The sequence below is a fragment of the Vipera berus genome, assembly GCF_964194415.1.
Source record: "Vipera berus genome assembly, chromosome: 1".
NCBI lineage: Eukaryota > Metazoa > Chordata > Lepidosauria > Squamata > Viperidae > Vipera > Vipera berus.
The window spans coordinates 80,164,824-80,309,002 of record NC_138202.1 but is presented as its reverse complement, the minus strand read 5'-3'; the positions used below and the strand labels follow the sequence as shown (position 1 = coordinate 80,309,002).

Sequence of the window (144,179 nt, the reverse complement as noted above, 5' to 3'; positions counted from 1 at the left end):
TCTATTGTCTTAGTTCACACATTTTGTTGGAAAGCATGACAGCTCCTTTCTCTTTTCAGGGTGGGGCTTCTTGTAGCCAGAGTAGCAATATTAACCAAGTCATTTTGGAACCAGCCTTCAGATATCAAAGTAGTGCGAGTTTCATGGTAATAGATTTCTCTGATAAGTAATGCAGATACCATTTTACTTCAAAAGAGGTTACAGCAACAGGCACTTGAATCCCCCAGAGGGCAAAAGTAATTCTGGTTGCATTACCAAGACAGATAGTATAGTGAAATCAGTTCACACAGGAAAGAATGGGTCCCCAAAGGTTGGCTAAACCAATTTTCAATCCAGTCCAATCTCTATGTTTCCCTAGTGTATTCTATTTTTTTTTCCAAACAAAATAGTGTATGGCAGGCTCTTTGCTTCTTGACTGAATGGGCATCACTTGTCCTACCTCAACATCTTGTTCTTATGTCTTTGTGACCTGCAGACTTTGCAATTCAAGACCTTCTGGTTAACCGGCACTAAATTAAGTACAGCACTGTCTTCTGTATTTTCAGCTTGATAGCTGGAACACTGTGAAGATTACAACCCTGTTTTTTTTCTCCAAAACTTACTTGCAGTTTATCCCTATGCAGGGCTTTTTTTCTCATAGAATGCTCAGAACGGCATTCCGGCACCTTTTTCTGATGGATTTTTTCAACTTTTGCACAAGCTGTGCTACTCCCTCTATTGGCTTTCAAAAGCCAATAGAAATTGCTGCTGAGCACGCCAAAAGACCCGGCCAACAAACATTGCACATGCAAGTTGTTGTGTTCGCGGCAGGTTCCCGGTAAGAAGGACAGCAGGCTTCAACTCAAACAGCTGTTTATTTGCCTCACAGGAACGAACAAGCAAGTGACACTTCCCCCCTTATATAGGGACGCCAGCGGGTCTCTAGCCAATCCCCGTCCTAGGATACTTCCCACCATTTCGGGTCCTTCCAATCCGCACGGACCATGTGCGCAGCTGTCAAACTCAGCTGTCAACTGTAGCCGCGTGTGGAGCTGTCATTGGAAACCGTGTGTGAGGCTGTCAGCTGTCAAAAGGGAGCTGTCACGCGTTTCTTATATAGAACAGTGTTAACATACACTACATCCCTTCCCCCTCCAACAAGTAACAGTAACAGTTAACTATTTACATTGTTTGTGTTCAGACGGTCATTTGGCCTGCGATGAAGTCAGTTGCCGCTTCTTCGGACCTCTGGGTGCGCTGGGCAAATCGGAGCCGCCAGTAGAGCTCCGATCGGGCAGGCACGAAATGCTTGTTTAGCTTGTCCATCAGCTCTGCATATGGAACGGCACTAACTGGGTCCGGATTGCAGAGGCCAGCCATGACATCGTATACGGCTATGCCGCTGAGGCAAAGTAGAGCCGCAGCTTTCATGCGGTCATCAGTTATTCTGTTGAACAAGAGGTAGCCTTCGACTTGACCCAGGTGTGACTCCCATCGCTCTGGGTATTTCAGGTCGAACTCCTTGATTTGTCCAACCGCTGCCATGCTGTCTCGGTACTTACTGCTTCACGGTTAGTTCGGGGATTAGTTCCCCTCAGTGACTCTGCTTAGTGACTAGTCAGCTCGTGACTTCGCTCTTGTTTCCTATGAAGCAGTACCACCTTCGTCGCCAGTTGTTGTGTTCGCGGTGGGTTCCCGGTAAGAAGGAGGACAGCAGGCTTCAACTCAAACAGCTGTTTATTTGCCTCACAGGAACGAACAAGCAAGTGACACTTCCCCCCTTATATAGAAACACCAGCGGGTCTCTAGCCAATCCCCGTCCTAGGATACTTCCTGCCATTTTGGGTCCTTCCAATCTGCGCAGACCATGTGCGCAGCTGTCAAACTCAGCTGTCAACTGTAGCCGTGTGTGGAGCTGTCATCGGAAACCGCGTGTGCGGCTGTCAGCTGTTAAAAGGGAGCTGTCACGCGTTTCTTATATAGAACAGTGTTAACATACAATACACAAGTTGTCTGCAACAAAGGTGAGTTGGCAGGAATGTTGCACCCCTCCCTGCTGTCCAACTACACCATCTCCTAGTTGTAAGTAAGAGTGGGCAGTGGGGAGCAGCACTTAATTCTGCCCTGCCGAAAGTTCTTCTCTCTGCTGCTGAATGAACTGGCATGAATAACAGTAGGTTTCCTTTCACTTTTTAAAAAATAAAGTATTTTCAAAAGGAAAGCCAATCCATAAGACAAGAGCATTTATAATTGCAGTTTGGTTGCCTTTGGGGGGCAGGATGGCACTTGCGCCTAATGCAGGGTTATCTTAAAACATATGCTTCAGTGTTGTGCTGCTTTTCCTCAGAAGTCCTAGCCTCTCCAAAGTGATGGATAACGTCTCAAATGGCTTCTCATGCCAAGTGTGCAGCCGGTTGATAAGCCTAGCCTTTCCTTCTTTCCTGTCAGGAAGACTACGGTTTGTAACATACATATCCATGTCTAACTTTGCTTTCTCTTTAAGGCAGTGAAGATAAAACAAAATGCAGGTATGCAGAAGGAGTGCAGCACTAATTTTTTTTCTGACAATTGCTTATCCAAAATGCCCCCCCTATCAAAGAAGAGAAAAGAGCATAAAAATATAGTGATAAGGCAGGGCAGGCTGAAATCCAGAAAAAACCTTTGGCTGGTTAAAAAAGCAGAAAGAGCAGTAACTATCTTGAAAGCTGGCTTTGAGAAAAGAGCAACAATCAGTATAGATAATATGAAGTGAAGTTTCCATTTCTTGCAAAGACTAAAAGTTTTATCTTTTACACGAATGGGCACGTTTCTGTCTTGCCTGGATCAACCTAAAAACTTTTATCAATCTCAGATCTCAATTTAGAACTTGAAGAGTTTCTTTGTGATAGAGAAGATTCTGTTAGCATAGCCTTACAATAGTCGAATCCCGAGTGCCGCGTAACAGAGTGAGCGCCTGTTACTCGTCCCAGCTTCTGCCAACCTAGCAGTTCGAAAGCACGTAAAAATGCAAGTAGAAAAATAGGGACCACTATGGTGGGAAGGTAACAGCGTTCCATGCGCCTTTGCATCTAGTCATGCCGGCCACATGACCACGGAGACGTCCTCGGACAAGCGCTGGCTCTTCGGCTTTGAAACAGAGATGAGCACCGGCCCCTAGAGTCGGAAATGACTAGCACGCATGTGCGGGGGAACCTTTACCTTTACCTTACAATAATATTAGAGCTAGTACTCTAAATGTGCTTCTTATCTGGACTACTTCACAAGATATCAGTGATGCAAGACTGAAAGGACATCTCTGTCCCTTCACTTTTATATTCCAAGAAACTAGGGAGGCTCCTTCTGAGATGTTTGCCATTGTCCCCATTCTTTCTGTAGAGTCAGTACTTATCTGATTATCATCTAGTCTACAGCTCTTCTTTTTGTCTCCCAAGTTCATTCTCCTATACCACTACAGAGGTAGATTCAGAGTGAAATATTGTGAGGAACTGTAGCAGGGCAGATGGCTGCCAAGACAATCCTCGTCCCCATGACCTGCTCTGAAGATCCTCTCAAAATGAGTCATTTAGGCTTCGAAGTGCCAACATTCGCAAGGAGAGTCCCACAAGACAAGATAGCATCCCACAAGATGAGACAGCATTCACAACAGTGCAATCAAAGCTCCATTACTTTTGTACATGTGTTGAAAGACTGCTAAGAAGAGAGGCACCACAGTGACAATTAGCTTGTGGTTAAGCAGAGAATAAGCAGACGGATAAGGAAATGAGGAAGGCAGCTGTAGGGTGGGCAGATAAGCAAGAAACAATGGATTGGTGATGAAGTGAAGGCAGCAGAAGATGACAGTGAGTTATGTCCCAGTTAAAATCCTTTACATACTCTCCTTTGCCTTCAGCAACCATTTCCTCTTAACACCAGATCGAATTCTTAAGTGAAATGCTCCAGTACTTTGCTCAAAAATAGAATATTAGGAACCAAATGGGAATTGTTCTTGGCCCTAAAGACAACAAAAACACAAAGCATCCATTAAATTTACATGTATTGTGTCTTTTATCAGAACTCCCAACATAAATATCTAAGCATATCCAAGATATTAAAAAATAGAACATCAGGCTCTATGCCTCAAATTTGATAAAAGTTACGCAGACACTTGACATGAAACAGTGAATAAAAAAAAATTCTATGTCCTGGGATAAAGCCAGTTTAAGTGATTGATTGTTCTCTGCTAATTGCTTAGAAATAACCATATAAATACTCCAACATAAAAAGGAAGGAAGGAAGGAAGGAAGGAAGGAAGGAAGGAAGGAAGGAAGGAAGGAAGGAAGGAAGGAAGGAAGGAAGGAAGGAAGGAAGGAAGGAATCATTATTACCTCTGAAAAATGACAGTCACATTTTGTTGCAATGAAACATTTACCACTATTTTCACTCAGCTGGTTCACTCAACCATTTTTAAGCCGGGCAGGACAAGGCTCTGGAACAAACGTTATCAATTTAACTTCACTAAGTCCCACTTGTACCCATAGGCTGGATCAGTTGGAAAGTCCAGTTATCCCTGGATAAGCAAAGGTCACTCAACCTGTAACAGCTGTGATAACAAAGACATCTTCCTCATAATTAAGGATGAAAATTCCAAAATGTATTTCAGTCAGAGAACATTGGCGAGAGCTGCCAAAATGGATTCCCACATGTGTTAGGCGAGCCTGAAAAAAAGAACTAGTTCTGACAGTTGCATATTGAGCAGGATAGTTAGAGAAGAAAAACAAAGATTTGAGGTTGAATAAATAAAAATCCTGCAATGGAGAAATTTATGTAACCAAGAAAATTCTCAAGAAAATTTGGCAGTTTTTTTTACTAAGTCTCTCTGTGAATTTACATTTACAACACAAATCAAAGAGAATTGCTTATGAAAGTTCTATATGTGAAGAAAATTCATGAACAGAACCAAATGTTTTTAACAAATATTTTAAAAAGAAAACCCACAGAAAACCTGATGGACTGAAATATAAAGCTAGACAATAAAAAGGAGTAGACTTATACCAATCCACATATTCCTAACCACTACCATCATTTGGTTATTATTATTTATTTATTAAACAATATTACATGGCTACCCAACTGACACCGGTGACTCCAGGCAGCTTACAACATTAAAATTTACAACATAAAAGCCTATAACCTCCCTCAACCCCTCCATGGCAGCAGCAACAACACAATCAAATCAACTACTTGATCAGCTCCAACTCCAATCATAGTTCCCAGGTCTGCTGACAAAAGACCACATCTTCAGGGCCTTTTGGAAAAGCAACAAGGTGGGGGCCAATCATACCTTGTGAATAATAATGTTCCACAGAGAAGAGCTCACCAGGCTCTTTTTCATGGTCCCCTCAGATTACAATCACTAATAGATGAGACCCACGATGTACTCTGCTTTCCCTTTCCATGCTTTTCTACTGAAATGGGGAAAAATTGTTTTTATCACATTTATATAGCTGTCCATTTCACATATGTAATACCTGGTAGTGTACAACAAAATACATCTTAGAATAACCATAAAAGCACAATAAACATGCATAAAAGACAACGGGAACAAAACTCATACATAATAGAATCATTTCATTAGATTTATATCCCACCTTTATTCAGTGCAACTCAGTAGTGTAAATGTATGGTCCTACCTTTATTTATCAACAACCTAAGATATGCAGATGATACCACTCTAATGGCAGAAAGTGAAGAGGAACTAAAGATCCTCTTGTTACAAATAAAGAAGGAGAGTGCAAAAGTTGGGTTGAAACTAAACATTATGAAAACCAAGATCATGGCATCCGGCCCTCTCAATTCCTGGCAAATAGATGGGGAAGAAATGGAGGTAGTGACAGATTTTATTTTCCTGGGCTCCAAGATCACCACAGATGGGGACTGCAGCCAAGAAATTAAAAGACGCTTGCTCCTGGGGAGGAAAGCCATGGCAAATCTAGACAGCACACTAAAAAGCAGAGACATCACCCTGTCAACAAAAGTGCGTATAGTCAAGGCTATGGTCTTCCCAGTTGCAATGTATGGCTGTGAAAGTTGGACCATACGAAAGGCTGAGCGCCAAAGAATTGAGGCCTTTGAACTATGGTGCTGGAGAAGACTCCTGTGAGTCCCTTGGACTGCAAGGTAATCAAACCGGTCAGTCCTAGAGGAGATCAACCCTGACTGCTCTTTAGAAGGCCAGATCCTGAAGTTGAAACTCAAACACTTTGGCCACCTAATGGGAAGGAAGGACTCACTGAAGAAGAGCCTAATGCTGGGAAAGGTTGAGGGCAAGAGCAGAAGGGGATGACAGAGAATGAGGTGGCTGGATGGAGTCACTGAAGCAGTAGGCGTGAGCCTAAATGGACTCCAGAAGATGGTAGAGGACAGGAAGGCCTGGAAGAAGGTTGTCCATGGGGTCATGATGTGTCAGACACGACTTCGCAACTAACAACAACAACCTTTATTTATTTTTCCCCATTAACAACAATCCTGTGAGGTGGATTTAGCTGAGAAACAATGACTGGCCCAAAGTCACCCAGCTACCTTTCATGCCTACAGCAGGGCTAGAGGTCAGTACCTTGGTTTCTAGCCAGGTGCCTCAAACCACCACAAAAGTTACCTTTTCTTTTTCCCTTGCAACACAAATATGATCTTACGGTAGTTGTATTTTTTTTTAAATACAGAATATACATGTAGGAGTACTGAAATATAAGCAATTAAGAGCAACCGTAAGATAAACCAGGCGAAGCAGTTAGGCCATCAGAGTTACAGAGACACTGATTGGCTTGAGGAAGAAATCAGACAGATTTTGTCAGGCGTGAACAAGCAAATCTACATGTAAAGAATACAATTAGCTACTTCATCACTAGATGTCTATGAAGATTCTCAGTCATCCAGGTCATAGTTAGCCCAAAGTTGGTTTATCACAAGGTAACTGGTTTTCCTTGTTTTTCTTTGAAGATGTTTTGCTTGTCAACCAAGAAGCTTCTTCAGCTCTGACTGAATGGTAGGGAATGGAAAGATTTGTACTCCTTGCAGGCAATTGGTCATTTACGTTCTTTTAGAGCAGAGGTGTCACACTGCTGGCCCATGGGCTGGATGCGTCACGTGGAAGCCATACTCACCCCAGCTCTGGCAAGGGACCAGAAAGTCACAATATGTTGAGACACTTCACATGATGCAGCGAATTTGACACCCCTGTTTTAGAGAGTCATTGAGGCCAACACTTCAGCCAACAAAACATACGTGCACACTTCAAACCCACAAATACACTAAGGCACTTCATAAATCCATGGCACAGCATAGGAGAACATACTCATCAGGACAAGATTCAACAGTCCATTTGCATTTAAAACACAAAGGCCACTCTTTTGAAGACAGCAAAGTCCACATTTTGGACAGAGAGGACTGCTGGTTTGAAAGAGGGGTCAAAGAGGCCATCTGTGTCAAAATCGAGTAGCCCTCTCTCAACAGAGGAGGAAGGATACAATATAATCTATCTCTAGTCTACAACACAATCCTTCAGCAGTTCCAAGAAGGTTCCACACCCATTTGCACTACTCAGGTGACCCTGACAACACAGATAAACCTCCAGGTGGCCTCAATGACTCTCTAAAAGAATGCAAATGACCAGCTGTCTGCAAGGAGTATAGATCCTTCCATTACCCACCAGTCAATCAGAGCTGAAGAAGCTTCTTGGATGAGGAGTGAAATGTCTTCAAAGAAAAACAAGAAAGTCCAGTTGCCTCATGAAAAAGCACCTTTGGGACTACTTTATCACGCTTGCCTATTTCACAGGAATCTTTCCAGACTGGCAGTCTGCACCTGGGCCAGATTAGATAAAGTTCAACAGCATTCAACGGGATCAAAGCTTGCCCTCTCGTGCCTACTTAAAGATTCCAGACTAATTCCCCACTTGACTTTTCCCCCTGGCTCTCTCTAACAGATTTATGATATCAGTGTTTCCGGGATGTTCCTACAAACCATATCTGTTTAAAAATCATTTTAGAATAATTATTGTCGTTATTGATGTATACTAGTCCTTGACTATTTCTCCAGAGAAGGACGAAAAAATTTCCTAGAACCAAAAAATGTTCTTCCTCAAATTCAAGAAAAATAAATAAATATATAATATGGAACTCTACCATTGGACCTTGTATAGTATTGTTAGTCTTATCATTGAAAAACAAACAATTCCCATGTCCCTTTCTCTTATTGGTCATCTTAATCTTCACAAAAGTTTGTTCTCTTTAATAATCTCTGGGTCTGCACACTTTTTTCTATCTCTAATTAACTAAAAATTTCCTTCATAACCAACTGCCTAATCACACATCACAATGCACTTCTGAGCCGATGTGAAACTGACTACCTAGATATAATTATATGGTAAAAAATGTCTCCTGCTGTACAATCTATTGAATTCAGCTTCGTAAGGCATGCCCCTAGATTAAATGACACAATCAAAGTCATAGAACAAGGGCTTGGGTTTATAAATGCTAAGCTAGAATTGTATATTTTATAAGCTTCTTAATGGAGACCTCATCATCCTCTGCTAGTTGTCATGTGAGGAACATCTGAAAATAGTATTTTCACCTTTGCTTTATTTTTTAGTTTAAAGGAGGGTGGGGAGAAGAGGGAGTGTGTGCATGTGTGACCTATCATTATCACACTCCATTCCTAAAGGAGTACCAAAGGCAATAATTGAAGCAAAGTACTAATGAGTGAATAGCACTGCCAGGAGGAAATAAAGACATAATGCTTTCACTGGCTTGCTAAACAAAATGTGAGGAATTGCTAATATATTTCAGACCTGCTGCCATGGAGAAAACCTTCAGTCATATTGCCAAAATCCATGTTTGAACAGAAAAGACTTGCTCAATCATTCTTATGTATTTGTTCATTTAATATCAACAAAGCTTCATTAAGGAAACAATGAATCATTGGCATTTGCTTCATCAAATGTTCTGTAAGAACATTCCCATTGCTTTTTAGAATGGAATTGTTATATGTTAAATCATACAACAAGGGCCAAAGCAGAATCAAGAATATGATGTCTACCCGATCTAACTTTCATCTGTATACTAAATGCCATAGAAGACACATCAACCCAAAACAAACTAAAAAATAGAACAGTACTATTTTTAAAAAATGCACATGAGGTCTTTTTGAACATTGCATCTTTTGCTCTTCTACTTGCCTTATATCTCTTTGTTCAATTTTGTTCTCCAAACTACCCTGTATGGGTTGTTTTTGCTTTAAAAAACATAACTGCTAGATTAAATGTGGGACAAAATAAGGTATATGTATTTCCCGTTTTTTTTATCAGAACATGCTTTGCTTTTCTTATTTTGATTTTTTTTAACAATCCAAGGCCTTAGTTAAGGTAATTGCAAAATCTTTATGTACTTGTCACATTTACAAATAATCCTAAAATGGCATTTGTTTGTTGAACAATTCTGGCTTACACATAACACAAAGCCAAAACTTTTATAATAATAATAATAAGTTAGAAGGGACCTTGGAGGTCATCTAGTCCAACCCCCTGCTCAGGCAGGAAACCCTATACCATTTTGGACAAATGGCTGGCCAGTCTCTTCTTAAAAACTTCCAGTGTTGGAGCATTCACCACTTCTGGAGGCAGGTTGTTCCACTGGTTAGTTGTTCTAACTATCAGGAAGTTTCTCCTTAGTTCTAGGTTGCTTCTCTCCTTGACTAATTTCCATCCGTTGCTTCTTGTCCTGCTTTCAGGTGCTTTGGAGAATAGCTTGACTCCCTCTTCTTTGTGGCAGCCCCTGAGATATTGGAACACTGCTATCATGATATTGTGCATGATATTAAGCCAAAAACATCTGGCTTACAAAACAGTCTACGGTATTATGCTCAACCTGATTTGACTCTCCAGTAAATGAATTTAAGATTCTAGCCTAAACTCCAATCCACATGGTAAATTTAGAAATGCACATCAGCGTTCAATTCAGTTTGTATCAATATAGGCAAAAAATCAAATTAATTAAGCATTTCATCCTCTCTATCAAACATGGAAAATCAAGAGAGGCTCATGAGTATACATGCACTGCTCTAGACAAATAGTAATGAAACAGTCTTGTCACTGCATCTGTATTCTATGTTGTTTTATGTACTTGAAAGCAAAAACTATTTAACATAAGTTACAATTGCCTGGATGGCATCAACTATAAATACATTAGGAGTAAGCATAACATATTGTGCTGCAGTGATAACATTGCATGTTGCTATATACTTTGGGGCTACTTTTCCCATGACAGCCTGAATCTGTTTTAGCATGGTAATTTTAATATACAGCATTTGTCTCAAAAACACCATGCAAAAGTTTTTCTCATTAGTCTTTTCAGTTCTAGTGATACACTCTTGCTAATTGCACCTACTGTTCAACCCAGCCAATCCAGTAATCATTTCCAGTGGCCACAGATTAATGATATTCAGTACATGAAAAGGAATCAGAGATAACCAAAAGATGGAACATTAAACAAGAATTGCCATAAGACTAGTTGAGAAAACTATGTATTGCAAAGAAATGTATATCCTTCCAGTATACTTTATAATAAGGGTTTTATTTTCTCCACAACTATTGGGAAGGATTGCCAAAGACAGTACTGTAAATGATGTAGTATAAAAAGTGTATTATCAGTTTTTCACATTTGCTACACAGCCCACCATCTGTTGTTGTAACACTGTCCTTAGGGCACCTGGTGGTTGAAGGAAAAGCCTTCATCATGGGTCAGTCCAAGCCGGGGATAAACAACATGGTGACTAAAGTGTAGTGGGTTGTGGACCGCATGGCAATGAGGAGGCAAATGAGTACCGCATGTCAGCTCTTTATTTGTGGTAGGCGCGTACTGGACAAAGGGGGTTTCCTGGACCCCTTATATGCTTAGCTAGATGATGCTCTGGCCAATCTGTCCATCCGTATCTCCTGCCGAAACCCTTTCAGCCAATCCAACCATAGCACAGCGCCCCCTGGTGGTACCTGCAGAGCTGCTGCTCACACCCCATACATAACAGTGACTACTTTAGAAAGAAGGTTGCAGTTTATTGAAGAGGAGAGCCAGAAATATGGCTCTAGAAGAAAGGAGGGGGGAAAGGGCTGAGCACATTTAGGGAGTGGGTTTTTATATCCTCTTGAGCCTTTCGTTTGGAGTTGTTTCCTGTTCCTGTTTGAGGCTATTTTCTGTGTCATGTATTTTGACCTGTGTCCCTTTGGCATCTGTGAGCTAATCCTATTAAGTCCTGTCTTAGACTTTGGGTGGGGTATGTACTTAGATTTTAGGTGTCTTTGTCTTCTTAATCTTCTAGCTGGGGGCCTCCATCTGCATTTCTACAGAGCTGGTTTCTGCTTGGGGGAGGGAAACCTGGGGCTATTAAGAAAAACTGGGCATGCTTTTCTGCCTCTTTAAGATCCTTTGAGGAAATATATTTTTCTGCCCTTTTAATATTTCCTTCTCTGGGGGGCTGACTTCCCACACTTTATAATAAGGGTTTTATTTTCTCCAAAACTATTGGGAAAGATTGCCAAAGACAGTACTGTAAATGCTCTGGTATAAAAAGTGTATTATCAGTTTCTCACATTTACTACACAGCCCTTCATGTGTTGTTGTATGCTGTCCTTAGAGCATCTGGTGTCTGTACTTTTATATATATATATATATATATATATATATGTAGATCTAGAGTCTCGGGTTTCTTCCCGCGTTCCTTTCATCTTCAGAAAGTTGTGGCGACGTTTCGACGAAATCCCATCCGTCATCATCAGGCCGGAGTGTTCCTCCTGCTGCTTCCAGGAGCAATGCGTGGTCTGGCTGTTCCTTTCCTTCCAACTGCCGGTGGGGCTGTGTTCTGACTGGGTGGAGGCGTGGCTGCTTTCTGATTGGGTGGGGGTGTCCTCCGATTGGGTGGAGGCGTGGTTGTCTTCTGATTGAGTGGAGGCGTGGCTGTCTTCTGATTGGGTGGATGCGTGGTTGTCTTCTGATTGGTTGGAGGCGTGGCTGTCTTCTGATTGGGTGGGGTGTGTTCTGAATGGGTGGGGTTTTTTGTTGTGTTGTAATATCCTGAGTGTTGTGATTTGGTGTCCTGAGGAGTGGGCTATATATGTGTGTGTGTGTGTGTGTGTGTGTGTGTGTGTGTGTGTGTGTGTGTAAATTGCTAACAAAGAATTAAGGGAGACTGATATGCATTTCAAACTTATTAGTTTTCATCAATTTACACAAATATATGAGCTGTCACCGGTGTGACTACTGCCTGTCGATAGCCTTCAGGATAGGCTGAAACAGGAAATAAAGATTTGTCCCATGTTTGGGGCCTAGCAAGGTAATCTAAATATATATATATATATATATATATATATATATATATATATATATATATATATATATATATATATATATATATATATATATATATATATATATATATATATATATATATATATATATATATATATATATATATACATATATTTGTTTTCTGATCCACATATATATACATATATATATATACATATATATATATACATATATATATACATATATATACGGTATACATATATATACGGTATACATATATACGGTATACATATATATATATATATATATATATATATATATATATATATATATATATATATATATATATATATATATATATATATATATATATATATATATATATATATATATATATATATATATATATATATATGACCCAGCTTCATTCTCTTTGGAAGTGATTCCCCTTGAAAGACTTTATTATATACTGGTTGAGTCCCTACTGATAAACACAACTCCAGCAAAAAAAAATCTCTGAGCTTTGGCTGCATGTGGGTTGTGAGTGTAAAGATCCAGTGAGCAAAGAAACAGCCAAAGGCCAAAATGCTTGAGATATTTTTGCTACAGAAAAAACGCCATGCAAAAGTTTTTCTCATTAGTCTTTTCAGCTCTAGTGATGCACTCTTGCTAATCCCAGCACCTACTGTTCAACCCAGCCAATCCAGTAATCATTCCCAGTGGCCACAGATCAATGATATTCAGTACATGAAAGGGAATCAGAGATAACCAAAAGATGGAACACTAAACAAGAGTTGCCATAAAGTTTGTTAGGAAAAACACATACTGCAAGGAAATATATATCCTTCCAGTATACTGTATAATAAGGGCTTTATTTTCCCCAAAACTATTGGGAAAGACAGTACTGTAAGGGCTTAAAGCTATATTTTAGCTGAAAGGAACAAATGGTTTGTGCATCATGGCTTCTGCTGTTCTTATAAAAATGTTGTACCTTGTTTTCAATACATGAAGCCAAAGTCTAGTTGTTTTTAATATTCAGCTAACTAACATTCCCCACCATCTAATCAGAGCTGAAGAAGCTTCTTAGGTGAGAAGCGAAACGTCTTCAAAGAAAAACAAGGAAGTCCAGTTGCCTCTTGGAAAAAAAAGCACCTTTGGGATTCAACTAACTACTGTCCCAAATGTAACCAGTAACCATCCTGCTTACAGGTATTCATATGTAGGGAGAAACCCCAAATCAGATTGTGAGGATAGTAGGGGGTTATCAGAGAAAAAGAAGTGGGTTTTATGTTACTAGTTACTGCCATCATTAGTGTTTCATTTTGGAACAAAACATAGTTGTATGCAAAAATCTAGGTACTCTGATCATTTTGTATTTTTACTGATCCCAGCAGAACAAAAACTTACTGCTACAATCTCTACACAGTACAGAGTTACACATATCTCTCTACATGTTGTTTACAGCTTCAAAGTAAGAAGGAAGTAAGTGCAACATGTTAGAATAGCCTTGGGATCAATATTGTTATGCATCTTTTCCCCAACTATTTTTTACCAAAATCTTCCATCTCAAAAATATTATTAAAGTTTCCTTTACCCCCCAAAAAATATTAGCCTAGTAATAATTGACACAAATATCTATTTCAAGAGATTTTTTTGAGGGGGGGAATCATGAAATAATCATTCATGAGATTTTTTGGGGGGGGTGTAACAATATATTGAAGGATTCAGTTTTATCCAAAACTTTTGGCTTGCTACTTTTATATAACACATAACTGACCCATACATCAATATTCTTCATATATTCTATAAAGCTGGAACACTACAGATATAGTACAGACATGCCTCCTTTTGCATTGAGATCTTGCTTAGCAGCAATTCTTAAACAAAACATATTGTGGCTGCAAAATCACTGCCAAATTACAGCAAGGTGATTTCTAACAAGGGAAAAAGCTTGTCGGTTGACAAGCAGCTACAAAGGATGCTGGGCTACCCAGTTCTTTCACGTGCCGGTTCGTTCCCACCCACTTTCCATTGAATTGGGCACTAATTGGACATTATCCTTTTAATTCCAAGATACTTTGTAATTCTGTATTGTTTCAAAGCACTTAGGAATCCTGTCTGTTACTGAATTTGCAACGTGCTTTGTATTCATTTTTAGGGACAGACAACAGAGAATCTGGTAAACATTCTATTGGCAGGGCTTTCACTCAGACTTGGCTGAAAAATTATAAGGGCTGCTCCATGCATTCAGAAGAATTATTACAAAACACACAGAATTTAGAATTTAGTGAGCCTACCTCCACTGTATATTAGAATTGAGTAGTATTTTGGATTCAATCAACCAAGAACCTACAGCACTGCAGCATTGTTCAGGCAAGCTTCCTGTACACCTGACTCTGGAAAAGGATGACTTAAGGTGTTGCAGAAAGATCCTAAGTTCATATTCCCTGAATCATACTCTCTGAAGCACCTTTTGAAGGCAACCTGAAGTGCTGTACAGGTGTAAAATAGTTTATTCCCCACTAAACTTATAGTGAATCAATTATCCAAATGCCAATCATGTATGGCCAAAATGTTACCATCTATGTACAGGAATGAAAAATCAAACTCAGGAGGCCCTAAATTTAGCAGAAGTCCCCTCAAAAGGTCCATGAAGAAATCTATCGACAGCACACTCATTAAAAGCTATGCAGTGATAGCTCACCACATTCAGTGGCTATGAAATGCTAACCAGCATTAATAGGAGCATTCCACATTTCACAAAGCCAGAATTGAGAAGACATCAAATGCCACCTCTGGAAAGAAAATGAAGAAACAGAGGACCACCTAGTTAGCTGTTGCAAGAAGATGGTTGCATAGACTGACTGCAAACAACAGCATGACAAAATAGCAACAGTGGTGCATTGGAGGAGCTGCAAGAAATACATTTGCCTGGAAGCAAAAACTGGTGGGACCACTAAATAGACAAAAAAATAAAAAGCGAAGAAGCTAAAGTGCTCTGGGACTTTAGAATTTAAACAGACAAGCACCTGCCACAAAATACCTCAGACTTAACAATTGTCAATAGGAAAAGCAAAAATGTCTGGATAGTGGACTTGGCAGTGCCTGGAGATAGCAAAAGAGAAGAGAAAGAACTGGGAGAAATTATAAAATACAGGGACCTGCAAATCAAAGTAGAATAACCATGGCAAAAGAAAGCTAACGTAGCACCTATCGTAATAGACAGCTGGGGTGCAATTTCTAAACAACTGGAGCATCATTTGAACACCATTGGCATTGATGAAATCACCATCAGTCCTTGCAATAGGTAGCTTTACCTGGAACAGCTTACATCCTGCAATGATACCTTTAATCCTAACAAAGAACAACATCTGCCTAACCCAGGTCCTTGTAAAGGACTCAAGAGGTGGATAAAATTGCCAGTCTAAACATCTGGCTGACTCTGTAACCACCATAATAATAATAAAAAAGAATGCTGTTCTTCCTCTATGATTGCTCTACTGAAGCTTAAAAGTCCCTCAGAGGAAACATTTCCTATCCCCAGTGCTTTTTTTGTAAAAGAAAAAGGTTCCGGAACTCACACATGTCATACAACCCGCCTTGCCTACCCTACAAGGTTCCATCCAAAAAAGGTGCCGGAACTCCGTTCTGAGCGTTCTATGAGAAAAACAACCCTGCCTATCCCTATGTATACAGTACTGTGGCTAAGCCATACAGATGGCAGCCTTTCTTCGAGGCTTCCAAAAAGCCCTTAAAACCTGACTTTAAACCCAAATCTGTGAATAAAGTGTTGAGGTGTTTTGGGTTCTGCTTTATTTCAATGGATATTTTTAGTCCAGGCCATTTATTTTAATTTAGCATCATATTTTGAGTCTGTTGGAGTGGGCAGATATACTGCATGTAATTAAATAAATAAATGTCCTGGACAGTCCAAGAGAGATTCAAAAGAGGCTTCTTATTTCGAAGCTAGTTAGATGTTAGGCCCAAATCAGAAAATTAAACTAAGAACATGCTTCTCGCAGCTATAGTTTACACATCCAGAGTGATGAGCAGAGGATAAGAAACAACATGACTCCCCGAGACCTCTTCTGCATTAACCACAACCAGTTAAAGCTGTTAAGTCCGAACTCGTTCCCAATCTTACCTTTTCCCCACACACACACCTGATTTCTTATTTTTTCTGCTAATTGAACCTCTTCTGTTTTACTGCCCAGCTTTGCTAATTCCTCTTAAACAAGCAATGATGAGAGGAAGATAGAAGGGCATCAGAAAAACAAACCGTGAAGTAAAGATGATTCTGCAACTTTCCCCTTACCATCCCTTCAGACCAAACAGCAATTCGTAGAGGATCAGGATTGTAAAATGCCAGGTTAGAACTGGTCTGATACCAACTCTGGTTTTAGCTGCCCTGCAAACCGCCCTGAGTCCTACGGGAATAGGGCGGTATACAAATTCAATAAATAAATAAATAAATAACATATAGAACTGCAGACTCATCATTTAACTTAGTAAATTCATGTGAACCCAACTTGTGTAGTTTATGATATAGTGTGACATGCAGACTATAAAATTGTCTTGGAGTAACAACTGTATACAGTTTAAGATCACAATTAAGACCAGAATTTTTGGCGTTAAACAAGGCAATTGTTAAGTTGAGTCAGGCTCAGTTTTATGGTCTTTTTTGCCATTGTTGTTAAGCAAATCACAGCAGTTGTTGACTGAATCGAGAAGCCCTAAAGGGAGTCCTTCTTTCTCCATTGATTTTGCTTGTCAGAGGAGAGCTGAGAAGGTCACAAAGGGCTTCATGTGACTCCAGACGCTGCAAACTTTATAAATATGTACTGATTATCAAGTGCCCAAAGTTTGAACATGTGACCATACAGATGCTGTAATGGTTGTAAGTGTGAGGACTGGCAGGCCAGTTTTTTCAATACCGTTGTAACTCCGAACAATCACTAAACATATGGTTGTAAGTCATGGATTACCTGTAGTTATGAACAAATATAAATTAGAAAAAAGGCAATGATACTGTTGAGTACTGTGATCTTTGAGGCATTGACGAGGCAAAGGTGAAAGTAACAAAACATTTATTAGGTTAACACAGAAGCGGCTCTAACAGGCGCCTTGACATCTATTTATATGGACTGCCGATAGGCGGCAGCCAATGAAATTAAAGCAATTCTCCCGCCCAAAAATACAAGCTTGCAAACTCGCAGACAGGTAATTAACTTTCAGACAACATAGCCATTATTCAATTATAATGGCCCATATAATTTACTTCAATACATAACGCATACTTTGTTGTTAAGGAAGAGTTGTAAATGCCACCAGGTACCACATTTAGGACTATGATGTCAATAAAAATTATTGTAAGTCTTATACTAAGGTGGCACATTATGCTTAACAAAATCAATCATACGAAAACAATAAGCTGCAATCATAGAATCAAAATTTAATCTAAGATTCTGTCTTTCCTTTCACACAGAATATTGTTGGGGAGCTGCCAGCAAGAGCAAAACAACAGATTGCCAAAATCTGCCCACTTAAAAAACATCACAGAGCTAATTGTTTTTGTAAAAACTGTCATATTATAATACAAAGAAAAGAAGAAGGAAACATAACACATAGAAATACCCTCACATAACCTGTAGCAATTAGCTAATTGTTCTAAATTGTACAATCTAATGTTGTAAAGTTGTGTAAAACAACCATCATCAGTGCAGATCTGTTGATGTTCTGAATAGTTTCTTATGGTTCCCATTTGTTCCTCTTTCTGCCATAAGTCTATCTCCCCTGCCAAGGATCAATGATAATTATAATTATACTTTTTATAGGTTTTACATTTGCCATGCAGGTGTTATCCCCGGGAACCATCACCTCTCCTTTATATCCCCCTAGCAATTTGAATCAGATTTTTCATATTAAAGATATATCCCTTTCCCCAACTCATTCATCTCTGTAAATAAAGATCTGTTGGCTTCTTGATTGGGCACTTAATTAGAATTGCTAGAAGCGGTCACTACCTAGGAGATTAATTATCACAGAGGAAATTCAATCAATTGTTAGAGTGACAGAGGAGGAAAAATAAGTCAGAGTAGAGGAAGAGAACTGATATACCTTTAGTAACAGAAATATCAGGAAGACTTTTGAGCAGAAAAATTGCTGCATTATTTGCATGAAGAACAAAAGAGAGTCATAACATAAAACAGAAATAATTGTAAAGATTATTCAATGAGCACAACTACCAGCTTGTAAAAACCTTTCTCAGTTTTTTGCTCTAGATATGTTGGACCATACAATTCCCAGACAGTATCATCATTTGTTCTGTTAATTGGGTATCATGAGACTTGAGGTTCATCAAATCTAGAAAGCATTAAGTTGGAAAGACAGCAGCATTTTAAATTGTGATTCTTTCTTCATTTCTTCGAAGGCCACCATACTATATTTATGCTAAATATTAAATGAATTATTGTTTCTAATAATGCTACTCATATTTAAGGATTATTGGTAGTCCATTACAAGATAGTCTTAGCTTCTTATTCATTCCAAGTTTGCATAATCTTTTTTCATGCTATAGATATGCATCAATTTCTGTTGAGAAAAAAACAGTGTTTTGTGAGTATGTGTATTGAATGTCATCTGCTGAGCAAAGAAGGAATAATGTATCAGTAAAGACTCCTATTTTAATCCAATTCTTTTGTGAGCTCAATGCCCAAACTAGCTATTCTTGGAGAAAACTCAATGAACAGAAATCGGTTCAATGGATGAGCAAGCCAATAATTGATAGGTAAACATAAGCAAAATATTAAAAAGTTGACATATGAGTTTATGTTGTGCCTTCACACTGAATTTGGTCATATTCATACTATGAATAGCAAATCTACAGAAAAAGTTAACAGCAGTCATTGGAAGCACCAGAGAGAAAAGGAATAAAATTACAATGAGGCAAATTGGCATACCTAAAGCATATCTTAAGAGGGATGCGGTGGCTCAGTGGGTTAGGACACTGAGCTTGTCGATCAGATGGTTGGCAGTTTGGCGGGTCGAATCCCAAGTGCCACATAACAGAGTGGAGTGCCTGTTACTCGTCCCAGCTTCTGCCAACCTAGCAGTTCGAAAGAACGTAAAAATGCAAGTAGAAAAATAGGGACCACTACAGTGGGAAGGTAACAGCATTCCGTGCACCTCTGGTGTCTAGTCATGCCGGCCACATGACCATGGAGACGTCCTCGGACAAGCGCTGGCTCTTCGGCTTTGAAACGGAGATGAGCACCGGCCCCTAGAGTTGGAAACGACTAGCACGCATGTGCAGGGGAACCTTTACCTTTACCTTTAAAGCATATCATCAAGTTTTTGACACCTTGCTAGGTGACTGGTGGTACCCCAGATGTTGTCATATCCTAAAAGTGATACAATGGTTGAAAAGGTTAAAAAGCCCTGCTCTAGTGGTTGTTTGGATTTCTGCCCTACGTATCACAGTAATATTTCCTCAGTGCTGTTCCACAGCATTCAGCCAGAGAGAAATACAATATGAAGTTTTTAAAAGCAATACTGAGATGTGTACCCAGCTGGCATGCACCAAGTAGATGGGCTTCAGCTTCACAGAGCACTTTATCAGAATTTAAATTTCTAATTCAGTCTGTGTCTTGCTTACCAAAGTAAACAAATGCAATATTTAGGCAGTCGGATTTATGAAATTCCGCATTGGTGTACTGTACTGATGCTGGGATATAATTCTGGAACTAGGGAGAGTGTAGTATTAAACCAGATATATCCATACATTATTGGGTGACACCCGTGAAGCTATACCAATTCTTATGTATACTGCATGACGTACAAAATACCAAAGTGATATCAATATTAAAAAACTGAAAGTCTTTTAGAATGGTTTCAGATAGACAGATGTTCTCATGTGAGGCACACTTACTCTACACTTTTGCCACCTTCAATCTTTAATCAATTTCAACCCCGTCCCGGACCGGCTTTGGAATCAATTTGATCAGCCTGGCTGATCACAGGATTGAATCCAGCAAAAGCTTTCCACAGAACCAGCCACCAGGGCTTTTAAAAGAAGGCTGGTACAAAAATCTTTGTTTGACTATTTATTCCCTTCCCCATGCAAACATGCACTTTCTTCTTACTACCATTGTTTGTTGTTTCTCCACTGTGTTGTCCACCAACATCAACAGGCCAGGTAATCAGACAAATGTGAAATAACTTTTCACACTATGGGAATAACTTTTGCCATTATATATAAAAGATTTGTTTTGCTTTGAATGAAAAATATTGATCCATGATCCAATCATTTCAAATATTTTATTTTATTTTATTTTATTTTAATTCCATTTATATCCCGCCCTTCTCCGAAGACTCAGGGCAGCTTACAAACTTAGCAGTAGCCTTCATTCTATGTATATGCCTGCTTATTAGGGCTTTCACACACCTCCCAAGCAGCATTATTACAAAGTCAGCTTAATTGCCCCCAACAATCTGGGTCCTCATTTTACCTACCTCGGAAGGATGGAAGGCTGAGTCAACCTTTAGCCTGGTGGGATGCGAACCTGCACTAATTGCAGGCAGCTGGTGTTACTTAAGGAGGCATTAGCCCACTGCTCCACCAAGTCATATTTCAGATGCAGTCTCCTCCATGTGAGTGAGGTCTAGGCAATTTTCCTCATTATGCCCTCTTTAAAAGACAAAGACGTTTGTTAGCAGGACGCTTGGATCAAGCAATATTTTTCTTCTGTCTGAATAAAGGAAGGGGACCATCTCTGCCAGTTGCCCCTTTATTCAATGTGTCCTTAAATCTGCTTCAGAGAGTTGGAGAACATCTGAAATAGCAATGGAAGTGCTCCAGGGTGACAGAGATAGGTAGCTGAGTAATGAAACGTCTGCAAGAAAACAGCCAATCTCAGAGAGCACCAAGGACCCCTCATTTCAACCCTGAGCTAGAAACATCCTCCTTTGCTAGTAAGATCAATTTCTCTTCTGACAGCCACAGCAGTGCAAAGATCTGATCCAAACAAGTTCATTGCACAAAATCCCAGGCTAATTAGTGTTTCTGTTTGTGCCGATGTTTCCTACACACCTTCTTTAGGCCACATAGCTGCTAATGCAAGCATCCTGGCATGGTTGCCCAAAAGACCAAGAAGCTAATGAAAATGGGAAAGAAATTGACTGAAAAAGCAGAGGTAGGAATAAAACTAAAAAGTGTCAGGTGGGAATAAAACTATTTATACAACCTCGATGTGTGTGTGCACACGTCTGCCTTCTGGTTTTGACTCCTGGAAACTGCCTGAACTAGTCCCTGCAGCTTTCTTGGCAAGGTTTTTGAAAGGGATTCCTAGGATTAAGAGAGAGTGACTGTCTTTGTGCCTATGGTGGCACTACATGTTCCTGATTTGTAGCTGGCACCTTAATCACTACATCAAACTGGCTCTCTTTATACAACCATTCTGAAAAATCTAAAACTAATAAACAGATATAAGAGAATCCAAACTTCTTTCCTCTGCCCTAGAATGTATTTAATGGAATGAACCAAAATGTTTAAAAATACTGAATCCATTTGAGAAATGTTGGATTTTTAAGCAACCAGGAGAGGAAACCTCTTATTGAATGAAAGGCAGTCACTCATACCAGAGAGGACATAGACGTTAAACTAACAATGTGGTTTCCTTGTTTGTGTGGTGTGTAAACTAATCCCCTGTGACTTATTCATTCAGTAGATCAAGAGAATTAAATCATGATTTCACCAGTTATAAAATGTCGATCATACCAGAATTCCCACTGGTAATTTATTGTATCTAGAAGAGCCTTCCAACCACTATGCTGAAAAATGAGGGCAGGCTTTATATTGCTTCAACAATGGCTGGCTGATGCTAGAAGATCCTGTAAATCAGCAGTGAGGAAATGGCAGAGATCTTAACTAATGTGCTGGAAGAAATCATCAGGCTTAATGGAGGTAGACTCAATTACACATTCATGGATTTCAGGCACAAAGAATCAGTCATGGCAGCCTTTTTCGTCTTCCATTTTAGCCACGTAATGAAAAGCACAGTTCCTTTATGAAGAAGAGAAAAGAAGTAAAAGGAAACAAGGCAGTCATTTATAATAGGCAACAATAGAGAGTAATTTTTTGATAATGTGCAAAAAAAAAGAAATTACTAGAGAAGTGCCTGAGAGATCTATTTAAGTCACTAATTTTGATAAAACCCAGCATAAGAAGTAAGATAGTTCAATAAAGGACTTTCCTCTGATTAGAGAGAAACAGATGCAGCATATGTATCTGTACAACTTTGAAATTTCATTATGAATGCTTCAAGCCAAACAGTTCAAAAATACCCTGGGAATCCAGTATTATAAGCACTTTCACCGGCCATGAAATTGAAATGTTTTGCTCCTACTAGTGCCTTTTTCTTTTCCTATGACATAAATTGCAAGCTGCCATAGATTTCTACTGCCATCTTGTGGAAATTAAATATGGCTAGTAAATGTTTTGTTTATTAGTGAGAAAACCCTTAAGTCAGCTTATGCCATTTAACTGACTCATTACAACTCTGAATTCATACCATAGATGCCTCATTTTGTTTCTGAGAGTCTTTAATATCATTGCTGCCAGGTCTGGTCTGGAGAAATCCAGATGATTACTAGGTGGAAATATTGTTTCTTTACCTCTTTGCTGCAATCAGGTGATTTCCACTACCAGAATTTAAGCAGAGCTCCTAAACGTTTTGAATTTTGAAGTCATGGGCACTCTCACAAAATGACAGCCCCTGCAAGGCACGGCTGTCATAAAATATCATTTATTCCACAAGAAGGCAAATTGTTCCGGTTGCTTCCTCTTATTCCCTCTAAACCTTCAAGATCAGGGGTGTCAAACTCAATTTCATTGAGGGCTGCATCAGCATTGTGGTTGCCCTCTGGGGGCCAGGTGGGTGTGGCTAGGATGGGTGTGGCTAGGATGGGCGTGGCCTACTGGGTGGGCACGGCCAGCTCGACATCACTTACTTCAGGGGTTCCTGGGTAGGACTGGGGCAGATCTGAGGATCTCCAGCAGAGGAGGGTGGGACTGGGGCGAATGCCGGGACATGGTCCCTCCCACCCTCCCTCCCTTCTATCCTCTGTTCTTTCCTTCCTCCCTCCCACCCTCCATTCCTTCCTCCCTCTGTTCCTTCCTTCTTCCCTTCCTTCCTGTGTTCCTTCTTTCTTCCCTCCCACTCTCCATTCCTTCCTCCCTGTTCCTTCCTTCCTCCCTCCCTTTTTCCCTCCAACCCTCCCTTCCTTCCTTCCTTTGCCTTCTCATTTCTTTCCTTCCCCCACACTCAGGAAGCGGTGATGGGAGGGGGAGGCATTGACAGCACTAATATGCTGCTGCTGGCCATTCCTATACTATGTGGGTGGGTGGGGCAGTCCCATTGAAAGGGATGCCTCATGGCTGCAAGGCTGGAGGTGCTGGTGGGGGGTGGGGGGTGCTGATCTGCAACCTAGTTGCGTCCATCAAAGCCGGAACACACTCAGCCTAAGATCCACTGGAACCAGCAAGGAGCTGCCCCGCCACCTCTGTCCTGTCCCCCCCGGGTGTGCGCACAGGAGACGGCCAGTGCCAGCATCCTGGCTGAAGTCAGCCTGCAGGGCAAGACGGCCAGCAGGGATGCCGGACTCTACTTGTGTGCACACCCAGGAGGTGGGACAGGGCTGCCCCGTGGATTTAACGCTGAGCGCGTTCTGGCTTTGATGGATGCAACCAGGTTGTAGATCAGCGCCCGGTCAGCCTGGGCCGGGCCAAGGTGCGCCAGGCCAGTCCTTCGCTCTTTTCAGAGCAGGTCCCCAGGCCGGACGAAACCACATGTCGGGCCGTATCCGGCCCATGGGCCTTGTGTTTGACATGTCTGTTCAAGATCATTTAAGATAGCCATGCTGATGGGGGAATTTTGGAAACTGAAATCCACATTACCATAAAATTGCTAAGTTTGAGAAACATTGGTTTAAGGGGTTGGACTGGCACAAGGGAGATCCAAGTTCACATTTATCTACAACTATGGAGGCCAATCATTCTTTCTGCCTAGTTTATTTCATAAGGCTGCTGTGAATGCTTTCTACTACTTGTTTTTTTCAGTGCTGCCATTGTTTTTATCATGTAAAAATGCCCCTGGATTCAGGAGCATTCCTGGAATTAATGATTGTGCTAGAGCAGGGGTGTCAAACTCAATTCCATTGAGGGCTGCATCAGCATTGCGGTTGCCCTCAGGGGGCCGGATGGGTGTGGCCTACTGGGTGGGCGTGGCTAGAATGCGTATGGCCTACTGGGTGGGTGTGGCCAGTTCTACATCGTTGGCATCAAGGGTGCCTATGGGGGCCTGGGCAGGAGTGGGAGAGATCTGAGGGTCTCTGGCAGGAGGAGGGTCTCCGGGCCAGGGCCAAGGCAGTGGGGGCCGTTCCCTCACTGTTTCCAGGATGGCTTCACAGGCCACATGAAACTACTTCGCGGGCCGGATCTGGCCCCCGGGCCTTGCGTTTGACATGTCTGTGCTAGAGGTTGCTGTCTTGTTTAACTGCAGCCTCTTCATCTTTTTGTTTGAACTAAAAGGAATCCAAAAAAGAAATGGATTACTATTTCCAGGTGGAACACACATTTTGAGAGGCACCAAGGGAAGGATCACCTATATATTTGATGCCCCTAGATATCACACTGTAGTCTGTTCGGTGAGAATGCCCTTTACATGCCCAATGAAACATAATTTTTCTTTATCTCATTTAGATTTTAGAAAATTGATTTAATTCATTTTCCCTGTTAATTGCTACTCAGTTGTGGCTTTGGAGAGAGCACCAGCTTCAAGATATGTGTAACAGCATGCACACCCATGGGTTGTCATGTTGACCTCATTGTGATTTGCTACATGCAAATAACACATGGATGAATCTGACAGGCAAATACTGTAAACTGCATATATCAATCAGAATAGAGCTGGAAAAAATCTTGGAGGTCTTCTAGTCCAGGACTCCCCAACCCCTGGGCCGTGGCCCACAACCAGGCCATGGCCTGTTTAAAACCAGGCCACAGGAGAGATGGGCAAGTGTGCCACGTAAAGCTCCTCTCACGTGAGCAGCAGACAAGTGTGCGTGGAAAACTCCATCTGTGTAAGCAGCTTCCGCTGTTGCGCGAAGCTCCATTTGTGTAAGTGGAAGACGCGCATTGTCACTTGCACAAATGGAGTGATGCACATGCGCCTGCCACTCACATGCACACACACCCACGCCAGGCCATTAAGCTGGAAAGGTTGAGGACCACTGTTCTAGTCCAGGGCTTTTCAACCAGTGGTACGGGTACCACCTGTGGTACATTGGCACCTGGCAGGTGGTACGCCATCATCCTAGAAAAGTGGTAGCAGGGGAGGGGAATGAGCTGAACCAGTAGCAGCACCGCACAAGCCTGACCGAGAGATGGCTGGAGCTGCAGGGCTATCAGGGCTCAGCGGAAGCGCCAGGATCAGCGCTTCTTTGGGGCTGTCAGGGCTCAGCGGAAGCCCCAGGATCAGCACCAGGCTCCAGCTGGAGCTCAGCACTGATCCTGGCACTTCTTCTGAGCCCAAAAGAAGCGCCAATCAGCTGGAATGTTGCAGCATCTCCAGGGTCTTGTGATTTACATTCAGATGCTTGGCAACTTATTCATATTTATGACGGTCACAGTGTCCCAGGGTCAGGTGAGGTGACCAAAACCTGCTGCAACCACCCAGCAGACAGGGGGGGGAATAAAAACCAAACATCCCCACCCCACCCCCGCTGCCAATACTCAACAGAAATTATCACAACAATGAAAACCTCGTACAGGCTGTGGCTTGGGGGGCACTTTTTTCAGTGCCATTATAACTTTGAACAGTCACTAAGCAAACTGTTGTAAGTCGAGGACTACCTGTCCTTTATTTTTTTCCTTTTTTTGTCAAGTTTTTGACACCTTGCTGGGAAACTGGTGGTACTCGGATGTTGCCATATCCTAAAAGTGGTAGAATGGGTGAAAAGGTTGAAAAGCCCTGTTCTAGTCCAACACCCAGCTCAAGCATACCTTTTCAGACATGTGGCTGTCCAGTCTCAAAATCTCCAGTGATGAAGCACCTACAACTTCTGATGGCAAGCTGTTGCACTGACTAATTGTTCTCACTGTTAGGAAGTGTCTCCTTAAGTCCCGGTTACTTCTCTCCTTGATTAGTTTCTAAACATTGTTTCTTGTGTTGCCTTCTGATGCTTTAGAAAATAAGTTGCTCCCCTTTTCTTTGTGGCAGCCCCTCAAATATTGGAATACTGATATGTCATCCCTAGTCCTTGTATCATGTATCAGCTATCCTGGGGAAGTACATAGCACAGAACTTGTGCACACTGTCATCCCCGGACACACTGTTTATTGCAAACACCACTGTGTGAACACTGTACATGTTTTCTGACCATCAACACAGCTAACAAAGCACACAGACACAGGTAAATAATATAAACAATACATTTATTACAACTATACTACAATAAAAGTTATGCAAAGCGCTTAAAGTTTTTGCAGGAGAATACGAATACAACCCCAGCTACAGAAATTGCACTGAATCATGTACATTAAGATGATCCTATGATCGGGGTAACCAAAGCAAAAGAGATTTTTTTTCTTCTTCCTAGCGTTATTCCCGCGCTATGGCAGAGTCCGTTTAAAACAGAAGAACAAAAGACAATTCACCCAAAATGCAAACTGGGAATTTAACCCCCTTGAATAACAAACTCAATACCTTATAATGTGTGAAAAGTGTAGGAAAACACCATAACAATCCTATCAAACATCCAGAGAGGAGGGCGTGGGTTTTCTTGACTTCCCTTTTTAATCTTCTTGGCGGTCTTCCATCCAGAGATGGAAATAATGCAGTGTGATCTCTACGTGCATAAAAACTCTTAACGTGTATATATATATATATATATATATATATATATATATATATATATATATATATATATATATATATATATATATATATATATATATATATATATATATAATGTATATATATATATGTATATATATATGTATATATATATGTATATATATATATATATATATATATATATATATATATATATATATATATATATATATATGTATATATATATGTATATATATATGTATATATATATATTGTGTATTAAATGAAAAGCGGCTTTTAACGTGAGTCGTTGACCCAACACAACCTATCAGGGCTCTTGTTGGAGCCGGCCAAAGTCCATCACGAATAACGCTACCGGAGGTCGTCTGCACCCCCATCCCAGCCATCCGCGATCACCCGCGTTACTACGATTCCATCGACCATGATCACGTGTCCCGCTTTCGGACGCTCTTTGGAGACGTCACTCGCGCAGCCACCCCTCCACCACCACCACCAGCACCACCAGCAGCGGTACGGCTGCATTGCCACCTCCTCAACGACAGGGGCCGCTGTCGGTCGGGATGCCCAAACCCTTCGCCACCGGATGTTGCGTAGCTGTGCGCGGCCTGACTTGGCGGTATCGCTGGCTTGGGTTTTGCGGTGTGGAGGAGGAGGGAGGGAGGGTTGGTTGTGTTCGCCGCTTGCAGCAAGGGCGTCGGGGAGGAGGCGGCCAGAGGAGCAGACGCCGACGCGGCACGATGCCCACCGTGGAGGAGCTGTACCGTAATTACGGCATCCTAGCCGACGCTAAAGAGACCGCTCCCGAGGTGGGTTTCTCTCCCACCAGCCCCCCCTCCCCGCCAGTGGGCTTCGGGCTCTGGCCTAGCGGGGCAGAGAAGGGAAGCGAAGCGAAGCGCTCGGCTCACCGTTTAGTTGTGGAGAGCGGTGGGGTTCGGCAGGGCCCAGGCGGTTTTTGGAAGCGTCCCCTCGGCCACAGAGACGCGAAAGAGACGAGCAGAGCGACCGAAGGCCGCGGGGAGTCCGTCCCTCTCCGGTCGTTTTGTTTTTTTCCCAATCCAGGTTTCATTGCCAGTTTATACGCAGGCCGGGCGCCTTGGGAGGCTTATTCCCAAGGGGAGCCTGGTGGAGGTTGCGCCTCTTGTTTTCTTCCCGCGCTCTCTCGCCAGTTGTGCCAGGTGGATAGGATTCAACTTTAAAAAAAAAAAAAAAACAGCAGACGCTGCCAAATTTTGCATAAACAATGATTGGAGAGCCCTAAAAATCCTCTTTGCTTCTCCCCGTCCCCGTCCCCGTGCGAAATTTTGTGAGTGAGTGTATCCAGACGTAAAACAAAGCCTTGGGCTTCTGGGTTGCCTTTAGTTCAGTCTGCAAACTGGAAGGTCACCTGTGCAATAGTAAAGTAGACCTCTATATTTCGGTCAGTTTCAACATTTGCTTTTCTATATGTTAATTAAGACAGGTTAGGGAATGGAGTGCTTTTTCTGTCGTTGTGGATAATGTAAAATGTCAATTTTTAACATAAAGCGCTCGTGGTTTTGCTTTGAAACGTTCTATTTAAAGTACATTGGGATATGACGGTAAGGTGACATTTTAAAAAAAACAATCTGCCTCAAGAAATATTCAAGACTCCTTTCTGTCTAGTACAGGCAGGTCAAACTGCTGGCCTGTGGGTTGGATGCGTCATGCTGAAACAGCGCCCACCCCATTGCCAGCAATGGGGGGGGGGAAGTCACAACACATCAAGTGACATTGCGAGTTTGACACCCCTGGTCTAGCAGATTTTTGTGGCTTTAGGATTTCATTGTTGAATTAAATATCAAATCGATTTTCTTTTCCTTCAGCTTGCCATTACTCTTTTTGCACTGCAGTTTGGAGAAGCTGTTAATTTACAACTTCTGGAGAAGAGGACTAGTCAGTTGCAGCAAAAAATAGTGTCACTGAGTCTAATATTGTCTTTAGGGAGTTACAGGCACACTGTTCTTACATGATTATGTGGCGTATATAACAAACATTTTCTATGTTAGATATACCTCGTAGGATACAACAGAAGTCCCATCTGTACAGGTGAAACTCGAAAAATTAGAATATCGTGCAAAAGTTCATTTATTTCAGTAATGCAACTTACAAGGGGAAACTAATATATGAGATAGACTCATTACATGCAAAGCAAGATAGTTCAAGCCGTGATTTATCATAATTGTGAGGATTATGGCTTACAGCTCATGAAAACCCCAAATCCACAATCTCAGAAAATTAGAATATTGTGAAAAGGTGCAATATTCTAGGCTCAAAGTGTCCCACTCTAATCAGCTAATTAAGCCATAACACCTGCAAAGGGTTCCTGAGCCTTTAAATGGTCTCTCAGTCTGCTTCAGTAGGAATCACAATCATGGAGAAGACTGCTGACCTTACAGTTGTGCAGAAAACCATCATTGACACCCTCCATAAGGAGGGAAAGCCTCAAAAGGTAATTGCAAAAGAAGTTGGATGTTCCCAAAGTGCTGTATCAAAGCACATTAATAGAAAGTTATGTGGAAGGAAAAAGTGTGGAAGAAAAAGGTGCACAAGCAGCAGGGATGACCGCAGCCTGGAGAGGATTGTCAGGAAAAGGCCATTCAAAAGTGTTGGGGACTTTCACAAGGAGTGGACTGAGGCTGGAGTCAGTGCATCAAGAGTCACCACACACAGACGGATCCTGGACATGGGCTTCAAATGTCGTATTCCTCTTGTCAAGCCTCTCCTGAACAACAAATAACGTCTGAAGCGTCTTACCTGGGCTAAAGAAAAACAGACCTGGTCTGTTGCTCAGTGGTCCAAAGTCCTCTTTTCTTATGAGAGCAAATTTTGCATCTCATTTGGAAACCAAGGACCCAGAGTCTGGAAGAAGAATGGAGAGGCACACACTGCAAGATGCTTGAAGTCCAGTGTGAAGTTTCCACAGTCTGTGTTGATTTGGGGAGCCATCTCATCTGCTGGTGTTGGTCCACTGTGCTTCATTAAGTCCAGGGTCAACACAGCCGTCTACCAGGAGATTTTGGAGCACTTCATGCTTCCTTCCGCAGACGAGCTTTATGGGGATGCTGACTTCATTTTCCAGCAGGACGTGGCACCTGCCCACACTGCCAAAAGCACCAAAACCTGGTTCAATGACTGTGGGATTACTGTGCTTGATTGGCCAGCAAACTCGCCTGACCTGAACCCCATAGAGAATCTATGGGGCATGCCAAGAGAAAGATGAGAGACATGAGACCGAACAATGCAGAAGAGCTGAAGGCTGCTATTGAAGCAGCCTGGTCTTCCATAACACCTCAGCAGTGCCACAGGCTGATAGCTTCCATGCCACGCCGCATTGAGGCAGTAATTGCTGCAAAAGGGGCCCAAACCAAGTACTGAGTACATATGCATGCTTATAGTTTTCAGAGGTCCGATATTGTTCTATGTACGCTCCTTGTTTTATTGATTGCATGTAATATTCTAATTTTCTGAGATTGTGGATTTGGGGTTTTCATTAGCTGTACGCCATAATCATCACAATTATGACAAATCACTGCTTGAACTATCTTGCTTTGCATGTAATGAGTCTATCTCATATTAGTTTCCCCTTTTAAGTTGCATTACTGAAATAAATGAACTTTTGCACGATATTCTAATATTTTGAGTTTCACCTGTATTTCATTTCAGTCTTGCACTGAAATTTTCAGCATATTAGAAAGGAAAACTGCACTAGTGCATTTATATGGTAAGAAGACTAGATCCCCACCCCACCCTGCACATTTAAAATGAATTGACCTCTTTAGATTTTCTAAATATATAGTAACTATGTGTTTTGTGTAATCTGCCCTTTTGGAAGAGAGAGATTCTCAAATTCAAGATCATTGGCTTTTGGGGTGAATAAAGTATAGTAGTTTTTTTAAACACATAGAAACTATTAATTAGAGAAAATATGGTTAGGCACAAACACATCACAACTGTTGGTATGTCCTTAATTAAAGCAACAAGATCCAAGGAGAAATTTCAGAATTAATTTCCATGTTTATGCTGAATCACCTATGCATTTGGATTACTATACAGCCCTAGTGCTAAAATAGTTTCAGTCCTTTATGCTTGGTGTTCAAAAACCAAAATACATTAAGAATTGCAACAGTTATAAAAGATGCTTAGCCTTCTGAACTTGCAAAGAAAGGCCATTCTTAACTGTAAAAAAGCATTAGATATTTTCTGGTTGCTTGGTGCATATGGAAGATGATAAAAACCGTGCTTGTGAAAGATTGCAATAAATTGTTTCCATATGTATATTCATCATTTCATAGGCTAACACTTCAATGTGCTAGCTGAAGTGGGAGCTAGCATACTATACTTTTTGAGTACACTGTCAAAAACCATGTGTAGCAGTAGAGCACTCAGTCATTACAAAATGTGATACATTCAAAGTAATATGTCTGTTGAATGTTTAGTCAGAAATGGTGGGATAATGAATTGTTATAGATAATTTGCTTATGAGAAAATCATTTTCAGGCAAATGTAATTCTTTTAATTTTTCATTGCTTACTTTAAAAAGCTCTGCATTCCTAAATTCTCTCTTCTTTTCTAGCACAAAGATGCTTATCAAGTTATCTTGGATGGTGTCAAAGGGGGTCCTAAGGAGAAGAGATTAGCAGCACAGTTTATTCCAAAGTTCTTCAAACATTTCCCTGAGTTAGCAGATTCTGCTATAAATGCTCAGTTGGATCTTTGTGAGGATGAAGATGTTTCAGTAAGTGCCTTTTTCTTTACAAAAGGGAAAATGCTGTTGGAATGCGCATTGATACAGTACCTGAAAATTGCATTAATATTTTATGTGCCTATTTTGCCCATTCTCTACGTGTAGTTGCAAAATCTTTTTAGATTATGGTATAGCTGATTGTTAATAATAGTCCATTGTCTGTGCTATTATTTCTGCTGTTTTGCACAATTAAAATATGTACTACAATTGCTGAATTACATTGTAAACCTACTAATAGCATACCGGTAATATGCTAGTTTTTTCATTGAAATCCTAAATGCTCTTCATGCTGGATTTTATATTTTATATCGTAATGATCCTGACGTCAATCTTCTGTAATTGAAGATATATTGTCCAATTGTACCATGTGTGTCTTTTTTGTTTATAGATCCGGCGCCAAGCAATCAAAGAATTACCTCAGTTTGCTATGGGTGATAACCTCCCTAGGGTAGCAGACATACTTACCCAGCTTCTGCAATCAGGTGAGAAAGATTATTGTATTAGTTTTAGTAGAAGGCACAGTTGAATATTCATTCATTCATTGCTTTCTTGCATCAGCTTTCTTACTGCTTACTGCTTTATTCTAATTATTTCACATTACTCCTGACTATTATATTCTTACATTGAAAATATGGTATGAGTAATGATTGTTGTGATCTAAAAGATAGATGCTTATTTTGAGTCTTATTGCTAACACTACATAATGCAGAAGAAATGTTTGGGTAGAAGACACTTTGCTGCTTCAAATACTTTCTTAGGTATTACCTACACAGTCTTATCTGGTCACTAAAAGTCAACACCAACTTAATAGCATATAATCAATGAAGGAGCATATTTGTACCTCAGGGTTGAAATGAGGGGTCCTTGGTGCTCTCTGAGCTTGCTTGTTTTTGCAAACGTTTCATTACCCTAACTAGGTAACATCATCAGTGCTAGTAAGGAGTGCTGTTTGCTGTCAGTTTATATTCTGATGTTCAGAATCTGATCAGCAGAGACCACAGTGGCAAAGTAGAAATGCAAGTCTACAGAAAAACCACCCATACCAACCAGGTGCTCAGCAACCCACAGACCCAGCAACCAAAGCAACAGCCCAGCCTCCCACAAGAGAAGCTGTGTAAGGACTTTATTTAAACGAGCCCAAACACACTGCGGCAACCCAGAACAGCAGAAAAGGGAAATGGAGCATCTATACAACACAATTCCAACAAAATGGATACCCATGCAACTTCATCAAAAAGTCCCTGACCATTCAACCCAATACAGCACAATCAATACAAACCCTAAAAACCATTACACTTCCATACATCAAGAATATCTCAGAAAACGCAAATAGACTGCTACAACCACATGGAATCAGCATAGCACACAAGCCAACAAAAGCCCTTCAGAACATCCTAAGTAAACCCACAGACCCAGCAACCCCAGCAGAAAAAACGAGTCATCTACAACATACAATGTAAGAACTGCAACGACCACTATGTAGGACAAACAGGCAGAAGACTGGCAGAACGCATTCATGAACCCCAACTGGCTGTCAAAAGGCATGATGAAAATTCTTTAATTTTACAACATATAGACAGATTTAACCAAAGTTTTAATTGGGAAAATGTGACAATCCTAGATGAGGCCAAATCAAAAAATGCCAGGGAATTTCTAGAAGGCTGGCACTCTTGACAAATCGGCCATCAACAGACACGTAGACATTAACAACATCTATACTATGAAAAAGAGACAATCATCTAGCCCAAAAGAAAAAAAGACTCCAGCACCTCTCCACCAGTAATCAGCACTCAGATCAGCATAGATTAATTCCAAGGTCAACTTCAAGTAAACAATTCCCCAATCAAGAAACTGCCAAAGAGCCATTAGTAAACAGCCCAACCAAAGAATCTTTAAGACCACACCCAGACAGGCAAGATATCAGAATATAAACTGACAGCAAACAGCACACCTTACTAGCACTGATGATGTTACCTAGTTAGGGTAATGAAATGTCTGCAAGAAAACAAGCAAGCTCAGAGAGTACCAAGCATATAAATAGTGCTGGAAAACAGTGCTTTAGATACTGCTTTGGAAGTGCACCACAAAAGCTAAAAAGTGGCATTGATATCTGCCTATTTTTTAAATAATGATGCCTCCCAAGTTCAGTTTTATGTTTGTGTCTGGTGCAAAAATGAACCCATTTCTTTTGTTCTTATTGCTGTCATATACTTATATACTTGGTATTTATCTGTACATGCAAGTTTATTGTAAATATTTAGCCAGAGTCAGTTTTTACTGAATTTTGTATTTTTGCTGTCTTGGTTTCTTTATAAGGGTTTCGCCTGGAATAGTTTATTGTGTGAAATTCTGTATTTCCTGAATTTCCAGTATTTGGCACTATCTAGCTTAAAAGAAGTGCTGATCCTTTGTTTTCTTTATTTTTAGATGATTCTGCAGAATTCAACTTGGTTAACAATGCTTTACTTAGTATATTTAAGATGGATGCTAAAGGTAAAGGATGTATTTTATACTAAAATACTTAATGTTATCTTTTCAAATATTTTGAAATAAAGGATTGAGTGTACCGTATATACTTGAGTATAAGCCGACTCGAGTATAAGCCGAGACCCCCAATTTCACCCCCAAAAACTGGAAAAAGTTATTGACTCGAGTATAAGCCGATCCGCCGTTCTGCAAGCCTCTGCCGCGCAGACCTGCCGACCTTTGGGGAGGTTTGGGCGCCTCCCCAAACCTCGGCAGGTCTCCGTTCCTCCTGCCGACCTTTGGGGAGGTTTGGGCGCCTCCCCAAACCTCCCCAAACCTCGGCAGGTCTCCGTTCCTCCTGCCGACCTTTGGGGAGGTTTGGGCGCCTCCCCAAACCTCGGCAGGTCTCCGTTCCTCCTGCCGACCTTTGGGGAGGTTTGGGCGCCTCCCCAAACCTCGGCAGGTCTCCGTTCCTCCTGCCGACCTTTGGGGAGGTTTGGGCGCCTCCCCAAACCTCCCCAAACCTCGGCAGGTCTCCGTTCCTCCTGCCGACCTTTGGGGAGGTTTGGGCGCCTCCCCAAACCTCGGCAGGTCTCCGTTCCTCCGCGCAGACCTGCCGACCTTTGGGGAGGTTTGGGCGCCTCCCCAAACCTCGGCAGGTCTCCGTTCCTCCTGCCGACCTTTGGGGAGGTTTGGGCGCCTCCCCAAACCTCCCCAAACCTCGGCAGGTCTCCGTTCTTCCTGCCGACCTTTGGGGAGGTTTGGGCGCCTCCCCAAACCTCCCCAAACCTCGGCAGGTCTCCGTTCCTCCTGCCAACCTTTGGGGAGGTTTGGGCGCCTCCCCAAACCTCGGCAGGTCTCCGTTCCTCCGCGCAGACCTGCCGACCTTTGGGGAGGTTTGGGCGCCTCCCCAAACCTCCCCAAACCTCGGCAGGTCTCCGTTCCTCCGCGCAGACCTGCCGACGTTTGGGGAGGCGCCCAAACCTCCCCAAAGGTCGGCAGGAGGAACGGAGACCTGCCGAGGTTTGGGGAGGCGCCCAAACCTCCCCAAAGGTCGGCAGGAAGAACGGAGACCTGCCGAGGTTTGGGGAGGTTTGGGGAGGCGCCCAAACCTCCCCAAAGGTCGGCAGGTCTGCGCGGAGGAACGGAGACCTGCCGAGGTTTGGGGAGGTTTGGGGAGGCGCCCAAACCTCCCCAAACAGGAACGGAGACCTGCCGAGGTTTGGGGAGGCGCCCAAACCTCCCCAAACGTCGGCAGGTCTGCGCGGAGGAACGGAGACCTGCCGAGGTTTGGGGAGGTTTGGGGAGGCGCCCAAACCTCCCCAAACAGGAACGGAGACCTGCCGAGGTTTGGGGACGTTTGGGGAGGCGCCCAAACCTCCCCAAAGGTCGGCAGGTCTGCGCGGAGGAACGGAGACCTGCCGAGGTTTGGGGAGGTTTGGGGAGGCGCCCAAACCTCCCCAAACAGGAACGGAGACCTGCCGAGGTTTGGGGAGGCGCCCAAACCTCCCCAAACAGGAACGGAGACCTGCCGAGGTTTGGGGAGGTTTGGGGAGGCGCCCAAACCTCCCCAAAGGTCGGCAGGAAGAACGGAGACCTGCCGAGGTTTGGGGAGGTTTGGGGAGGCGCCCAAACCTCCCCAAACAGGAACGGAGACCTGCCGAGGTTTGGGGAGGCGCCCAAACCTCCCCAAACGTCGGCAGGTCTGCGCGGAGGAACGGAGACCTGCCGAGGTTTGGGGAGGCGCCCAAACCTCCCCAAAGGTCGGCAGGAAGAACGGAGACCTGCCGAGGTTTGGGGAGGCGCCCAAACCTCCCCAAACGTCGGCAGGTCTGCGCGGAGGAACGGAGACCTGCCGAGGTTTGGGGAGGCGCCCAAACCTCCCCAAACAGGAACGGAGACCTGCCGAGGTTTGGGGAGGTTTGGGGAGGCGCCCAAACCTCCCCAAACGTCGGCAGGTCTGCGCGGAGGAACGGAGACCTGCCGAGGTTTGGGGAGGCGCCCAAACCTCCCCAAACGTCGGCAGGAGGAACGGAGACCTGCCGAGGTTTGGGGAGGTTTGGGGAGGCGCCCAAACCTCCCCAAACGTCGGCAGGTCTGCGCGGAGGAACGGAGACCTGCCGAGGTTTGGGGAGGCGCCCAAACCTCCCCAAAGGTCGGCAGGAGGAACGGAGACCTGCCGAGGTTTGGGGAGGCGCCCAAACCTCCCCAAAGGTCGGCAGGAGGAACGGAGACCTGCCGAGGTTTGGGGAGGTTTGGGGAGGCGCCCAAACCTCCCCAAAGGTCGGCAGGAGGAACGGAGACCTGCCGAGGTTTGGGGAGGCGCCCAAACCTCCCCAAACGTCGGCAAGTCTCCGTTCCTCCGCGCCCTGCCTGCCTGCTTTCCGCTGCGGAAAGAAGCAGGCAGGCAAGGCGCGGAGCTCCGGAGACCTGCCGACGTTTGGGGAGGTTTGGGGAGGTGCGCGCGCACCTCCCCAAACCTCCCCAAACTTCGGCAGGTCTCGGACGGCGGTGGCTTGGGAGAGGTGCGGGCGATCCCGGAAGCACCAAAGCCTCGGCCGCGCACAAGTCCTCGGTAAGTTTTTTTGTTGACTGGAGTATAAGCCGAAGTGGAATTTTTCAGCCCAAAAAGTGGGCTGAAAAATTCGGCTTATACTCAAGTATATACGGTATTTTGTCTTATTAAGTAGAATAATCAGAACAAGATTTTATGGCAATAACAATCACTTGCAACGATAAGAATTCAATGCTTGCACTTTGATAGTTATTTAGAAATATACAGATCAGTTAGAAAGTTATAAAATCGTTAAGCTATATTTTGTATATTATTTCAATGTACATTCTGGAAAATAATGGATTGCATTCATTTGGTATATCTCAGCAATATTTATTTATTTAAAATATTTGTATGGCTGCCCACTTCAACAAAGGTGACGGGTGTTTACAAGAAAATTTAACAAAATTATTCTATTTCTCCCTTATACCCTTTTTAGAATCTACTGGGCAGATTTAGGATAAAAGCAATGGGGCAGGAGAGCAGTTAAAAAAAGGAAGATTGCAAGGAAAAAAATTATATAAACAAGTGTCCTCTTAAATTGTTGGATGTAGCCTTAAATGTTTAATGAAAAGATCACTTCCTTTCAGTTATAAACAAACTAATAAATGTCTTTATCATTGTTTTAGGAACACTCGGTGGTTTGTTCAGTCAGATTCTTCAGGGAGAGGATATTGTGCGAGAAAGAGCCATTAAATTCCTCTCTACAAAACTCAAAACACTGCCTGAAGAGGTGCTAACAAAAGAAGTTGAGGAGCTAATACTAACAGAATCAAAGAAGGTGGATATATTGATCTAGTTAAATGATTACAAAAACTTTATAAACAGCATGAACTGTTGTACTGCATTTTGAGTAGAAAATAATTAAATTAACTATAGCCAGTCTCAAAAACCAGTTGGTGTTAATAATGATATTTTGGCATTTTCTTTACTGGATCATGACTCCCTGCCCTCAGTTACTCAAGGCCTGGTCATCTCTCATCTAGCTTGTTGCAGTGTGCTTTACATGGGGCTACCCTCGAAATCCATTCAGAAGCTTCAGCTGGTGCAAAGTGCTGCAGTGAGAGCAGTCTTTGGGGCTCTTAGGATGGCCCACATTACATCTCTGTTCCATGAACTTCACTGGCTTTCATTTGCTTCTGGGTGCACTTCAGGGTGTTGGTTATGACCTTTAAAGCCCTTAATGGCATAGGCCAGGGGTAAGCAACCTTGTCTCTTTTATGACTCGTGGACTTCAACTCCCAGAATTCCTGAGCCAGCCATGCTGAGGGAAAAGGGAGAGGTTTCCATGCTTAGCCATGCTGGCTCAGGAATTCTGGGAGTTGAAGTCCACGAGTCATAAAAGAGCCAAGGTTGCCTACCCCTGGCATAGGCCCAGGCTATATGAAGAACCATCTCTTTCTGCTATGACAAGCCTGTCCTTGTGCTGACAGAAAGGGCCTACTTTGGATCCCGTCAGTCAAAGAACTCTGACTATCAGGATCCAGAAGTAGAGCCTTCTGTGCTGCAGCACCTGCCCTTTGGAATATCTTATCCTCTAAGGCAGAAGTACTATGGCCCCTTTATTATTTGTGGACTTCAACTCCCAGAATTCCTGAGTCAGCACTCTCCTTCTGCAAGAGCCTGAAGTCTGCCAGTTGGCCTGGGGACGAAATGGGGGACTTCCATACCAGAAGTATGGAGGTACTCCAACTCCCGCCGGCCCCTTGCTCTCTGCAGTCCACCATCCATCTTTTTGTTATCATATTCATACATACTAGTTGTGCTCTTTTTCACTGTTTATTTTATTCTATTTTACTTCTTTTTATGTTCTTTTCATTTCTTCTCTTATTGTTGTAAGCTGCCTAGAATAGCCCCATAGCAAGATAGATGGCAAATAAATTTAACAAATAAATTTAGCATGAATAGTGTGATGTTTAAAAAATGTTGGGTACAGTGTAGGTGACAGATTTTTTTCCCCAATGGAATAAATAAGCTTTCTCTTCTTTTGGTTTACCTTGCAGTTTCCATATAAAGTTGTTGCAAAATGGCATAATATAATTTAGTTAAGCTTATGTTGATTATTTTACCACATCAAAGATGTATAGTATGTTATCTAAAATTAATTTCCAACTGTATCAAAATAAGACCTGACAAGTTTTTATTACTGGTATTATAATTATATTTATAACTTGTTTCAAAGACAGAGTTGCAAGACTGCTCATTTCTATATATTTTTTTAAAAAAATACCCATTGTTTCTGATGTGCAAAATATTTCAATTTCATTATCTCCATTTTACTGTTGAATAACAGTCCAGACCTTGTTCTTATTGTAATGAGCATTCAGAGCCAAAACAAGAGGTCAGCACACTTCCAATAACGTGAAAATAACCTATTACAAGCTCTTAAAAGTTTACGATTCAAAACTGTTGGCACATTCTAGTTATTATAGTTTGTATAGTATTAGTTCTCATCTTAAAGGTATTACAGATTTCACATTGAGACATTGTGTCGATATTTTTTTTCTATTTTGCTTAACATCTATTCTGAAATAGAATTCCTTGAATTTGTGTTACTTCTGTGAGAGGTTTAAGCTCTCACAGAATCATACATTCCTGTGCCCTAATTCATGTGAGATTAACAGAGTTCTTTGTAATACTAACATATTTTCCTCAGTTTGACTCCATGCAATTTTGAGTCTAGTTGATTCTCTCGATCACTAGCCTTTCATTGAAGGGCAAAATTGGTTTTATTCATCCTAATAAAAAATATTTTAATTTAATACAGTGTTTTCCCGAAAGTAAGATCTATTCCGAAAATAAGCCCTAGCTTGATTTTTGGGTGGGTGGGTGGGCTTAATATAAGCCCTATCCCAAAAACAAGCTCTAGTTTTGAGGCAAGGCACACACTTAAAAATCAAGCTAGGGCGAGGGTAGGGGGTGTGGATCTGCCCCATGTGCCCCGCATCCAGTTTTACCTTGCAGCCAGGCCTCTCCTCGCCTGCCCACTTCTGTGGTGTCTTCTGCAGCCAGATCTGCATTTCTCAGTCACAGGCCTTTCCGGAATGCCTGTGCAGCCAAGAACCGAGCTATGGATTGAATCCACAGCTCGGTTCTTGGCTGCATAGGCCTTCCAAAAAGCCCTGACTACAAAATGCAGGCCGGAGTGCAGCTGCAGAATAAAGCTGCTCTTTCGGCCCCAGAAGAAATGGACCTGCTGGACAGGGCTGTCAATACCAGAGGTAAGACATCCCCCCAAAATAAGACCTGGTGCCTTTTTTGGAGGCAAAACACAAACAAACACGTGTTATTTTCGGGGAAACACTGTAGTACTGTTAAACAGTATATCAGTAGAATTATCTGCCTAAAGGTAAGATCTTTGTTCACAGTATCTTTTGCAAATTGCTTTCTTGTGTTCAAATATACTGCTATTACCTGTAACCAGTGTAATCAGACATTCAGTATGATATAACAAATAGGAATATAATCAAAATTCAAATCTTTGCTTAGTTACTGAATGGATTTGGAAGAAATTAACATCATTATGCAAGAGCACTACTAGGCTAAATGAGCAGCTATTTAAATACTGTGTACATTGCAAGTAATTACAGAATCACTTATTGTGTAAAGGAATATGGAAACCTTTCCCTTCAATTGTAGTATCCTCTATTTCCTGCTTTCTTGCATTTCTTCAGGTGCTTGAGGATGTGACAGGTGAGGAGTTTGTCTTATTCATGAAAATACTATCTGGCTTAAAAAGCCTTCAAACAGTAAGTGGGAGGCAACAACTAGTTGAACTAGTGGCTGAACAGGCTGACCTTGAACAAACCTTCAATCCATCGGACCCTGATTGTGTGGACAGACTATTGCAGTGCACTCGCCAAGCAGTTCCACTGTTTTCTGTAAGTATTCATGTTAAGGAATCGTGTGTCTTTCATGCCGAGTCAAAAAAATAAAAGTTTAACTGGCATGGTTAGAGTGAATGCAGGTAATCCTCACTTAACAATGACTTGTTCACTGGCTCTTCAAAGTTACTTATGACCATTCCTCAAAGTTGTGACTGTCACAGCATCCCAGGGATCACCATTTGGGTGCTGAGCAACTGGCTTGCAATTACAGCAGTCATAGTGTTCCACAGTCACAGTGATGGAATTTGCAACCTTCACTGCCAACTTCCAATAAGCAAAGTCAACTGGGAAAGCAGCAGGAGGTCACCAATGGCAGTCATGTAATGTGCATAATAACTCTGAGATTCATTTAACAACAGCAACTATAACTGTAAGTTGGTGTGGTCACATCATGTCATGCTTTGCAACCACATATCTTAGAGACAGAAAAACCTGTTGTTAAGTGAGGACTACCTGTATTCTATGATGCAGGCCATCATAGAAAATCATTTTTGTCTCGATTTTGAACTCTCTTACTCCCCACCACTAAACCTGAGGCATTCAGAGGGGCTGACAGTAGAAAAACAATAAAAATTCAATCACAGTGCATTAAATAAGGAGTTGTCACTGAAAGATGTAAAAGGGTACCTGGGTCACAAAGTAGACCTTCTCTATGGAGTAAAAAAAAGTAAATACTGACTGAAAAGTGAAAAATATAATCAGAATAAAAGATTCAAACTAGATTAAGATTGAAGAAGAACAAATAATAACTCCTGGGATGTCCATAACAGTAATTATCTTCTACTCTTGTGGCTACAGGACATTAATTCTGTAATATAGTAGCAATTCCCCCAGATGAATAATGCTGCTAGTCCTCAAATTATGACCCTAATGGAGCCTGCCATCATGGTGGTAACTCATAAAGCGGGTCGTTCATACCTGATTTTATTACCTTTTTGTTGCAGAGGTTAAATGGACACGACTGTTCTAAAGTAGCTGTTGCAGTCATTAAACACTCTGTTGGTTAAGTAAACCAAAGGTTCACTGAGCACAGTTTTGTCAAAAACAGGATGTAAATTCCAGTTTTCAGCAAAAAATGTCATAAAATGTGGTCATGTGACACTGCAGGTGGCCATAAATGCAACCTGGTTGGCAAGCGCTCAAAATTCAGTTTTGACCTTGGAGAATGGCCATCAGAATTTGGAATCTGGCTCATAAATATCCCCACAGTATGCAAGGATTACCAATAAATGCATTTCCATCAAAAATGCTAAATTGTGTAGTAATATATCTCTTCTTATAAATATTTTCCAGAGGGAAAAATCATTTTGAAGTGTTGCTGAAAAAAGTCTTAATATTGAATATTTCCATATTACTCACCCATATTATTGTGCTTCCTCTTATTATTCATACAGTATTTAGATGCATTTTATTAATTGTACCTGAACTAAAAATGATTTATTCTACAGTATTTTTATTAAAAATAGTTTCAATTAAATTCCTTACTGTTTTATGGCATGTAGCTTACAACAGCTGAAAGAGAATTGCTAAAGTTCTTTTCTTTAAAGTTCAGCTTTCAACTTCAAATGGTGCTTTTCTCCTATTTTATCAAAGATTGAACTTTATTATAGATCTATTATTCAGTTTTATAGATGAGAATGAATTAAATGTCAGCCAACTCTACACCCTTCAAAATACTAACTTGCTTGATAAGTAGTTTTCTTGGTTGATTTTGGCCTAGAGGGCTGTTTAAGTGCAGTAGTATTACAACTGTGCATAAACAGCACTGTGTAAAATGAGTTTCCAAAATTTTGAAGTGATTCATTCATCTGGAAAAATAAGGCCAGGCTTACCTGGTAATAAAAAATGTAACAACCATATTCATAATTTTGCAGTAATAATTGTTGTTCTGATTTGCCACAGAAAAATGTTCACTCTACAAGATTTGTGACTTACTTTTGTGAGCATGTGCTGCCAAATTTGAGTTCTCTGACCACTCCAGTTGAAGGCCTTGATATCCAATTAGAGGTAAGCTAATCTGAATATAGCTGACATGGCTAGAACTACAGTTATTCAGTATATAACAAATGAAGAAATGTATCATTATAGTAACAAATGCCTATTATCTTCAAAATCTTTCCAATAATTACATTTAATTTTGCACATTGTAGTGCAAGATAATAAAAAGCAAATTACTTCTTCCTAAAGTTTTCAGTCTAGAAAAATAATCTAAAGTATACTGCATTCGGTAAGCAGGCATAATTTTTTATCAATCGGTGTTTTTAACAGTTTCACGTATTTCATTTATGTCATAATCAAGTGAGCAAGATTTATTTTTCAGACCTACTTCTGTTTAACATTGTCATTGTACAAAGTTTTAAATCTTCATTTTTACTTCATTTTCTAAACAGAATTTTTTTTCAGGTACTAAAATTACTTGCTGAGATGAGTTCCTTTTGTGGGGACATGGAAAAGTTAGAATCAAATCTAAAGAAACTTTTTGATAAATTACTGGTAAGAGTATTCATAATCTTAGAGACATTGTAAATGTTCATAATTAAACTTAAATTTCTGATCATTATAGAAACTTCAGGAATTAAAACAGTTCTAAAGGTGCTAACTGGACGATCAATTTTAAACTGTGTCTTATAATAGCTAATTATTTTAGTGGATTGGTTCTATAATATATGATTTATGGGTGGGTGTGTACAGGTAGTCCTCAACTTACAATAGTTCGCTTAGTGACCATTCAAAGTTACAACGGCACTGAAAAATGTGACTTATGACCATTTTTCAGTTATGCAGCATCCCCATGATTATGTGATCAAAATTCAGATGCTTGGCAACTGGTTCATATTTATGACCATTACTATGTCCAAAAGTCATGTGATCCCCTTTTGACAAGCAAAGTCAGTGGGGAAGTCAGATGCACTTAACAACCAGGTTACCAACTTATCAACTGCAGTGATTCACTTAACAACTGTGGCAAGAAAGGTTGTAAAATGGGCAAAACTCACTTAACAACAGAAATTTTGGGCTCAATTGTGATCATAACTCAAGGACTACCTGTGTATATACATACACACACACACACATGCGTGCTCACACACACATATTATGTAGAAATGCTGAACATTCTGAATTTCAGTTCTCTGTGATAGGGTAGCATCTAAAAAGTAAATGATGGGCAGTTTGGAGGGCTCACTTTTATACTAACGGGTAGCAGTCCATGTACTGTGGTGATACACGGTGGCCAAAGTAGACAAGTAGGGAAGACTACTTAAACTGCTAGGGAAATTGCTGCCAGTTATTATACAAGGATGGTGGAATGAAATTCTTTATTACCATAGCAATCTTACAGATTCTTGTTTAACAGAACATTCAAATAAATTGCAGAATGTTGTTTTGACCAGTGGACGCGGTGGCTCAGTGGGTTAGGACGCAGAGCTTGTCGATCAGAAGGTCGGCAGTTTGGCGGGTTGAATCCCGAGTGCCGTGTAACAGAGTGAGTGCCTGTTACTCGTCCCAGCTTCTGCCAACCTAGCAGTTCGAAAGCACATAAAAATGCAAGTAGAAAAATAGGGACCACTACGGTGGGAAGGTAACAGCGTTCCGTGCGCCTTTGGCGTCTAGTCATGCCGGCCACATGACCACGGAGTCGTCCTCGGACAAGCGCTGGCTCTTCGGCTTTGAAACGGAGATGAGCACCGGCCCCTAGAGCTGGAAACGACTAGCACGCATGTGCAGGGGAACCTTTACCTTTACCTTTTTATTCTCCCTGTTAGGCATATGGTGATAGCCTACATAGTTGGGTTGAAAATATATAAACTATGATGTGACTTTAAAATGTTAATTGACCAATGGGTGTGTAAGTTCTCATGGCCATAAGAAGGAGCTAGGAACGTAGCTTCTTTCTCTCTGAATTCACTGCTGTCTCTACTATTACTGTTTTGCTGTACTGTTGGTTTACTACTGTGATAAACCTGAACTGTGTATTTGACCTCTGGACCGGTAAGAAGACTTTGTACTGTATTTGGAATACTCCTTGGACTGTTACTATTGTGTATGACCTGGGCTGTTTTCTTTTTGACCGTGCATTTTTGTTTTTACACCACCTCAAAAGTAAAGTACTTTTTGCTTTCACAACTCAGTGTACTCTTGTGGTTGCTGTGTGACTCTTACTGCTCTCAGTACCCTTCCTTGTCTGTGCAACTCCTTGGTAGCACAAGGAGACCTCTGCACAACAATTCCTAACACTCCCAGTAGGATAAACTCATGCATTTGTGTACTCCAAAATCTGTTTTTTGAAGTTAGATTTGTTTTGTGCTCTTTGGAAGAAAACAGTAGAAAGCTCAATTTAACAAATGAAACTGTCAGATAATGTTGGAAATAGCTCATTGTATATAATTCCTAGAAATTTGAAATACATGAGAACTATAACCTAAAAATAAATGCTATAACTATATTTCTACTTGTCAGGAATACATGCCACTTCCTCCAGAAGAAGCAGAGAATGGGGAGAATGCAGGCAATGAAGAGCCTAAACTGCAATTTAGCTATGTGGAATGCTTATTATATAGCTTTCATCAACTAGGACGAAAACTTACAGATTTCCTAACAGCAAAGTTGAACACAGATAAAGTGAAAGACTTTAAAATCAGGTAGTACTGTGCAGGTTTATTAGAATAAGAATAATATGTCCAGGTTAGAAATACGGACTATTGTGTTTTTTTTTGTGCTGCAAACAAGTTATTCGTGTTCATAAAACAATGGTCAAAGTATTTGAAAGGGAAAGGTAGAAAGGTTTTCTCTGCTACAGTAAGTACAGTATTTAGCTCAGAATTACAAGTTACACTTTTATATGTAATTGGTTTAATGGTGTCTTCTGAAGAAGCAGTGTTGTGATTTTACCTGTGAAGAAATGCTATTGAGTTCTAAGAAAAAATTCATGTGATTGTGGTTAAGATTATTCTAGTAGCTTTTTCATCACTAAGCTTGAGTATTGTTTTTATTTATCTTACAGTTATCACGCATTCTAGGTTTGGCTTTCTAATTAGCACAGCTGCTGCTAAATGTTTGGGTTCTAAACAATACAAATGAAATATAATTTCTTGTTGTGAAAAAAATACATTTGTTCTATTTAGCATCCATTAAATACTTAGCAAACCCAAAGGGATACCCAATAGATTTACTACAAAATATTATATGTTTATGTCCCACAACATTTTAAGTCAAAATTGTACTGCAGTTTAAGTGTTCTGGAATAATGCATGAGCAGTGTTCCTAAACCTAGTTCCTAAACATAATGCTGCTTTTATTAACAGCAGGCAAAATTAATGGACATATAGTGGACTTTTTGACATAAACTCTTGGCTTTTGTCTCCACATAAATAAATTGTATACCCAGTAGATCAGGGGTGTCAAACTGCCGGCCCGCAGGCCGGAGCGTCACGGAGAAACCACGCCCATCCCATTTTCAGCAATGGGAAAAAGTTCTGATACGTCGCGTGACGTCATGTGACATCACGAGTTTGACATGCCTGCAGTAGATGTCAAAGTTGCTGTTAAATAGCATTTTTGTAGGTTTCTCAATGACACAGTAATGTTTCTGGAATGCTGAGAATGCTATTATTGCCCCATTACCTTTAAAGTTCCATTACTGTCTTAGTGACTTTTTACATTTCAAGTTAAATAGTGTAAGTTGTGAATTTAATAATATGATAAATTTTGGGAAAAGCAGAAAGAAAAATCTATGGGTTTGCTTCATCAGGGATGTAAATGGCACTTGCACAGTCATATTGTTAGTAAGTTAGTGGTCAACTGTTTCATTTCATTTAGTCTTGTTTCCAATAAATATTCTGATTTAGCTGAGTCAGTGTCTGCAAATTAGCTGAGTAGATTGAGACTTTTGCCAGATGGTGAACTAAGAACATGTTTGATGTGGAGATTTGTGATTTACTGCCAAGTCCTAATCAAAGGATCCTAATGGATCCAGCTATTCCTTTCCAGTATTCATCCACAATTATATTAGACAAAGACAAATAAAAATATTTTATCCAAGTTCCCATGATGATTGCAGTCATCCTTGATTGTCTATCCAGTATGTACCAAAACTTTAGAATTTTAGAATTAATGCTAAGATACTTCTAGGGTAAAATAGTAAGTGGCTGCACTATTATTCATAACTTTCTACTTTTAATCAGCTAATTCTATTATTGAAAAGCATTGAATTATAATAAAACTTTATTGTTTAAAATGTTGCATGCATTTATACCTTTGTACATGTTCCTTACTACTACATAAGTTGTTGGTGTTCAGAAGTTTTTCTGACAGGCAATACAGATTTCTTTTTAGGTGGTCAAGTTTGTTATTTTTTCCTAAGATTAAGAAAGGCTGTTGGTTTCACCATATAGTCCTGCATAGTTTTATATTAAATGTTTCTCTCTTCTAGATTACAGTACTTTGCTAGAGGACTTCAGGTTTATATCCGACAACTTCGTTTGGCACTCCAAGGCAAAACAGGAGAAGCACTAAAGACAGAAGAGGTAAGTCTTTGAAAACTTTGACCTTAAATGAGTTTAGTTAATGGTTCAGTTTTCATGTCACTGTACATTCTAAGACCTGACAAATACTTTCAAATTATTGAGTTCCTTGTTGTTTTATCTGGATCAGCAACTGCAGTTTGTAAGCTCATAACAGTATAAAAGATATGATGTGTACACATAATAACAGTGACTTGTTCTTAACATTAGTGTGTGGATTTTTCTGTTTGCAAAAGTATTCCAAAAGTCTCTACTTCTTACAGAATCTTCAGTGTAATAAGATGTTTTGTAAAGTCTGTCCAAGAACATTGATGCAGATCAGAAGCCTGTCTTTCATTGATAAAAGAGTTACTCGGGGATAGCAAGATGGGTGGCATATAAATTAAATAAATAAATGCACAGTTGAACTGTGAATTGAACAGAACAGGATTATCCAGGTTAGGATAATCTTGGAGGAGGGAAGGAGGCAATTTTGTTGATTTTACTGTCATAGCATCTGTGGAGGACCTTCCAGAGTACAGCAGTGTGTTGTTTACTTAGTTTTATCATTTCAAGAAATTGGTAAACTACTACTATAAAGATTGTAAGTAGCAAGTTTCTTAGTACAATAATTGTTGTAGATGTTAGATAGCCATAACATAATTGTATATTAATTGCAGATTATTAACATGGTTTGTCAAGGTTTGTGTGAAGATGAAAGCTTCCAACTAGAATAAAGTATACTATTCCTATTGAGAAATAACTATCTTCAGTGCCAAAAGTTGGATTGGGGAAAATGGCAGAGGGTATTTTGATGTTTAAATCATATAGGTGTATCATTTAATAAATAGTCCAATTTTTTTGCAGAACAAAATTAAAGTGGTTGCACTAAAAATAACAAACAACATCAACATTTTAATTAAGGTAAGTGTTAAATTGTGGGATAAAAATATTGACGTCTACTTTGTCATTTTCTTCTATTTGAGCAATATGTAAAACCTGTGTCAAATGTAATGTTTGTGTCTTTAGAAAATGAGATTGTTACATTTTTTTGAGAGAGACATTTTCATCATTCTGAAATATATACCTTCAGAAATGAAATGTGCTTCTTTTTAAAATTAGACTTTTCTAGAAAAGTTTTTCATAGTCCAAGAAATGTGATTTCAGAAAATTCAAGAGACTTCTTCCCATTTTCCCTCTAGGATCTCTTCCACATTCCTCCTTCATATAAGAGTACAGTTACACTCTCCTGGAAACCTGTACAGAAGTCTGAAGTTGGGTAAGATAACAGTGAATATTCCTCTTTTCTTTACAATCTAGGGAATCTTACTCTCTTTCATTATGCTTTTGATGAGCAGAGATAAGGACTTAACAAAATTTGGTGAAATGAATTAATTTTTGTGCAAGATTTAAAACTCCCATGTTCAGCCCATGAGACTGTAAATGTGTTGGTGTAACATAAGGGTGGCAACTTGTAAATGCAACATTGCAACCTGATGGGAGGGCATCCTGTGTCTTTGTGATGTTGCTGGATAGGAACAAAAGTGTTCAACTCTTTTAGGAGATTGGGAATTATGGGATATGGAGATCTGTAGGAGTTAAGTTCCCTATTCCCATATTTAAAACTTAAAAAGATCCCGCAAATGTTCAAACCATGCTTTCAGATTTTGGTCCATTTTTCAAGGGTTTCTGTAGAAACAGTTTGTCTGCCAAAGACAATCTATTCTATTCCCAAGTTTATTTTTTTAAAAAGGAAAATAATGCTATTAAAATTTAACTGTTTTGTATTATAGAAGAAACATTAATTACACCAGATCTTCCTTTTATTTTAAGTAACCATGCTACTGTATTGATTTTGCATCTTCTAAAATAATTTTCTTTCCAAAAAAAATCTAGTAATTTAGTCACTTTCTCTCAGCCCTAGGAAGGAAGCAATGGCAAATCACTTAATGGAACCACCTTGCCAAGAAAACTTTAGGGACTTGTCCAGGCAAACACAAAGAATCAAATATGATTGAACAGGGAAAATAATTTTTCACCATCACTGACATATTCCAAAATTGAATATTAAGAACCTTTGAAATTTTACTTGTCTTCTAATTATATTGGCACTGACTTTTTTTAAGGCAAAAACGAGCCAGTGAAGATACATCTTCAGACTTACCAGCAAAAAAGTCGCAAGCTGGCCCCAAAAGAGATGCTAGGCAGATTTACAATCCACCCAGTGGGAAATACAGTAGTAACCTGGGCAACTTTTCATACGGTGAGTATTATAAGATAGCACTATTATAATTCTGTCTTGTTTGAGAACAATCAGCCTTTTTTTCTTTATATTCTTTTCAAGATTAGGTTTGTGTCCTTAGCTTTTGAAGGCATTTTATATTTCATTTTAAATGTTAAAGGTGTAAGACAAGATATTATTACTATGGGAGACTTCCGGTGGCGACGCGACGCCGAAGACAGCCGTCTCCGGGCTGCCCGCTCCGCAGCTGTGTTTTTTCCATCGTAAACAGCGCCGATCAGCTGTTTAGATGGATTTGAAGCCCCCTCCTCGGGAGAAGAGGAGGGGGTGAGGCCCCAGGTAGGGGTTGAGCTCTCCGGGGCCGCCTGAGCTGAGAGTTTGGGCGGCTGAAGGATTGAGCCCCCCCCCCGAAGCCTGGGTTGCTCCGAGCTGCGCAGCGTCTCTGCTCCGTGATTTTTGGAGCAGAGCCAGGCGTTAGCAACCACCCCTGCCAAAAGGAGATACTTTTGAGTATCAAGATGCAGGCAGAGCGGTACAGGAGGTCAAGGTGATGTGGACTTTTAGCTTTACTCTCTAGCTCAATGGATTTTATAGCTTTAAAGTGAAAGTGCGCAATAAGTGAAAGTGGGGAAAGATGGCGGCCAAGACTTCTAAAGCTCTTCGGAGTGCGGGGTCTTCCCCGGTGCAACAGACCTCGTTGCAAGCTTTGCTTCCTCCTGCATTTCCTCCGGCACTGACGCTTAAGGATTTACAAGATGCCCTTGAAAAGCATTCACGGTTAATGTCTGATATGATGGATGAAAAGTTGAAAAAGCTGGAGGAGAAATTGGAGAAGAAGATGGAAGAGAAGTTTAGAGCAATGAGGGTAGACATGTTGTCCATGATTGAAAGTGTAGCTGAATGTGTGCAACAGCTGGGTGAAAAAGTGGAGGATCTCAGTCAAAAGAACTCTATACTAGAAGCAAAGGTATTAGAGAATGAAAATATAAGGGACAAAATGGACGGAGAATTGAGCCTTGTTCAGTACCAACAGATGCAGTATGCTATTAGAATTAGGGGTTTAAAGGAGAATTCTAAAGAAGATTTAAAGCAGCTGATCTCTGAGGCTTTGGAACCGGTATTGGGCCAGCCAGCATCTGAAATTGAGGGAAGTATGGATAAAATTTTTCGTGTAAATTCATGGATTGCAAGACAGAGGAAGTTACCCAGAGATGTGGTGGTCTATTTTACAAAGAGAGTAATTAGAGATGAAGTCATTCAAGCTGCTTATGATACTAAATTGGTAGTTGCTGAGCAAGAAGTTTTGGTTTTAAAAGAGATTCCTCCAAAGATTTTAAGGAGAAGGAAAGATTTTGCATTTCTTGTACAGGAACTTAAGAAATGTGATGTCAAGTTTAGATGGGAGATTCCAGTTGGACTGGTGGTGATGCACGAAGGTAAAAGACATCGTTTGGTTACTGTGGCCCAGGCACGTGATTTTTATAGTAATGTGTTAAAAGCAACCCCCCTATCACTTTTGGAAGCTGCAAAGGGACATGGCGAGGGAAAGCCTCAAGATGTTGCAGATAGACAGACAGAGGAGAACGGTGCTGGAGGGGATCAAGTTACAGCCTCATCGGTTGCTGCTGGAGAGCAGAGGATGACGCGTGCCGCCCTAAGACGAGCGAGACGAGAGCAAGAGCAAGACAAGCAGAAAGTTATGGAACCTCCAAAGCGTACTTATAGTGAAGCTGTGGGAAGGGCGCGGTCCAAAGAAGATACAGGGGTCATTTCAGACGTGCTCCAAAAGCTTTGGAGCGTCAAGATTGGTGACTAAATCTCTAATTTAGAATGTCAATGGATTAAATTCATCATAGAGGAGAAAGAAAGTTTTTCAATATTTAAAACAATTTAAGACTGATGCTATTTGTTTGCAAGAAACGTATATTAGGGTTATGGACTAAAAGTATTTATTGAATTTAAGATTGGGTACGCAAGCTCCTAATCAATAACAAGTTGATTTTTCTTAACTTACTACATATAAAGGTTACTTAATTGGATTATAAATTTTTTAAATTTTTTATTTTATTTTCATTGGAGATTGGAATGGTGTCCTAGACGTACTGTATAGATGGATGATCTGGAACTGTGAGACATTTGGTGTGATATATGCAAGAACTATTTTTGATCATAGATCAGTTTGGTTGGAGATTAATAAGGTTAATAGAGATAGGCGCTTTTGGCGCGTAATTGAGAATTTGTTTAGAATTTAGGGAAATGTGGGAGAATGTAAATAGTAGATGAAATTTTTTTTTCTTTTTTGAAATTAATATGAATAAGGATTGGGATTAAGAAATTTTATTTAGTATTTGAGTAAAGTTCCTTTTCTGTTTTCTTTCTTTTTTTCTTATCTGTAATAGTAATATTGTTTGTAATCATTTTACATGAGCTAGAGGGTGATAGAATTAATAGTTTATTGTGATAGCATATGGATGCTTATGTTTGGTTTTTTTTTATACCCTGTATTTAGCTCTGGGAAGTGGGGGGGGAGGAGGGAATGGGGGAGAGGGATAGGGAGGGTTAGATAGGGGTGGGGGAGGGGGGGATTAAAGTTAAAATGTAATGTAAAACTTTTTAAATAAAAAAAAAGATATTATTACTGTGTATATTATGTAATTTAGGAAATTATTGGTATAGTCCTCAACTTACAACCAGTTGCTTAATGACTTGGCACTGATGGACCTCTTTCAGGGCTACTTTGGATCTGGATTTGAAGTACTGATGGTCATCCCACCCCACCCCCTCATGTGGTCATGTGGCTGTAATTTATGTTTTTTTGCCGGAAACCAGCTTTTACTTCAAATTTCCAGCAAAAAGACACTCATGTAGAAATAAGCTGTGTACAGTGCTACTTGTTTTGGATTAAATTGGATATTATTTAAGTTGCTGTCTGAGGAAGATGGGTGGTTTCCAACTATGGTATATAAATTTTAAAAATTAAAATAAAAAACAAGTAATAACTGCTATTCTGTGTCAGAGTTTAAATGCACTGGGGACATAACTTTTTATTTTGATTTCAGAGCATAGAGGTGGTTTCCGAGGTGGACGAGGAAGAGGATGGGGTGGACGTGGTAATCGCAGTCGTGGAAGAATCTACTGAAAGCATTTCCAAAGCCGTTACTGTATGGCTAAAGCATCTTTAAAGTTTGAAGGATTGTCTGTAGGGGGCTACGTTGTCTAAAAGACTGCCTTCTGCAAAAGACTGGTTTAAATGTTCTTACACCTTTGTATGTATGATATACTTTTCTAATGGACAATAGACTCTCAGTGAAACAACTGTATTTTTGGATGTTTAACAGCTGGTATTTTGAGTTTGTGTTTTGTTTTTAAAGCGTCTTCAAGATTTATTCAGGAAAAAGCATGGGTGTTCAAGCTGAAGCTGCTTCCGTACAGATGTTACATTCATCTATAAATGTGGCTTATAAATACAAAGTGGACTCTGTATAATAATAAAATACTAGATAATGGATGGAAATGTTATAATTGAAATCAATAAGAACTTCTCTTCAAACTGAATCATATTTCCACATCGGAAAGAATTATATTGCAAAAGAAAAGTACTATAAACCACCAATGGCATGGTTCATTGACTGAATTCTTTTATTTTTAAAGTGTGCAGCAAGATAATATGTGCTGTTATCTTAAACCAATCCAATCATTTCTGGAGAAACATGGTGTTAATTTTTACATTACTGTACATCTTGCTCTTCTCCATATATGATTATATAACGTATGTGTTGCAAATGGATTTTTAAAAGTTCTGTACAAATGTGTTCATGCAGACACAAGTATGTGTCATAAAATTCCAGTGAAAACTAAAATGCTAGAAATTCAGTCCAGGGAAGATTAATCCTGTAGCAGATATTAAGGTAACTAAGCAGTAACCTGGCTCCTTTAAATTAAGATAAATTTTGGTGGGGGGCCTTGAGCAGCTATTTCTTTTGAAGACAGTTAAATGACTGTTTTAACATAAAATTACAACAGCCTAGTTGTACTTTGGTAAAAAAAAATCCTTACAATATCTTGGTCATTCTTACCAAAATAAAAAGCTCCTATGGTAGACATCTTCAAATCTTTTATTTAAAACATTGTACTGTATCAGATGCAATTTCTTCAGTGTTTAACATTTAACCTTTGAGAATTTTTCCGTTTTTTTTTTTGGACTGAACATTTCAAGATGCAGAGGTCGGTATAAATATTCAGAAAGGAGTAAAAACATTTAAATCAATCCAGCTACAACTGGATTTAAAGATTTCTTATCTTCACCCAAGCTCTTTTTACAGTTTTGGAAGGCATAACAAAGTCAAATATTTGTACATAGGCATTTCTGACAACTTGTAATGTGTATTAGCTAAAATTAGTTTATAAAATGGACAGAGATGCATTTCTTGGTAACTACAGATTTCTTTAGGTTCTGATGGCTCATTCATCCTTATCTGATACAGAGGTGTTGAGCAAAAAGATTCCAGTTAAGGGACTGCTCTACATTTGTTGTACTCATGTTATAAAGAAAGTGATTTTAAAATTTCCAAGTTGGATTGAAAAAAAGATTCTAATTTGGAGGGGTAATTTGTGTCTCCCATTAAGCTATTACACTAAACACTGATCAGTTCAAACTACAAATAATGGATTAGATTTTGAAACATTTTCTATTAATTCATTATATTGCTTATTTGGACTGTCAGTTGTTAGAAACTTAGCTTTTACAGAAGTTTAACCACTTTTGCTACATGTAGTTTTGGGAGGGGGATCTGTTGAGTAATAGGTTGACAATATAGTTCTCAGAAATAATGTGCAACTTGTCAATTAGAAATAGCTCTCATTTGTGTTAAAAATGCAGTGAATTATTTTGGAGACACCCTTTAACCACTTCTTTTTATTTGTAAAATTTTATTCTTTTGCAATAAATCCATTTTATAATTTTGTTAGTGATTTGTGGCTGTTTATTTTTTAATGATACTGATAAAAGGCGGAGAACAATTATGAAGCATTTGTTCTCTGCATTTTCAGAATACTATAAATGTCAGCAACTTTAGGGTTTCTTATGGATATCTGACCATGTAAAAATACAATTTATTGAGAAACAAGCATGCCTGAATGTTTCTGCTTTTGTTATTAGGATAATACATTTCCCAGCTCTATTTTAAATAAAGCTAGGAAAAACAGCACCTTAATACAAAGTTAATTCTTGGAAGATTCGTGGATTTCTAACTGACAAGCAGAAGCAACTAATTATTTCCTTCACACAATTTACAGTTGACGAGCTCATGTGTCACGGATGGACCAGTATTGCTTCAACTGGTTTTTTCATTGGCTCCTGTGGTCAATCGCTAATATATAACCGGACATCAGAAACCAAAAAATATGCTGGAAAGTATTTCTATTTAAATCTGAACACAACCGATTAAAACAGGGGTCTTCAAACTTGGCCCTTTTATGACTTGTGGACTTCAAGTCCCACAATTCCTCAGCCAGCAAAGCTGGCTGAGGAATTCTGGGAGTTGAAGTCCACAAGTCATAAAAGGGCCAAGTTTGAAGACCCCTGGATTAAAACTTGCACAACCACCGGTCAGGATACAAAGCAGTAAGTTGAAAGGGGGGAAAAAACATTCCTCCACAAAAATTGAAAACAGGAACTGAGCTTCCAAAACAATCCTTTAGCGTTGTTTTTTTTTTCAGGCAGCTGTCCAAATAATCACTTGCAGTCCGAAACGAGGCCAACTCCCTGGCTGAGCCAGTAGTGACTGTGCATTTTCAAGCGCTGCAGGGCAGGTGCAACGCCGGAGTAACTTCCCCCGCGCTCCGCCAACAAAAGGGGCGTGGCCCTCGTTCGGCTGACGGCGCCACAGAGCTCGGGATTGGCTGCTGCCGCCAAGCTGCACGTGGAGCCGCAGGACGGGCGACGAAAACAAGCAACACGCCGCGCCTTCTCCCTGGAGGCAACTTCCTCTTTTGCCACATTCTTCTCCCCGCCTCCAATTACTCGCATAGAGATAAAAAATATTGAAGAGTCGCCTTCCTACCGCCACCCTACAAGTTACACAGAGCGCTCGCGCCGCACTTTTTCATTCCCACGTCAAAGATGGTGTACACCTACACACACAGACAGGTCCACTTCCCCCAATTTCGCTTTGTTTCGAACTCTTCCCTTTTTTTTAAAAAAAAAGGCTTCTTTTTCTTCTTACGATATTATATATAGAGCAATAGAGACAGACGCACTTTCGTCTCCAAAATGGCGAGTTGCGTGCTTCCGGTTCCGGGGAAGGCGGTCAGGCTAAGGTTGTGGAAGATGGCGGTGGCAGCAGGAGCGTCCGGATGGAGTGGCCGAAGGCTGGCGCGCGCCTCCGTGCGCTCGTTCTTCGGCCTCTGTTTGCTGCTGGGCTTGGCGCCTCGTCCAGGCGCCGCCACCACGCACTGGGTGGTCACCGAAGACGGCAAGATCCAACAGCAGGTGAGGGTGGGGTTGTCAGGTCGACAGGAAGAACGTCCCTGGGAAAATATTTCTCCCCTTCCTCAGTTTTTTCCCGGGCTGGTGAGAAGAGCCGAGGGCTTGCGCGGGCTTCTAGGTAGCCGCGTCAGCTTCCCTCGAGTGTTGCCGGGAGGTAAGTAGGTAGGTAGGTAGGTCTCGTCTTTTCAGAAGGACGGCTGAACCCGAGGAGAGAGTTCCGAGCCGAAACTTTTCTTCCCTTTGCGATTCGAAATAACGCTGGAGGGTATTTTCTCCCTTTCGGATTCTCGAAAAGAAAGGCTTAACAGTTTGGCTCGATCCACCACCAAGGCCGGCGTCCGGTGTTTCCCCACACGGGCCAGTGTGAATTCACAGGCGAGGGAAGGATGAAATCGACGCGCATCTCCTCTCCTGCATAGGGTTGTCCGAGATAGGCTGCCTCTACGCGTGAAGATCCTGTTTGGCCATTGAGATACGGAGGACAGAGGGAGTGAAAACGCGACATCATTTTACATGCACATTTCATGTGTTCCTGTTGAACTGCCTTTTTTTTTTTTTGCGTAGATGCAAAAATGTTGTAAGTTTGCCATATTAGAAAACTCCGAACCTTTAATAATTTGCTTTTGTGTGTGGCTTGTCTCCTAATGATTTGATTTGTTTCAATTGTTTTCCATTATTCTATCTTGAGGGTAATGCTTTCAAAGGAAGAAGTGCTAAAGCTAAGTATTTTTCCTTGGTACTCTTATGTGCTTGGTACCCACAACAGCCGTTTTATTGCCCATTCAAATAATTTAATAACATCTTTGCAGAGTTTTTCAGTCTTTTTTAGAATTTGTAAAAAAACATGTAGGAAATTTTACTGCTTGCTGCTTATTCATTTTTATTGTTTGCTGTACTGTTTTATTATTTGAAAGCCTTAACCAAAACACTATTTTTACATGAAAAGACAACTCTGATAGGGGAGGGTAAATTAAGCATTACTATATTCTCAGTGAATCTCAGCTGTCCTCCATTTTAATGATAAATTATCCCGGAGAAAAGCTACACTCTTCACAAAGTTTACACCTCTTATTTTCCTGCCCATATATGGCAATGAGAAGCTGTTGGTAGACAAAATTTCAAATGCTGCTTTCTGTTTTCATTGAAATGAATCAGGTGCCTGTTTAATACAAATGACATCTCTTTGCAAAAGCCATTCTAATTCATTATTTCCTAAAAACCTTGTAAGTTCAAGAATAATTTCTATCTGATACACTACAGTAATTAGGCTGAGCACTGTATTTTCTCAGTTCTTTAACTGTTTCATTCATATGATTCAGTCGGCAGCAGTGTCAGCCTTATGTTTGCTTTTTCATTCCATTTGCTGTTTAGTGCCTACCATTCAGTAAAAGATGGTGATTCTTAGAGTTTCAAGAGTACAAAGTCCCATTTTGCTGTGCAGGGACAGAACAATATAGTTTGGTATTTACTGTTATAATTGCACCAAACTAGATTGCTTTGTCATTTTTAAAATAAATTCAATCAATAATTGTGCAGATATAACCATCAAATGTCATTTAATCCTTAACAGGGAATGATCTATAATATATATTTATTCCCTAGTGTCCTTGTTTGTTTTTATCATGCTGCACATGTACTGCAGGGTTTTTTGTGTTTTTTTTAAATGACAAAAATGTATTTAGTCTTGTAATGGGCCAATCCTATGATCAATAATTATGAAAAATTTCTTTTTCTCCCATGTTTCCATTTTCTCACCCTCTACTATCTTTTTTTTGCCTCTACTATCTTTTTTTTGCCTAATACAAAAGAGCAAACTAAAATTATTCCCATTCCTAAATTAGAAGGTATAAATTAGTTATTGAGTTAATAGAGCTATAGCTGGTGGTCTAATTCATATTTCATATTAGGTAGCTCCCACCTTAAGAAAAAATGTATTTAAAAAGTGTTGCCTTAATTAAATCAGTTTGTGCAAGAGAGAATATAAGGGACACAGTATTTAGTCCAGATCACTGAATATTTTCTTTTTACAGTGAAAGAGACTGATCATTCATTATGGAGAAATCTGCCTCTTATGAAATTTTTCAAATTGCATTTCAATAAGCAATTATTAGATTATATAAATGATGATACACATGGATAACTGTATTTCATTGATAGCAATAGCACTTAGATTTATATACCACTTTACAGCCCTCTCTAAGCGGTTTACAGAGCATATTGCCCCCAACAGTCTGGGTCCTCATTTTACCAACCTCAGAAGGATGGAAGGCTGAGTCAACCTTGAGAATTGAACTGCCAAAATGCAGGCAGTCAGCAGGCAGCAGAAATAGCCTGCAATACTGCATTCTAACCACTGCGCCACCACGGTTATCTGATGCAGATAACTAGATACCGTATATAATATAACAAGTAATGGCATTACAGCTTTTTCTCCATTCTTCACATGTTAAGTGTTTGCTAGCAGAGGCAATCATTATTACCCAATGAAGGAGTGCTCATACCTAGGTTTTTCATTGTGTTTATGGACATTAATAGGTTTATTGACATTTTGGGGGTTCATCACCTGTTCCCTATTCAGATGAATTTAATTTTAAATAAAATTTATAATTATACTGCAAAAGATTCCCCCATATAATTTTATTTATTTCCAGCAATACTCCTATAGGCATTAGAAGGCTGTAATATTGATACATAGTAGCATTTCATTGTTTTGTTTGGATAAGCTGGGAGCTAGAGAGTGTATACACTCTTAAGTTGAACTCAACTTCTAGTGACTGCACATATATTTTCTTTACAATGATATAATGCTATTATATTTTTATAGGATTATTTTTTTTAATTCTTGAAATAGATCTAGTATTTTATTACAATATTCCATCCGAATAGTACAGGTCTGATCCTGTTTAATTTTATCAAAGCCAGAAAAGGTCACAGGGAACATTTTTGCCCATTGTTGCGTTTAGTTTGTGAATGGACAAGCTTTTCCATGGCAGTCATTTTCTTTCAGCACCCACAGCAAGCTATCAAAATATCTTATTGTATAAAATTATTAGAGATTTTTCATCTATCTGTTTTTCTTCTGTTCCTTTTATGTCTGAATTCAGTGGTTTTCTTTTTCTTTTTTTAGACTTATAAATCTTCGGTGGGTTTTTTTTAAAAAAAACCTGCTTTTATATATATTACACTGCAACTTTTCTCAATTCAATCTTTCTGTTCATTAGTGGACTGTTTTCCAAAATTCTCAGCAAAAGCCATGATTGCTCAGTAATTCTGGAACTCAAAAACTGGGATAGATGAAATCTGTTTTATTATACATAATGAGTGACATATTTAAACTTACAAAGTTTAGTTACTTTTACAATTCATGGATCAATATAGAAAGCTACAAGTTTAATTTATATTCTGGTCACAGCTTTCCTACTTGCTTATCAGTAACTCCAATCATTGTAGTTATGTTACCTTAATTTTAATTTTAATTTAATTTTAATCCCATTTATATCCCGCCCTTCTCCGAAGACTCAGGGCGGCTTACAATTTAAGCACAAACCAATGTTCCAGTGAAAAGAATTTTTGCTGACATTTTAAAGCACATAGGATAAAAGTATTCAAGCATTTTTTTAGAGAATGGCAAATATACAACAAATGCTATTAATTTTAACTTGAAAATTAATTAACTCAAACTGCAATCCATTTTTTAAAAAAAGGCAGGGCCACTTCTTTCTTTATAATTGAAGTAAAAACTAGGGATGATCCAATTTGGAAACAGAATTTGAAGTTGATACTCTATTGCACAAGTCAGAAGTCAATGCCTTTTTTTTCCCCTTACCTCACTTCTCTACTTCCCTTTCCCTTCCCATCTTTTCCGCTATTTGCTTTTGTATTTCCATTATATATTATAAACTAATAAAACTTTAAAAGAAGAAACAGAATTTTATATGAAGAAGGAAGAGAATATTCAAAAAGTTGTCCGTCACCCTCGATCTAGGCCAAAGATAATAAAAAGGGCCCAAAGTGGATGCCCACAGCCTCATAGAACATAACTTTTCCTGACCTTTCTGGACTGGGACTACGACGCTGTATAGTAATTTTGAACTGTAGCTCTTGAGAAATTTCAGTTCTTTAAGAAGCCTGGTAAGGAAAAACATAATCATCAGTCTCTTCCACAATAAATGTAGTGTTGGCAGACTCTGTTGACCTTAAGGCCAGACCAAAGGGTTGGAGCTTTATTTTGTATCTGACTAGGAAGTATAAGGATCAAAGGCTTGCTAGAGTTGAGGAAAAAGTTTCTGAAACCTTTCTTCAGAGTTTTTCTGGCTTATTGCAAATTTCAAAGGAACCTATGTTGATGAAATAAGGTTGGCTTCCCTCAGGAGATGTTTGCAAGCAGCATTTGCTGATCAGATTGTATGCTGTCCTCTGAAGCAGTACAAGTCCTGTTTCCTGCATAGTGTTTTGTTGGGTTTTTTTTAAGGATTACTTTTGATTTAGGGAGAACTAAGACTTCATGAAGGTTTACCTGAGTTTACCTGAAACTCTGTCTTGACGAAAATAAAAACATATTTCAACCTACCTCTTTTTTAAAAAAATTCTCTTCTGAAATCTTTATCCTACAACAGAAGCAGCTACATGGCACACACTCATACCACATTTATTTCTCCAGACGAGGCAGGAAACAGCTGTGAAAAGGAAGGTTTCTCTTCAATTTGCAAGACATTTATCCTGCTTGGGCTTCTACAAGCCCAAGGGTCTTAGGTTTTATCTTTCTAAATTACAGTCTCTCTGGGTTTCTCTGGAAATAATGGGAGACAACATGAGATACAGGAAATGTATTCTTACCTACTTGTCCATGAATATGGGATTGGTCAAGTAGATCAGGTAATAGATGCCAGTTTTCTGATCGTAGAAGACCCTAATTAGACAATTCAAAAATATGAGTAGACCCTACATATTTTTTAAGATTAATTTTATCCTGCCTTTATTTTATATGAATAACTTAAAGCAACAACATACATAGTGGTGCTTCCTTCTGTTATATTCCCACAAGAACAGACCTGTGAGGCAGAGGTTGGACTGAGAGAAAGTGACCAGCCCAAGTTTACCCAGTCTTAGGCTTCCATGCCTAAGGTGGAAAAAGAATTAACATTTTCCTGATTTTCAGGAACGTAAAAGCATGCTGAAAGCAGGATGATACTGTCAGGAAAGAAAAAAAAACCTACTATTTAACTATAATTTGAGTGATATGTTGAGAAAGCAACACTTGACTAGATTAATATATCTCTTAGAATATTGATAAAGTTAATAAGATAAGGATTACCCTTAAAGTGTGTTCTTAGAGATATTCTAGGCATTCAGTAATTTATATTTTAATTAAGATTAGATCTTTTCAAAAAACATTAAAATTTCTTTAAACGTAAAATCAACAGAATGATGCTCTTCAAAAAGACCCAAATTCTCTCTTACTATTTAGATTTATATTTGCATCTTCTGATGGCCTTTTCCAGAATTGGGATGGGAGAAATTACCTGTTAATAATTCGAATTTATACTGATGTCCAGAGGTTTTTTTTTTAACATGTACACTACATAGTCTTAAAAAGAGGGTACTTTGTAATAGTTATCACTATAATAATCCTATTCCTTTAAACTGTTTTATTAGGGGAGTAAAGGGTTTTGTGCTCCATTTAGTATGGTACAGTTAAATTTTTTATTTGCTCTTACATTACCTTGTCCTCATATTCAGTTAGAAATATGGCTGAATTGGACTTCTGGTATTTTGAAAATACAAGTTAAATGTATTAAATTATACACACCCTGACTTAGATTTTTGTTCTAATTAAGCATGGAATAGATCATAATTTAATTTAATTTAATTTAATAATATTTCTATACCGCCCTTCTCCCGAAGGACTCAGGGCGGTGAACAGGGCAAGAATAAAAATACAGGATTACAAAAGTTAAAAAATAATTAAATACATGCCCATACTAAAAACAATTAATACATCTTAAAACCCCAATAAAATAACAATAACAACCCCCCCAGTTCCCCATCAGGCCAGGCCAGCTTGTTCAAAAAAGTATGTTTTTAGCTCGCGGCGAAAGGTTAATATGGCATAGAAATAGCTACAGTACTAGCAATGGACTTCAATTAAAGTAGTAAGAAAATGAGCAGCCTTAAAGCTTTGCAACTACTAGTTTCTTCATCATATATAAAAGTGAAAGTTACCTAAGAAGAAAATACTAATGTCACTGCTATAGTTTCAATAGCTAACGATTCTGTTTTTATCTGGATTCTAAATGCCTTAAAAGTAATATTGCAATATATAGCTCTTGAAAAATAGGTATTGCACAAGTTTTTGAATTTCGGTGAATACAATATCCAACATAAATTGAAAGGTATCAACTGTGGTTTAAGGCTAAGTTACTGCTATTTAATACAACATTTTCTCTTTGGAAAAGAAATCATATTTTCTTACATGATTTATAGTATGTAAACGGAATTGAGAGTAAGGATGATACGTATAAAATTCTGAAGACAATAAAATACGGATTTATTTAATACAAAAGAAAGTCTAGGAAAAAAGTTACATGAAATGTATACTTCTTTAATGCTACAAATATTATATGGTTTTGAGAGTGACTGTTGGGTTAGCTCAGGGGTGTCAAAGTGCCAGCCCGTGGGCTTGATGCATCATAGCAAAACTGCGCCCACCACATTGCCGGCAATAGCAAAAAAGTCGCAACACATCACGTGATGTTGTGAGTTTGACACCCCTGGTTAGCTGAAAGTGTGCTAATAAAGTATGCTGATAACTACCTGAAGCACAGACTAGTTTCCCTCCCTAGATCTCTGTGGAAATCTACTCCAATTCTTGTTCCATAGCTGGATTTTCTTTTCTCATACTTTTCTCCCTCAGCTATACTACCTATCATGTTAAAGTAGTTGAGTCTCTTCGTGTGAACAGTTTATACTCATGAAATGCTTCCCCTTCTAAATATGCATCACCAAAAGACCTTTATGCTGTTTCTTCAGGACCTTGGTCAGCTCACTTGTTAAGAAAAGCAGTAGGAAGGCGCTGAAGTTGTATTCCCTTTACTTAAATTTAACCCATGTGTTGTTTGTTCCCAAACCATGTTCTCATTTGGGGATGAAAACTTTTTTCTTCCGTTTTTAATCTTGTTGGGTAAAAAATATTGTTCTGTCCCTGAAGTGTTAATCACTTGGAAAAAACAATGTGCCATAATTTTAAATGCAGAACTTGCAGAATTTTTAGTGACATAAAAAAAAATCAGAAATTAGATGCTTCTGAAACTAAACTTTTTTTCTGTCTATCAAGTGTACCCATTAATTATTTTTTCCTGAACATTTAATTTCTCACACATTTAAAGCTTTTGAATCCATTGTAGTGTTTCTTTTTTTATTTTTAATGGAACTTACCTTTGAGTATTTGTAATAAAGGTGCACAATCTGCAGCCAAAGAACTGCATGCAGCTCCATTTTTCCAGCTCTCTGAGCACCTCTGGACTGGGTAGAGCCAAAGTTCTGGCTTTGGGGAGGATATTAACCAGGAGCCAGAAGCTCTGCAGAATTTTAAGGCACCTGTTTCATCTCTTAAAATTAAAAAAATATCTGGCTTTTTTTCCTATCTGCAGAAACAGGATGTTTCTAACACTAAATATTTTAATTTGAAACATTTTGCATGGCACTTTTATTTTGTAGTACATTCAAATAAAGAGTTCAGTTTCCTTTCTGAACAAATATTTTTGTTCCAGTCAGTGATCAGATAGATTCCATTTGATTATTGATTATAAGTGCTGCATGTGGCGCTAAAGTATCACTGCAAAAGGGGGGGAGAATAGGGAGGAGGAAAAACTAGTATAATCTAGTTTTAAGTGTTTTAAAACTCTGTTTTAGATGAGCCTCACATGTTTGTATTTTTTTTTATTATTATCAATGTCCATTAGTAGAATTTTCTTTGTTTTTGAATAACAGGTCAGTTAGGGAAAATTTGATCATACCATAGTTTACCTGAAATTCTTTTCCCTCTTTCCAAAATATTCTCTAAAGATCTGTGAATATGCATTCTACTTTCTTTTCTCTTGTCTAGACAACAGCACAGGCCAGTCACCATTTTGCATTTTATTTGTTCAGTTACTATTTTTTCTAGTTTATAACAATGACAAAAAGATACAAGAAGAAGGAATGTGTGTTTGCTAGTTTCAGAACCTCAATGCTATGTAAACTGCAATTCTTTGTTAAGTCCAGAACTGTGCTTAATACCAATTTTCTAACTAGGAATGTAAAATGTGTGAAAATTGAACCCACCATATTTTTTCAGCCAAATAGGAACCATCCTTAAGCTTAAAAGTAAGCTTAAATAACTAAGTTCTGAAGTCCAAGCATATAAAACCAATGCAGCATATAAGTAGTCTTTGATACAGGTCTATGTGTTCATCATTCTTAAGATGCTACAGTGTGATTTAGTAGGTTAGGGTAGTTTATTCAGAAGAATGCAAGAAAGACAGTTTGAAGGAAGAAATCATAACAATGGTTATTTTGGACTGTATTGCAGGTTGACTCACCAATGAATCTGAAACATCCTCATGATTTAGTAATATTAATGAGACAAGAAACAACTGTTAACTACCTCAAAGAGCTGGAGGTGAGATTAGTAAAATGATTTTATTTTCAAAATTGTCGTCTTGGCAAACAAAAGTAGGAAACAATAATTTTCTTTGTCAATATGAATTTGTAGTCTTAAAAATATTCAGTCCGGATGTTTTAGCCTCAGTTCTACATTTTTAGTAGTGTACGTTTACTTAACTATGTTACTTTGGTCATCCAAGCTAATTCATGTCCTTTTTGAGAGTTTAACTGAACTCTTCGAACTGCAGTTGTATAATTACAGGTGGGTGGGTATTGACTTTTACCCTTAATGTTCTTGTGCACATGTATCAGATAAGCAGAAAATTACTTTTAAAAAATAATAAGCCAATTCAATTGCTGATGGTATGGTTAGGTGCAAAATATCTTAATTTTCAGCAGAATTATCTTTGGCAATTTTTTTCTTCAAAATTAAAAATTAAAGTGAACCTAAGACTTAATACTTCTGTTTTAACTCTTACAATCCTAACCGTTCCCAACCTTATAAAACAGGCAGATAAGTTTCAGATCACTAACTCCTAGTAATATCACTGTGCACAATCCCTATATAACTTGAGATTAAGGAACAAGAGACAATTGCCGTGTCATTTTCATAAAAAATGAGTATGTATTTTTGGTGATATTTGTATTTTGAACAATGCATTTTATTTTATTTTGAGGTTTTGTTTTGTTTTTGCAGAAACAATTAGTAGCTCAGAAGATCCATATAGAGGAGAATGAAGACAGAGATACAGGATTGGAACAAAGGCATAATAAAGAAGATCCTGATTGTATTAAAGCAAAGGTGCCCTTGGGGGATTTGGATCTCTATGATGGCACATATATCACCTTAGAGAGCAAAGACATCAGGTACTAAGAAAGCTAATTGTGCACACACAAAAAATAGAAAAGCTGTAATTTAGAAGGAATCTAAATCCATCCCTAGCTAGTAACAAGCTGCTTGGATAATTGGTTTTCATGTTAATTACAGCTGTTTTGGGAGATGGAAGAATGAACAGTGATGTGCTATAGAAAAATACGTTTTAGTAGAGTTATTTTTCCCCACATTCCTTTTCCTAATTAGTATTTTGTATTTTTTTTGTTGCACCAAAACTCTTGTTATTTATTTATTTGTTCTTATGCTTTAGTCCTGAAGATTATGTAGACACAAAGTCTCCTTTACCTCTAGACCTAGAAGAACCAGAATGTACTAAAATTTTAGATCTACCATACAGCATTCATGCATTTCAGCATTTACGAGTAAGTAATTGGTTATATTAGTATTTTAAATACGGCAGATTGAGAAGTTTACAGTTGTGTTATTAGCCCAGTAAAAGACAATTCAGAAATCACAACTGTTTTGATGCTGCAGATCTTTAATTCTCTTTAATTGTTTAAACAACTATAGTATCCTACCTATTTTTTGTATTGTGTTGTATTTTCAATCTTATCTTGGTTTTTGTCTGCTTATAAAAACTCCTGTGCATAAACACAGTTAACTTTATATCCTCCTGAATTATTGAAGGAGCAATGCATTCATGTAGAATAATAAGCCTAAATTTTAAGAGTTTTCAGAGTTGAAACATGATTTCCTTGGAATCATGGTTCCATGTGAATGAATTCAGTTACCTAATATCATTAGGTATTTAGCACATCAAGCCAGAGCTATTATTTCCCATGTCTTTTCTATGCCTTGTATTTCATTTCTGCTATGAATATTTCAGTTCAGTAACTGAACTGCAGCAAGGTGCATGCAAAAGTTTGTCTCTATGAGAGTATGAATATTTTAAGATCTGTATATTTTAAGATCTTTGCCACTTTGGCAAAGAAATCATAATTTGATGTGGACAACTAGATTTTCTAGTTGTCATTGTGTTTGTCATATTATGTCCACTTAAACTAGTTAAAGTCAGTGCACCTTACTTCTGAGTAGACATGCACTGCATCTATCATTTGAAAGATTTCTAAATTATGTTTCAGACCAGTTCACCCCTACCAAGGCAACTAATGTGTTAAACCAATGCAGACTGTAATGTAAATATATTTAACATGCTTCTAAAGTTATTTGATAAAACCATGTATTGTTGATCAAGATGTAGCATTAATGGTTGTTGCATCTGGGTACTTTTCATGATTTTGAGAAGTGTTGCAAATGATCATTTAAAGTAGCTATAGATAGGCCTCGAACCATGAACATTCATTCAGCAACTGAAGTTCTGACAACTTTAAACAAACAATGGTTACAACTGCTCCTCAGAGTACCAACCATTGCAGCATCCCCACAATCACATGATTGCAATCTGGGCTCTTGGCAACTGGTTCACCCTTGAAGCACCCCCCCATGATCACATGATCACCCTTTGTGACATTCCCTGCCAGCTTCTCACATGTATTCCCCAATAGGGAAGATGGCAAGTTGGCTGGGTAAGTTTCTCTCTCCCACCTGAATACCCTCTGCACTCATACTATGCTGGCTAGTCGTGCACCCCTGCATACTCTTTCTGACTTGCACTCTGTCTCTTGTACACTCCGTTGCACACCCTAACCCCCATCACGCAGCCTTCCATGCAGTGCCTCTTTCAAACCTCCTTGTGCACTCTCCTCTGCACCTCCTCACTCCCATCCCAACCCAGCAGAAGCTATTTATCGACCTTAAAGTTGCCTAACTTAATGACTTAATTGTATTTGCTTAACAGTATTTTTTAAGTGGTTTGCTACTGCCTTCTTAGGGGCTGAGAGAGAGCAATTGGTCTAAGGTCACCTAGCTGGCTTTCAGGACTAAGGCAGTACTAGAACTCAGATTTCCCCGCTAGTCCAGAACTTTAACCACTAGAATAAATTTGCTGTCCAAATTATAATAGTTACCTTTTCAAAGCTATTATATCTTTTGTTAAGAGTACAGGCAGGGAAGCTAAATATGGTGAAGCAATAACCAAATTCTATTGAATGGTATTGCCTGGTTTATTGGGTTTTCTATAAAGAATATGACTTTATTCATAAGAATTGCACAGCTCGAAATGAAACCTATTACACCTTGAGAAATATTATATACACACAGTTATGACATAAAGTCTAATTAGGTTTAAGGGAACATACAATTTGGGGGATTGTTTTTTTCAAAAAGGCAAACCATCTTAAGAATTGAAATGCTAATACCTTTCCTCTTTTCGTCTAGGGTATTCAAGAAAGAATTAATCTTTCTGCGCCCTTGTTACCTAAAGAAGATCCTGTATTGAATTACCTATCAAGACGTTTAGGAAGAAGTATAGAAGAGATAGGACATCGCATATACGAAGGTCTCTTGAAGGTATTAGTACAGTCACTACTTTTGCTGTCCTGTCTAAATCAGCATCATCTAGAACAAAGTCAAGCAGTTTTGCAGGCCAGGGCAGCCGGAGGCCTGATTCATCTTTCTGAAACCTTATTTGCCCCTTCTAACAATGACTGCTGAAAATTGACAGTAGTTTCCCATCATTTTCACATGGGAAATTTATGAAGAGAATGGAATAACACTTAAAGAAGGCATATCCCAGTTATAAAAATAAGTCCTCCCCCAAAGCCTAACATGTATTTGTGTGTATGATGTAGCTCCCTCCAGTTTGCAGTTGTCAGTCTCCTCACAAAGTGGAGCTTCCAAAAATTTCCTCACTCTGTTTAAAAGGACTGATGCAGAACAAACATACAACAGTCTAATACCTGAAAAGTATTTGGAGGAAGAACATAATTCGCAACAAAGTTATGATCATATACATAAAGATTATAAACATAAAGTTATGTTTTAAATCTGTTTGGGGCCGTATTTATTTAAAATAACTTCATTTCTTTTCACATGTATTATTCCTTTTACAGAATTCATCTTCTTGGGTTTTATACAATATGGCTTCCTTCTATTGGAGAATAAAGAATGACCCATATCAAGTAGTAGAATGTGCAATGCGAGCTCTACATTTTTCTACCAGGTAAGATACATATGAGGAAGATAGATTAAGATAGATAGGTTTACTAGCAACATAATATAATAAACATATAATATGCAAATTAAGTTAAATGGCTGTGCTTTTCATATCACTTAGGGTTGATTAGAAAATGCAGTTATATCACAGGATATGGGCTTTCATGCACTAACATCATTATGAGGCCTTGGTGTAATTTAATTTCTGAAATACAGTATGAATGGCTAATCTGAGAATTTCAGGGCTGATGGCTAATTAGAATAGAATAGAGCTGGAAGGGACCTTGGAGGTCTTCTAGTCTAGCCCCTTGCTCAAGCAGGAGAGCCTATACCCTCTCAGACAACTGACTGTCTAGCCTCTTCTTAAAAATCTACAGTGATGGAGCACCCATGATTTCTGGAAGCAAGCTGTTCCACTGGTTAATTGTCCTCACTGTCAGGAAGTTTCTCCTTAATTCTAGGTAGCTTCTCTCTTTGATCAGTTTCCAGCCATTGTTTCTTGTTCTTCCCTCAGATGCTTTGGTGAATAACGTGAGCCCCTCTTCTTTGTGGCAGCCCCTCAAATACTGGAATACTGCTATCATGTCTTCCCCTATTTCTTCTTTTCTTTAGACTAGCCAAACCCAAGTCCTGCAGCCGTTCTTCGTATGTTTTAGTCTCCAGGTCTTTGCTCATCTTAGTTGCTCTTTGAATTTTTTCTAAACTCTCAACATCTTTTTTGTGACATGATGATCAAAATTGGCTCAGTATTCCAAGTGTGGCCTTACTAGGGTTTTATAAAGCGGTACTAATACCTCGCATGATCTTGATTCTGTGCCTCTGTTTATACAACCCAGGATTGTATTGGCTTTTTTGCCTGGTCTGCACATTGCTGGCTCATGGTTAAGTGATCGCCCACTAGGACTCCAAGGTCCCTCTCACAGTTACTGTTTTTAAGCCATGTCTTGCCCAGTCTGTACTTGTACCTTTGATTTTTCCTGCCTAAATTTAAAACTGCTTTTCTCCACATTGAAACTCATTTTGTTGGATAGGGCCCATTGTTCAAGTTTTTCAAGATCTTTTTGGATCCTCAGTTTGTCTTCTGGGATGTTGGCTACTCCTGCCAGTTTGGTGTCATCTGCAAATTCAATGAGTTTCCCTTCAGTTCTCTCATCTAACTCATTGATGAAGATATTGAAGAGTACTGGGCCTAAGACGGAACCTTGTGGTACCCCACTGCTTACTTCTCTCCATGTGGATGTAGTGCTGTTGAGGACTACTCTTTGAGTATGTTTTGCCAGGCAGCTACAGATCTATCTGGTGATGTTGTCTATTCCACCTTTTTCTAGCTTACCAAGGAGTAGGTTGTGGTCTACTTTATCAAATGCGTTACTGAAGTCTTAAGCTGACTACATCCACACTATTTCGCTGGTCTATTTTAGTCACTTTGTCGAAGAATGAACTAAGATTGGTTTGGCATGATCTGTTTTTAACTGTTGTGATTCAGCGTCAGCCTGTGGTTCCAGCAGCTGAGTCGGACGATTCTGAAGAGGAGGAGGAGGGGTTTGGAGAGCCTTTGGTGTCAGAGGAAGGGTCTGATGCACAGCAGGACTCTCAGCCTGGCCCCTCCCATCTTGTTCAGACTCAACCGTGTGAGCATGAGGGATTGGAAAAAGACGATCCACAGCTGGCTCTGTTCAGGGATGCTAGGAGCAGGAGGCAATCTAGCAGAGCAGAAGGCAATGAGGCAACTCGGGAGAAGGCAATGAGAAGCCACGCCTTGGGACTGCTGATAAAAGGGGAAAGTGTAGGAGGTGCTGGTTGCTGAAGGCAACCGTTTGAAGATCTTCTGCTAGAGTCCTGGTCTGTTATTCTTGTTTAACTCTTGTTTAACCTTTTGGTTTAAGTCTTGTTTGAACTTTTAGTTTCACTTTTGTTTGAACTCTTTGGAAATAAATTTGGTTGGGTTGTTTCCAGCTTGTTGATTATAAAGGGTTGTCCCTGACATTCAAACAGGGCCAGTCATAGGCTGGAACAGAACATTAACAAACCTCTGCTGGCTACTAGTTATAACTTTGTTTGCTTCTAGTTGTTCGTAGATATGTTTTTTGATGATCTTTTCTAGGATCTTCCCAGGTATTGATGTTAAATTGATTGGTCTGTAGTTTCCTGGGTCCGTTGTTTTTTTTCCTTTCTTTAAGATGGGAACCACATCAGCCCTTTTCCAATCCTTCAGAACTCTGGGATGTAATCTGTCAGGCCCCAGTGATTTATATTTATCAAGGTCGGATAGGTGTTCTCTTACCATTTTCTTGCTTATTTTAATTTTTGTTTCTAATTTGTCTTTTGCAGTGGGTTTGTTTTTGTTTTGTTTTGTTTTTTTGGTATGTTGGGCTATAGTTTCTTTTTGTGTGAAGACTGATGCAAAGTATGAGTTAAGCAGATTTGCTTTCTCCCTGTTGCCTGTTATTTCCTTGCCATCTTTAGTGGACCTACAGTTTCCTTGACTTTTTTTCTTGTTGTTAATATGTTGAAAGAAGCTTTTTTTTATTATCCTTGATTTCTGTTGCAAGTCTTTGTTCATTCTGAGCCTTTGCTTTCCTGACTTCATCTTTGCAGGTTCTGGCTGTCTGCTAATAATCGGCCTTAGGTTATGTGCCCCTCTTTCCATTTTTTGTATTTGTCCTTTTTGTCTTTCAGTTTGTCAGAGAGATCTTTGTGCAGCCATGCTGGTTTCTTCTTTTTCTTTTTCAGTGGTATTGTGCTGGTCTGGGGTTTTATGATCGCATTTTTCTGAGTTTTTCACGCTTCTTGGGTTTTCCCCTTTAGGATTTTCATCCATGGGATCTTTCTTAGGTTCTCTCTGAGTTTCTTAAAGTCAGCTCTTTTGAAGTTCCAGACACTGGTTGGATTGTTTTCTGTTGTTAGTGTTTCTATTATATTAAATTCCAGTATGACGTGGTCACTTTCACCCAAGGTTCCAGCAATTATGTATACTATTACTGTTTGCCCTTGTTCAGTTTCAGTTGGAGGAAACAAATATTAAGATCCTGGAGGAAAAGTGTAATATAAATTTATAAAAGAATACATACACATTTAAATAGTAGTAGTACTTCATCTATGTTTGGCTCAATTGTTTCTTTATTAGCTACTTCTGATGTACAGTAACACTACCAGCTATTTTGAACCAAATTATTGAATATAAATTATATGCCATGATATTTACACAAGATACTATCTACTCAAAGTGCTGTCTTTCAATGCAGCTGAAACTGCAGTCGTACTAACTTCAAAATGTTTCTTTCCTAGGCTAGAATGTAAATGATATAACTTACTTTACTCTGCCAGTAGGGTAATTTTTTTATTAAAATGATTATTATAATTCAGATAGATGTAGCTATGCAAACACCACAGATTCATTCATACTTAATTTTTCATTCTGCTGTTAATTGGAAGTGTTGGCTAAATGGTTGACTTTTTAGCATTAGGTTAAACTAGTAGCCCCATCTACAATAATATCTGCTTTTCAAACCATGTGCTTAAAGGTACTCTTTAGATACAATTTGCAGTTTGAAATAATCCTTCATAATGGATTGGATCAGCAGTTTATCAAGCCATGTGTATAGTTAACATTATAAATTTGAGTGAAATGCATTTTTCCATAGTCTCAGACTATTTCTTTCTTCTGTTGTATAAATTAGAAATCTGTCAGCTATTTAGAAAAAAAGAAAACATAAATAATCGTTATTATTTGTGTCTTTTCTCTTTCAGGCATAATAAAGATGTTGCACTGATAAATCTGGCAAACGTGTTACACAGAGCACATTTCTCTGCTGATGCAGCTATTGTAGTCCATGCTGCTCTGGATTACAGTGATGTCTTCACCAGCTATTATACTTTAGGAAACATATATGCAGTAAATAAGACTTTATTTTTAGTTCTCTTGAATAACCATATTGCATTGTTTTACTCTTACCAATTATTCCGTCTTAAGTTGGATCATTTATATCCAATTAGGGAAGAGGAATAGAAAACTTACTGAACTAATAATGTAACCATAATGTTATCTCCAATATAAGTCACATGGTAAAATTAGTACGGTAATCAAGATGATAGATGAAATTTCAGAACTGATTTGTTTATTATAACTTTATTTCAGCTGACAAACCTTTTTCCTTCTCAATCTTTTTTCAGATGCTTGGGGAATACAACCACTCAGTTTTATGTTATGATCATGCTTTACAGGCCAAGCCAGGGTTTGAGCAAGCAATTAAAAGGAAGCATGCTGTCCTATGCCAGCAAAAGCTTGAGCAGAAACTTGAAGCTCAACATAGGTAGGCCTTTCTTCATTCTATAGTCATCCGAGGAAAACTAGTGGCTTTCTGCACTTACATCATATTTAACTATTCTTGTATCAGTTGTATTTTTATTGTGATTTAAAATAACATATAACCTTATTTTTTAAAAAAAATCATTTAAAATTCATTCTTGTTTTTTTCTTGGTTTACTTTTCAGTTTAACATTGTTATTTTTGAGGCAAAATAAAATTAAAAAGTAATATACAATTGGGTGTATACAATTGGGTGTAGTAACAACAATGTAAAACAATACATCAAAATTAATACCAGAGTTAATTTAAAGCAAGTTGAATGGAATTTTCTCTGTTGTTTTTCAAGATCACTTCAGCGAACATTAAATGAATTGAAAGAATATCAGAAGCAACATGACCATTATTTGAGGCAGCAGGAAATCTTAGAAAAGCACAAACTGATTCAGGAAGAGCAGATCCTGAGGAATATTATCCATGAAACACAGATGGCAAAAGAGGCACAATTAGGTATCTGTTTATATAATAAATGCTCATAAAAAACATGCACACACATCACTGTATAAACAATTCTTTCCTGTTTCAGGAAAACCAAGGTTTCTGTATTCAAATACACATTGAGCAGAATACTTCATAAATAATTGTTAGCATGATTTTTAAAAATGCATATTGTTAAGTTCAGTTTTATTTAAGCAACGTCAGCATTACTTTTCAGATAAACATTTATAGAAACGTGAAGGCTTTCAGAATCTCATTTCAAGCATTAAGTCCTTGTATTCTCAGAAAGCCACTTTGCAAGGTCATGGGGACTATTTGTAGCAACATCTTCTAAGTTGTGACTTCCTTCTGAAGTTGATAACTACATTGTACAGAAGGCATCTCTCTAAAGTCATATCTATAAACTTTCAAAATGGGAACGCTCTGAAATATTTAGAATTACAGAGAAATCTAAACTATGCTGAAAATTTTTGTCCTGTAGCTCATTATAGCCGTTGCCAAACAGATATTTCTAAATATTCTTTATCCATCCATCCATCTATGTTTTTGTATCTTGCAGGAAACCATCAGATTTGTCGTTTGGGCAATCAGCAGCACAGCTTGCATTGCCAGTGGGACCAACCAGTCCGTTATCACCGTGCTGACATGTTTGAAAATGTTGAATATGTTGAGGTTTGTCTACACTGAATTTGAATTTGTGATCCATGATTTGTAAAGGTGAACAAAAGTCATCATGAGATGCCTAAAAGTGGGGGGAGGGGGGTTAATCTGTTTCCATGAAGTTACCAGTAGTAAGGCTTTTAAACAAAATTTAGAAATGCCAGTGTCTAACCTGCTCCCCAAAACTCTATTTGGACTCTTAAGTTCCATCCTCTACATCAGTGGTGGCGAACCTATGGCACGCGTGCCAGAGGTGGCACTCAGAGCCCTCTCTGTTGGCGCCACTGCCACCAGCAGCAGGTCCATCAGGCCACCACCACTGCCTGGAGCAGGAGCCCCGCCCAGCACAAAGGAGGCAAAGCAGCCAACTTGCAAGCTCGAGCAGAGATGGTAGAGCAGAGGTCACCAACCATTGTCGATTGATGGGCTGGAAGAAAAGGGAGAGGGAAGCATTTTATATGCATGCATGCACGCACGGGGCTACGAGCACGCACACGCTGCAAATGGGGTGAGTTTAGTGCCTTCGTGATACTAGCCCTGCCCCATTCTTCCATGGTGCAGCGTCTTGTATCTGCACCCCGCAGTGCTGCGGTGGCCATTTTTGCCCCTTGCAGCACAGTGGCCCATTTTTGTGCCCCCGGATTTTGCATGCCAGAGGCGGCACTCAGAGGCGCCTCCCTGCCCCCCCCCTGAGGGCACCACAATGCTGATGCGGCCCTGGCACTTTGCGATAAATGGGTTTGGGGTTGTGGTTTGGGCACTCTAAAAGGTTCGCCATCACTGCTCTACATGATACCTGAGCACTACAAACATATACCTGAATCTGATGGAATTATTCCATGGTATCCTTTAATGTGAGCTTAATCTCTGTTAGAGAAAATAATCTTTTCTAGTTCTCAATGCCCAAATGAAACTAGTGGCTTTTTCAGAGAGTCTTCTGACATAAACGTCCACTTTCTATAAAAATATATTGCCACATGCCTTTAACTCATGAAAAAAATGGAGATTCTACAGTTCCATGACAAGTGAAGATAGGCATTTTTCTTTCTAAGACTGTATCTTTCTTGAAGCTTAAGTAAAGAACAGATTCCAAGCTGAAATCACTGCCTATTTTATTTTATTATTAGATTTTTATCCCCCCCCACACACACACTTTATTACTATAGAAGTAACCCAAGGTAGCAAACATACATAATACTCCTTCCTTCTCTTTTTCCCCACAATATTTTTAGTTCTGGAAGAGAAAAGTAAAATACTAGCACATTCCTTGTGTCTTCGCTTTATAGAGATAATACTCAATCTGAAGCCTTCATAAATTTCCATCTATCCACCACTTCTTCCTAGCAATCCATTTTTGTAATACAGAAATTAAATATTAATATTCATTGAATATTGCTTTGAAACAAAGAAAAATCACTTTTAATAAAGCAGTTCTGTCTTACAATTGCACATCATCATTATTTCAACCCCAAATTATGGATTGGAAAGTTGTACATCACTCAGATTTTATTGTGATGCCCTATAATTAGTAAGTAAGAAATAAATAAATTCCCCATTCTTTAATGCTATCAATTGCCTAGAAAAGTGAGCATTTCTTTTTTAGCATTTATCTTCCTCTCATTCTTGGGGCTTCAGAAGCAAATTCTTTGCCTGACTGAAGTAAAGCAGTGTTGGAGAAGATTATCTGCTCCTAGATCCGCAACCCTCTACTAGGCGTGTGTTCCCTTGTTTGCTTGAATATGTGTCGTAATAAAAAAAAATAAAGTATTGCTTTCAGTTTCTGTTACATTCAACAAGTGTTTTCAGGAAATGTAAAAATCAAGTGATATATATGCATAAGGAATTTCTTTGCATCTTAAGCTAATAGAAGAACAAGCCCAAAAATCATGTGTATTATTTGTTAGTTTAGAAGATGTTTTGTGAATTTTCCAGAATTTTTGAGCAAAATTGGATCTAGTTAAATTATTTTTGTAAGAATTTTTTTTTTTAAAAAAAATGTCCTTGAGGTATCAGTTCTATCCTTCATTCTCATTCCTATATTACTGTTTGCAGTTTGGTGGTGATTCTTCGATTGCTACAATGGCATCTGTGAATTCTGATCTTCAAGTCAACAGTAGTGACTTCAGCCATTCCTCGGAGTCCTCCCCTTGGGTCCATTCTGTATTCTCATTATGGGGTTTGGAGGCTGATGATTATAGGGTAAATGATACAACAAGCAATGTTATTTTTCTTCTGGTCTGGACATCGTGAAAGCTTTTTATAATATGCACAATATTTTGAGCATAAACTACGTAATACAATAATTAAACTTCAGTTAGTCTGGGTTTCCTCTCCAGTTCAGATATTTTAAATTTGCTGTAATGTGTAATATAAATAAGAATAAAATTATAGCCACAATGGTGCTCAGAGCTTCGTAAATTGCCGCTTGATCTTTGAAAAGCATTAGCCTGCTAAGAACATGGATTGATCTAAATAAATTGGAATTAAGGGGAAAATTTTGCTCCCTGTTGTATTACTATCATATTTTAAAAGGTTTACTTACCTAACACCAAGTGTGATGATTAACAAAATCACTTTCTGATTTTTTTTCTTTGATCAGGATAAGCAGAATATTATGTGGCCTCAAAGATCAGATTGTGTAAAAACTTATCCAGCTATCCCTTCCCCAGAGGAATTGCCAACTTATATCCTGCACCCAGAAAACAGGGGTCAAAGGTAAAAATAATGCATTTTTATCTGCTTTTCTGTTGTACTTGAAGCAATTTATATTGCATAGTTTAAAGTATCTTAATGTAATCATAAAATATAAAAGCTCCACATTGCTACAAAGCCCAAACTGCACCATGAAATAAACAGTTGTGAAATTATGAATCTTCATCAATTATGAAACTGCTGTCTTAATAATTACACAGATTTTATGATCTTTTTTAATTTGCCATTAATAATGTGACCTCATGGGAGAGGTCAAACTGCTCTCTTGACTATTTGTAATTAAAAGTTCTGCCTCTGCTAGTTTCCCCACATGGATTAAGCTATGCTGTCTGGGATTATTACTCTGCAGTCTGAATCATGTGGTTATTCTACTGTGTTTTGATCGTTAGAATTCATTCATTACTTGGCAGTCCAGGAGAAGATCTCACACAGACAGAATTTAATGAGCCAGATTGTTCTTCCATTACTGATATCCCTAACAGCGACTCTGTGTATTTCTTGATCAAACAACTAAACAGTCATCTAGATCTAACGGAAAAAATTCCAGATGATTATGCAAAGCAAGTAAGTTTATTGATTGTGAAGATGTGTTAGTTTGTTGGCATGCACATTGTTCATGTTTTATAACTAGATACTTCCAAACTTGACAAATTGTTTAAAATAAGTAAATCTCCCCACATAAAAATCAAATTTAGAAATAGATGAACTATTAAAGAAAGGAAATCATTGCAAGATTTGTCTTTTAGTTGATGATAAAGAATAATCTGCATTGCATTGATCTGTTGTTTTCAATGTGATTTTGTAGGCTTGGCATTTTTCAATTGTTGCATGATACAGGCAACTATTGAGACATGTCCCATATATAAAAAGATTGTAATAAACTGGGAGCCAGTGGTGATTTACACTTTCTATTACTATAAAGTGTAATGTTTTAAACTTTGCTGATGGTTAAGGGATTGATCTATGAACAATGAAACCCTTGATTTGAAACACCTTTACTCAACCTTAATGCTGTGCTGCCATCACCCACCAATCAGTTATGGTAGTCTCTTAATATTAATATACTTTACATTGTATAATAATTATCACTTCATCTTCTGCCCATCTATTCACCATGAGAAACAGATGTAACTAAAGTTTTGGGGGAGGATAAGGCATGGAATTGGGCATCGGAGAAAATGACAGATATATTGTGCAATATTAGATTTGTACCCCATTTTAATTGACGTTTTTATAGAGAGCCATATACCATTGCACAGTCTCTGCCATACTGCCAGATCTCAGGACCAGTGACAAAACTAAGTTCTTGTGAAAGACTAACAGAGTCAGGGACAATATAGTACCTGGAGGAATAATATTCCAAAGGGCCGGCACCACAGCATTTAAGATTTTCAATCAGTGTTAGTCCTGTAATTTATACAAAAGCTTATTATTTTTTTCTTCAATAGAAGCTTTTTATATTTTCTGGTTTTAAACAATTTTTCATGCAGATCTTATATTCTCGTGTCAACAATCACTCACTTACACAACAGCAAATAGGATCGTTCATCTATCATGCCATTTTAAAGGTGAGCTCTATTAAAAGAAAGTATTTGGGGTTTTTTTAATTAATGGTGTGATTTATTGATATGTAAACTTCCTTGTAAAAGCAGTACAGAATGTTGATTACTGACTTAGTAGCAATTGCAAGAATGTTTATGCAAAACAATTTATACTACTTTGCTGTTCTGAACTTCATGCCAACAAAGTGTACTTGTGTTTAATAATAATAATAATAATAATAATTTAATTTCTATACCGCCCTTCTCCCAAAGGACTCAGGGCGGTGTACAGGGCAATACAAAAAAAAAAATACAATGTACAAAATTTAAGAAAGAATTAAATAGTGTAGCCCAAATTACAATAAAAATTAATAAAATTAATATTAAAATACCCCACACCCATCAGACCAGGCCGGCTTGTTCAAATAAGTAAGTTTTTAGGTCACGGCGGAAGGAGCGAAGGTCAGGAGCCATCCGGAGCTCAACTGGTAAACGGTTCCAATGGTCTGGCGCGCCCACAGAGAACGCCCTCCCCCTGGGGGCCGCCAGTCTACACTCTTTGACCGACGGCACCCTGAGGAGGCCCTCTCTGTGGGAGAGCACTGGACGAAGGGAAGTTGATGCCGGCAGCAGGTGCTCCCGTAAGTAATCTGGACCCATGCCATTTAGGGCTTTATCGGTCATTACCAGCACCTTGAATCTCACCCGGAGGGCAACCGGAAGCCAATGCTTAATATACTTCAGTGTTAGGATTTTCCTTGTCCTCTTTTTTGCCCCCTTTTTACATCTGTTTCAAGTAAGGACCATAACGTACACAATGTTCCAGGTTCTGATGTATGATAGAATTATGTAAGAAAATGTTGGCAGTTTTATTTTAATATATTTCCATCCCCTGCATGAAATTTACAGCCACTGCATACTGAACTGTTGTCTTCATTGATGTATTTATTACATTTTTTTTTTGTCCTAGTTAGGTACAAACAAAGGTACAAGCTCAAATCCCCTCTGTATGTACGGTATATATGTGAGATTAAAGAACGTTGTCCATCAGAGCAAATTTTGCACTAATATGCATATGTTTACATTTATTTAAATTGAACCTTATTTGTTGTTTGATTAATCATCCAATTTAAAGAGGGATTCTGGATCACAATCACTTCAGGTTTTTGTACTCTGAATATTCTGCTATCATTTCCAAACTTATTTATTTATTGGTGATTTCTACACTGCCATAACTTATGAACAAGTTAAAAAGCATAAGTCAAGCATAGATCCTAAAGAACACTATTCTTGACTTCCACATTTAACCAGTTAATAATCCATTAAATAAAAGTCCTGTTATTCCATAACTGTCAAATTTGCTGAAAAGCCTTTGATGAAAAACTTTATCGGATGTGTTTTGAAAATGCAGCTGTATTGTGTCAGCTTTATAATAGAACATTTTTTTTTTATTCATATAAGTCAGTCCAATCTGAGGGAGGTTGCCATTGTACTTTCTAAACCAGAAGTCAGGGATGATGTACTAGTGGATTCCTGCACTGAGCAGGAAGTTGGAGTAAATAATCTGCAAAGTCACTGCCATCATTACTTCTGGGTTTTTAAAGTATACGAAGATTTTGGGTTATGATCATTTAGCTTTTCATTAGCATGATGGAGATCTTTGCTTCAAAAACAATGGGCTAGCAAAGGCAAAATTTAAATGTTATTTTACTTAATTTACCATTAAAATAATTACAATTAAGTGTAGCTAATATGATTACTTTCCAAGATGTAATTCATCTCTACCATATTAAAGTGACAATTTAATAACAACCTTAGAACAATTGTCGAAGCTGGAATCAAGTCATTCAGGAGCTACACGTATCTCTGAAGTCCCATCACTACCTTTATAGGTGATAGGAGAAAAGGTTATTTTTCCTTTCTCACCTCATTAAGAGTTTTTCAAGATTACAAAGAAAAGAAACTGAATGGGTGAAAAGGGTTACTCTCATCTGAGAATATGCAGGTCATACTGCTCCATTCAATTCTAGATTTGACCTGTTTTACAAATAAGTGATGTGTGGTTTTTTTGTTCACATATTGTAGAGTTAAACGTATCTGCCTTCCTAGTGTTTACACTAGGTTTTGGCATTTTTCAGGTTATATTAATAAATAGTGCTTTTAATGTGAGGAAAATCCCAAAACATTGCTATAGCTTCACTCTGAAAAGCAATTTTAGTGCAAGGAAAAGCCCCATTCCTTCCAATAAAGCAGAAATGTCAAACTCACGAGGTCACGTGACATCGCACAATGTATCGGGATGATTTTGCCATTGTCAGCAATGGGGTGCGCGCGGCTTCTGGATGAAGGAATTTTGGGTCTAAGGAAATATAATCCAGTACAGTGCCCAAAATGACACCTCATTTTGTTCTGATTCTTAGAGCTACTAAATAGTAGATCCTTGGATTCCTCAATGGGAAAGTAAAACTGTGTGTTTTCTCCTGAGCATGTTAACCATGTTTCTTTTTTTTTTTTATAATATTTCCATTAATAAGGAGATTCACTTTAAAATCACTTTATTCCAATCATAAAACAGTTGACCTTTGGGCAGGAAAAATAAGAAATAATTTTGGAAATGTATTAGAATGTATTAGAAGTACTAAAAAGAAATGACATTATAATGTATCTTCTACTAGAAAAAAGCCCATTGTTTTGAAAAAGGATGCACATTTTAAGCATTTGTAAAAAAATACATCTAGATTTATATGGCAGTAAAAAATACATCTAGGAAAAGAAATGAAGGGGTAAATATAATTTTTTTAAGATGCATAGGAAAGAGCAGGAGGGTTGCTGTATTTCAGATTGTGTTTTGTAGCCTGTTATTTAATTTAGATGAAAGAATAGGTGTTGCTGAGAAATAAAAGAAGGTTAGAATTAGAAGAACATAACCTGAGATTTGGTTGGCGTGGCTTTTTATGGTACAATAAAGTCAATATAGATTTTAAAAATGAAATAGTAATTTGTGGATTTAATGATTGAAAAAGGAACTGAATATAATTTAAATGAGGGAGGAGATGTAATAACTTTACAGCATTTGTAATTGCTGCAAGGATCGGAAATCACTACTTTAATTATCTTTTTCTTGTTTCCTTTCTTTAGCTATATTGCTACTTTCACGTTTTCTTTCATCTTTTTTCCTCTAACCTCTTCATGTTTCCTTTTTACCTATTTAAACATTTTCAATAATTATTTAAACACTTTATTAAAAAATAAAGCCTATTATGATTGTTAAGGGTAAGAATTATCTAAGTTTGAGCAACTCATACTAGCTAGGTAAATGAGAAGACAACTGATTTATTTTTGTTATTATTCCCTCATTTGGTCAGCTCCTTCCTTCCTTCATCTTCTTTGGTTCAACCAAAATAGTGCATGAAATTGGTGTCGAATATAAAATTAATAATTTACTTAGGTTTGCATATTTGAAGTTGTAATCACAGCCTTTTTTCATAAATGATTCACAGGGCAATCAAGGATGGGTTGGTTGAAGCCAAGTTCCATTATTCTAGATAAAGTATGCTTTTTCAGAAGTACAACTTATAATCATATCCATTCCATCCATAACAAAATCTCATCCAAGATGTTTTTTTGTTACTCTCACATTTTTCGGCTGTGGTCACAAAGAAAGAGATGGGGAGCACCAATTATTTGGATTTTTTTAAAATTAAAAACCAATGTTAGAATTGAAAAGAGATAGCCTTGATCCTATGGCCTAGCTATTATTTTACATGGGGAAAAGGAAATGTTGATTTATAGTTACTTTTTGGCACGCTTCAAGAGTATAAGTCAGATGGTGTGCTACTTCTGCAGAAGTTATCACTTCAGTGTCAGACTATTCTAATAGGGTTTACCTCCATTGCAGTGGTATTTCTCAAATACAGTGCTTTATTTTTTCCTAAAATCTAGATAGGTTATTCAAGAATACTGGTTCTTTTGTAAATAAAATGCACAGTACTTAAACAAAATGGTTCGGTTGAGATCTGCATATGTGGGACTGATTGGGGTAGATTGCAAGGCGACTCCAAAATATAATTTTATCATATTTTATCTATATCTTAAATTATTGTACACTATTACAATTTCATTTTAGATTGTATTTTATTCCCATTTCATTTTAAATCGTATTTTATTATAATTCCATTTTAAATTGTTTTTATCAAATTTTAGTAACAATTTGTTGCTGGAACTTTGCACTTTGATATGGCCCAAGAGCTAATCAATAAAGAATTATTAAATAAAATGCTTTATATGCAACTTTTCTTTGTAAGCATGTCATTTTGGTAATTAATGGAAATGCTTTAGACCTGTATTTGCAGCTAGATTGATAAAGGGTAAACACTGCAACTAATAGAGTGTAATTAATAAGGGGGGTATTTCCTCTTTTTTTCTTTTTTTTAATTGACTTTTAGGCAAGGGAACCCTTGTGGCTGGTACTCAATGAGGCTAGCCTTTATTGGCGTGCACTTGGAAATGGCACCTTTGCCTTCACCTGTTTACGAAAAGCATTTAACTTGACCCCTCATGAATTTCAAGATATCCCTTTAGTCAACCTAGCAAACCTTCTTATTCATTATGGCCTTCACCTAGATGCCACCAAGCTTCTCCACAAAGCTTTAGCCATCAATGATTCTGAGGTGAGTGATTTTTTTCAGAGAAGAAAAGCAAGATTTGTTGTCTCCCCTTTAGTTATTTCATAAGAGTTGCCAGTGAAAATGTGGAAGTACTCCTTTTATTCAAACTTTGAAAAGCAGGTTTTGGTACTATTTTGTACTAGGCTGTTACTTCTTGTATAAGCCAGGAAAACTATGAAAAATAAATTTTAAATACATAAGATGAAAGTAGCTATTTTCCAATTTTGACTTGTTTCCTTGTTGTCCAGAAGGTCTCAGATTCCCTGGAAGGATTAGAATTAAAGATGGTTTATGAACTGTACTTAGGATCCAAGAAATATATTCAATAACAACTAGATGGATTGTATAATCTCACTGTAGTACAGAGAATCTGTTTCCTTCTCATCCTATTAATTTGCCACTCCATATTTTTGGTCTTCATTTGAAATTAAAGTTGTGTTCATATAAGAATGTATATAGCCTAAAATATTTTGTTTAAAAAAGAATGCCCAGGAAAGTAAGTACTGTAAAAAATTCCAGTTCTTTTTACCACTTAACAGTAGAAATTTTTTTAAAGATTTGGGGGGGAGCTTGTTCCTGAATCTCTTTTGAAAAAGTTAAAACTACATAATTAGTATATGCAAGTGAAATTCTGCCCTTCCCATGTTTCTATACTGAGAAAAGTTTGTTTTTCTCCTTTTAGCCTCTGACTTTTTTGAGCTTAGGAAATGCCTATTTGGCTTTAAAGAATGTCAGTGGGGCTTTACAGGTTTTCAGAAATGCTCTAGATATTGCCACCAAATGTCTGGAATGTGAGAGGAACCTGAAGCTGATCCGTTGTTTGCAGTTCTATCCATTTCTGTACAACATCACGTCTTCCACCTGCAGTGGTAAGCTACTATTGAAAATATTCCCAAATTAATGTCCTAACAATGTAATTCTACCTATAGAAATTAGACATTTTCGCTCAGTAACATTTTCCCCATAGTTTCTATAGTTCTTTTGGTCACTGTGTTTGCTTAGTGTTTCTCAACCTTAGCAACTTTAAAATGTGCTTCAGCTTCAGCTCCCAGAATTCTCCAGATAGAATGACTGGAAGGAGAAATTCTGGAAGTTGAAATCCACTCGTCATAAAATTGCTAAGGTTTGAGAAATACTGGGTTAGGGATAACAATAGTTCCTGAGGTGTTTTTTTTTTCATTTAAGTCTCATTAAGAATAATTGACTTTTTTTTCCACCTTGGCTACTTCCTTTCACTCACACTCTCTCTCTCTCTCTCTCTCTTCCTTCCTTCCTTCCTTCCTTTTACTCTCTCTCTCTTCCTTCCTTCCTTTCTTTCTTCCTTCCTTCCTTTCACTCTCTCTCTACTTACTTCCTTCCTTTCTCTCTCCCTTCCTTCCTTCTGCTCTCTGTCTCTCTCTCTCCCTCCTTCCCTCCCTTTCTTTCTTCCTTCCTTTCACTCTCTCAAAAAATGTGGCATTAGCAATGCCTTAGATGGAACTGAAGATAATGTCATATATGAAGATAGCGAAGAAAGCGATATAGGTGATTGTGAGCAACAGAGCTTCATAAATTCTGACACTAGTGATGATGAGTTTTTAGGGTTTCCAGGAAACTAGAAAAGTGCTTGAGCCTCTAAGTCTTTCCTCATTTGTTAATGGAAATGATGATGGTTCTTAACACCACTGTTGAGTTTACGCTGTTAAACATTACGGTATTTTGCTTTATTATAATAAATATTTTAGTATACTGGTACTATTTGGTTCAGAATATTTTTTTTCTTGTTTACCTGCTCTAAAAACTGGGTGCGTCTTATGGTCAGGTGCATCTTATGGTCCGAAAAATACGCTATATACCGCCCTTCTCCCGTAGGACTCAGGGCAGTTCACAAGGTTTCTTTTAAAACAATACAGCAAATTACAAAAATTAAAAACAATTAAAATGATTACATTAACCTTGAAATAAAAATCCCAATTAAAATACAATTAAAACCCCAGTTAATACTCTCAGTCCAGGCCAGAAAGCTCAAAGAGCCAGGTCTTCAGGTCCCAGCAGAATGAGCGAAGGTCAGGGACAGTCCTAAGCTCTACAGGCAGGTGGTTCCAAAGGGCCGGCGCACCCACAGAGAAGGCCCTAAAGAATATTCTGTATTTTTCATAAGTTACTGAATAATAACTGAAAGTATGAAATATTAATATTACTGTTGAAGAAGTGTATTTTTCCCTCTTTATTTCATTGTGAGAGCAATATATGCCCTCGGGACCATAGCTGAACCTAATAATGTTTTCTAGTTTCCATTTTCAGTATTTTAAATAGCATGTATAATTTATTAGTATACTAGATTGCTACATTCCAGATAAAATTCTATTATACTGAAATGAACAGAACAAATTAATAATTACTATCTTATGTCACATTGGTTTTAGTTGAGTAAAGCATGACTAAAAAATTCTAACCCTTTATAAAAAATGTTTCATGAAAAAATAAAATAATTCATATTTAAAAACTTTCTTTTTATTATAAATTAGCTTCTGCTTTTGTTGCTTATGTTAATGATCAGCAATCAGAATTCATTTGTATAAAGAATTTACTACCTATATTTATTTAGGAAGTCAGAAATGAAAATTTATTCCTACAGCTGATGTTTGCAGAAAAATAAATTATGGTGAGAAAAAAATAATACTTGAAATAAGATTTTAAAACTATAGTTTAGATTACAAAACTTTAAGATGTCACCATTTGGTATTTATTCTGTCTTTTAAAGGACATTGGATGATTTTTGAAGCATTAATTAAAATTCAGGCCACAACACTGCTTATTATTCTGTTCTATATATAGCTTCAACATAACCTGAGAAGCCTTGCAAATAGCATTTTGTAGCCTTTCTTATCTGCTGCTGATGTTCATAATTTAAATTTAGAAAACCATCTTCCATGTTGGGCCTCATTTTCAGGTAATGTTGAGAACATACTATGATCTCTGTCCACATTACAAAAAGAAAAATCCTGCTATATCCAATGATGCAGGAAGAAAGATAGGTGTAATCAATAAGGTTGCCATCTTAGCCATTACTAATGGTCCAAAGGGTGTTTTAAAGAGATTATGATATTTATTTATTTATTTATTTGTTTGTTTTTATAAACCGCCCTTCTCCCGAGGGACTCGGGGCGGTGTACAGAGTAAGGTAGGCAAACATAATGAAACAGTACTGAAAAAACAATAAACAAAACAAACTGGGACCCCAATTAGAGCTATCAGGCCAGGCCGGACTGCTGGAATAGGTAAGTCTTCAAGTCGCGCCGGAAGGTGCGGAGGTCGGGGGCCATCCGGATTTCAGTTGGTAAGCAGTTCCAGAGGGCTGGCGCACCCACTGAGAATGCCCTCCCACTGGGGGCCACCAGCCGACATTCCTTGAGCGGTGGCACCCTGAGGAGGCCCTCTCTGTGGGAGCGCACAGGGCGGTGGGGTGTTGACATTGGCAGAAGGTGTTCCCGTAGGTAGTCCGGACCCATGCCATGTAGGGCTTTGTATGTCATTGTTAGCACCTTGAACTTCACCCGGAAGGCAACTGGAAGCCAGTGCAGCGCACGGAGGAGAGATGTGATATGGGAGTATCGGGAGGCTCCCAAAAGTGTCCGTGCCGCTGCACTTTGCACCAGTTGAAGCTTCCGAGTGGATCTCAAGGGCAGCCCCATGTAGAGAGCGTTACAGTAGTCTAGGCGAGAGGTCACAAGGGCATGGGTGACTGTACGTAAGGCATCCAGGTCCAGATAAGGCCGTAGTTGGCGCACTAGTCGAACCCGGGAGAAGGCCCCCTTGGTCACAGCTCCTATGTGATCTTCCAGGGAGAGCTGTGAGTCTAGGAGGACACCCAGGTTGCGGGCCCTATCAACAGGGGGTAGTAACTCATCCCCGATGTTAAGGGATGGGATGCTTTGAGTAACCTGCCTTGCCGGTACGTACAGCCATTCAGTCTTGTCCGGGTTCAGTTGAAGCCTGTTCCTCCCCATCCATTCCCGGACCGCTTTCAGGCAGCGGGACATTACGTCGAGGGCATCACTGATGCTGTTTGGAGTTGAGATGAAAAGCTGGGTGTCATCAGCATACTGATGGTACCCTACTCCAAAGCTACGAATGATCTCACCCAGCGGTTTCATGTAGATGTTGAACAGGAGAGGCGAGAGGACCGACCCCTGAGGGACTCCGCAAACGAGAGGCCTCGGAGTCGACCTCTGTCCCCCTGCCAGCACCGACTGCGAGCGACCCTGGAGAAAGGAGGAGAACCAACGCAGAACCGTGCCTCCCACTCCCAGTCCCCTGAGGCGCCGCAGCAAGATACCATGGTCGATGGTATCGAAAGCCGCCGAAAGGTCTAATAAGACTAGGACAGAGGAATGGCCCCTGTCCCGGGCTCTCCAGAGATCATTCATCAGAGCGACCAATGCCGTCTCCGTGCTGTAGCCCGGCCTGAAGCCCGATTGGCACGGGTCTAGATAAACCGCTTCATCCAGGACCTGAGGAAGTTGGTGCGCCACCACGCTCTCAACAACCTTCGCAAGGAAGCGAAGATTGGAGACTGGACGAAAGTTATTCAATGAGGATGGGTCCAAGGTGGGCTTCTTGAGGAGAGGTTTCACCACCGCCTCCTTCAAGGCGGTGGGGAAGTGACCTTCACTCAGAGAAGCAGAGATGACCGCCAGGAACCAGCCTCGTGTCCCCTCTCGAGCCGCATAAGCCAGCCAGGAAGGGCACGGGTCCAGTAAGCATGTGGAGGAGCTCAACCTCCTCATAATCCTGTCCACTTCCTTAGGAGTCACAGGATCAAATTCCTCCCAGATGACGTCGACAAGACTGTCCATGTCTTGTTCTTCCAACTCAGCCCAGTTGGAGTCCAGGCCGGTTCGAATCCGAGCAATTTTATCCAGCAGATATTGACCGAATTCCTCGGCTCGACCCTGCAAGGGTTCCTCCCTCACCTCTTGGTTCAGTAGGGAGCGAGTCACCCTGAACAAGGCAGCCGGGCGATTATCTGCGGACGCGATGAGGGTGGAAAAGTAGTTGGATTTTGCCACCCTTATCGCAGCGAGATAAGACCTGGTGAGGATTCCTAATCGCAATCGGTCGGATTCGGATCGACTGGTTCTCCAACGGCTCTCTAGGCCCCGTCTCCGACGCTTCATCTCCCGGAGCTCCGCAGTGAACCATGGGGCTCGCTGGGATCTGCGCCGGGTCAGAGGCCGCATGGGTACAACTCGGTCCAGAGCCTCCGTGGCTGCCTTTTCCCAGGCTTCCACTAAGGCATCCGCTGAGCTGTGAGCAGGGAGTGCATGTGCGTCCCCAAGCGCTGCCTGGAACCTATCAGATATTGTTATCCATCCCAATAGATTCTTAAGAGGAGCAGAGAAAAGTTTTGTGGTCATATGTCCCAAATATGCTATATTGGGTCTAATTTTCTTTTCATGGTTTATTTATGATGCAGCTTAAATTACATTTATGAAATATAAAGTATGACATCTGCCCTTATGCAAAGCTTAGATGTTGGGTTTTTGTGTATGTTGCTGCTATTGCTTTGATATATTTCAAAAGAAATGTTTCGTAACTAAAAAAAATAAAAAGTATCAGGAAGCATGTATTTGCTCTACTAAAATTGTGGATAAAGCTGAATTGGAGAGGGATGGAAGAATAAAGGAGAGGAAGGAGAGATCCCACCATGCAAGCAGAAGACCAGGGATGTAAAGTTGTGGGATACACTTTAAATCTCTGCTGAAAACATTGTGAATCGGTGTTGATTAGCGTGCCTGCTTACTAGCATAAATGTGGCAATTTCTGTGGAATAGAGAAGAGCCGAGCTTGGCTATAAAACAAATTGAAGTGAGAGATTTATCTATTGCACTATCAAATACTGTAAGCCCAAATTCTAAGATTTATAATATAACAAAATCCATTTAAGGAAGGGCTTTGAATAACCTTCACTGTTGGGAGTATTTGTGGCATAAAGCAGTGTATTATGTAGCTTCCTTTGGACTACCTTTGATTTCCTAATTAACCTGAATCAACTGTTGGCTGTTTAAACAAGTACGCTTATTACTTGAAGACTGAACTATCAGAAATGTATTACAGTTTCCAAAGTGATAGTTTTGTACTGCTTGTCAGCCAGTACATCTCAAATGCATTCTTTTTACTGGTGTCATTCATTCATTCTTACTGTAAACTATCAAGTGCCTATTAACAAAACCCCACAAGAATTAACCTAGATTCAGTTCATTTCTGCTAAATTTTTACATTCTTGCTTTACGTGAAAGGAACTTGTACACTTTTGCAGTGATGTTGATATATGCAGCTCATCTAATTTGTTTCCTACAAGATGCATGCAGATGCTTTCCTATCTCTACATTTTATTCCTGGTGCTACATTTTTACAAAAGTTCTATGATTTGCTAAGCATTCTACAAAGCTAAAATAATTCCCATAGTTTCTTTACAATGTAATGGACATTCTACACAAGAAGAAGAAAGAATGGATTATTCCCTGGACTTACTGCTTCATAGGAAGAGCCTGCTTGTTTAATGTGTCTGTGAGATGCTGTAAATGCATACCTCGGTTACAAAAGTTATTTTTCCACCACTGCTATAACTTTGAGCAGTTGTTGTATGAGGCAGTCAGTAGGCAACCATTTTAGCAAGCAGAGCTGGAATTTGGGGGAGGGGAGGCATTTGTTATTAATTTAATTTGCTGTGATGTGTAAAACAAGACATATAGCAATAACACTTAAACTTATATACCACTTCACAGTGCTTTACAGCTCTCTCTAAGAGGTTTACAGAGTCAGCGTATTGAGCCCAAATCTGGGTCTTCATTTTTACTGACCTCAGAAGGATGGAATGCGGAATCAACCTTGAGTCGGTGAGACTTAAACTGACATACTGCTGGCAGCCGAGAGGCAGCAGAAGTAGCCTGCAGTACTGCATTCTAACCACTGTGCCACCAGGCCTCTCAGATCCTGTTTTTAATTTAGCTTTTCGTAATGTATTATCTAATTTATATGGTATCTCAAGTTTTCCACACTTTCAGTTTTTCCAGAGATGGGTATGCAGTCTTCCCAAGATGCTGTTTGACTTGTAATGGAGTTCAGTCGTGAATATTAAGGAGGAAGGGAGAAATATTTGCCTTTTCCCTTTAAGATTTCCTGGGTACTCTGTGGTATGTCAATACCATGGGAAGCTGTCATTGTGTTCTTAGCATGATAAAGATGTTAAACCACCAAGGAATCTATCCAAATAGTATTGCAGGTTGACATCCATTAATCTCACAGCATTGTATATAGTTATTCTTCCCTTTAGGCCTTTTACGTCTGTATATCAATAATTTCTGTATATTAATAATTCAAGAGATGTAGCAAGTGGTTTACCCTGAGGGAATCGTGTCTACAATCTCTCTCTTTCTCTACATTTTTCACAGGTTACTGTCATGAGAAGAGTCAAGATGACAACCATGCTAAGCAGAAGTACTTTAACTCACAGGATTCTGATATCATATTATTAGAAGAAACTCTTAAAACGGCTGCTGAAGATGATTTGACAGATCAGGTTCATGATTCAGCAAGTGATTCATCTTCTTTGACTTTAGAAAGTGAGTGAATACTCAGAATAAATATAACCCACTAGGCAAAGGCAACTGCCTGGCAGTGGATTTTTAGTGACTTGAAAATACAGCAAATACATTTAATATTTTGTACATTAGTGCTGTAAGAAATCCTGCTAAACTTTCTACTTCTGATGTAAAATAACTTGACCAGGTGATACAGGTCCTTAAAGGTTCATTTAAGTTCAAATTCACAGAGACCTAGACCCCTGACTATTTGTCAGAGTAACTCTGGAACACCTATACATAGAAAATTAGATTGCATACTAGGATGAATAGGAACAGTACAAATATTTTTCAAATTGTACTGAATTATTTACATTTTTTATCATTAACACATTTGCATATTGTAGGTCAAACCACTAAGCTAGTGTCTGTCTAAAGCAGAGACAAGCAAGGGGATTATGTGATGGTAGAGCAGTAGGATGCATGTTATTCTGAAGTTTAAAAATAGTTTATGTACTGGACAAACTTGAGTTTTGCAACATTTCATTAATAGATTATAAAATGCATTGGAGCACAGATATAAGATCATAAAACAGCATGTTCTGAAGCATCTTTTGGAGACTAAATTTAAAGCACTGCAAAGCCATGCCAATCAGTAAAATACTTACTGATTTGGAATATATTTTACATTAGCTGGTTTTAACTAAAGCCAAAGAGTTAAATAGGCAACTGAGTAAAATTTAGTTTTATTATGAAATCAAAAAGATATTTCTGAATTAATGTTTTTAACTGAAAAGCAAGGATAGTAGAGGAACTGATGGGTGAGCAGGGCACATTAATTTTAGCACAATTATTTCTTGACTGCATAAGCCAAAAACTGCCTACACCATTCTAAGACAAATGAGCAAGATGCACTTTCTGCAATTGCCAGCTCACATTGAGCCGTTCACACTGCCCTTAATGTTCTCTTTGGCCTCAGTGAAGATGGCAGGTCCATACAAATCTTTTCCTTTTTATGCCAGTAGGAAATCTACTGTGAACAATTCTGGTGTGTAATCCCCTTCACTTTTATATCTTACTGAAATGTTCCAGTTTCTGGAATCACTGTTCTCTTCAAATAATGGAAACATATTTCATTAAATTTTAAAAGAGAAGCGTATATATATATAGCTGCTTCAGATACATTTTTGCCTTTTGGATGATTTCAGTGTGGATATATTTTAGGAAAATAAAGAGAGCAAGAGCTTGAAAAGCAACTGAATACATTTTAATAAACTTTACATTCTGATCTGTTCAGATGTTAATAAAACCTCTGTTAATCTCTCTTTCATACACACATGCATACACACTGATACTTGTATTCCAGGTTAGCAACCAATAACTTGGTAACAATATATCAGATATATGATGAATATAAAAATATACTCAGGAGAACAGTATTATGCAAAGTGCTTCAAAACAAGTTTTGAGAATTGGAAGGAAATTGTTCTTAACGGTCCAGGAAAACAGATGATTTTCACCTATGGGAATTTTATATCTTTCTTATGTCAGTGTTTTCTAGGCATGGCCACAGGTAATATTTGTTTAAATTATCTCTGTATTTTTTTTAAATAATGTAGTAAGGATTCTGAACTGACTAGAATATATGTTGGCATATTCTCTGTGAGGATGCAATTGGTTCTAAACAAAAGCAGGGAGAAATAGCTTGATATTTCTCTAGAGCAGGGGTGTCAAACTTGCAACGTCACACATCACGACTTTTTTTTCCATTGCCGGCAATGGGGTAGGCGCGGTTTCGGCATGACGCATCTGGCCCATGAGCCGGCAGTTTGACACCCCTGCTCTGGAGCATTTATTGAGTGATTGATTGAGTGATAACAAATCAGTGTCAGCTCCTAGTGATCACATAGATTTTCTCCATGATTATCTGTCACTAACTTGGTCCTTCAGTTCTTCCAAAAGTATACCTATCACACTGTAATTGATTCCATCCACTTTGCTATTTGGTATCATCCTCTTCTTTCCCTTCCCCCTTTCCCAGCAGAGAGTTAGAACTTTTCCAGAGAGTTAGAACTTCTCATAATGTGTTCTAAGTATGATAATTTGATCCCAGTCATTTTTGTTTGAGCGAGAACTCTGGGTTGATCTGTTTGTTTTCTTGACAGTCCATAGCATTTTCAGTCTTATCCAATACCAAAATTCAAAAGCATCAATATTCTTTCTATCAAAGTCCACTGCAACCTTCAGTACTTATATGTTCAACAGTATAAAATGAACTATTTTGTATTTTGCCTTTTTTATTGAAATAATATTTATTTAGTAGACTAATACTGAGTTTTTCAGGATAAGAAAAACCCTCTACAATGTAAATATTGCCTCACTTAAAAATAAGCATTGATGCTTTGGTTATGAGTATGACATGTTTTTCTACTGATCATTTGGTTTTGGAATGGCAGAATTGTCGCAACATATTTTGTTGATTCTCCTATCGTAGGTACAATTATTGCAGAAAACAACGATTCAGAAGAAATCGAAAACTTGGGAGATGCTCAGATGTCTGAGGAGATGCTGGCATTAGTGGATGAATTTGAAAACTCTTGGCCCCTTGAAGCTTTTGAAGGGGCACTGGAAGTAAAAGGCCATCGGATGGACTTGCAAGGGATCCGTGTACTCAAGAAAGGTTCTCAAGATGGACTTGCCAGCTCGTGTTTGGGAGATTGTGGAGAGGATGATGGTGATGATGGTGAAACTGAATGGGTAAGGACTCTTTTAATATGTGGCTAAAGGACTGAAATTTACACTATTATAATCTTTAAAAGAATCTTTATAAAATGATGTACCATTGGTATATGTTACCAGAGAAATTCTCTAGAATGTATAAAGGCACTTCAAATTTATTCTGAAAATGTGAACAAGAAGCTACATTTTATCAAGTTTGGTGGATGTGTAAAAATGCTAGAAAAGTCTGGATTCAAATACACTGATTCATAGGATTTTAAAAATTAATATACAATTGTGACCAGAGGGTGCTGGGGGTGGGGGGAATCAGCGAATAAACAATTGGACAAAAAGTCATGGAACTTTTTTTTTGTACATGATAACTGCAGCAAGATTATTGTATATACAAATATGGAAATGTTTGGCACTACCCACAGTGGAAGAAACATTGGCTAAACATTGGAGGTCCAGCCGATCCGAATCTGACCGATTGCAGTTAAGAACCTTTATAAGGTCTTATCTTGCGGCGATAAGGATGGCGAAGTCTAACTACTTTGCTGCCCTTATCGCGTCCGCAGATAATCTCCCGGCCACCCTGTTTAGGGTAACTCGCTCCCTCCTTAATCAGGAGGTGAGGGAGGATCCCTTGCGGAGACGAGCCGAGGAGTTTAGTCATCATCTGGCGGACAAAATCGCTCAGATCCGGATCGGTCTGGACTCTGACTGGGCAGAGTCTGATGTGGAGGAATCGGACGGTCTTGAGCATGTTATCTGGACTGAGTTCAACCCTGTTTCCCCTGATGATGTGGACAGGATCATGGGGAGGCTGAGCACCACCACCTGTTTGTTGGATCTGTGCCCCTCCTGGCTAGCTTATGCGGCCCAGGAGGGGACACGAGGCTGGTTCCATGCAGTAATAACTGCCTCTTTGAAGGAGGGTGTCTTCCCTGCCGCCTTGAAGGAGGCGGTGGTGAGACCCCTCCTCAAGAAGCCTGCCTTGGACCCGGCTGTTTTAAATAACTATCGTCCAGTCTCCAACCTTCGCTTTTTGGCAAAGGTTGTTGAGAGTGTGGTGGCGCATCAGCTTCCTCTGTTCCTGGAGGAAACTGATTATCTGGACCCGTACCAATCGGGTTTCAGGCCCGGATACTGCACGGAGACAGCATTGGTCGCGCTGGTGAATGATCTCTGGAGGGCTAGGGACAGGGGTTGCTCCTCTGTCCTGGTCCTATTAGATCTCTCAGCGGCTTTTGATACCATCGACCATGGTATCCTACTGCGGCGTCTCAGGGGGTTGGGAGTGGGAGGTACCATTTTACGGTGGTTCTCCTCCTATCTCCTGGGCCGCTCGCAGTCGGTGTTGACGGGAGGGCAGAGATCCGCCCCGAAGCCTCTCATTTGTGGAGTTCCTCAGGGGTCGGTTCTCTCGTCCCTCCTGTTCAACATCTATATGAAGCTGCTGGGGGAGATCATTCGTGGTTTCAGGGTGGGGTATCATCAGTACGCTGATGATACCCAGCTTTTTCTTTCCACCCCGAACCAACCCAGCGATGCCCTCGCCGTGATGTCCCGGTGCCTGGAGGCGGTCCAGGTCTGGATGGGGAGAAACAGGCTTCGTCTCAATCCCGCCAAGACTGAGTGGCTGTGCATATCGGCATCTCGGGTCAACCAGACTATTCCATCTCTAACGATGGGGGGTGAGGTGTTACCCCCCGTTGATAGGGCTCGCAACTTGGGCGTCCTCCTGGATTCACGACTCAATTTTGAAGACCATATAGGAGCCGTGACCAGGGGGGCTTTTGCCCAGGTTCGCCTGGTGCGCCAGTTGCGACCCTATCTGGACTGGGATGCCCTACGCACAGTCACTCATGCGCTCGTGACCTCCCGTTTGGACTACTGCAACGCTCTCTACATGGGGCTGCCCTTGAGGACCACTCGGAGGCTTCAACTGGTGCAGAATGCGGCTGCGAGAGTTGTGATGGGGGTCTCCCGATACTCCCATGTAACACCTCTACTCCGCGAGCTGCATTGGCTTCCGGTTGCCCTCCGGGTGAAATTCAAGGTGCTGGTGATGACCTATAAAGCCCTACATGGCTTGGGTCCGGGATATCTGAGGGAACACCTGCTGCCGGCATCTAGTTCCCTTCGTTCAGTGCGCTCCCACAGGGAGGGTCTTCTCAGGGTGCCACCGGTAAGAGATTGCCGGCGGACGACACCCAGGGATAGGGCCTTCTCAGTGGGGGCGCCTGCCCTTTGGAACCAGCTGCCAGTGGAGCTGAGGACTGCCCCCGACATCCGTTTATTCCGCCGGGGCCTGAAGACCTGGCTCTTCGAGCTCTCTGGCCCAGGCTGAGGATTAATTTTATTTTAACTGGGGTTTTTACTTATACAGGGATAAATTTATTTTTTTTTAAACTTGGTTTTTTAACTTTTGTATTTTGGTTTTTAATTACCCTGTAAACCGCCCTGAGTCCAGGAAAGGGCGGTATATAAATGTAATAAAATAAATAAATAATGTAATAAAACTTGCTGAGATTAACCTCTTTGCTCAGAGAAAAGACAGCATCTACATTTATTGCTGACTGGAAACCCCTTTTGGACTTTCTGCATAAAACAGAAAAGATGAACTTATGATTTATGGTTTTGAAAATTAAGACAGATTATAGAAATTATAATTGTACTTATATCTGCTGTAAAGAATATTAGAAGTTACTTTATCCTTTTTTCTTTTCTATTTTTCTTCCTTGCACTTTCAGCTTCATTTTATTTTCTTTTTCTTTTTTTCTTATATAAGTGTGTATTAGGGTTTTATCTTTTTGTCTTTTTAAAAGAAATATTTAATAATAATTATAGATCGTTTTTTATTTACAACCATAATTTGGACTGGAATTTCAGTTACTAGCTGATGCAGACATTAAACAAGTTGTCACATGATTGGACCAGATTTTACAACAATTTTTAGCGCCATCATTAAGTGAATCACATGGTTATTAACTGAATCCAGTTTCCCCAATTGACTTTGCTTGTCAGAAGACAGGTGGGAAAGTTGCAAATCATAGACACTGCAAATGTTGTAAATGTGAGTCGGTTGTTTGGACCTAAATTGGGATCACATAACAGTGAGAATGGGCAAAGGTCATAACTTTGAGGGTGGGTTGTAAATAATTTTTTCTGAGACTGTTTTAACTTTAAAGGGTGTGTGTGTGTGTGTGTGTGTGTGTGTGTGTGTGTATGAAAATAGAGGTGGACAACTCAAAACATTTTCCAGAGTGTTGCATTTTTTTTTAGAACTTATACGAAAGATAGATTTGGAATATTTTACTTTAATTTTGTTTCCCCTCTTTTAGCCACCACCGTTCACAAATCTCTGTTCGAACACTTTCCAATTTTTTCTCTTTCTCTACTTTGTGTCTCCATCTACTTAGAGAAACCCTTTTGTATTTGCCTGTAGCTCTTTTTGCTCTCAGTACTTTTAGTTTCCCTACTTTTCTGGTTTTTTTTTCATCCCATCAATCTTTCTGTAACTCTATTTGTCTACTTTAACTTCCCCATTTACTTTGCTACTCTGTACTTTCCACTTACATTTCTTCTCAGTAATTTAGTTTATCAGTGCCAATTTATTTGAAATATTATCATAACTCTTGGCACGAATGACTTGGAGAAAATGTGAATATACTTTAAATCATTATCATCACCATCATACAATACACATTCCTTTTCTTTGGAAGAAATATTGCTATTTTTCAGTTTTAAGAAGCTATTATAATGCAAATGTCAAACTGAAATTTGTTCTTTTGGCCAGACCATAAATACAGATTATTAAAGACAAAATGACTATAATGAACAGGGTGTGGTTTTTTTCCGATCATCATAGAATAACCTTAAATTTTAAACTCTGTAAATTTAATGTTTTAATATTTTAGTTGTTTTTATATTTATTTTATAACCTGTAAGCTGCCCAAAGTCACCTTACAGGGGAGATAGAAGGCACAAAAATTTAATAATCACAGAAAGCGCCCTTCTCCAAAAAAAAACATTTTTTAAAAAAATATCTTCTTGTATGGGACTAAACTGGACCATGTTTCATCTTTTCCCTGATGTGCTCCTTCCCATATTTCCATGCATAGACATGTGCTTACTCCTTCAAAGTGTGCTTTTTACAAATGCCTGTTGCCAGCATAGAAGTAGTAGGGCATACAAAAGCAAAACCAGGAAATTTCTCCCTTTACATTAGTTGTTAGTTGTGATAAGACTTTGGGTTTAAAGGTACGGAATTTTAGCAACTTCCAGTAGTCTAATCTATTTATTTTAATACTACAGAATCATTGCCTATAGACTTTTATACTACTAATTTTCTGAGGAGCCTTCAGTGCTGAACGTGTTACTCAGTTCTGAGCTAAGCAAATTATTGTTATATGCTTCTGTTTGTACATTGGATGTATTAAGATGTGAGCAGAATTAGAGTGACTAGAATTATCAAGAAAAAGGAAACTGTCTGGAAATTGCCCTTGAAAATCAACTTAGTCTGAAAGGAATCAGCTTCATTCTTATCAGCAGAGCAATATATTTAGTTCTGTTACCTTCACCATTTCTTTTAATTTGACAGATCACCTTTCAAGTGAAACGTGTAAAGAAACACAAACCAGAAAATATAGACCCACAAGAACCTGATGGAAGAATTGGAGAGGAAGGAGTAGCTGGAGAAAATGAAAACCTTTACCAAATGGCATTGGAAATCAGTGGGCCAAAAATACCTTCCCCCGGGCCACCTGGTAATACGTTTTCCTTTTTTAAGAACAAGACCAATATTTTTTCAGAATACTAGGATACGCTTGATATACACATTGAATAAGTTGTGATCAAAGCTTACTGTACACATTGTGCAGTAAAATTCTGTGCATATTCATTCATAGATATGTCCCAGAACATGCAAAGGGCTCGCCAAGTATACGTGTCTAGCTTTGTAACCTTGCAACCAAAGGAAAAAAGCAAAATTCTCTCCTGGGAGGGAACACTGTAGCATAGTGTTTATTTTTGTGTGATGTAGTGCAGCTTTTTGCAATAGCCAAAATAATGTCCACAGAATAAACCAAAATGAAAGTGTAATTGGCTTCCGGTTGCCCTCCGGGTGAGATTCAAGGTGCTGGTGATGACCTATAAAGCCCTAAATGGCTTGGGTCTGGGATATCTGAGGGAACACCTGCTGCCGGCATCAAGTTCCCTTCGTCCAGTGCACTCCCACAGGGAGGGTCTTCTCAGGGTGCCACTGGTAAGAGATTGCCGGCGGACGACACCCAGGGATAGGGCCTTCTCAGTGGGGGCGCCTGCCCTTTGGAACCAGCTGCCAGTGGAGCTGAGGACTGCCCCCGACCTCCGTTCATTCCGCCGGGGCCTGAAGACCTGGCTCTTCGAGCTCTCTGGCCCAGGCTGAGGATTAATCTTATTTTAACTGGGGTTTTATTTATACAGGGACAAATGTATTTTTTTTAAAATTTGTTTTTAACTTTTGTATTTTGGTTTTTAATCACCCTGTAAACCGCCCTGAGTCCTTCGGGAAAGGGCGGTATATAAATGTAATAAAATAAATAAATAAATAATTGAAGTTCTTCAGGTTTAACAGATAATTGTGCAGTTAACTGGAAAAAAAAGACAGCTTCAGAGCTTTGATATAACGGATGTACAACTGATCCTCAAAATTCTGGCCGTCGTAGCATCCAATAGTCTCACAATTACAGCTTACAATTATGAAGACTCAGGAAGCCACAGTCACCTGATTGCATTTGTGACCTTTCCTGCTAACTTTCCACAAGCAAAGTCTATGTGGAAGCCAGCAGGAAGAGTCTTAAGTCGCTCCACCCCAACTTGTACTGGCCCTTCTGGGACATTCCCTCCCCCCCCATGGCACCTCCCTGCTCCATACCTGGAACTTCCTCCTCTTCCTGCCTAATGATCCATGCATGTTGGTGTTATGATGACAACCAGGACTGCTGGGATTGTTAAATGATGCAGTCACGTGTGGTCATGTTTTATGAACAGATTGCTTAGTGATAGCAATCCCAGTCATAATTGCTGTCAAAAACCAAGTATATCCTACATCGGGGCTTTTCAACCTTTTCACCCATTGTACCACTTTTAGGATATGGCAACATCCGAGTATCACCAGTCGCCTAGCAAGGTGTCAAAACTTGATGACCCCCCCCCCAAAAAAAGGAAAAAAGTGATGAAGTACAGATAATCCTCGACTTACAACAGTTCGCTTAGTGACTGTTCAGAGTTACAATGGCACTGAAAAAAGTGCCCCCCAAGCCACAGCTGATCCTGGCACTTCCACTGAGCCCTGACAGCCCCGAAGAAGCGCTGATCCTGGTGCTTCCGCTGAGCCCTGACAGCCCTGCAGCTCCAGCCATCTCTCGCTCAGGCTTGTGCGGTGCTGCCACTGGTTCAGCTCATTCCCCTCCTCTGCTACCACTTTTCTAGGATGGTTGCGTACCACCTGCCAGGTGCCAATGTACCACAGGTGGTACCCGTACCACTGGTTGAAAAGCTCTGTCCTACATGGCATGAAGCTGTAAGGAGACAGGGCAAGTATGCCAGATAACTGCAGAAAGAGAGGACAGGCCCATTGGGGCAGCAACATAGACACAGCAATAAGAGGAAGAAAACACGAGAGATTGGCAAGTAAAGTATACTTTACATGTTAGTTAATTTTAATCGTAATTGTTCATATTTTTATAATGGCTGTTTTTATATTATTGTTTTATGCCACCCAAAGTCACTTCTGGTGAGATGGGCAGCTACATAAATTAAATGTGGAAGCTGCTGCAGAGACCTTACTGAGAAAGGCCTCTTAATACTAGCACAGATTTGTTTTAACTGAAACTTAGATTGATCTCAATTATTTTGGTGCCATTTTGGCAGGACCAAGTCCCTCCCAGGATGGTCCAAAGACATTTTGAGGCACAAGATGTTTGTTTTTGGTTATACAGCAAAGTACATGTTTGTTTCTTGCACATCCATAAAATACAGCCTTTTAAAATGCTTTTTTATTTCTTTGGTTCCAAGTCAAAACCTATTATTTTGCTCCTGATATTGCTATCAGATAGCTTATACTATTCCAATAATTGAAATTCACGTTATAGAAAAAGAATGTTAAAAATTGAAATGATTCTTCTTGTTTTCAAAATATTTGCTTGCTTCTTTGCAGGAAGAAAGAAAGACTATCGCAGCTTGGGTTGGCCAAGTCCTGATGAGTGTATTAAGTTCCGCAGGATGGATCTTACTACTGTAGCCAGCACATGGCTAGCTGTTTCTGCTAAAAATATTGAGTGAGTATTTTTTTTTCTATGAACAAAATTAGGTCAGTACGTAAGTGGGACAGATATGTATAGCTTAAAAGATTCATCCTAATGGGCTGATACACCAAGTTGTGACTGTATTGTATTCTTGCACTTACTTTGACAATGCTATTATTGGAGCTAATAATCCACAGGGGTCTGAGCTTCTGTGAGTGTCTTTGTTCTAATATCAGACGTGTCATCTCCAGCATTATGTACTTACTTGCAAAATATCATGACTTATTTCTCAATGGCTTCAGAAATGAGTGGAAGTTAAGAGTGAGCAATAATTTAATCAAGTTATGTCCAAAACAGTTACAGGAATATCTCTCCAATTGAGACAAAAAATATCAAGTGAGATTATAACATTTGCAAGGTGACGTACATTAAATGCAAGAAAAATTTTAATTTCACATCTATTTTGAAATGGTCATGACAATCCAAGAAAATATAGTTTAGGTTTATGTTTGATGCTGCTTTAAACCTCACTCTGAGGTATCACTCTCTCAGCCCACAATAGGCTCAGACAACAAGCCAATTAGTCTATTCCTGTCACAACTAATGGATCAACACTTGGTTGATATGAAAAAACAAAACAAATCCCTGTCCCTGCTTTTCCAGGGGGAAAAAGGTATTTGGAAGGGAAAGAACTGGCTGTAATAAACCATTATTTCTGTATCAGGCTGTGATTGGTTTATAACTTTGGCCTAAAATCAACATATTACCATTATTGTCCAGTGCCTCAGGGTTGGCACAGTCCTATTTTAACATGAAGTCACTGAGACATCAATCAACATGGAACCAAGTATTATCAGTATGCTGATGTCACTCAGTTATACATTTCAGCTCTAGGGGAAACAGGACGTGTGTTGAGATTCTGAGTCCCAGTAGGCTAAATCTCAAACCTAACAATATAGAAGTTCTTGGGTATGAAGGCCGCTAACTTCAGCGATTTATCATCTTTGATTCTGCACTGGCTTGTGTTTCCCTATGCAGAGTTTGTCCATAATTTAGCAGTCATGGGGAGGAGGGCCTTTGTACAGCATTATTCACTTTTTGGAATGCTGCCCTGAATCCAAAAAATGTGTGCCTTCCTCTCTTAACTTACATTAACTTACATGAACAACCTGTCTCCAGAAGCTGTGAATACTCCAACACTGGAAGTTTTTAAGAGACTGGACAGGCATTTGTCTGAAATGGTATAGGGTTTCCTACCTGAGCAGGGGTTGGACTAGATGACCTCCAAGGTCGCTATCATCATCATTATTATTATTATCATCATCATCATCATCATCTATTGGGAGGAGATAATGTCCTTCTCAGCTAGCATTTATTGTTTGCTTTCTTAATTTGTTTAATCTGTAGGTAAGCATTTGTGTATATTATCATTAAATTTGGTAGGTAAATACAAAAATGACATTCCCCAGATGGCATCTGTAGAACTATTTTATGAAGCTGCCTCTGGTAGAATACAGTTTTTAAATCAGGTATGTCTGTCTACTAAAATATACTAGATATTTGTGGAGTAAGCATCAACGCCTAATAAATATAATGCAATAATAAGTGAGCAGCAAGGAGGTCGTACTCCAGCAGACTGTATTGTCTGGAACTTCTTGCTCACCCACTTGGAATCCATCCTACTTTACAAAGCCGAGCATTATGCTAAAAAGTACAGTGTTCTTGGATTCAGATATTGTTCTTAATCCATCCAGTTTTGTAGCAACACTTAGCTGACCATAACTAAACAGCATTCAATGTACTTGGTATTTAAAGGGGAAATTCGATTACCAGAAAAGCCCAAGGCTAGCTTAGGAAGTAGAAACCATACAGAATCAAACTCATGTACTGGAGAGTCTTTCCCTTCCCCTTAACAGTTCACATATAGGAAAACATTTTATTGCTTTCTCCCTCTAGTATAATTTCAGAATGATGTAAGAAAAAAACAGTACTGGAGTTAACTACCTGCTGTTCACATAAACCCTTTTGTGTAAGGGAATGTTCCAATATGATAGAAACATTAGAAAATCTTTTTCAAAATGTAAGTCAGGGGTACGGCTTCTGAAATAAATCTCAGGTTAGAATTGGTTTCAATTTTGCTTAATATATTGATCTAGATATATAGATGTATATGTTTCCTTTAATATCTTAACAATCCTTTGTCTCTTGTAGCATCACAGAGCACATTGATTTTTCCACTCCCCTGCAAGAGCCCGCCATGGAGCCTCTCTGCAATGCCAACCTGCCTGCCAGCATGCATACATTGGATCATCTCCATGGTGTTGCCAATCGAGCCAGTCTTCATTACGTGGGAGAGAGTCAACTGAAAGAGGTAGGGTTGTTGCTCTCATATGGGCCTGGGACTGATCTAAAAATAGCATGCTTGGAACAGACTCACTTGAAATCAGTATTACCTGATTTATTCATGAGTTGCTGGTTTCAGTACATCCATAGGAAGCTCAACTGATGGCAAGCTATAAGTCTTTTTCTGGAGAAATGTTCACTGTAGTTAACAATTTCTCAATCCTCAATTGAGGATTCCAGATTTGTAAATCTTAATCATTGAACTAAAACATTCTTAAAGCTTTTTATATGCACAGATTTGGAAATAGTAATTTTTTAACCGTGTGTATTAATTGCAGAATAGAAATCTGCAAGAATACTGAATTCAGCCTTTCAGAAGGAAATAAATCGTATCTCTTTCTGTCAGGCCAATTTGATAGAAATTAGAATGTTTGTTTCTTGATTCACAGGTACTGCAGAATCTTGGAAAAGACCGATATCCGCCACAGTCTTTAGAACAAGTTGGTACTCGAATAGCCAAAGTACTTGAAAAGGTAGCTGCAAGTTTATGTTTTCCTAGTTTTAGTTGAATAATAAATGTGGTTGTGATACGTAGGATTCTCTAAACACCAGCCATACCTCAAAAGCAGTAAATTCCAAGTGTGTTCCAATTACACTTCCCAAAATTGCCAAAATAAGAGCCGAATTGCAAACCCACATGTGTAATGAGTACAAGGTTGGAAAGGGCTGATTTCTACAGATTAAATTAGAATTGATCCACCTTTCTGCTTATTTGCTAATTAGAAAAAGAATAGGTATCTGCGAAGCAAGATCAAAACATCCAGAGTACAGTATTTAGTATTTATTATATTTGTATACCGCCCTTCTCCCGAAGGACTCAGGGCGGTGAACAGGGCACATATAAAAATACAGAATACAAAAATTAAAAAAGCATTAAATAGGAGCCCGAGCTAAAACAATAGATGGTAATAAAAAATCCACAATAAAAACCCCAACACATCCCCCATCAGGCCAGGCCGGCTTGTTCAAATAGATAGGTCTTCAGACTGCGTCGGAAGGAGCGAAGGTCAGGTGCCATCCGGAGCTCAACCGGCAGCTGATTCCATAAAGCCGGGGCGCCCACAGAGAAGGCCCTCCCCCTGGGGGCCACCAGCCGACATTCTCTGTATCATCTTTGAGGCCTCTCACTCTAAGAAAATGACTTGTCTGTAATATAGTCATAGCAAAGATGGGTTTCTCTTCATAATACCTGATAGAGACACTCTAGCACCAGTCTCCTTACTGGAATGTTTATGCTGGAGTAGATAGTGTCCAAATAATAAGGAAAATGTCAGGCTCCAAAAACCAAGGAAGATACACTGAGTTCCTGCAAAGTACTTTTCCTTTATTTTTCTTCACCTGTAGATGGAATCTTGCCAAACTAAAACAAACTAAAGACATACTCTGAGAACTCTTAGAGAAGAGCTGGATTGATCATCTTACCTCCCAACCAAATTATCTAAAGTTCGCTGTCTCTTGGTCCTCTGGAATGCAGCTTCTCCCTCCTGGGAACCCAGACTACATTCTCCCACAGAAATAAAGATCAGTAATGCCAGCATGGAGTAACTTAGCATTTAATAGAGCTTGGTGTTTTTTTCCCCGTTTCCCATTTTAATATAATGTAAATCCATTTTTGATATTCAGTAAATCGTAAAATCTCACAAAACTGAAACTAACAAAAATATATTTTACTTAATTGGTATGCTATCCCTGCAGACTCAGGCTATATAAACTTATCAAAATACCTCAAAACATCCACCTACACGTAAACGTCTAAAATTGCATGTACCTGCAATTCTACCTTTTAAGTTACAGAATGTCCGTCTCCTGTGCAAGATCCATCAATTAAGTCTTCAAAGTTTTTCTGAAGCTTAGGAAAACCATTGGTGAAACTGGAAACTGAAAATCTTCAATGAAAACTTTAGTTTCTGCTATCAAAATGCCTTCTTGACACTAGGTTTTACAATCCAACTTAAGGTCTCAAAGCAACTTGCTACCACAATATGTTCTGGCAGCAAATAGTTATCTCATTAGTAGCCAAGGATGCCCTTAAATGGAATGTGAAATGAAAATGGTTAGCTAGTGCACAGACAGAGTGGATATTTTTAAAACTTTAAAGAACTGTAAGAACACACCTTCAGCTGTGTTCAAAAGAGCATTTCCTTACACTTTTAGAAAGATGGACTATAATATTCTTTATCTGGTGAAGTTTCTGAGATATGTTCAAGGACTTAACAGTTATTGGAGAAGTCCATCCGTATTGTACAAGTAGATAAAAATAGTTCCATCTCTGTTTTCTTAAGGAGCATAGTCTCCCTATTACATTTCACCTATAAAAGATCTTTCTGACCACTACTCTAGTTTGTGTCTTTATATACAATGCTGGAACCATAAGTGCGCATAAGGCTGCAAAATGTTTTGAAAAATCAATCACTTTGTCACTGACAGATGGAGTTCTTCCCATAAATGCCAACTTTGCCAATAACATAGCTCTGTTTTATCTACATTCGGGCTGATTTTGTTCAGCTCTTGATTGCATAATTAATTAAGTATATAGTTACGTATCATCAGAATATCTTTTATTCTTTGCTTCTGATCCAAGATAGATATATAGATATTTAATCAATATTTTCTTCATGTCTCCACCAAATAAGAATAGAATCTATGATGTGTCTACACACTTCTAGCCAAATAAAAAGTGATTAATGGAGTAAATCTTTTTATTGTGACAACCGGGGTTGATTATTAGCTTATAGAATATTAGGGAGCAAGTAGGAGCAAGCCAAGTCTAGTGGGAGAAGGCTCTGAGTTACACTTGTTTTCATCACCCATTCCTTTTATTTTTACAAAAGAACTTCTATCAAATAATACATTACAATGAATTATGATAACTTCAATCCCAGCATTTTTTCCTAAAATGGTGATGTTCTTCAATTGCTAAGTCATATCTGACTCTTCGCGACCCCATGGACCATAGCATGCCAGGGCGCCCTCTTCTCCACTGTCTCCCATTGTTTGTCCAAATTCATGTTCATTGCATCAATGACACTATCTAATCATCTCATCCTCTGCCCTCCCCCTCTCCTTTTGCCTTTTTCCCAACATCAGGGTCTTTTCCAATGAGTCCTCTCTTCTCACTAGGTCACGGGTCAGCATCCCGCGGCTCCGGAGCCGCATGCGGCTCTTTGAGCCGTCTCCTGTGGCTCCCAGCCGCCCGGTGCACGCGCACCTCTTCGAACGGGTAGTGCTGCGCGCGCACCTCTCCAAACGGAGAGTGGCACCGCCCATTTGGAGAGGTGCGCACGCACCTCTCCGAACGGGCGGAGGTGCACACGCACCTTCCCAAACCTTTGGAGAGGTGCGCGCGTACCTCCGCGCGAACGGGCAGCGGCGCCGCTTCTTGGGAAAGCTGCCGCGGCTCGTCTGCAAAGCTGCCGCTTTCGGCAGCTTTGCAGACGGGCCGCGGCAGCTTTCCCAAGAAGCGGCGCCGCTGCCCGTTCGCGCGGAGGTACGCGCGCACCTCTCCAAAGGTCACTAGGCGTTTTACGTGAGGGGAAACGTCTCTCGTCTTCGCCCATCTTTGCCGCCGATGCTGTTTCCCGAGGTGCTTGGCTAAGGAGGAACTTTTTTTTTTTTTTTGAGCGTGGCTGGGACGGAGGACTTGTCCTGCGTGTCCACAGGCAACGAGGGCAAAACCCCTTGCGACCTGGTTGTGAGAAATGGGGAGAATGAACACCCCCCTCCACACACACACACTCGGCCTCCCCATCGCCTGGATTCTCACTTCCCCTTCAGGCGTGCTCTGAGACTCAGGCGCGCGGCGCTTTTCGTTTGCGGAGCTGGGGGGAAAAAGTTGCCTTTCCCCGAAGCGACTCCCTTGAAGCGACTCGTAGCGGGCCCCGCACAACTTCTGGCTATCCCCCGTTTGCCAGGTCTGCAACTAGAGGTGAGCGCCTCGCCTTCAGCCGAAGGGCAAAAGCCCGATCTCGTCCCACTTTGACCGTTTGACTGGGTGCCAGATTAATGTCGGCTCTGTAAACGGGCCGTCGCCGCTGCACAACCGGTTCCATCACACATAAAGTGGCAACCGTGCGCGTGTGCGCACGCGCAAGAAACGTTTTGCGCATGCACAAAACATTTTTTTGCGCATGCGCGTGTGTGGATGCATGCATGCAGCTCCCACTTTTTTTTATGTGTGATGGAACCGGTTCCCAGTGGCTCTTTTGCTTTTTCAGGTTGCCGACCCCTGCACTAGGTGGTTACGTATTTGAGCTTCAGTTTCAGTTCTAAATATTGAGACTGTGCAGGTTCTAGGCTTGAAATGCCTAAAACTGCACAAAACGCTTTGGATTCTAATGGTTGGTCTCAAAATCAGGAGTAGCTGAAAAATTTGTTCTGTGTAAATTTTGAGTGTTCTAGCGTCCTGCAGTTGTAGCTATTGGTTAGAGAGAGTCAAAAGTAGATAGAAGTATGAGCAAATCAGTTAAGTATATACTGTGTGCTTGGATAAGTTCATTATTATTTTTTAAATTCTTTGCTATTGGGAACTTACAGTCCATGTGCTGTAATGTAATGCTGTTTTCCTTATGTGTTCTCTATGTATTGTATTTCTTTTTCAGGCAGGTTGCCAAATGTAAACATGTGCACTGCATGTGCATTACAGATAGTGTTGCTACACTTTTGAGCCTTCAGGTTGTCAAATGCAAAAACTGTATTATTGTGTTAGTTGAGGTTTGAAGGCAGATTGCCAAATGCAAACAAAAAACAAAAAACCCGTACACAGTGCATGTACATTTAAAAAAGCCTTCAAGCCCAATGTTTGAAGCATCATTTTGCTGCTGTTACGTTGTTCATCGTGTGCTGAAGTGAATTCATTATTGTTGTTTGTGGGCTTGGTGCTGTGGATATGCAGGCAAATTGCATGCAGCATGTTTTAACTGTTGATTCCATTGTAATATGAGGGCATTATATTTTTAAATATAGAAAATGTACCAAAAGCCAGGCTCCATAGACTAATCACAGTATGTTTGATTAATAGGCTTTCAGGAAAAAAATATTACTGTACTTTCTGTACTTACTGAACATTCAAACAAGCATCAAACAAATAAGGAAGTGTTCAGAAGTAAATGAGACCCTATTCAAACATTTAATTACATTACATGGTATATATTATTCCAAAGGAGCTGCCAGCTGCATATATACAGCCAGCTTCTGATAACAAACTGAAGACATTTTTTGCAGTCATAAATCTTTCCCCAAAATAATACAAAGTTCACATAAACTCAAAGCTTTGTAGGCAGAAAACAGGTCCATCTTACTTTACCAAAGATTTTGGAGTGACCAGTCTTGAGTTCAAGAAGATCAGGGTTTCATTTCAAAGTGCAAAAAAACTTTTATCTTGCTTTCTCAGAATCATACCAGTTATAGGTTCCTCTTTTGAGTTTTTTGAAAATTTGGGGATTTCTTAGATCATGCCTATATAAAACTTATGAAAGACTACATTGGTAATTTGACAATAATTGTGGGCTGCCAAGGAACATCTGGTGATGAACTGTTCAGTGGTGAGCAAACCAGTGGGAGTGCTGGGGCTAATGGCGTTGGTGAGAACAGGAGGCATTGGAGGGACTTACCAACCTGTCTTTCAAGGCATTGCAATGGTGAATTTATTGAATTTTTAAAAGCACCAGCAGGCCACACAAGGCTGCTTGGCAGGCTGGCTCAGAAGCCCAATGAACTCTGAGAGGTAGAGGGTACCAATTCAAATAGTGAACTAGCTGAGAGCACTGTAGTCATTGCAGAACCTCAATTCTGATTTTATACAGGAGTGGCTGCGAGTGAAGTGAAAGGATGAATGAACTCCCATCTGGAATATTTTTTGTGGGTGTGCAAAATTTTGCAGAGTTATAGCTTCGGATTCTGAAAGAGAGTATATCTAAGTCACTGAGATCTTGACCTCAGGAGCCAGATGATAAGATAAGATAATCTTTATTGCAATTTTTCACTATGAGCACACTGGTCCACATTAAGAATGAAATTCTGTTGCCTGCTCTCGAAAGAATGTATCTATCCATACACACATATACCACACACATACACATGCTATATACATAGCGGAAAGAGGAAACTTGAGAGGGTCTAGGAATAGGACAGTCACAGGGATGATGTGGTAGCTGATCAACTTCCTGATATCAGTCTGAAAACATCACTGAAGTTTGTATTTTTAACTGGAAGTCTGGTCATATTTTCATTTCTATTTTGGTTGCTAGAACCACTGGAGAATTAAATAGAAATTGATTCTCAATGTTGTGTGAACTGAAGCATGCCATTCATTTTGACTAAATGATTTGAAGTTCATGTTTAGGGAGCTATGCAATATCATCCAGACTGCTAGTCCTAGTGTTAGGCATTGACCATCAATTGTTTTCATAAATATAGAAGGCACAGTGGAGTGCCTTCCAGAATCCCATGGGCCTCCACAAATGCCCATGAAAGTGTTGGTGGTTTCAGAATCAAGTCGTACTATAGAGCTGGGGAATCAGGCATCTGGATCCTTACAAGTAATATCAAGTGCTGGCTAAATATTGTACCTGGGATTGGGTCTAGCTGAGCAGTTGTGGTTCCCCAGTCTTGAAGCACCTCTAAACCAGATGCAGCCTATTTCTTGGCATATGGTATGTGTTGTGACCCAATGCCCTTGGCCCCCCTTTTTTTTCTGGAGATAAATGAGATCTTGTTGCATTGGTTCTAAGAGAGATGGTTTGAGATCCCTGCATTTGAGAGGAAGATTGCATCCAAATGAGATCTGGACAACATTAATTTTAACATATCCATCAATATGTTGGTATCAGTAGCTCAGGTCTTACAAGGAGGAAAGGCATTCCACTCAGGTCAATTCACCCAGGATCTCATCTGCAAGTCCTTTCTGGGAATAATCCATCAGAACCTCCTCATTCCACTCCAGGTCTTGTACTAAGAGCCTGATGTTATTTACATAATTCAGCTATTGACCAGCTTCCCTTATGTAACTCTCTAATGCTCCGTTTGCTGTAACTGATTTTGTTGAGTCTTCATACTTCAAATTGAAACGCTTGACAAATTGAACAGTAATTATGGGAGTTCAAGATCAGTAGCTCATTTTGCAGCTCAGCCAGGGAATAAAGGTCATAACAACACCAGCTTTAACCTGGTCTGTGAGAAACTCTTCAGGACATTATAGCATAGTGCTGGAGACACTCGTACATTCTGTTACTTGGTCAGAGAAGCTGCACATTCAGCTCAACTTGTAATTTCCTCAGTTTCAGTGATTGAAGTTAAAGGAGTCAACTCCTCTGATGTGGGGGTAACAAGCAAGTCTGTTCTGTGCTGTCAATTACACACACATAACTAGCTTCTATTACAATTATAAATCTTTCACCAAAGTAACATAAAGCTTTCAGCATAGAAAACAAGCATAAGAGCTTGCTTTAGAAAAAATGAACATAAAGACAAATGTCAAATTCAGGGAGATTCAAGGATAAGTCTTTTTTTATTCAATCCAGGGTTCTAAAATAATCCAGCAACAATATACCAACAGGGTCATGGGTTAAGAAATTTGAATGTGGTTTGCCAGTAAGAGCCAGTCTAATCCTAGGTAGCAGCAAATGTTTCTCTCCTAGGATGCAAAGGAAAAATACCTGCTGCGAACTCCACGTGGTGTGCAGAAGGACCTCTGGCAAGTTCAGCTCCATCCCAACTCTACCCCGAATTCAGGGATTACAGGGTCATAAAAAGGGAGGGTCCTAAGTAATCCAGCAACAATATACAGACAGAATCAAGGGTAAGAAATTTGAAAGTAGTTTGCCAGTTAGAGCCAGTCATGAAATCAGTCTCTCATATAAAACCCTTACCACCATCTTAACTGATTGAGTCACACTTTCTTGTAAGTAGATGGGTTGAGTTCCTTAGATATTCTGTTCATAATTTGCAATGTGCTGCTGGACTCAGGGCTTTGCCTAGCTCAGGGGTAGGCAACCTTGGCTCTTTTATGACTCGTGGACGTCAACTCCCAGAATTCCTGAGCCAGCCATGCTGGCTCAGGAATTCTGGGAGTTGACGTCCACGAGTCATAAAAGAGCCAAGGTTGCCTACCCCTGGCCTAGCTCTAGCTGTGAGTCCAGTGACTTATTCTGTACCTGTAGCAGGGTGGATAATAATCGATGATTTTTAAAAATATATATATAAATAATCAGATTTTTTTAATTGGATTTTTTTTATTTTTATCAAATTTATTTTAATAAAATGCTTTTATTAAGCATGAAATGGAGCTTAGTTATGTAGCATGAGGCTGTATATTCTGCAATATTTACATTTTTGGTAAACTCAATGAATCCAAGCTCTGCAAGCTGAGATAACATGCACTGCATTGATGCATTCACACAATTTCACAGTAACTATGAGATAAATCATAAAACAAAGTTCAGGAATATTCCTTTATCCCATTGTTTTGCAAATTTATGTACATTACAATAGTATGATTGTTTGAAGAGAAATGCATCTGTACCAGGCAGATGCATTTTAGTTAAATAAAAAAATTTGAATAGTTTTCCAACTATGTGATTAACCTATTAATCTAAAATCAGTTCTGATATCACTGTTTTACTAACCTGACAGCTTACTATTCTAAATAGGAAACTTTCATTTTGTTTGCAAATAATAATATTAAAGATTCTAACTACCAGCAAGAATGAGTCCTTACATTTAAAGAGCACCTGTCATTTCAGATCCATCATGGCAGCACCTGTTAGTGGGCACGTCCCTCACCTTGTTGTGTCACCAGCCATCCCATTAAAGTGAATGGGACTGCCGGTGAGTCAACAGCAGGTCAGAGGAAGAGCCACTGCAGGACAGAGATGACGGTTGCTCTTTAAAAATTATGATTTAAAGGCTTTTTTACTAGTGATTTAAATCGACTTGATTTAAATCAAATCCATCTTGACCTGTAGCTCCTCACCTGACGTTGGCTGATACTTAGTCCGATCAAGTTCTTCATCTTCTGTATCTAATGATTCAGACCAATCAGACATCTTTTTATTTCTTTTGGAGTATGTCAAAGTCTCAAAGCAGTTCAAACAACCATGCAGTTTTTTAGGGAGACCACCAGTTCTTTGTCCTGAAAAGACCACTAAGAATATACTTAGTGTCCATCCCGAGCTCCCTATCTGCCTCCCCACCCCATCACCACCTTACTACTTCGGGACACTCCATTGGAGAAAGGCTCTCTGAACACTTGGATTCTTAACCTCCTCCCTTAGAATCTTCAGGGATTCCTGCTTTTATTTATCAGTCTGCATATTATGTAATTATTATTCTTCAAAGCAAAGCATCTCTCTCCAAAACCACACTATTTTTTCCAAGAAAATTTATTAGACATTAAATGTTGCAGGTGATTTTTTTTTGTTGTGAAATGTGTAAAAAATACATCAGTAAGGTACACGTACAGAGCATCCTATAGGCTAGATTAGGACGGCCACGTCTTTCCACTGATCTGTGTTTGTGGAATAAGTGCTGATTTATTGATCTTGGTCTGTTAGTCGGTTTTGTGCTTGTGATTTTTCTGTGAGCAGGATGCATGTCTCACCTCCCCCTTGTGGAAATGTGTAGCTGGATGTTTTGCCTATATAGATTTATAGATATATAGATACAGATATTCTCTGCTTGCCTTTTGTGGAACAGTGTTTTGTTGTGTTTTGTGCAGTAAATATATGTCTTGGCTATTTGGGCTCAGGCTCCACCTTTGCTTTGTATTGAGGTTCTTGGAGAAGTTATTTTATACTTTAGTATGGCAGTGTTTTTGATTTCCACTTCAGTAGCTATTGATTGAACGGACAAGCTCTAGCACTTCAAGAACCATTCTGTGAGAGTGGCACCACTGTAGTTTGCACATTCCAAATGCACCCACTAGTTCAAAAGCAGATTCTTAAGGCATTGGTTTTTAGTCACCACAAGGTGGCAGTATTTCGCTGCTAAGCAAAAATCAAAGTTTTTATCTTGAAATAAAAATTAAATTACTTGTAACCATAATAAAGTTTGACATACATGCTCTGACAGTATGGCTCCCTGTACAAAGTGGACCTTACTAACCAAGAGGTGTTCTGAATTGCTAGATATTTGAATAAGACTGGAGTGGTAGTGAAAAATAGTAAAAGCATGAAATAAATGTAGTCAAACATCTGGTGACCTTTTCCTTCTTTCTTGTGTTTTGTGCCAGAATCAAACTTCTTGGATCCTTTCTAGCATGGCAGCCCTTTACTGGCGAGTAAAAGGTCAAGGGAAGAAAGCAATTGATTGCCTGCGGCAAGCCTTACATCACACACCGTATTACATGAAGGTGGGTGTCATAAATAATACTGGCGAAAATGTGTCTGATTACAGCTTTCATTTTATATTTCGCAATATATACGCTTTCACTGATTTTAAGGATTTTATAATGATGTTCATATAAAATAATTATGGAATAGTCAACTTTATATTATCTGTCATCAACACTTTGATAAAGTATATAAATAGGAAACTACCTTCACAAAAGCAGGATACTTTTCTGGCTGTTCTGTTACTGCACCAAATAAAAAGTAGCCACAGGAATTCAGAGAACAAATTGGAGCTAAATGTGGGGGGGGGGAGTGGCCAGGGGGCAGACCCCTGCAAGTGAATGTCCAGTCTAATTAGTTTTACAATAGACAGAAGAACAAATTTTGAATGAGCTATAATCTCACTTCCCTAACAAGCAGAACAAGTTTAAGATCCATCTATTATGTAGAAATGGATTTATTTTTTTAAGTGTCACTTTAAAAAGAAGTGTCCTCTTATCTTCACTGATTTAATTGATTGATGTTAATTGCAGACATTTTTCCGTAGACAATTTGTTGGTTAAATGAGGCAGAACTTTTGCATGGAACGCTGACTTTTCTCCCTTACTAAATCTGTATTATCAGGAACAAAATATACTGGGCTGATTTTTTAAATACCTGTTATTTTAAATAGCTTGATTTTTTTTAAAAAAAATTACCTCTTATTGGGTTTGTTCCACTTTTCTTCTTTTCAGGATGTGCCTCTCATAAGTTTAGCAAATATCTTCCACAACGCAAAGCTTTGGAATGATGCTATCATTGTGGCTACAATGGCAGTAGAAATTGCCCCACACTTCGTCGTCAATCATTTCACTTTGGCTAATGTTTATGTAGCAATGGTGAGTAAATAATTGCTAAATTCTGATTCATTTCTTTTTATAGCATCTTGAGTCTGAGTGATAGAGAAGTTTAAAAACAGGAGACAGCAGCTGATGACAGCATATAATAGCAGTTTGTAAAATAAAAGAAGTTTTTCAATAAATTTAACTGCACCCCATCTCTCAATGTAATATTTGAATATGCAGAACTTTTTGAACTCTCTCACCCATACTTTTAATTTGGGGAGAGAATAAGTTGATCTCAGCATCTATGTGAGATCTTTTATCTTGGAATTGAATTCTGAATCTTCACCTGTCCCCTAGCCCAGCGGTCCCCAACCTTTCTGGCTCTGCGAACTGGCAGTGGCAAGGAAGGAAGAAGGGACGGTTTCATGCACACACGCAGTCTTTGCACAAATGCAACTTTACACACTCTATGCTACTTGCGTGGCCTAGTTCCCAATGTGCCGGGTCGCGGACCCCTGCCCTAGGCTCTTCTTTTTAAGACCAAAACCTTTAAATCCTTCATAAGTTACAGAAACTCTCAACTTGCGGGGAATCCCCATATCATATGCAGTCTCTTAGAATAAGGAATCATATTGCTGGCATTTTTAATCATGCTCCTCTTAATGTGTTTTATATGGTTGAGCCACAATCCTGGCAACACTAACTCTTCTATAATCCCTGGAGCCATGATACACATAATCTTCTGCCTTCATCAATCAGCGCTGATCCTAAAGGATATATGCCTCTTTCTTTGCCATAGGGAATATGGGAAAAGAATGCCAGTTGAACCAGGCTCATCCCAGTTTCAGCCCATCAGACTGTGATACAAATTGGCTCAGATGCATGACCAAGGAGTATTGAAAGCTATTCATTTCTATTGTGCCCCCTCTGTATCCTGAGGCTGCCTTAGTGGACACAGCCTTTTCTCCATTCATAAAGCCCTAGATATTGGTTCTCGGGGCAGGCAGCAGAATAGTCTTGGCATCATTGGCTTCAATCCTAGAGAATATAATGAAGAAGAATTAGCTACCTATTTGTAACTGAGGTTCTTTTAGTAGTCATCCATGAATTCATATAACCTCACAGTCTTAGATATGTGATTGCTTTTCACTCTCTTGGTTTTGTCATTGCTATTTCAAAATGGAGGGGAAGAAGGATCCACATCTGGCTGTATAAATATGTGACAATAGGACTCCCACCAAAAGCACTTTAACTATGGGATATTCCACTAACATTAATGTGCAGGTGCAGAACCTCTTACGTGCACATTCGCAGATACCTACTAAAACTAGGTATGGGTCAGTAGCTATTTCTTCCCAGGTTGAGCATAATAATAAATAGCGTTTAATTTAACTGAGGAAATAGAAATTTAATTGAGGAAGTAGAAATATATACACTTTGGATTTTGACCAAGGAAAGGGAGAAGAAATAAAGAAGAATTAAACAAGTTTGTTCACTAGTATATAACGTACTGGCTAATTAGCCACATTGGGCAGCTGGAAGAAAAACAGAATATATTTCTAATAAAGTAATGAGTATTAATACTTGCACAGTTGTGACCTAAAACTAACAATATTGTATTTGCAGTTGAACCTTTGTAGTATTCTACACTGAAGTATTACACATCATTCTACTACAAAAAAATCCTGTAATCTACCATGACAGGAAAAATATTTTATTTTTTTTAAAGAAAATCTTGTTATGTTCATTTGCCCGGGTTTAATATTCTAATGCTTGAAGATACTTTGAAATTTAGCACTCTATCCCTAATACAAAGTATGGTATATACCATTATAAGATATAACTTACTTTGAATGCTGATCATTGTGGATCTTGGATTCCTACAGGAGGAGTTTGAGAAGGCAATGCGGTGGTATGAATCTACACTGAAGCTTCAACCTGAATTTGCACCAGCAAAGAATCGAATTCGTGCCATTCAGTGTCATTTACTCATGAAAAACGAAAGACATTCTCCTTAAATATTACAATCTTCTTCCTTTTTTTCCAAGAAAGCAAAATAATTGTTCATTAATAGACTTGAAATGAGGTGAGCTAATAGAAATTGGAAAATACTATTTCTCGTAAGCATCGGAGGTCAGTTATATTATTCAAAAACAAGAGTATATTTGGAGAAACTATAGTGAATATTATACCAGACAATTGTATAAATAAATATGGAGCCCAGAAAATTTCCATGTGCCTGTGACCCAAACATCATTAGATTTTCCACAATACTTGATTGGATTCCAGCATAAAATTTAACCTGCTTCTTGTCTTAGTACATCTATGAAAATGCAAAGCACTTCATTGCACCAGACACTATATGTAAGAGGAAGGCATAATTAACTTTTCATCCCTCAGAAGTTCATATTCTACTTCTTCACCCAGTCCATTCTTTAGCATTACCAGGTCAGAGAAAGATATTGAGATAAAGCAGGAGATTGCAAATCATTTTAGTATTTTAAGAACAAGCAGCCTTCTATCTATTGTTGCTTTTATTGGGGGGTGGGGGGAACAGTGAAAACAACGTGTGAAATCATTTATATTATGGTTTACAAGAAGAAAGAAAAGTAAGAAAGGAATGTAACTTCAAAAGGTTTTTTTTAATCCATTATATATTAGAAGCCCTTTGCAGCCTTTAGCCTGTCTTTACTAATTCTTTTACCCAATTGACTGTAAACTGCAAGTGTTAAAGGCATACGCACACATGTTCTTTCTCTGTATGTCTAAACGCTTAAGCGAGACAGAGCATGTTAGCAAACCGGACAAGTGGTCTGTTTCTTAATCAGCATCCAATTTGGTCAACAAGACCAAATTGCAGATGTCATTGTTGATTCAACAAGGGCACAAAACTTGAAGCAGAAATAAACAATTATTAATAAACAGAATTTTGATTCTTCTCTTTTATGGTAAAATGTGTGCTACATGATACGCTAGTACCTTAGCCCAAAATTCCACATTCCATGATCTTTATTAATACACACATTTCATCAGGTAAGATTTTTGCTTATATATGTAGAAACGTCACTTGATTATTTTTTTTTAATTCCATTTATATCCCGCCCTTCTCCGAAGACTCAGGGCAGCTTACAAGCGTAGCAGTAGCCTTCATTCTATGTATATGCCTGCTTGTTAGGGCTTTCACACACATCCCAAGCGGCATTATTACAAAGTCAGCTTAATTGCCCCCAACAATCTGGGTCCTCATTTTACCTACCTCGGAAGGATGGAAGGCTGAGTCAACCTTGAGCCTGGTGGGATGCGAACCTGCACTAATTGCAGGCAGCTGGTGTTACTTAAGGAGGCATTAGCCCACTGCTCCACCAAGGCTCTTAACTCCATATTTTGTACATGATAAAATATCTAAAATTTTATTCAAAGGAAGGAAGCAGTTACAGAGTTATTTCAAGGAGAAAAATAGTTGGTAGAGTTTCAGCTTTGCTATTACACTTGACTTGCTCTACAAAAGAGAGCCATGGGGCTGGTTACTAAACACATGAAGATGGTTTGTTTAGTTCTAGCTGAACACAAGGCATGGCTCTGGCCAGTTGTGATTTATGGGTAAGTCACAGTTCAGCACAATATGTGGATCCAGGCAGATATTCTGTTAACCCAGCATCAGCAGTTCCACTGCTTTTCCATTTCTAGACTAGTAACACACAACTTGACTAAAATCACTTAATTCAAATTCATAGAAAAGTTTCCTGTTATCTAAAACTCAGTTATAAGGAAAAGCTGTGTATTTCTCTTACAAACAGATTCTATTTCATTGGTAAAATTTGAAAGCTAAATTTGGTACACTTTTCATTTGAGTTGGATTAATTTGAGTCCAGTGTTTGTTTTTTACTCAGTCCCAGATTTTTCAAAGAGAGTGATTCAAATACAGTTTGATGAGAACCTGTTAAAAATTTTAAATGAGATAGGTCAATATCTGGCATACTGTGGTTTTTTTAGCAGTTGTTGCAATCAAGTTTAAAATACTGACGTTCTTTACTGCCAATTATACACTTCAGAGGTCTTTTAAAACGTGAGAAATCTGAAAATATGGTGGTATTGCCTAATCCAGTATATAGATATTCATGTTTCATCTTTGGTGTCTAGAGCAGGAAAATTAACTCTCAGTTTTAAATAAAATGTGAGAAGAACTGTAAATAAAATGTGGGGTAAGTACTGGGCTTAATGCAAGATATAACAAAAGATGAAGTGGGTGGGGTGAGTTACAGGTTTATTCCCATACATGAGTGGAGTATGCACATGTACTGCATTTTGCAGAGGAGAAATCAATGTTATTACAGTTATGTGTGTTTGTATAAATATACATACACTACATTAATACATTAGTATTACTGAATACCTATCTTTATGGAAAAAAATATTGCAAATCTGTAGCCATTCCTTGAAGTCTTCCTAACCAACATGCCTCCTTTAAAACATGCACTCTCATTCTCCTAACTACTCTCCCTCCATCAGTTAAGCTGTTGAACAATAGATTGTGATGAAAATAGCTGCCAACACATCTGGAATCCTCCAGGTGGCAGCTTGAACCCATATTTAGCATCACTTTAAGACCCTAAAAATAGATACTCCTGCATAAAACAGGATGGGCAGTTCCCTTACCTCCAATAGCTAAATATAGGAGAATGCGTCTACTTCTTGCTTGAATGAAAACCATAAAAAGGTATCTATTTCATTTTCATACATATGGGTGCGCCATTTTGTGATTGTTTCTTTGTTTTGATTTTTAAGCAGGGGTGAGCCTAGTTTCTCAGGGCTGAAGTAGATGAAGAAAGCCAAATACCTTGTTTTCTCTTTGTCTTTTTGACACTCTGTGCAGCAGGCAAGGGAAATGGGACAGGTATCTCATATTAAAAATCTAAACTTAACCCTCAGAGGATTTTGAAAGTAGGCCATGGACTGCCTGCAGCCTTAGAATCACAGGTGGTCCATTCCACATCTCTGTTTCACTAATGCATTCTGAATTTACAAACACAAGTGCAAACAGAATATCTTACACAAGTTTTTGGCAATAATAAATTTGTGATATGCATGGAATCTTCCTTAGGTACACAAGATGTACCTACTGTGGTCCCAAGTAAGTCACGATTCACTTGAAGCTGGCCAGTGATCATTAATTTGACTGATTGTTCCTTTTGTTCCCCTTGATGTGAGTTTCCTTACTATACTATTCAGCTGTAGGTAAGTTTAATTTTTAACTATACATAAAGGATATGCCAATGTGCCCACCTCCTCTGGTATCCTATTTCATGAATCCTTTCCTTGATAAATTTAAATAAACATTTCGGAGAGCTGTTTCAAGAGTTTTAGTGCAATTAGCTGATCCACAAATTAAATCAACTAGCTTTAAGAATAAAATATGTCAGCCTTTTTTAAAGGATTAATCTGTTCCTATTTGAAAAGACACTAATAAGTTGGAGAAAAAAACTGCAGTGAATATTAAGTTCATTATTTCTTATGCACCTACAATAAAATAGATGATTGCAAAGAAGTCTGAGATACCCAAAATTAGAAATTATTTTTAAAATCTGCCACAGAAGAAGCTCCAATATTAATAAATGACAGGTAGAAAGAACTGTAAATCCGCTGAATCATTCCATTTCACAGTGGAAACATTGCGTAGAGCCTTGGTGGAGCAGTGGGCTAATGCCTCCTTAAGTAACACCAGCTGCCTGCAATTAGTGCAGGTTCGCATCCCACCAGGCTCAAGGTTGACTCAGCCTTCCATCCTTCCGAGGTAGGTAAAATGAGGACCCAGATTGTTGGGGGCAATTAAGCTGACTTTGTAATAATGCCGCTTGGGGTGTGTGTGAAAGCCCTAATAAGCAGGCATATACATAGAATGAAGGCTACTGCTCAGCTTGTAAGCCGCCCTGAGTCTTCGGAGAAGGGCGGGATATAAATGGAATTAAAATAAAATTAAAAAAAAACTGAAAAGAATTGCCCTATACCAGGGGTCGGCAACCTCGGCTCTTTTATGACTCGTGGACTTCAACTCCCAGAATTCCTGAGCCAGCTATGGGAGTTGAAGTCCACGAGTCATAAAAGAGCCGAGGTTGCCGACCCCTGCCCTATACATATCTTTCTGAGCTTTGTCCAATGTTGAACAGATTTCATCCATCTATGTTCATGGCTAATAACAAAGAACTAAGGGAACTGGAATCCAAAGTGTCAGGTTATTTACTCCCAAATACTGTCATGCAGATATATTATTAGAGGCACATTAAGTGTTTAGATCTGTTCCTTAAGGACATCTTGAGTCTTTTACCACTTTACAACTCCTCAATTAAATTGAGTAAAATTGATATTTGGCATCCTAAAATATCACAGAAAACTAGACATTTATATCATGTGTTCATTAAAAGCATATTTATTTTTTCCTTTGAATTAAAAATTGTAATTCTCTCCCCCCCCCCCTCCCCGAGTGATATTTTTCAAGCTTTTATAAAAACTTGATAAACGTAGACACTGGAAAATAAAGATGATTGTTGCCCTAGTGTATTTTCTCGGAGGTAGGGTGGAGGTAATATAAAAAAAGAGGGAGAACTGCCAACCACAAAGAAATCTTTAATGACAATAAAAAAAAAGGAACAAGAATTTTCAATCCAAGCTAAGTGCTGCACAGGCAGAAACCTTTCTCTGACGTACATGAAAACCCTGCCAGGATTAACTCCTTCATGCTCATGAAAGCCACGCTCCTCACGGTATTTGTCTTGCCATGGGTGTCATACTCTTTCTGTTTGAACTCATTGCAGTTTTATTTAATCTTGCTGTCACATTGCATGTAGATATTGAAGACAAACATTTCTACACAGCATTAATGAATGGGTTAGAAAATCTCTGCCCACCCATTGATTCTTTTTGCAGGTGGTACACAAAAGTCCATTAATCACAAAACAGGACAGAGATTTCCTTTCTGAAATTGATATCCTCCATAGCAATTATTTTTCTTATCTCCTTTTCTGGCAACTGGAACAAGCATAGGTATCTTTCATTCAAAATTTCAAAGCGACTGATATAAATGCTGTTAAAGGAGACATATTCTCAAAAAAATTTATTCTCCAAATAAGACAGCAGGATGAAAAACTTTGCAGATGGGACATGCCATGAACTGAATACAGAGTCCAGATCTCTATGAGATCTCTGTCTCTTATCTACTAGTTGCTCCTCCTATAAAATTACAGTACAGATTTCTGGAATTAGAATAGAACAGAATAACAGTTGGAAGGGACCTTGGAGTTAATAATAACAACAACAATAATAATAGTGGTGATGAAGATGATGATGTTGGAAGGGACCTTGAAGATCATCTAGTCCATCACCCTGCTCAGGCAGGAAACCCTATACCATTTCAGACAAATGGCTGTCCAGTCTCTTCTTAAAAACTTCCAGTGTTTGAGCATTCACAACTTCTGGAGGCAGGTTGTTCCACTGATTAATTGTTCTAACTGTCAGGAACTTTCTCCTTAGTTCTAGGTTGCTTCTCTCTTTGGCTAGTTTCCATCCGTTGCTTCTTGTCCTGCTTTCAGGTGCTTTGGAGAATAGCTTGACTCCCTCTTCTTTGTGGCAGCCCCTGAGATATTGGAACACTGCTATCATGTCACCCCTACACCTTTTCTTCTTAAAAACTTCCAGTGTTGGAGCATTCACAATTTTTAGAGGCAGGTTGTTCCACTGGTTGTTTTGTCATGGAAAAGAAAAGGACAGGAATAGAAAAAACATGAACAATACTTAAGCTGCCTTCTGTACATAGCTCTTTGGGATAATTTCAAGTATCTTTGGGCTTCGAAAAATAAACATCCATTTGACTAAAGATGACCTGTCTCCTGCAGTCAATTTTCCAATGTAGCGACATACAGATGAATTTGAATTATATCACCTAGTACTCCAGGCAGGATGCTAGCTAAGAATTCCAGTTGCAATCCCAGCAAATCCAGAAAACACCAGTTGAGGATGACAATTTTCTTTAAATGAAAAGCACAGACAATAATTTTTCAATGATTATTTTCTGACTAGAGGACTTCACAGCATTACCTATAGGCAAGCATAAATAACTTCATTTCCTACACCACCCGTTCGGTGTACCTGACATTACAAAAGCAAAAACAGAGGGATGACATTGAATTGTATGCATAAGGTATGACCATATTTTTCCATAACTGCAATTGTTGGAACTTTATGTGAATAAAGTCACTGGAGTTTAGTCATGATTTTAAAAAAAAAAACTTGCTTACGACAATGTGTGAAGCCAGACTGTATCATAGCTTCATACATTAGCCAGACTAACTGTGCCACTCACAAAGATTTCCTCTTCCAACCTCAAAAGATTGATACCTTCTTCCCATTCTACGGGGTTTTTTAAGATTGTAATTATCATTATTGACTTACACTAGTACAGACTTATTCAAATATGGACTGTGGACTTAAAACATTCACAACTCAAAATTGTAGTTTTTAAAAATCATCATACTGCACCAAGTTATTGAATGACATATTACAGCATATTTATCAGACGTCCCTCAGCAATATAATATATAATACCTAAGCCAAGAACCTTCAAAGTCCATTTTCCTAGACTGTAACCCTGATACTGCTACCATACCACAGTATCAGAGATTCTCCTTAACAGATTACTTCCACCAACACTAATCATCTTCCTGCCTTCCTTTGTTCATTGTGAATATGAAAAATTTGATACCTGGTAACCTAATGCTAAAACGTTGCAACTCTAGTTTACAATAAGCCCAGAGTACACTCAGCAGCCTAATTAAATTGTAGCCAATGATGTTTACCAATGCTACCAACACCTGCAAACTAATCCTGTGTGTCCAGTAACATGACTCATTTCGTATCTTTGTGAAAATAATACAACAGGAATAGAAATTCAATTTAATTCTACTGGATAGAAAAACAATTTATGGTCAAAACTAAGGGCCTCTCACGAACATGTGTAGAAATCATCAATGTCTGCTCTTGGCCTTAAGGAGAAATAAAATATCTCAATTATCAGGAATTGCATCCTCATATTTTGCCAGTTCTGCCCAGTATTGCATGTTTACTTCATCTGTGTTTTACCTGTTTAGAAATTATTTGAATTGGCAGTGATTACTTTGTGACCAGGCATCAAATTGCTTTGGTATGTATGGATATTCTCAATCACACAAGTCATGGTTGTCCCAAAGGTGCTTTTCCAAAAGGCAACTGGACTTTCTTGGTTTTTTCCCCTTGGAAATATTTTGCTTCTCATCCAAGAAGCTTCTTCAGTTCTCTTCAAGGAAACAAAAAACGAGAAAGTCTAGTTGCATTTGAAAAAGCCCCTTTGGGACAATTGTTGTGGTGGTTAAATCAAAGACAGCAGCAAAGAGCACAGGGCCAACAAAAATGGTAGGCCGGCAGGTCTGGCAAGATGACAGGGTGAGTAGAGCGTAAGACGGCGAGATAGCTGGGGCTTTGCACTGGGGTGCTGGGGTGGCTGCTCACGGTGCAGAGCTTGAGGGACAGTATTCCTCAGCAACAGCGGCAGTGCTGGGGCAGAAGTGGAAGAGATGGTGGCAGCTGGTTGAGACTGCTGAAGGCCCCAGGCTTTTACTTCAGCCCCGGCATTATTACCACTGCCACTGAAGAATGTTAATATGTCAAAAAGACAGGGATAGGGGGAGAGAGACAGGTAGATGGAGGGAGCTGAAACACCACTGGAAATAAGTGCAGCCAGACTGTCAAATGCCCACATTTTGGCCACATGACTGCAGGGCCATAACTCAAGGACTACCTGTAAAAAGTACTCACCGATAAAACTGGAAAACAAAATGAAGTTTAAGAAATGGAAGAAGGATATATACCAAAAACAGAATATTAGGGACTAGCCCAAATCTATCACGATGTGACTCAAGATGGCTAAAATTAAGAAGGAAAAGAGATTTGCAATGAATTTCAAAACGTAACCAAAAAAAAAAAGTTTCTTTGGGTATTTATAGAAGAAAAGGAAATTCAAGGAAGTGGTCACTTGCACACAAGAGGGCAAGATAGTGATGGGAAACGGGGACAAGGCTGAATGCTTCAGTTCTTGCTTTGTACCTGTCCTTTCACAAAAAGCCCAACTTATCAGAAGACACATCATGGGGAACAGAAAAGAAATCCAGGTCAAAATAAGTTTTAAAAAAGTGGGAACATAACATCTAGCTGTTTTGAATTAATTCAAGTTTCCAGGGCAAGGTAGATTCCATTCCAGGGTATTAAAGGAAGTGGCAGATGTGATCTTTGAAATACAGGGAAAGATTGGTGAACAACTAATGTTGTTTCAATATTTTTAAAAGCTGGAGGAGGGGCAGGAAACCTAGGATGACTCAGGAAGACACAGGATAAAAGAGACTTACTGGCTTGACATTGGTACCTGGAAAATCCCAGAAAAGGTCATCAAGCATCAGAAAGGAACAATAAATCAATTTTTATTACAGTCACAGATCAGCAAAACAAAGAAAAGCACTGAAATCAACAATAGTAAAAAATAAAAATAAAAGACAAACAGAAAAACATATTACGATTGATGGTAGATTTAGAAATGAACAAGGTGATTACTAGCAACTGGCACGGGTCTGTTAAAAATGGTTGTGCCCGACAAATTTTGCTATTTTTTTTTTCGGTGACCAGTTTACTAATTCAAAGGAATGCTATGAGTGGAGTCAGACTTAGTAATTTGATAAATTTGACCATAGCCTCCTTCTTAATGGAATGGAACAAGGTGGGATGGATGGTCCCACTACTAGATGAATGTTGGTTCTTGTTTAAGAACCACACCCCACACCTCAGTCCTTAATAAATCTATTGGGGGGGAGGTTTGCAGTGGGGTACTGAGAGTCCTATGCTGCGCTTAATAATATTCAAAATGTTCATAAATGCCTCAATTGAAACAGAAAGGATGCTCATCATATTTGCAGGAAACACTGCTGACAGCAGCTGTTCCAGGCCTTTGAAATGTCCCCTCAAGAAAAGTCAGGCTTTACTTCTTTCTGGTATCCTTCTGCTACTAGATTAACTTTTTTTTTTAAAGTAATGTAGCAGGTGTCCATCACAGCCCAGAACACAAAACTGCCAGATTTGTTTCTGAATTTGGGGTTATCTCGATGTAATAATTTGCCAGGATGAAAGGAATTTATATAGGATAGTAAATTAGCTACCACCAGGGCACCTACTGGAGGAACAAAAAAATCAAGATGGCTATTGTGACCACACAATCAAAGCCTCCCCCCACCTTTTTTTAATGTGAATGCAATATATGAAAAAAAATGCAAGCTTTGACTGCATGTTACAATTGTAATCTTGATTTTTATTTTTATTTTGACAAGAGATTCCCACAGGACACCTGTGTCTGGCTGCCACCACCTGTTCATGAATGGGGAGATGTTTCTCTGATACCTGGATGGAGCAAAATAAAAGACTGTCCCTTCCATAATTACATTTTGAAATAAATGATTTCAGTTAACCAAGGTGGTCAGTCTAGAGATGTTGGAATACAGTGCACTATTACAAATACGAAACTGGTCTAATCACAAGTAAAGGATGTTTATTTTAAGAAACAAAATAGAGCATTTGAAAGTAGTATATATATAAGGCAAGATATAGAGGCATGGATCTACGTGTAAGAGTTATGTATCATTAAGAACACGCAAACTAAGAAACAGAGGAACAGAAAATGTAAACAAGGGTAAAACTACCCAATTGAGCAAAGCAACACTGAAAAGAAATAATATGCTCCCGAGACATCTGTCTATAGTTTCCTGCCAATGTTCCCCTATCAGTTCCAGTGCTCCCCATCAGTTAGGAAATCCTTGTTATTCTTAGAAATTGCAATCAACTGACAGAGAAAAGAGTCCTTTCATTGGAAAAAGATATTTTCTAAGAGCTATAGGATCCCAGTCATCAACCAGCACGCAAGCCTCTTTATCCACTACTGTTAGGCATATGGTGTTAGCCTACAATGTTGGGTTGAAAATATATTAACCATAATGCTATGTCTTTAAGAAGTTAATTGGCCAATGGGTGTGTAAGTGTTCTCATGGCCATAAGAGGGAGCTAGTAACGTAGCTTCTCTCTCTCTCTGAATTCACTGATCTCTACTATTACTATTAGTAGAGATTACTATTAGTAGAGATTACTATTACATGGCCTGGGTCCGGGTTATTTGAGGGAACACCTGCTGCCGGCATCAAACGCCCTTCGCCCAGTGCGCTCCCACAGGGAGGGTCTGCTCAGGGTTCCGCCGGTGAGAGATTGCCGGCGGGTGACACCCAGGGATAGGGCCTTCTCAGTGGGAGCGCCTGCCCTCTGGAACCAGCTGCCGGTGGAGCTGAGGACTGCTCCCGACCTCCGATCATTCCGCCGGGGCCTGAAGACCTGGCTCTTTGAGCTCTCGGGCCCAGGCTGAGGAGAAAATTTTAACTGGGGTTTTTAGTGTACAGGGTGAATTTAATGCTTTTTAACTGGTTTTAACTTTTGTATGTTTTGATTTTTAATTCCCTGTAAACCGCCCTGAGTCCTCAGGGAAAGGGCGGTATACAAATGCAACTAAATAAATAAATAAAAATAAAAATACTGTTTTTGCTCTGCTGTTGGTTTACTACTGTTGTAAACCTGAACCGTGTATTGACCTCTGGACCGGTAAGAAGACTTTGTAGTTTGGATTACTCCTTGGACTGTTGCTATTGTGTATGACCTGGACTGTTTATTTTTGACTATGCATTTTTGTTTTTACACCACCTCAAAGTAAACTATTTTTTGCTTTTACAACTCAGTGTACTCTTGTGGTTTCTGTGTGACTCTTGCTGCTCCCAGTACCCTTCCTTGTCTGTGCAACTCTTTGGTAGCACAAGGAGACCTCTGCACAACAAATTCCTTAACACTGGTTATGGGCCCAGACCTGTACTGAGAGTTGGTACACACAGTATTCCTAGCTGAGTTTGTGTTAGCTATTTGGTGTAAAATGGCACAAGAACAGTTGTCAGGCATCTCCTGGATAACCCGGTTGGATGGGACAAACTATGTTTCCTGGTCCACGAAATGCTGCTTGCTTTTGCGCAAGGAAGGACTATGGACTGTTGTAAATACCCCACCAGATACTACTGCTTGGGATGCAAATAACGAAGAAGATGCAAAGAAGATAGACGACTTTAAACGAAGCAATGAGAAAGCTCTTTGCATTATTGGGCTAACACTGAATGACCAGCAGCTTGTCCATATTCGTGGTGAGGAGTCTGCTGCTAGGTGTTGGGGCATTTTGCGAAGGCTTTATGTTCGAGACAGTGTGGGTGCACATATACACCTTACACGTAAGCTGTTTAGGGCTCATCTGCAGAAGAATGGAGATATGCTGACCCATTTAAACTACATGAAGGCAACTTTTCAAGAGCTTCATGAAAAGGAGCTGATTTTTTCAGAGTTGCATCAGGTCTACATTATTCTGTCATCTTTGGATGAGAGTTATGATGGGTATGTTTCTTCTTTGGAAGTCCTGATCAGAGAGGAACTGACATTGACTAACATTACTGGGAGACTGCTGGAAGAGTCCAGGAGAAGGCGTGACAGAGACCAGCTGAGAGAGACACAGCTACAAGAGGAGCAGCAATTTACCACTGCTTACAACGTCAAGAAATGTTATTCTTGTGGGGCTAGAGGGCATATAGCCAAATTCTGTAGAAAGGGTAAAAAATAGAATGTGAATAGCAGTGGGAAGGCTAAGAAGGGCATTGGTTTGGCTGTTTCTAGTGAACCAACATCCAGAAATAATGAATTGTGGGTTGTTGATAGTGGAGCTTCACAATGCATTACCAAAGTGAAAAACAACTACAACTACCTTAACAACTACACTATGGCATGTAAATGGATTTGGGTTGTGACTTGGAAGAGGGCACGCTGTGTGTTTTTCTTGTGTATTCCTAATGAGAAAACTTTGTTCAGAGGTCCAACTGCATTAGTAGAATTCAATTTGTATTGTTACCGCCTTTAATATCATTTCACAAAATGATAATGTGTCCAAAGTATGATAATTCGAGCCTGGTCATTTGTGCTTCAAGTGAGATCTCTAGGTTGATTTGTTCAATGAATCATTTGTTTCCTTGGCTATCCAATCCTATTTTCAGCAATCAGAGGAGGGTTATCAACCTAGTGCTGGCTACTGTGGGTTCTTTCTCCAATTTTAAAATCACACTCAACTTTTCCTAATACAGCTTCCCTCAATTTATACACAAAAATTTTATCTCATTTTAGAATCACAGAATCATATGGCTGGAAGGGATCTTGGAAATCTTCTAGTCGTTTTCAAAATTATAGTGTCTATGCATAATTCGTTGCCGTAATTTTGAACTTTTGTAAGGGGTGCGAGAATACATCAGAAGCGTTCTAGGGGTACGGGGTATAGAAAAGGTTGGGAGCCACTGGGCTAGACATAACTAGTTCTCTTAACTGTTCATCAGACCGTTTAGCCTCTGGACCCCTTATCTTTGTAGCTCTTCTCTGTATTCGTCAATGTCTATTTTGGATTGTGGCAACCAAAACTGGATGCAGCATTTCAAATTTGGTCTCACTAGTGCTTTAATTTAACTTAGTTGAGATCAAGGATTTTGGAACGAAACAGCTCAAGAGAAGCAGAAGACAAACATCTAAAATCCATACGTTCCTCAGAAAAATGTCTTACTCATTATACATCTGAATGGATCTCTCTTAATTTTTAAGGAACAGGAGACATGGCTTGTATTATGAAGCAAAGTAATTAAGCTGCTAGTGGCTATTAGATAGCACTCATATTTCCAAGTTTTGTCTTGATGGCCAAAATGACTATTGAGGCCAGCATGTTTTGAAAATACACTTTTTTCTGCTTTTTATGATTATTTCAGATATAAGAACCTGTGGTTAAGTTCATGCTTCCAAGTGAGGATCAAAACTGTACTCATAAGCCTATGCAAGATCACTTTAGCAAAGGAGTCAGTTTTAATAAACTATTGATACATTTAAAATCTCAGCATTTGATGTTCATTTTCCCACTGGTATTTTTGTGAATAATAAAAAGTACAAGATTTCCCTTCATGTTATACTTACATTATCCTAAACCTGGTGTCACTAATATATCACTGTGGATGATGGGTGGGTTGATACAGGGGGAAAGGAATAGCCATATTTTCAGAGTTCATGAAATTGTTGGGCATTTTGCCATAGTAGTTTTAATCATGTTTGCTACATCATTTCTGAAAGCCTAAGCATCCTTGAACATATTTCTAATATCTCTAAATACCTCTAAAATCACAAAATGGGCAACATAGAAAGTTGTAAGCTTCTGATCACTAAATGCATCAATGGAATTAACTGGTAGTTCGTGACACTTATACACCCATGTCACCAAGTAAAGCAATGGATGCACATGGAGAGAGAACTTAATTTTCCCAGATAATATACTGAAGCTTGATCTTGAAGCAACTAAAACTCCTGCAGCAGAAAAACTACAGCGTTCAAAGGCATCTTGACAAAAGACTTATTTGCAATGAAGGAGTAGCTGTAGATTTTAATTCACAAGCCAGACATCCTTGGAAGTATATCCTGTGGGTGCTGTGTTTCATTCCAAGCATAATTCCCCTTGCCCTCACCCCTAAATTGAATATATTTACTAAAAATCAAAACAACCTTTCTATATCTACTTCAGATACCTAATACCTAAAGTGCCCATTTCTCAAACCATACTTAAGGATATGTATTTTAAAAGCTTCCATAAATTCCCTTGAAACAAACTGGACTTGCTTCCAAATAAATTAAGATGTTTCTTTCCAAATGCAGCCGGAATCTCTATAAATGAAACACAAGAAACTGTAAAGTTGAAGGTAATTACTATCCAGGTTTCAAAATATTTGTTCTCTCTCCAGCCTTGTCTTTTATCTCTCAGGCTTCTACACGTCACTACAGCAACATCGGGTTCGGGTCTGGATGGGGAGGAACAGACTTCAACTCAACCCTGACAAGACTGAGTGGTTGTACATTCCGGCATCCCGGGACATTCAAAATGTTCCATCTCTCTTTATGGGGGGTGAGTCTTTACCCCCCCGTGGATAGGGCGCGCAACTTGGGAGTCCTCCTAGATTCGCGGCTTACCTTAGAAGATCATATAGTAGCCGTGACTAGGGGGGCTTTCGCTCAGGTTCGCCTGGTGCGTCAGTTGCGGCCCTATCTAGACCGGGATGCCTTGTGTACGGTCACTCATGCGCTCGTGACCTCTCGTCTTGACTATTGCAATGCTCTCTACATGGGGCTTCCCTTGAAGACCACTCGGAGGCTCCAACTGGTACAGAATGCGGCCGCGAGAGTTGTCTTGGGAGTTTCCCGGTACTCCCATGTTACACCTTTGCTCCGCGAGCTGCATTGGTTACCAGTTGTCTTCCGGGTGAGGTTCAAGGTCTTGGTGATGGTTTTTAAGTCCTTACATGGCATGGGTCCGGAATACCTCGGGGACCACCTGCTGCCGGCGTCAATTACCCTCCGCCCTGTGCGTTCCCACAGAGAGGGCCTCCTCAGGGTGCCTCCGGTCAGAGAATGCCGGCTGGTGGCCCCTAGGGGGAGGGCCTTCTCTGTGGGCGCCCCGGCTTTGTGGAATCAACTGCCGGTTGAGCTCCGGATGGCACCGGATCTCCGCTCCTTCCGGCGCGGGTTAAAGACCCACTTATTCGAACAAGCTGGCCTGGCCTGATGGGGAGTTAATTTAGGGTTTAAAATATTTGTATATTTTATTGTTTTATTTTGGGCATTAATTTAATTCTATTTTAACTTTTGTATTTTTGTATTTTTATTATATGCCCTGTTCACCGCCCTGAGTCCTTCGGGAGAAGGGCGGTATAAAAATTTAATTAAAAAAAAAAACAAAACATCCATAGCTCTAGTGAGGGCTGCCTGGCTGAATGTGCTCTGCTGTTATTAATGGAAGTCAGCACTGTTACACCTTCTTCTAAATATAGGCAATCTGTGTGTGCCTAATGACTACAATGTGAGAACTGAGAGGGACCAAAATATTGACATCCACTAGGTGTACATAATTTGTTTTTGTTCCCGCTCTCTTCCAAGGTATTATCTAAACCTTTATGGAAAATCTGTTATTTCACAGGAGGAATGTGCAAACCATTATTTAGATGTGAACTTGTTAGATGGAGTTTCCTCTGTTTGTTTTCCCATGCTCTAGCCAAGCTGTGTCAATGAGAAAGCATTTGCTGAGCTATTTTTAACCTCCCCCTTCCTTCCTTTTCTATCTCTCTGCAAGGAGCTACACCTTTACATCAACACTGCAGGAAAATGGCATTGGGAGCCCAGGGGTGGAGGAGTCTTCTGAGGACACAGTTTGGTGTACAATTGGGGAAGAGAGGAGAGGACTAAGAATCAGCCACACCTGATAACAGGCAACAGACAGAAGGACTGAGGATCAGCCACGCCTGATAAAAGGAAACAGACAGAAAATAGACAGCACTCTTACCATTGGCAAGAGAAATGATAAAGAATCAGGGAAAAGAGAAAATCTGGGCAGGAACCAGAACAGAAGGAAACACAATGACCTGGTATTAAAGAGAAAATGTGAAAGCAAGTTTATTCAAATGTTGTCTTCAGTGAGTGTTTCTCTGCTACCTCTCTACTACTTCATTCATCAGTATGCCTTTCTATGACCCTGATCTTATAATACCCAATCAGCAACAACCCTACTCTACTAGTGATAACTGCAGTGATATTGGCAAAGCACAATCACACAAAGTCCCCACCCATTTTCTCCAGGAACAGCCAAGTATTCTATAAGCCCGAGTAGCAAGAGAATACTGACAGGACTTCAACAGGAGATAGAAAACAAATGCAGACAGAATGGCACACGAGCTATCGCATCAGGGTGCAATGCAAGTGGCTAAGTCACAACATTTGTCCCTCATTACATGTGTCATCCTTTCTCTTCTTCTCCGCCCTGTGGATGCCTAGGTGTGGATTCAGAGACAAAAAAACAGAACTGCTTTGGAGCATGCAGAGTTGTACAAATGGTGCCTGCCTACAATTCTTTGAAGCATCATCATCCCATCCTGGGAGTTGCATGGCTCACTTTTGTATCATCCTTGAAAAAGGTGCCTTTGGTTTAAGAAACTGCAGATAGATGGTGATGAATCTCTCCACATGCTCCAGAATACCTAACAAAGCATGTATCACCAGACCTTTACAATTATCCAAAGAGACAGCAGTTAGTGTTTGGGATGTATGTACTGTGCCGCCAGGACTTGGCAATGGATTGTCAAATGCAGAGGCTTACATTTTCAGCCTAGATCTATTTTTGGGCTAAACCAAATCTTGTGTTGGTTGATTGGACCAAGTGATCCAAAGTTGGTTTACACATTCTTCAACATATTATTTCCCCCTGCCCACACTGTATCCTAGGAATATGATGATTTATGTCTCCCAAAACAAGATATATTCTGAAGAGAGATCATATAACACACAATAACACCGTATTAACAGGATTGGAAGTCTTTGGAGATCTTGCAGTCCAACCCCCTGCTGGAGCAAGAGATCCTATACCGTTCTAGACAAATCTCTTCTTGATAACTTCCAGTGATGGAGCACCCACAACTTCTGGAGGCAAGCCATTCCACTGATTGACTGTTCTCACTGTCAGGAAACTTCTCCTTAGTTCTAGGTTGCTTCTCTCCTTAATTAGTTTCCATCCATTACTTCTTGTCCTGCCTTCAGGTGCTTTGGACAGTATGTTGGCCCCCCTCTTTGTGTCAGCCCTTCAAGTACTGGAAGACAGTTATCATGTCACCCTAGTCCACGGGTCGGCAACCCATGGCTCCGGAGCCGCATGCGGCTCTTTAAGCCGTCTCCTGCGGCTCTCAGTCCTCCTCCGCCATTCTGGAAAAAAAGTGGGACGAAGGCAGCAGCTCTCCAAATGGGCGACGGCGGCAGTTTGGAGAGCTGCGCGCACAGCTCTCCAAACCTACACTGCCCTGTTTGCAGAGCTGCTGCCTTCGTCCAGCTCTACAAATGGGCGGCGGCGGTTTGGAGAGCTGTGCGCGCAGCTCTCCAAACCTACACCGCCCCATTTGCAGAGCTGCTGCCTTTGTCCATGTTTGACAAACGCAGCAGCTCTCCAAACGGGGAGGCGCTGCGTTCGTCCGCGTTTGAAAGAAACACAGACGAACACGTTTCTTTCAAACGCGGATGAACGCAACAGCTCTCCAAACTGTTCTTTTTGGTTGTCATTTTGCACAGACATTTCCCAGGGTGCTGCTATAGTGTTTAGCAGTGGCCCCATAGCATTCATTTGTTTGAAATCAGTATTTTAAACCAGTGTTTCATCAACCTTGGCAACTGGAATTCCAGTATTCCTCAGCCAGCAGACAATTACACTGCCTATTTCCTGCCTTTCCTTATTCAATGAATGCAGAATTTGAACATCTGGCTGCTCTATGGAGAGATGGCCTGCTCACAGGAACTTACAGCCTCAGCCATCATTGAAGTGACCTAAAAGCCTGTCCCCATTACTGTTACAAAAAATTTCGGATGGTTAGACGATCCTAGAAGCTGCATCTTGCTTAAGACTGATCAATAGAGTCTTTGAGCGAGCCCCCAATTTCTCAGTTCTAATGTATGCATTTTGTTTGTTGGTTCTGACACACCTCTTGGGGGGGAGGGGGAAATGAAGGAATTACACACAATTGCACACTCCCATCATTTTTCAGCTCTTATCCGTTAAATTCAAATTTAGCAACCGGTTCTTGCGAGATGAAACCTTCAGAAACAAAACGAACACTCTTTTTTGCATTCAAAGGATTGCTTCAGACCAGGAGGGTTTCTTTGTTTCCGCAATTAACAACGGATCAGATCCTCCACACACCCCCGCAGGGAGGCTCTTAGATTAGTATTTCTCTCCTTTCCCTGGATGGAAAGGCGAAAAGGGCACCGTTTGCGTTGCCACACGGCTTCCTATTTCACAGGGCGGGCGGGCGGGCGGGTTTGTTCAGGTGACGGTTTCTGGCCACCGCAGTGAAGCGGGGAAGTTGGCGGAGGGACCCACCTTGCTGCTGCCACGGCCGGCGGGCGAGCAATCGTGCCGGGCACCGCGCTGCAGGCAGGCTCGAGCTGGCACCGAGCTGAGGGAGGCGGCCAGATGGCAGGCGGAGGGGAGGGGAGGGGCAGCGCCGGAGGCAGCCGCGGGAGGGAGCGAGACACCTACGCAACCAGCGAGCGCGCGCGCGCGCGCGAGAGAGAGAGAGAGAGATCCTCGGATGCAAAACACAGGCGGCGTCCTCTTCCCCGCCGCGCGCGCGCCCCCTCCCCTCCCCAAATCCGCCCCTCACATGCCGCGATTCATTTCCACATGCCGCCCACGTGACCTGCTAATTCAGAGCTACTACACAAATTCTGAGGCGGCGGCGGCAGGAGAAGCAGGCAGCGAGCGGGGAGAAAGCGAGCCGGGCGTTTGCGAGAGCTTGCAGCTTGGCGTGGAAAAAAAACACACAAAAAAAAACGGGGCGGAGGGCGGGGGACGCTACAAGAGGGAGAAAGCTGGGAAATGGGGTACATTTCAGCGCGCCCGCAGCATGCCAGTAACGTCAGGGGTTTGTCCCACTCTCCTTAGCCTTCCCCTCTTTCCTTCTCGCCTCAGCGCCTCCACCCGCCGCTCACCCTTTCTGGGGACACGGGGTGACGGCAGACCCAGGCGTCGCTCGCCTACGCTTTCCAGCAGCCGCTGGAGGGGCTGCAGAGGGCGGGGCCTGCCGCTCCCCGCCTCTGTCCTTCTCCCAAGTTAGGCGCTGAGGAAGGGCTTTTGGGGCTATATTTAAACACAAAACAAACGCACGATCTTACTCGCCGGGGAACAGAGCGGGGAAAGGCGGGAGCGAAGGTTAACTAACGCAAACTACTTTTACTGCTTTCCTTTCTTTCCCCCCCTCTCCGCCTCCTCCCCTGAAGCCTAGCGGGGACTGCAATCCTTTGCACGCTTCTTTTGAAGTCAGCTCCTTGTAGCTCCGTGGGACTTGCCTCCGGAGTAAGCACGCCTGGAATTGGGACTGAAACGACAGAAAGCAGAGCGCCTTCGATTGCGTGCGCCATTTTAAACCGCGCGTCTGAAAAGGGAACTCCCTCAATGGAAGGGAACTGCAGTCAACCCGAGGGGACTGGCTTTCTTGTGCTTGCGCAACTTGATGGATCCGCACGTTTCGCGGGTGGTCTCGGTGCCAGGGGGGGAGGGAACAATGAATTAGAAGTTGTAGGGGTGGGGAGGAAGGTTGCCACATAGGAAATATCGATGTATTTTTGGCTTATCTCGCAGTGGATAATTGCAAAACCTTGTGAGAAAAAGCCTTCGCTAAGGTAGCCCCTTGGAAGAACAGTCATACATTGGAAGTCTAGTGTTTTTTTCCCAGTGGGTTCTGTTCGTACGTGTAACTTGCCAGCACATCGTTTGAGTTCTTGCATGCTGAACCATGGTTTGACTAACCATGTTTTTTAACCGGAGTTGGAATGGATGCCTTGGGTTTATCATGCTGGAGAAGAAATAGTTCATGTATTTACATGAAGTAAAAGCAGTAATGATGAAAAATTAGAATGAGGTGAAATGTTACAGATACCTAATGCAAAAGCAAGAGTCACTGGAGAAGAACATCATACATGGAAAAATCAAAGGCAAATGAAAAAGACAATGAAGACAAGGTGGATAGGTATCATTACTGACACAAATCGGAGCTTACAAGAACTCAAGCAGTTATGGTCAGGCAATTTTGCCTTGCATCACAAAGTTAGGCATGATTAAATGAGTGAATAACAGTATTTGTCAGCGATGATTTTTCTTTAGAAAGTTAATATTACACAGTCCACCTAGAACAGGGGTCGGCAACCAGAAAAAGGAAAAGAGCCAGTCAGAACCGGTTCCATCACACAAACAAAAAAGTGGTAGCCGCAAAAAGTGCGTGCGCGTGCGTCCACTCACGCGCATGCGCAAAAAAACATTTTGCGCATGCGCAAAATGGGAGCACCTGCGCGGCGACGGGTCTCCCCTTTGGAGAGGTGTGCGCCGTCCCGTTCGGAGACCTGCCGCGTTCGTCAAACATGGACGAACGCAGCAGCTGTGCAAACGGGATGGCGGCGGTTTGGAGAGTGTGCGCGTACCTCTCCCAAGCCGCTGCCGTCCATCGGCAGGTCTCCGGACGGCGGCGGCTTGGGAGAGGTGCGTGCGCACTCTCCAAACCGCCGCCATCCCGTTTGCACAGCTGCCGTGTTCGATAATGTTTGACGAACGCAGCAGGTCTCCAGACGGGATGGCGGCGGTTTGGCGAGTGCGCGACCACCTCTCCCAAGCCGCCGCCGTCCGTCGGCAGGTCTCCGGACGGCAGTGGCTTGGGAGAGGTGCGCGCGCACTCTCCAAACTGCCGCCATCCCGTTTGCACAGCTGCCGTGTTCGTGAATGTTTGACGAATGCGGCAGGTCTCCGGACGGGACGGCTTGGAGAGGTGCACGCGCACTCTCCAAACCGCCACCATCCCGTTTGCACAGCTGCCGTGTTCGTCAATGTTTGACGAACACGGCAGGTCTCCGGATGGGATGGCGGTGGTTTGGCGAGTGCGCGTGCACCTCTCCCAAGCCGCCGCCGTCCGTCGGCAGGTCTCCGGACGGCGGCGGCTTGGGAGAGGTGCACGCGCACTCTCCAAACCGCCGCCATCCCGTCCGGAGACCTGCCGTGTTTGTCAATGTTTGACGAACGCAGCAGGTCTCCGGACGGGATGGCGGCGGTTTGGCGAGTGCGCGCGCACCTCTCCCAAGCCGCCGCCGTCCATCGGCAGGTCTCCGGACGGCGGCAGCTCAGGAGAGGTGCGCGCGCACTCTCCAAACCGCCGCCATCCCGTTTGCACAGCTGCCGTGTTCGTCAATGTTTGACGAACGCGGCAGGTCTCCGGACGGGACGGGACGGCTTGGAGAGGTGCGCGCGCACTCTCCAAACTGCCGCCATCCCGTTTGCACAGCTGCCGCGTTCGTCCATGTTTGACGAACGCGGCATGTCTCCGGACGGGACGGCGGCGGCTTGGAGAGGTGCGCGCGCACCTCCGCCCTTCGGAAAGGTCCGCGCGCACCTCTCGGAACGGGCGGTGCCACTCTCCATTTGGAGAGGTGCGTGCGCACCACTGCCCGTTCGAAGAGGTGCGCGCACACCGGGCGGCTGGGGGCCGCAGGAGACGACTCAAAGAGCCGCATGCGGCTCCAGAGCCACGGGTTGCCGACCCGTGACCTAGAACTATAGCAGTCAGCAAAAACTAGCCAAAACCAATATCAAACTTCCTCTTCCTAATCCATAGCTATAGTAGCTGAGTGTACAGATTGAAGGAATTGTCTGTCCATCTTAAAGTTCCATGAACCTTTAGCAAAAAAAATAATAATATAAAATTTTAAAATCTCAGTGGTTCTGCCCTCTCCCCTTTGGCATATAATTGGATTTCCGACAAGATAAAGGGCAAACTCAACTGTGGATAACAAACTTTTCTGTGAAAAGTTGAAAAAAAATTTTATGCTAAGTTGAATTGCTAACAGCCCATTCTTGAGTTAGCAAAAAAAATTATACTAGCATATCATTTGCTGTCCCAATTGCTGATCCCTATCCTGCTTTGATTGCTTCTGCTCCCAGTCACCTGATCTCCCTCCAAGATAATAGTAATACTGCCTATCAGATGTTATAAATCTTGAGTTTTGCCCTTGGAATAAATTGGAATAAAAGGAAACACTAGTTGGATATCGGAGCACATAAGCATGTTAAACTTGTCTAATTCATGATCTGGGGACAAGATGAAGCAAGGATGCTTTGTTCTTGTTCTGAACCAGCCTGCTACCGGCCTTGCAATAAGGCAAACCCCTGTTCAAACAGTAGAGACTGGAGAGCGTCTGAGGCTGGAAAGCGTCTGCCAAGATTTATTACTCAAACAACAGAACAAGAAACAAAACACTGGAACTTGAATCCTCAAACGGAAGGGTTGCTTTCAGCAACCAGCCCTTCCCCAAACACTCCTTTTATTTAGAGTTCAGGGCGTGGCCTCCCTGTGCCTCCTCCCGAGGAGTCCCACAGCCTTCTCTGTTTGTTCCTGCTCGACTGCCTCCTGCGTCGGGCGTCCTTGAACAGGGCCAGCTGTGGGTCATCATCCTCCGCACTATCGGGCTCACGCAGCTGAGAAGAGGGCCCCGGCTGGGGGCTCTGCGAAGCCTCCAAGCCATCATCAGCCAGTTCGTCTTCCACACCCTCCTCCTCCCCCTCATCTGAGTCATCCGAGACATCTGAGCCAGCTGCCGGACCCACAGGCTGGCCCTGAGTCACAACAGTTCTCCAAGGACTTGGCACATCACAGGATCCATTGTGAAATAAATAGGTCTTTGTTCCAAAAATCCAAATTATTATTTCTGAAACCATCTATTATTATTATTATTATTATTATTATTATTATTATTATTATTATTATTATTATTATTATTATTATTATTATTATTATTATTATTATTATTATTATTATTATTATTATTTATTGAATTTTTATACCGCCCTTCTCCCGAAGGACTCAGGGCGGTGAACAGGGCATATAAATAGAAATACAAAAGTTAAAAAAGATTAAATAATTGCCCAATTAAAACAATCAAAATGTAAAACCCATTAAAACCCTAAGGTTCACCCATCAGGCCAGGCCAGCTTGTTCGAATAAATGGGTCTTTAACCTGCGCCGGAAGGAGCGAAGATCCGGTGCCATCCGGAGCTCAACCGGCAGTTGGTTCCATAAAGCTGGGGCGCCCACAGAGAAGGATCTCCCCCTAGGGGCCGCCAGTCGACATTCTCTGACCGGTGGCACCCTGAGGAGGCCCTCTCTGTGGGAACGCACAGGGCGGAGGGGAGTCGACGCCGGCAGCAGGTGGTCCCCGAGGTATTCCGGACCCATGCCATGTAAGGACTTAAAAACCATCACCAAGACCTTGTACCGCACCCGGAAGACAACTGGTAACCAATGCAGCTCGCGGAGCAAAGGTGTAACATGGGAGTACCGGGAAACTCCCAAGACAACTCTCGCAGCCGCATTCTGTACCAGTTGGAGCCTCCGAGTGGTCTTCAAGGGAAGCCCCATGTAAAGAGCATTGCAGTAGTCCAGACGAGAGGTCACGAGCACATGAGTGACCTTCAGGATCTTTTATTCTTCTTGCAGTGTGGCTTTTAACTGGAAGGACTGGTGTAAAAAGCTATTGTGCTCTGAATTCCTTCATCTGAGGAGCCATCTCACTGCAATTGGACAAACCCACCCCCCAACATTCATTCCAGCAGAAGGGACATTGCTGCAGATCCCATTGGCCAAGGATTCCAGCTGGCAGAGTCAAGGCCTTTTCCACAGAGGCCTTGGCTCTGTAGTATATTATACTACTGGAAGTGAAAACTGCTCCCACCCTTCCGGAAGGGTATCAAAACCTTGTTTTGCTAGTTGACTTAGAGCTCCAGAGGGGAGTGCATACCACTGGAAGTGGTTGATGGTGTAAGAAGATCTCATCCCCATGTTGTGCATGTCCTTAGTTCTAGTTTTTATATAATGTAACTTTAATTGTTTTCATCTGTATTTTTTTAGTTTGTAAATTGCCAGAGTCACCTTATAGGTAAAAGGAGCAGCATATAAATTAAATAAATGTTCCTGCTGAAAGTATTTTAAAGTCTCTTCTGATCATATTATTTCTCCCCACATGAATATCTTTTTTGAATATTGGTGAATGTGAAGAGTCTCTGTATTTTATTTTTTAAGAAGAAAACACATCTTCCATGATGCACCTGACACATGATATTAGATGTCTTCTCATGCTCATATGTACATTGGCATTCAACACAGCTGCACAGATCTGCCCTGGCTCATCTCAGCCATAAAACATACTGTTCTTTCTCATGGTGGCTCTTGGGTTTCTTTCATCCATGGGACTACAGTGGTTCTATAGTGTTCCAGGACAAGGTGTACTCAGACAGCTGTGATCATCCTCTGGAGGGAGGGACTGGTGCTTAATCCCTCTTAATCCTTTGCTTTGAGTCCCATGTTTTCAGTGTTTGCCTCTGCCAAAGGGAAGGTTTCCTGTGTAATTGTGTTCTCCGCCATCTTCTGAAGAAGTCCAGCTGTCCTGTCCAGGTAATTCTCATCCTCCCTGTTGTATTACTGGGTGGAAATTCTCTCCTCAAGCCGTTTATCTCATATACAACATAAGCTCGCAACATAAAAACATTTAAAAAATGTAAATCATCCAAAACACAACAAATAAAACAATTAACATAAAAGCAAGGAATCAAGATGGCAAAGAAGGAAGGCCAGACACATGGAGCGGGGGCAAGGGGGAGGAGTAGCATTGAATTTTAACTAGTCAACCATCTCCAGTATGAAGCTCCCCCATTGGGTCCTCAAGCCATCTGGCAGAGCCAGGTTTTGAGGCTCTTTCAGAACATCAGGAGGGTGGGAGCAAGTTTACATGTATAGTTATAATTCAGTTCTCTTCAGGCTTTCCTGCCTGAGCAGGGGTTGGACTAGATGACCTCCAAGGTCCCTTCCAACATCTATTATTATTATTATTATTATTATTATTATTATTATTATTATTATTATTATTATTATTATTATTATTATTATTATTATTATTATTATTATTTAGTATCATTGGTGACAATGGCTGATTACTTTGGAGCTCTGTGGTTGTAAAATTGAGGTGTGATGGCACCATTTTGTATATTTGTATCTGTGATGATGATATACATTGAAAACATGAACTTACCTCCTCCTCCCCATTAAATGGGCAGGATCATTATTATCAGAGTCCCAACTGATGAACACTTACAAAGTTTCTGCCATTTATAAGCCATTTTTATGTTCTGATTTTTCTTCTGTACGTAGTGAATATTTTGTACCATATGTATTAGGAAATGATTAACCTTGTGCAAATAATCAACACTGTTTTCATTTGCCAAGTGCAAGGATTCAGTCTTAAAGCTCATCTTCATACATTTTTTTGACCAGGATATCTAGGCAATGAAATATGATTTAAACCTAGTACCAAAATTATCAATTTGATTATCTTTGCCAAGTAAACATAAAATTATAATTGATAGAGTCGTTATTATATCTAAAGAACTCCAGTGTTATCATGAAACTACAGTACAGACAGTCCTTGCTTAAGAATCCTAATTGGACTGTCCACCTGCTAAGTGAAGCAGTCGCTGAGTGAAAATCACATGATTGCAACTTTGTTTTCTGTATAGAAAGAGGCAAGACTGGTTAGTCGTAAATGGACTGTAAAGTTAGTTTTCAAAACCTTAAAGAGTTGCTGAATCAATGGTCAGTAAGAAAGATATTGGACTGAATGTTTTAATGTCTTCTTGTTTTTCTTTTTCTAAAATTTAAACTTCAGTGAATATCTTAACATATTAGCAGGTAGATAGACCTCAAATATGCTCTTGCTGCTAATATGGTAGTGTTTCACTGAAAGAAGCAGTTTTCTGGGGAAACATTTGTACATAGATCACCATATACTGTAATCATAATGCAGTAAAAAGAGGTAGTCCACATTTAGTGACCACAATTGGGACTGGAAACTTAGTTGTTATGCAAACCAGTTGCTAAGTGGGACTGTGACTGTCCTTATGCTCTTCCTTCAGTCTTCCTTTGCTTTACAGACCTGCAAAGATCATAAATGCGAGGGTTGGTTATAAAATTACTTTTTCATCACCATCATAATAGTGAACAGATGCTTAAATGCAGTCACAAAACAAGGACTACCTGTACAGCCTTTGCATGAACTGCAAGTCTGATTCTGAATTATAACTTTTTGCTGATGCAAACTGATTTCCCTAGTTGCGGCAGCTAGATTTGACTGAGCTCAGAGCAATAACTTGGTCTTCCAATTATTTTGCTAGGTAAGAGCAGCACTTTGGTCCACATAATTACTGAGATAGTATTCTCCATACCGTTTAAATCATACGGAAGAAAGACAGTGTGCAACCTCTTGGTACTTAAACTACTATATCCCTGCCCTCTTTGCATTTTTATGCTGACTGGATTCTTCCCGTTAGATCCCTCCTGCGTGACAGAAAATAACATAGAAAAGAAGACAGGTAAGTATCTTCAAAGAAATTCATAGCAATTTCCAGAACTCTAGGTTGTGATTGTAATGACAAATTAGTTTCAAAGTTTTTCAGCTGCATAAAGATAGCTAATCAATACACAAGGCAAATTGGGAGGTACAATATGATCTTGCAGTCAATCTTTATCCCTATCTTGAACAAACAACCACTCAGTGATAGAAGGGAGAATTTAATTTAATTTAATTTAATAATATTTATATACCGCCCTTCTCCCTGAGGACTCAGGGCGGTTCACAGGGCAAAAGTCAAATACAAAGTACAAACATTAAAAAGAGATTAAATAATTGCCCAAGTTAAAACAATTAATACAATAATAAAACCCCAAAAATAAAATTAAGAGTACAAAAAAATAAAAACCCCACCAATCCCCATCAGGCTAGGCCGGCTTGTACAAACAAAAACGTCTTGAGATCACGACGAAAAGAGGGATACACGTGAAGTACTTTAAATGGGTAGTCCTTGGTTAACAATGGTAATTGAGACTGGAATTTCTGTTGCTAAGTTATGCAGTTGTAAAGTGCAACATTATATGAATGCATCACTTAGTGACAGAAATTCCAGCAATCCCCATTGTTGTCATTAAGGACAAGAACCTGCTTCTGACTTTCTGCCAGCTCACAACAAGTGAAGTCAATGTGGAAGCCGGCAGGAAGTCACATGTCCCAGGTGGCTTTCAAGCAGATGAGCAAGCAAGTAGCTGCTGCAATGTGACACAAGCACTGCTGGGCATGGGGTGGGTGCTTCAGAGGGAAAAGGGTGCTGCAGCTTGGTGTGAGCATGTCCAGGCTAGAGTAGATGAGGATGGAAAGTGGGAGGGCACACAGACTTGTGGTAAGCCTGCAGAGAAGGTCACAAATGGTGATCATGGGACACTGCAACCATCACAAGTACTGTATAAGCCAGCTGCCAAGCTCCCAGATCATAATCACATGACCCTGGGAAGGTGCTGGGATGGCCAGAGCTTTGAGGACCAGTTGTACTTATCATTCATTGAGCACTATTGTAACTTTGAACAGTCATGGAACTAGCTGTCATTAACCAAGGACTACCTGTATACAATTTGGTTCAGTATGTCAAGATTTTGAAAAACAAGCCATAGAAGATCAAGTCATTTACCAAAACATTTTTTTAAAAAAAATTGCTGACATTTGTCTCTGCCACCATTAATAAATGGCCATATGGTGATATGAGAATATTTTTCCCATACCAATTGCTGTACAGTATAGGACAATTGTTTTACATTCTGTAGCAGAAGAATAATAACAGAATAATAACAGAACACTGTCAAGATACCCAAAAGGATATTCAGTAAAAGGATGACTGTCAGGACCTACTTCAAGCCCACATCTTAAGAAAGCAGAACTCTTGGAAATAATTTCTTCCAAGCAGGAACTTTTATCAAGAATAGGAGATAGCAGGCATAGTAGACAGGATCTGAGATTTCCTGTGCAACACAGTAGGTTATAGTGTCCCAAAGCAGGACCCCACCCCATAGATCGACACACACACCCCATATGGGATAGCCAATCCCCAAGTGTTAAGTCCGTTGTAGGAACCGAGGAGATAATATCGGCCCATCTCCAGCTCACGTGAGAGTCGGTGGCTTGTTCAAATAGGAATGGGTTTTGACATCCTGCCCCCCTTAAAAATAGCAGAGACCCACCTGTAGAGAAACAAAACAGGTATAGAGGTTAGTCTGGCTTGTTTGGATATTCTGTATGAAA

At 39.9% G+C, this 144,179-nt stretch overlaps 2 protein-coding genes across 4 annotated transcripts; both read left to right on the top strand.

The window, feature by feature from the left end:
• Window positions 1-27,882: 27,882 nt before the first annotated feature.
• On the top strand, window positions 27,883-54,601 carry API5 (apoptosis inhibitor 5). 2 transcript variants are annotated; one of them, XM_081313072.1, is made up of 15 exons: window positions 27,883-28,029; window positions 31,815-31,976; window positions 32,374-32,467; window positions 34,413-34,478; window positions 37,635-37,786; window positions 40,680-40,886; window positions 42,795-42,899; window positions 43,296-43,385; window positions 45,351-45,532; window positions 47,323-47,416; window positions 48,260-48,316; window positions 48,595-48,671; window positions 49,519-49,655; window positions 51,714-51,773; window positions 52,694-54,601. In XM_081313072.1, the coding sequence occupies exons 1-15, from the start codon at window positions 27,961-27,963 to the stop codon at window positions 52,771-52,773; spliced, it is 1,632 nt and encodes a 543-aa protein (XP_081169198.1). In that variant the 5' UTR covers window positions 27,883-27,960; the 3' UTR covers window positions 52,774-54,601. The 2 variants fall into 2 exon arrangements, with proteins under 2 accessions (XP_081169198.1, XP_081169199.1); XM_081313073.1 differs by lacking the exon at window positions 51,714-51,773.
• A 1,337-nt stretch (window positions 54,602-55,938) lies between these two features.
• On the top strand, window positions 55,939-117,151 carry TTC17 (tetratricopeptide repeat domain 17). Of its 2 annotated transcripts, XM_081344122.1 has the most exons (25): window positions 55,939-56,124; window positions 64,691-64,780; window positions 65,462-65,631; window positions 65,910-66,021; window positions 67,937-68,068; window positions 68,611-68,720; window positions 72,464-72,608; window positions 72,887-73,026; window positions 73,369-73,529; window positions 74,077-74,189; window positions 76,230-76,376; window positions 76,777-76,892; window positions 77,279-77,453; window positions 78,380-78,457; window positions 82,876-83,100; window positions 83,780-83,966; window positions 90,534-90,704; window positions 93,157-93,419; window positions 97,987-98,152; window positions 100,585-100,705; window positions 102,884-103,043; window positions 103,465-103,548; window positions 113,301-113,420; window positions 114,135-114,278; window positions 116,111-117,151. In XM_081344122.1, the coding sequence occupies exons 1-25, from the start codon at window positions 55,963-55,965 to the stop codon at window positions 116,240-116,242; spliced, it is 3,624 nt and encodes a 1,207-aa protein (XP_081200248.1). In that variant the 5' UTR covers window positions 55,939-55,962; the 3' UTR covers window positions 116,243-117,151. The 2 variants fall into 2 exon arrangements, with proteins under 2 accessions (XP_081200248.1, XP_081200249.1); XM_081344123.1 differs by lacking the exons at window positions 113,301-113,420; window positions 114,135-114,278; window positions 116,111-117,151 and adding an exon at window positions 104,420-105,559.
• The last annotated feature ends 27,028 nt before the right edge of the window (window positions 117,152-144,179 follow it).

Bases quoted from the DNA above. Each gene is read 5' to 3' on its own strand.
- API5 (XM_081313072.1), top strand. From the start codon at position 27,961: ATGCCCACCGTGGAGGAGCTGTACCGTAATTACGGCATCCTAGCCGAC. The intron at 43,386-45,350 runs GTAAGAGTATTC...TCTACTTGTCAG, and splicing joins AACTTTTTGATAAATTACTG to GAATACATGCCACTTCCTCC. The intron at 48,317-48,594 runs GTAAGTGTTAAA...TTTTCCCTCTAG, and splicing joins ACATCAACATTTTAATTAAG to GATCTCTTCCACATTCCTCC.
- TTC17 (XM_081344122.1), top strand. From the start codon at position 55,963: ATGGCGGTGGCAGCAGGAGCGTCCGGATGGAGTGGCCGAAGGCTGGCG. The intron at 103,044-103,464 runs GTAGGGTTGTTG...CTTGATTCACAG, and splicing joins GAGAGAGTCAACTGAAAGAG to GTACTGCAGAATCTTGGAAA. The intron at 113,421-114,134 runs GTGGGTGTCATA...TCTTCTTTTCAG, and splicing joins ACACACCGTATTACATGAAG to GATGTGCCTCTCATAAGTTT.